We start from the raw sequence: 106,064 nt of genomic DNA on the forward strand, positions 1-106,064 counted from the left end.
GGGATCTAGAAAGCCGATACAAGTCATTTGACATTTTCAGGCAATGTTCCAGAAAACAAGAGACTGATGCACCTGCACATGAACTAGTGGAGCAAATAGGACATCAGAATAACCTGTCACAGTGTGTTAGTATGTATAACGGAGTCCTGTTTAGAACAATAGGACATCGTTTGGGACATGACCCGTGTCCTGCTTGTGCTGTATGCGGTTCGAAAACATCTCCTATGTGCCTTGGATAAAGTCTAGCTTTCTGAACAGTGTGTTAAAATAAAGAACATGTCACTAATGAACCGAAGAATGAATTTAGCACTACCAAAAATTCACAACGTCGGCTTTAATAAAGATGTGATCAGTTAATAAAATGTGTTCAGCGAGGTTTCGAAGGAAACCTGTATAACGACGGACCGTTCAAATGTGTGTCCGTGTGTGTTAGAGAAACTCTCGGCGGAGAGAGTAAAGCAGGTGATGGAGCACATCTGGCGAATGCAGGAGTTCTGCAACAGCATGAATCGTGTGAGCCCTGATGCTTATGAGTACGCCTACCTCAAAGCCACGGTCCTCTTCAGCCCAGGTAACAGAGCGCTTCACGCTAAATCTGTATCCTTCTTCTTCTTCTTCTTCTTCTTCTTCATGGCTCTCGCTAACAAGCTTCACGCTTAGCTTTATCCGTGAAAATGTCCGCGAATAACGTGTAGGAATATGAAGAGCTCTTGGCTATTTTGATGATTTTAAGATTATGAGAGCCAGCCTTAAACGTAACGCATCAGAGAAAGCGCATGATGAGAAAAAGGACAGAATGCGATGAAGAGCCGATCGATCGTGTGTTTGTGTGTGGTAGATTACGCTGGAATGGACAGCACTCTTCAGATCGAGCGCTTCCAGGAGAAGGCGTACATGGAGCTGCAGGACTACGTCAGCAGGGTGTACCCAGAAGACACTTATCGGTAACGTACACAGTGTTTCCCACAGGATTTATGGAGACTGTGGTGGGCGGACCTCTGACCCTCTGGGGAAGGGGGTGGGGGGACCAGGGGCTTGCTCATGGCGGCAAATCCAAAGCAAATATCCGAGCGGGTTATTGACGCTCTCTCAATGGACACTCTTCATGCGAGTCATTTAAAAATAATAATAATAATATATTTTTTTAATTTGTTTAAAGTTTTCGACTGATACCCTCGCAGCATACTACATGATGTAATATAATATATGTCAATACAGGGTATCTTTACCAGTTGTTAAAACACAGGAAGTGTTCTACCAGTTCACTAGCTAGCCTTTGCATTCTTAGGATGTTAATTCTTAGGACGTTGTTCATCCACCAAACGTCAGCGACCAGGTAAGTAAGCAGGGCATTAGTCAGAGAAGCAGAAACTCTGAAGGCGCTCAGATGGGAGAAGCTGTCTACATGACAAGCATAGCCTGGAGAATTGAAGTCCCATTTTGGAGTTTACCAAAAGGAACGTGGATAAAGGTTCTCTGGACTGATGAGACCAATACTATCTTTTTGGCCTTTGCACAAACACTATGATGAGCAGAAACCCAACATTGCCCTGTGAGAATCATCCCCTCAGTGAAGCATGGGGTTGGTAGCATCATGTTGTGGGGATGCTTTCTATCAGACTGGGAAACTGCTTAGGATTGAGGGCAAGATAGGTGAAGCCAAATCCAGGGCAATCTCTGCAAGAAACTTGAGACTGGGCCAGAGTTTCTCCTTCCAACAGGACAAGGACCGTAAGCATAGTGTTAACTACACTGGAGTGGTCCAAAAACAAGAATCTTAATGTGTTAGAATGGTCCAGTAATAACCCTGACCTCAATCTGATTGAGAATTTATGGCAAAAAAAAAAAAGCTTTAACTCTAGCCAATGGTGGTTTTTACCAAGTATTACCTGAAAAAATAAAAAAATAAATAAAATCTGCACCTTCAACACTGACATATTGTGTAGATCAAATGGTAAAGATCTTAATTAAAAATGATTTCAGTTCCAGGTTGTAACGCTACAAAATGTTTCAGAGGGGGGTGAATACTTATGCAAAGCAATATTTCTTTCCACTTAAAACGTGTCGGGTGTGACGTTTATCTCAAACATTTAAGTGTCTCCAACCACAATGTCATTTAAGATAAAGATAACTTTATCTTAAACCCCCTGCCATCTCCCCTCTCTCTCTCTCTCTCTCTCTCTCTCTCTCTCTCTCTCTCTCTCTCTCTCTCAGTCTGTCGAAGTTGCTGCTCCGTTTGCCCGCTCTGCGTCTGATGAGTGCCGCCGTGACCGAGGAGCTGTTCTTCGCCGGCCTCATTGGGAATGTCCAAATCGACAGCATCATTCCCTACATCCTCAAAATGGACTCCACCGACTACAACAGCCAATCAGCCGGCACCACGGAGTGACTCCAGCCCCATCCACAAACACTCCAATCAGCCTCAGGGCCTCAGTGCCTGCTGACTGACTGCACCCTCATCTCGCTGCCCTAAAAGTGACCTTTTAACTCTAACGTACAAAAGAAGCAGCCAATACGCCATGGCCTTTACACCGCACGGATGTAGAAGGTCAACGTTTTACAAGCTGTTGCACGATGAAGACTGAGGATGTTGTCATTTGGATCGCAGCTGCACTTTTCTTTGTTTCAGATGATGGATTTGTGGAAGCAGAGTGCTTGCTTGGACAGGTTCATTTAAAGGAAGTAGCTGAAGATGTGTGAACAGTGAAAGGACTTAATTGAAGCTTTATGTTGCTGTATGTACATGAATTGTGTATATAAATGTAATAAATGTCACTCTTATACAGAGATATTTACGCTCCTGCTGTCTTTGCAGTATAATCACACTAAAATCATGCCTAAACTAGTGGCACTGTGCTGCTATTGATGAAACACGCCTTGCTGAATCATTTGTGCATCTGGATGAAAAGTTCAACTAAGGAATAAAACACGATGTGGTGTCCTGTTGTAGGAAATAATCAACAACAACAACATTTCCAATAACGGCATTTTCTGAAGTGTTTTATTCCTCTCATAACATAGCAATTTACTAGTGTTTTTTTTTTATTATTATTTATGTAAGAACATGATTTTAATCACGTTCTATGTTGTAGACTGTCCACGAGACAACTTCCTATTATCATTAATATTATAGCAGCTCTAAACGGTTGTTCCCTCACCAGCCTCTCCTTTTCTTTCTCTCTTGAAATTAGTAAGTAAAAATAAAAGCATCTTATGTTAAAGAGAACCCAGAAAGCCCTCTGTCCTGAAGACTCAAAGCGCTGATGCACAAGATTCCTGCTATAAATGTTAAATAAACTTCTACTTACACAAAACTTCACATTATCAATGATTATGCTTTTCTTCATTAAATATAGAAACGATAACGTATTACAAGGAGCACATCAATATAAACTTGCTGTTACAGGAAATGAATCAACACCTTCTGACCAATCAGAATCTGGTGTAAAATCGATAGTGATGAAAATTTTATTAGTAGTAATCTTTAGTTTTGTTTTAGTAAGATTGTATGTGCTGAATGGATATTCTGGTCGAATTAAAGTATGTCGTTAGATTTCTACCCACTATCTTGATTTCACTTAACAGGCAAACTAAACATGGTTGAAAGTTAAGCAACCAAAAACACAAGCGGAACTAAAAACAACAGCCGTGTACCGTGCGGAACGGTATTTGTGTAGCACACTGTACACCGATTGGCTAGTCGGTCATACTGACAGCTGAGAAGTCGTTAATATCCAGTATCGTGTCTATACAGAACAAAAAAAAATGCGTTTTCCAATTATTGGGCGTTTTTCAACCGGGATTGGCGTTTTTCAACCCCTTTTACGTGCCTTTCCCGGTCTGAAAACGCGCATTTATATTCCCCAGAGACCTATACTTATTAATATCAGAGTAACGACCATAGAATACAGCGGAACTTTAGATGTATCACATACGTTATATTCTAATAACATTTTCTAACGACAAAAAAAAAAACCAATTTATTTACTATTTCACTGTCCAAACTGCAGACTGACGGTGAGTGTAACCAATCAAAGCACAGGAGATGCACTCGTTCTAGCCAATCACAGCACAGTGAGCGGCATATTATTAGCCAATCAGCGTACAGAAGGCGGGGTTTAGCCCAGTAGCTCGTCTACTATGGCGCAGTATGTTAACTTAGTCCGGAGGGCAGTGGGCCAAATTACGGGTCACGGTGGAGTTAAGGGGTTTTTCCTGCAACTCTTCAGGTGGGTATAAAAACAGTATCGTGCTGTGAATATGTGGAGAAGAAACTAGAGATGTGAAGAAGGAAAATAAGGAGAATAAAATCAGTAAACTAATGACCTCTGTGATCAGTGTAGCATAGCTGCTAGTCGGCTACGAGATAAATAGTGTGAGTCTTCACTACGTCTCTGTGTTTACATACGGATTACTGAAAGATGGAAAAACATCTAGACCAAAGAAGGCTAACAATAATTAACTTGACTAAGACATGGGTAAATTTGACAATAAGAAATTATCATAGGGATTCTGTATTTAGTTTTGTGCATGCAGTTAAAGGATCCACATATAAGTTAAAGAGGAAATGGTTGGATCTGTTAATAGCCTATATACTACTAATATAATATTCCTAATAGTAATATTACTAATATAATGTACACTATATATGTGCACACCTGATCATCATCGCCTCTTTCCAAAAGCATGGGCGTTGTGGAGTTGGTTTTCTCCTTGCCTTTGCCATTCTTCTGGGAAGGCTTCCCACTAGATTTTGGAGTGTGGCTGTGGGGATTTGTGATCATTCAGCTACAAGAGCATTAGTCAGATCAGACACTGATGTTGGGTGAGGAGGTCTGGCTCGTGATCGACGTTCCGGGTCATCCCAAAGGTGTTCAGTGGAGTTGAGATCATCCACATGAAACTCATCAAACCATGTCTACATGGACTGTGTGCACGGTCATGCTGGAACCATAAAGGGTCTTCCTCAATCTGTTGGAAGTGTACAGTCGTCTAAAATGGCTTTGTTTGCTGTAGCAATAAGATTTCCCTTCATTGGAACCCTGACAAACAGTCCCAGATCATTATCCCTTTTCCAACAGCCTTACTGTTGGCACTATGCATTCTGGTAGGTAATGTTCTCCAGACATCCATCAAACCCAGATTCGTCCATCTGTCAGAAAGGGAAGTCTGATTCATCACTCCAGAGAACATGTTTCCACTGCTCCAGAGTCCAGTCACAGTGTGCTTTACAACACTCTACACTTTACACCAGTGGTCACCAGCCCTGTTCCTGGAGATCTACCTTCCTGAAGACTTCAACCATAATGGTGCCCAACTGATAATCTAATCATTTCCTTGAGAAGCTCTTGATCAGCTGAAACAGCTGTGTTAGATTCTGGTTGGAGATGAAACCTGCATGGTTTTTACTATATATACATGTATCTCGCCTAATATATATATATATATATATATATATGTATATATATATATATATATATCTGTAAGTATGCGGTTTGGGACGCAGCCGTGCTCTCTTGTTTGGCGTTAAACGGTTGAGCACTGCCGTGTGTGTACGTGTCCTGTCGCAAAATGCGGTGAAAACTCTCACCCGACGTTAATAGTGTGATTAAGGTGTGTACATGTCTGTAATGCACATCGATAATGCGACTAAAACAGGAATGACTCCACACGTCTTAATTTGATTTGTGTTTACTTCGAGTTTGACTTTACTCAGATTAAGGTCATCAGTAATCTCTGTTTACATGCTAGTTTCTTAATCGGGTTCATATCGGATTATCGTTGTCCATGTAAATGTACTGAAAGTCTACTGCCAGTGTTTGTCTATGGAGATTGCATGGCTGTGTTTGATTCGATGCACCCGTGAGCAGTGGGTGTGGCTGAAACACCTGAACTCAATCATTAGGAGGGGCGTCCACTGGAGGTCTACTGATTGTGGATTTGACCAGTACCGATAACTAAGCTGTTAAACTCAACCGAGAGTTTTTCAATTTTTATACTGAATGAAAACATAACATTGAGTAAAATATCTTTGAACTTTATTACACAAATAAACAGTACTGACTTTACCATGAAAATGCACTGTAGCTTTTTTTTTTTTTTTAAATGAAATAAATATTAATATATTAACTACTAATATATACTAAAGTAAATAAAAGATGTACATCCAAACTGAACCAAAAAGGATCACTCCAAATAAAAATATAATAAAAACACTTTAAATAACACAACAAAATTTGTCAGGGATGGTTTTTATTTCTCCTCTAGAGGCCGCTCTCGTACCGTATACAGACGGCGCGCTCTTCTCAGCCACTCACGCAACCGGGAAACACCATCAGCGGGGATTTTTGCAGATAACCGATAATCCCAGCAATCAGTTATCGATTTAATCTGCAAAACCGATCAATCGGTCGACCCCTAGTGTCTACATACTTTTGGACAAAATTTTTTTATTTTGTGTTGCCAAAATAAGGGTCTGTTTTATGTAGTCAGCCAGCAAGAGCTCATACAGTCTGGCTGTAGATTCTATTTATTTATTTATTTATTTATTTTTATAATTTTTTTTGAACAGGGCGAATGATGTGAAGACGGGAGCACTGGTCGGGATCGACAAATACGGCAACAAGTACTACGAGGACAAGCTTTATTTCTTCGGTAAGAGGGCTGTGCGTAAGAACTATCCTGTATTAGTAGTGTTACAACCTGGAACTGAAATGTCAGGAGTCTACACAAAATACCTCCATAATAGCTACGTTACATAGTATACAAAATTATTTACAGCTGATGTTGACGCGCACACACGCACACACTGTGATGTAAATTAATTTAGTGTTTGCATTTTTCAGTGCCTTCACCGTGCTTTTAATGCATTACTCGATACATCATATGGATGTTCTGTAAACAGAGAACCTGCATGGTGTATAAATCCCTCCTAATTCACGCCCGAGGATTAACCGGCGCTCATTTTGGCGTCTCTGTTGCAGGCCGTCACCGATGGGTCATTTACACCACAGAGATGAACGGCAAGAAGACGCTGTGGGACGTTGACGGCAGCATGGTGCCTGCAGAATGGTAACGTGCAACATCCAGTACTTTCTGCACTTCTCCACGACTTACATTTCATCACTTCGTTACACAGTCCCTCGGGGAAACGCCAAAGGAAACGCCGCGATATTCGGAGGAGCTCGCAGTTTTTCACCATGACCACAGATTTTCCGCAGATTCGGGCCAAGACGTGTCATGTGACGTCATCGCAACGCACGTTCAGTCAAAGCCCTCTTTGATTCACGTGTGTTGAACATGAGTACAGCTAAAAGGTCTCGTTTATCAACAAACATCACTGTGAAAGAGCGTGTACAAAGATTCCGCGCGATCGCGACTTCGTCGATTCAGTTCGTTTTCTGCATCACAAAGTTTGAAAAAAAAAAAAAGCGACATCAGAATCAAGCATTTGTGGCTGCAACAATCACAATAAACTCTGCAATCCCGTGCGGCCGGATTACTCTACATGCTGCAGTGCTCCTTGTGTTTGTCTGTGTGTCTCCGTCTTTCTCTCTGTCTGTCTGTGTGTGTGTGTCTCTCTCTCTGTGTGTCTCCGTCTTTCTCTCTGTCTGTCTGTGTGTGTGTGTCTCTCTCTCTGTGTGTCTCCGTCTTTCTCTCTGTCTGTCTGTGTGTCTCTCTCTCTCTGTGTCTCCGTCTTTCTGTCTGTCTCTGTGTGTTTCTCTCTCTCTCTGTGTCTCCCCGTCTTTCTCTCTGTCTGTCTGTGTGTGTGTCTCTCTCTCTCTCTCTCTCTCTCTGTGTGTCTCTGTCTTTCTCTCTGTCTCTGTGTGTGTGTGTGTCTCTCTCTCTGTGTGTCTCCGTCTCTCTCTCTGTGTGTCTCCGTCTTTCTCTCTCTCTGTCTGTGTGTGTCTCTCTCTGTGTGTCTGTCTTTCTCTCTGTCTGTCTGTCTGTGTGTGTGTGTCTCTCTCTCTGTGTGTCTCCGTCTTTCTCTCTGTCTGTCTGTGTGTGTCTCTCTCTCTGTGTGTCTCTGTCTTTCTCTCTGTCTGTCTGTCTGTGTGTGTGTGTGTCTCTCTCTCTGTGTGTCTCCGTCTTTCTCTCTGTCTGTCTGTGTGTTTCTCTCTCTGTGTGTCTCCGTCTTTCTCTCTGTCTGTGTGTGTGTGTCTCTCTCTCTGTGTGTCTCCGTCTTTCTCTCTGTCTGTGTGTGTGTGTCTCTCTCTGTGTGTGTCTCCGTCTTTCTCTCTGTCTGTCTGTGTGTTTCTCTCTCTCTGTGTGTGTTTCTCTGTCTGTCTGTCTCTGTGTGTCTATCTCTCTCTGTGTGTCTCTGTCTTTCTCTCTCTGTCTGTGTGTGTGTCTCTCTCTCTCTCTGTCTGTCTCTGTGTGTCTATCTCTCTCTGTGTGTGTGTGTGTGTGTGTGTGTGTCTCTCTCTGTGTGTCTCTCTCTCTCTCTCTCTCTCGCTGTCTGTCTCCGTCTTTCTCTGTCTCTGTGTGTGTCTCTCTCTCTCTCTGTGTGTGTGTCCGTCTTTCTCTGTCTTTTTTTGTTTGTATGTATGTTTACTTTTTCTGTAGTAATTTGTTTTAGTCTTAGGTTATGTGGCGCGTCCGCCATGTAAGTCCCTGTGAATGAGCTGTTGCTATAGAAACGATAATGATTCTGAATGAGCACATTTAATACAAACCTCTCGTCCATGTTCCCGTTCTGGATCTCTACTGTCATAGCGGTGCGGGTTCGCGAAAATAACTAGAGAATTCAGCCGAGCTGCGGTTTAACAGCTGACTGTTCAGTGAGCAAGCGACGCTCCTCTTAATCAGCTTCAGCAAATGTTTTCTTTCATATCGTCCCACTCAGATATGCAAACCAAATCAGATCAAAGTGAAAAGAAGCCAAAAGCAATGATTTCACGTGGATGCATTTCTTTTTTTTTTTTTTTTAAAAAAAAAAAAAGAAAAGCTGTTAATAAGAGAAGTTCTGGGCTACGTTTGTATAAGAGAGAGAAACGGCTCAAATTTCAACATGTAGAGCTTCATTTTCTTGTATCCATTGTGGATATGCAATAACAGGATTTCTTCTGTTGTACTTTGTATGAACTGATTTATGTTTCTGTTGCTGTGCCATCGCTGTTTAATGGCTCAATAGCCAGCACAGTTCCAAAAAAAAAAGGATATTTGTGATCATTTCTTATTCAGCTGAACTAATGCGCTCGTTCGAATGTTTCTCAGGCACCGGTGGCTGCACTGCATGACCGACGACCCTCCCACAACACATCCTCCAGAGCCCAAGAAGTTTCTGGCGGAAATCCACCAGATCAACGTGAGCGGGACCTCCGCGTGTTACGTCCCGTATTCCACCACCCCGAAGAAAATCCACGAGTGGGTACCGCCTAAAGTCGGACAGCAGTGACGTCAAGCTCAATAAACGACGCATTGTCTGTCTGACGTTTTCTTGTGTAAATTATAGCTGGGATTTCTACCTGTAAATGATTAAATCTGCAAAACCTCATCTCCGTGTGTGTGTGTGTGTGTTGGGGGGGCGGCGGGGGGTGTTGATCTGTTCCTCAGCTACTTTTGTGGATGTTATTTATACGATTTTTTAATTAGTGCAGTCTTCCAGGAATATCTGTCAGGGTTGGAGACACTCGTAGAGGATCTTAGTCCTGTCCGTTATACAGAACATTTTGTAAGCTCCTTTATTTTGTTCGATTTGTCTACGTGGACTTCCTACTTCATGACGAAACACTGATTTTTGTGTCTCTTTAAATATTTCTGTTTAGATTTGGTAGTATATTTGGCACATCTTGTTGAAAGCTGTATCTACAGCAAAGATTGAATTTCCTGGGAGAGGCAACCAGGGTTTTGAGATATCCTGCTACTTGGAGTTTTGTCAAAAACAGTATTATTAATAGTAAATGGTCTGCAGTTATATAGCGCTTTTTTTAACCTTAGCGGGTCTACAAAACGCTTTACGCTGGTTCTCACACACACACACACACACACACTCACACACCAGTGGTAGCAGAGCTGCCATGCAAGGCGCTAACTTGCCATCGGGAGCAACTTGGGGTTCAGCGTCTTGCCCAAGGACACTTTGGCATGTGGAGTCACGTGGGCCGGGAATCGAACCGCCAACCCTACGATTACCACCTGAGCCACAGCCGCCCACCTTATACTTTTTATCTTTGGAAAAAATAAATTTTTAATTAAAACTACACAATGTCCTTCTGGATTTTCACTCGAATGCTATTCTTTTGATAAATTCGTTTTCGTGAGGGGTGCCAATAATTCTGGAGGGCACTCTGGGTGTCAAAACAGACAGACAGACCGGAAGATGTGAGAAATTAAAGAGGACAAACCAACATAATGTATCTTGGTGAGATGTTGAGCCACTAGAAGAGCTCCGATCGTCCTTTGCGTAACAAATCTCTGGAACTGTACAGGAGAGATGAACACCATTGGTGGTGATGGCGGTGGAGAACGCTGTCTAACATACTGGTCCAAAAATCTTCCACAGGTGTTCAGGTAGGCTGAGATCTGACGACCGTATGATGTTCTATCATTTTTATACTCATCAGGATAGAGCTATTGATTTGTAGCGACTCTTGGTTCATTCCTTCGGGTTCTCTTTCGCATCATCGTTTCTATAACAACAGCTAGTGACGTGAACGGAGACGTCACTGATGTCGTGTCTCACCAGTAGGAGAAATCCTTCATCTTCTCTTGGTTTCTCGGGACTGTGTAGCCGATGGCATCTCTTGCAGCAGTGTATGAAAATTCACGAGCGGATAACACCATTTGGTGTTTCTCGTTTCCGTGTTAATAAATTCGAATGACTCAGGTGAGTGATCCTACACTCACTGTCCACTTTAATAGGGACACCTGTACACATGCTCATTTATACAGTTATCAGATGAAGATTGGAAAAAGACCAGCCGACCCCCAATCTTCATCTGACTAGTTTGTCCCCACGATAGCCTCAAATTCTTGTTCTTGACTGACAGGTATGGAACCCAGCATGGTCTTCTGCTATTGTAGCCCATCCTCCTCAAAGTTCGATGTTTTGTGCATGCTGAGATGCTTTTCTGCTCACCACGGTTGTAAAGAGTGATTATAGAGTTACTATATCCTTCCTGGCAGCTCGAACCAATCTCCTCTGATCTCATCAACGAGGCGTTTCCACGCACAGTACTCGCGCTCTGTCAGTGTTTTTTTGTTTGTTTGTTTTTCACACCATTCTGTGTAAACTCCAGGAGATCAGCAGTTTCTGAAATACTCAAACCAGGCCATCTGGCACCAACAACCGTACCACGGTTAAAGACACACAGGTCACACTTTTCTTCATCCCATTGTTTGATGTGAACATTAACTGAAGCTCTTGACCTGTATCTGCATGACTTTATGCACTGTGCACAAAACTGCATATAATGCATAAGTGAGTTCCTATAAAAGTGGACGGTGAGTGTATTAAGAGGAGGACTAAAACAGAAGGACAAAACCAGTGCTCACCAACCCTGTTCCTGGAGATCTACCTTCCTGAAGACTTCAAGCATAATGGTGCCCAACTGACCATCTAATCATTTCTTTAAGAAGCTCTTGATCAGCTGAAACAGCTGTGTTAGATTCTGCTTCTAGATGAAACCTGCAGGAAGGTAGATCTTCTGGAAGAGGATTGGTGACCAGTGACCAAGGCAGTGCTGTCATCTTGTAGGGTTGAGTGATTTTGAAAGGAATTGTTCTTCCTGTAGAGGGCAGAGTTTCTCTCATTTTGTCATTTCTCTGACTCAGTTTGGCAAATTGCTGAATGGTGGTCATACATTTCTCATAAAGATTCAGCAAAATCAATTGCAGCTTCAGTGCAAAACTGAAGAAAGAAACTTTGGACACTAATCTTAGTTGAATAACTACTTTAAGGTTAAAGGGAATACCGGGTAGTTTCTTTCTTTCTCTCCCCCCCTGTGGATTTTTAGGGTTTATGGTAGTGGGTTAGCAGCTCTACTGTCAGTCAGTGAGGAAGAGTTTTTGTTGTTGTTGTTGTTGTTGTTGTTGTTTTTGTTTTAAAACCTTTAATTCCCTGAGTAGCATTTTGGCTTAGCATTTTGTTCTCTTATTCAGATTAGTAGGTGTGTGTGTCTTTCATATTGTCTCTCTTATGCCTTGCATCTTTTCCTCACACACTGTGTCTGAGGCCATCAATTATGCATACACACACACACACACACACACACACACATACACACACACATACACACCACACCATGGTAAAATCGCACACACTGAGCAGCAAGGTTGAACTTTTCAAGCCTTTTCACCAGCAGAGGAATAATATCATAACACTAGCCTATTCCTGGTGTTGTTTTTATGTAGTATTAAGCTAGCTAATAGCATACTGGCACAAATGAGGCCATCTGCCCTTATTTCCAGACACCTCAGAGTAAATATAGCATATGTTCCAATTAGGTCTCTCTCTCTCTCTCATACACACACTCATTCCTTAATACACTCTTCATACTATCCAGTTTCCAGGATACATAGCATGCATGCTATCTCTGTTGTGGTACTTCCTGTGTGTTTGTGGCTACTTTAAACGAATAGTTAGGGTTGGAAAAGCAAATGTACACAATTCCCCGTAATTCATGCTAATAGCTAGCTCTCACAATACGAACTGGTGAGATAAACGTAATAATATCACTATTACAGTGCCACCCTCATCAGATTATTTGCTGTGGAGAAAGGTCTTAAATTGGATTATTTTGGTTTATGGAACCAAGACCAACAGCACCACAAGTAAGAAAAATATAAAGAATGGTATAAAGTAAAGGCTAAGGCTGATTTCTTTCTAGCCCAGACTGTAGAATCATGCAGCTTATCAGTGGTTATGTTTCCATCCAGGAAAAATTGGAATATTGCATAAAACCTTCTGCGAATAACACACCGTTTCCATCCCATGTGCTCCAAAAAAAAACAAAAACTCGTCACTTCCGGGGGAAACCGCCGCATCTCGATTTCCGCCATTTTTAACTTTTTCGAGCCAATTGTCCAATCACGTGATTTCTTGCGTCAAAGTCACGAGTTTTTTGACGCGCACTGAGGAATTTATCAGTAAATGTGTTGTCATTGTAGTTTATGCGCATGTCGTCTTATCGAATAAAACAAAATTATCCGCCAGATTTTTATGCGCATTTTGGAGATTGTATTCGCATCTGGTGTTTCCATCCAGCGTTTTTTTTTTAATGCGATGTCCCAAAATTCACATAGAAATATGTGGATGGAAACATAGCTAGTGACAGTCGAGTGAGTGAAATGCCTCTTAGATTTCGTGTCTAAAATCCTGCCTAGAACGGCTTCGCTGATGCGTCCTTAACACATCAGCAGTGACTGTGGAGATGTAGTTGTGAGTGGAATAAATGCGATCGAAGTGGATTGTTTAGTCTAGCCATCTTCTTTTCTTTGTTATAAAAAAAAAATGCCTTTGGAGGAAAAATGTTTACTTTGACCGTTTTTGGTATTCTGATGAAACACGGTATGAACCCAGAATGGAATGCACAACTACTAAGTAATTCAAAAAGTCATAGACTGGTCATCTTTTCCATAGTTAATGATGGATGGAGGACTAGACGTCTGAAAACGAGTCTGGATCGGCCTCTCTGAGCTAGCATGCATTGCTAAATTGACTCTAAACTAGTTGTGTGTTATAGGATGGTGATATGCAACCCGCGGCTCTGCAAGCTCCTTTTCACACGGCGCAGGCCACAACATAATTCACTGTGCCGCAGTGTAAGTGACTTTATTTCAATTTTATTGATCTTTTAAATCTTTCATGCACAGTGTGTCCACACTTATGGACAGCCAATTTAAGGTTGTTGGGTTTTTTGGTTTGTTTTTTTTTTTTTTTTAAAGAAAAATATCAATTATAAAATCACCACCAAATCATTTGACACTGATCATAAATCATTATTTCTGATTTCTTTGTCTCTTGACTATTTGTCCGTCTTAATGTAGCATGTCTCTGGAATATTTCTACAACGTTTTGACACAAAATGAAAAATTAAGTGGAAAAAAAGAATATATACTTTTGTGCCAATTTTAAAAAAAAGTGGGGTTTTTTTTTTTTTTTTTTTTTTTTTTTTACACAAATCAGCTTCATCATGCAACAGTTCTAAACCTTTGTACATAACAAATATTGTTCAAAACCAATATTTTTCAATCATTTTGGTCATTGATTGCCGACAATTTTCGTTAGGTTTTGCTGTTTTTAATTTTAGGTATAATGTTTTATCGTTTATTTCCTCATGGTATTTCACATAGACAACTAATTTACTTTTTAATTCAAATAAAATGTTTTCATATAAAAATTTAAGTAATATAAAATAATGTGAATTAAAAAATATACATATATTTATGCATGAAAGGGTTAAAGACAGCAAAAATAACTGTGGGAGGAATTCCTTTGGAAGCACACACACCTCTCTACTTTATGCAAAGTGATATATAAAAGTGTTCATGCTCCATTAAAGCGAAAAAAAAAAAAATTCCCAGCACAGTGTTGTGCAGTTGACTGTAGAAGTAGCTTCATCTAGTCTGAAATATTTCCAGACTAATAAAGTAAATTTAGCCTGCTTTCTTTGCTGTCTACCTCACTGTTCCCCCCTCAAATATTTGACAGCTCAACTAGTCAATGTTTGCTATTATATTCAACCCCTAGAACCCAGTAGAGCATTAACAACTTCAAACACTTAATAGTTCTCTCCACATCATTCTTATTATTCTTTCAAGACCTTCTGACATAATGCATTGCTCAGCCCTTATAACTTCACTGTTAATACTGATAGATAGATAGATATTACATTTTAGCTTCCCATCTAATATCATGCCGTCCCTGCTAATGAAAGATGCTAATAATAGTGTTAAATATAAGGACATTTACATCTCCGTGCTCATACTCTGCTGTAAGTCACTGTGCATTCATGTATACGTACGAATACTTAAACGTCCGTTAAATGTAGAATTTGACAAATAAAAGCTTCATCATTCAGCCTCCTTGTTCTTGTTGTCACTTTCATTAGAGTAGCTTTGTACTGTTTGAGAATGTAAACCGCTTGAAGCTCTCTGAAGCAAAGAAAAGTCACTTTATGACATTTGGGGAAAGAGCTTCCAGTCTCACCAGTTCTGTAATGCAGTAAAAAGAGTAGATATTTCTCTCTTTTTTTTCTTCTAAAACAGGCATACGAATATTTGCATTGTATTGTATCATGTCCAAGTTCATGTATATCTGACCATCAGCCAAATATGCTTGGTGATTAAAATTAGTTTCTCTAATGGTTTAAATGAGATGGTTAAGCTACATGATATAGTTTATATATATATATATATATATATATATATATATATATATATATATATATATATATATATATATATATATATATTATAGATCAACTTCCAGTACATTAGCTTGGTAGCTCCAGATGTAAACATCAGGCAACAAGTCCATGTCAACTGATTGACTATTTTTGGGTTACACTGTGTGAAGTTCATTTCTTTGAAATGATTGAACTGTTCCTTTAACTTAACTTCAGCACTCCATTTTTATTACTGCAAATGTTGAATCGCACAGAGGAGAACATCTGTGTGTGATGGCATGCTGGAACAGGCTCTCTGTGAGTCTTTATATTGTAGCATGCACACAGTGTGATTCTGAGGATGAGGTTCTGTTTGTTCCAGCACTGTCGGGGAAATTCCTGTTTTGCCTTGGGCATTGTCAGTGTTGTCACTAAGTGGAGATAAGATCCACATCATTAATCGAAAAGCAATGGATGTTATGCTTGTTGAAAGTTTAAAATGTTTGACTTATCCGGCATGTCTGTTAAGTCGAAAACTTTGAAAAGCTACACACACACAAACTAACACATGCAGCGTTCTTCATCTATAATTCAAGTGTGTCGGAGACAGGAACCTGAATCATTCATAAAGTGACAGCATGAGCAGCGTGAGTCGAATCAAGCCATGCATGTGTGTGTGTGTGTGTGTGTGTGTGTGTATATTATATTATGAATATTATGCCATCAGTCAAGAAAAATGGTAGCAGTGGTTCTGCTGATGTATTGTGTGTGTGTGTGTGTGTGTGTGTGTGTGTGTGCGTGTACGTGCGTGTGCGTGTGCACACAAGTACGTATTTCTCTTTTTATCTCTGCCATCAGAGGAGCTGAAGTTCTGAATAGTGATGTCACACACTGCAGGAGGGCTCAGTGGGCTGACGGGCCAGAGGTCGCTCTCTGGGTCAAATTGCTTCAATGCTCCTTTTATCTTCTCTCTGTCTTTCTCTCTCTCACTCACTCACATTCTTTCTTTTTGCTGTCTTTTGCTCCATAAATTAATGGATTGCCCATACCAGGGTGATTCATAAACCAATTAATGAAATAGCTTTAAAAACACACACACACACACACAAAACAAAACAAAACTGAAACATACAAGATTCAAGGATTCAATTCAATAGTCTTTTATGGTTGGTGGTAATTCAGTACAGATAAACAATTAATAATAAATATTAAAGGAAACAGAAGAAGACAAGATGTGCAAGAAATGTGTATTAATACCGAGTGCAGGTTTAGCAGGAGGATGTGCAAATCCCGCAACAGAGCAGATGCACTAAAACTAGTAGCAGCAGTATGTAGTGTGGAACAGCAACGACTATACATTAATACCATCAGCATTAGGAGTACATATTTAACACAGTGGTAAAGTATAGTGTGTGCAAACATGTGAAAGAACCAGGGCCTTGCAGCAGCCTACAAGTTGAGTTTTGTCATGACAGAAGAAAAGAAACTTTCCTGAAGCGGCATGTTTTAATCTGCATCTTCTGCAAGAGGAAAGGAGCTGAAATGTGAAGTGTGCTGTGTGCTTACCCTAAATGTAATCAATCAGAGAAAACATGTTTGAGTCATTCTCAGAACGGTGACAAACTTGCCCATTAACTTATTGGAAGCCCCAAATAGCAAAGGTTTTTATGTAAAGGTTTTTTTTTTGTTTCCTATTTTTCATCCAAGCGCTGAAAAAAATAGCTTGTCCCTCAAGCCAGTTGTACTGTTTTAAAGGCTTTTGCTGACATTAAAAAAATATATTCCCTAGCATTTTAAAGGCACAGTGTGATTACAGTGTGCTTTGAGATGTTGTTGGTGCCATCTTGGAAAATACATCTTTAATGGAAATTTGTCACTGGTTTAACTGTCACTGGAGTAACTGTCACTGGTGTAACTGTCACTGGAGTTACGGTCACTGTAACTGTCACTGGTGTAACTGTCACTGGAGTTACGGTCACTGTAACTGTCACTGGTGTAACTGTCACTGTAACTGTCACGGGTGTAACTGTAACTAGAGTTACTCTCACTGGTGTAACTGTTACTGTAACTGTCACTGGTGTAATTGTAACTGGTGTAACTGTCACTGGTGTAACTGTCATGGGTGTAACTGTAACTGGAGTTACTGTCACTGGGGTAACTGTCACTGTAACTGTCACTGTAACTGTCACTGGAGTTACTGTCACTGGTGTAAAGGTCACTAGTGTAACTGTCACTCGTGTAAGTGTTACATTTGTAACTGTCACTGGTGTAACTAACTGGTGTAACTGTCACTGGTGTAACTGTCACTGGTGTAACTGTAACTGGAGTTACTGTCACTGGTGTAACTGTCACTGGTGTAACTAACTGGTGTAACTGTCACTGGTGTAACTGTCACTGGTGTAACTGTAACTGGAGTTACTGTCACTGGTGTAACTGTCACTGGTGTAGCTGTCACTGGAGTAACTGGTGTAGCTGTCACTGGAGTTACTGTCACTGGTGTAACTGTCACTGGTGTAGCTGTCACTGGAGTAACTGGTGTAGCTGTCACTGGAGTTACTGTCACTGGTGTAACTGTCACTGGTGTAGCTGTCACTGGAGTAACTGGTGTAGCTATCACTGGAGTTACTGTCACTGGTGTAACTGTCACTGGTGTAGCTGTCACTGGAGTAACTGGTGTAGCTGTCACTGGAATTACTGTCACTGGAGTAACTGTCACTGTAACTGTCACTGGTATTACTGTTACTTGTGTAACTGTTAAATTTGTAACTGTCACTGGAGTTGCTGTCACTAGAGTTGCTTTCACTGGTGTAATTGTCACTGGTTTAACTGTCACTGTAACCGTCACAGGTGTAACTGTCACTGGTGTTATTGTAACTATTGTGAATGTCACTGGTGTTACTGCCGCTGCTGTAACGGTCACTGGTATAACTGTCAATTTAACTGTCACTGGTGTTATTGTCACTGGTGTAACTGGTGTAGCATTGTAGCTCCAGTCCAGAATTAAATAAACATTTCACACATCAACCATGTCTAAGACTGGTCTGCTACATTTAGTGTATGGGAACATTATATTTCAGTTCTTTTTAGGTTGAACAGCACATTCAAGAAACAGTATCTACATGGCAGGGTTTATAGCTACTGAAGAATTTCACTTTTTCACACATCCCAGAGTCCTTTATCACACACATAAAGAGGTACAGGTTCAGAGTTAGCCTCTGGGTGCCAGTGTGCCCTGTTAACCTCCACAAGACCCGTTCTTAATGGATATGGATCGTTAACGTCTAAGCTTTCAGCACAGAGAGAGGGAAGAGAGTGTCAGGAATGTGAATGAAGTGGCTGATATAACCTGGTCAGACTGTAGACAAGCTTCCGTGTATGTAATTCCACATGGTCTTTATATAACACCACCATCTCTCTAGTTTCCCCCCACACACACCATCTGATGTATACCGTACACTTATCTGGGCACATCAATCAGAATGTTCCCTGTTGCTATCCTCCATTCAGTGTACAACTGCGCATGGGATTTTTTTTTTTTCTTTTCATTTTTATAAAAATCCTGTGGCCGTCTGTTAAACTGGAAAAGCTGCGTGCTTTACACTCCAGTAAGATGAGATGGAATGAACCTCTAGTTAGTTAAAGCAGATTCTCATTTCATACAATCTTTGCTTACTCCAGCATTTTACTGAGGTAGGGCCAGGGGCGCTCATCCTCAATGTCAACACGGAGTAAGAGTATAAGTATTCCATTAAAATAAAAGTAAAGTATAAATACCCCAAAATAATACTTAAGTATAGAATCGAAGCACAATTACTCAAGTATTTTATACGGTTGTAGGTGCATTTTTGCTTTGTCCTTTTGTGTCTAACATTTTCTCTACATCCACCACAACAAGCAAGTCATTGTTCATTATGAACAGAAAAAAGGTAATCGGAACAAAAACAATGCATCCAACAAAAGAGAATCCAAACACTCAGAAATTTAATGAACACTCTCCTTCGTGTCGCCTGCTCTCTAATGTTTTAGAGATTTTGTGTCAGGCGCATTCTGCATGAGCGAGTCCATTGAATCTTTTTGGATAATTGGTGTTTGATCGAGTCTAAATGGCAGCAAAATGTCATCTAATGGTGAGAAACAGGCTTTCTGTTAGACTCAATTTTGCACTAATTAGTAAAATTACTGGATTGTAGCCCGAGAGAGAACGCTGACCTGTATCTGCCTAAAGTGAAGGTGCGGTAGAAGTAATATTCAGTGTAGGTTATTCTTTAAAGAGCCAAACGACAGAGACAGGAAGTTCTTCAGGAAATCTGGGGGAACAAACAGGACTATTCAGAGTCTCCAGGAAGATTTGTGTGGGTGTGTGGGTGTGATACAATGAACCAAGAATACACAGACTAAGCCCTTACAGTTATTTATACTGACTTCAGAATTACTACTTTACGTGCACTTAAAAACACTACAACAAATTTGTTACCACAACACTCATTTCACTGAAGTGTTCCTGAACAATTCTTCAAGGAAATTGTGTTCCAAGGAGACTTATGTGCTCAGTTTGTAATGTCACAAAGATACTTTGAACTGATCATGTCTGATATTTCGAAGTAGCAACTGCTAGCTAGCTAACTTTGCTAATGTTAGTGATGACTGATATCTAAATGGTTTATTCTGATGAAGAAATCATATATTTGGTGTATTTAGACATATTTGGCTATGGATTCCTAAGAAAAGAACAATACAAATTGAGGCTGAAATATAACTGAATATAGTACTTGGACTACCATGATAAATGCAAGCTAGTTCACGAGCAGTTAACTTGTAGGTTGATTTTTTTAAACTTGGACATGGACCTGGACACTGGCATTTTAATGAAACTTGAAGTGTAGATATGCTCATTTGACATTTTAGTAATTACTTGGGCATAAAAAATTCATTCATTCATTCATCTTCTGCTTTAACCTTGTCAGGAACACAGTAGATCTGGAGCCTATTCATGAAAGGCTGTGTGTGAGGCAGAAATACATTCTGGATGGTGCATTATCATGCTGGAAGTAGCCAATATAAGATGGGTAAATCATGTCCATGAAGAGATGTATGTATGTATGTAGTCAGCAACAATTCTCATTGGCTGTGGCATTCAACAATGCTCGATTGGTATTAAGGGGCCCAATGTCTGACAAGAAAGCATTCCCCACACCATTACACCACTTCCACCATCCTGAACATCATGCTGTTGAGCCCAAACTCTGACCCTATCATCTGCATGTCACAACAGAAATTAAGATTCATCAGCTCAGATGACATTTTTCCCAACGTCAACTGTCTAGTTTGGGTGAGCATGTGCCCACAGTAGCCTGAGATTCCTGTTCTTGGCTGCAAGGAGTGAAACCTTATGTGGACTTCTGCTGTGTTGTGGCACCAACAACCATGCCACGGTCAAAGTCCCTGGGAACACCTTTTTCCCCATTGTAATGTTTTATATAAACATTACCTGAAGCACTCCACCTGGTATTATGCACTGTGCTACTATCATGTGATTGGCTGACTGGATAATTGCACAAATTACAGGTATACAGGTGTACCCAAGATTTGATCAACCCCGAAGTTTTTCAAAATGTGTCAATAAGTGCAAAAGGCTGGTGATCATGGGCGTAACCACGCATTCTTTGGGGGGGTCGTGTCCCCCCCCCCCAGTGTTGAGGAAATACAAATCTGTCCCCCCAATATACAGTACAAAATATTTTCTATATGTCCTCATTTAATGAACCCTGCCAACGGATCTGTCTTTTCTTCATCTATTCTATTTATTAATGTCTATTCCTTTTTAATATATTTCTGTTTGTTAAGGAAAACAGGTGTTCGACCCAACCCCCCCCCCAATTGTACGCTTGGTTGCGCCCATACTCAATGCAAGTGCGTTGATATATTTTAGCAGCTCAGTCTGTAAGAAATGGAGACAGCAGCCAAGCGTAGAAAAGTGCAGCAGAACATGTGAGCTTTTTTTTCAGACAGTAAGTAACTAGATACCTAAATAGTAGGTAACCTTAGCTTAGTATAGAAGGCATCATACCATGGCTTGGTTTGTTCTTAAGAACGTCAATTAACTTTTGATATTTGCACACCCACAAAGTAGGCTAGGCTAACGTCAGTTACAGTTTTTGACCATTAACGTTACTTTCACTTGCATATCCTCCCACCGAGTTCGTTGGACCCCTCCAGTGTCCATACCATGGTTACGCCCTTGCTGGTGTTAGACTACAACCCACAGATAAGAGCAATACATAATGACCGAGTGTAAAGGTAATCAGGCATTATACAGGTTGACGGAAAGTTTAGCTATGAAAGTTTTCCCCAAAGGTATTTACTTCACCCATTTAAATAATCACACATTAGCTTCAAAGGGTAATGTGAGCACCCTGTCCAGGGTGTACCCCGCCTTGTGCCCGATGCTGCCTGGGATAGGCTCCAGGTTCCCCAAACCCTGAAAATGAGTAAGCGGTGGAAGATGGATGGATGGATGGATGGGTAATGTGAGCCAAAGCTCAGTAACACCAAATGAGTGTGTGATGAGTCAGGCCTGTGGTTTGCACAATGCTTACCTCATAGCTATAGTATGTTTCCTTTACTTACTATCTACATTAGAGTTAAAAATTAAGCAGTAAACTTACTACTTAACATGTCTTGGCTGTTGGACTACATTTAGGGAAACTGTGTATATTTCATTTTGGGGTTGAACTGTTTTAAATATTCCTAATATTAGCATTAACACTCTAAACAACAGACTGTAAATCAGACACTCGCTGAGGAAGTGAAACTGTGTTAAAACTGTGCTTAGTGGCACTCTTCTATCCTTTATTTATTTATTTATTTTTAACCCCAGTACGTTTCCCATTTGTTCTTAATATTGGAAAAAATAAGCAGTTAAGTGAGAGAAAAAAAAAAATACTCAAACATGGTGTTCCTGAGCTGCTCTGACTCACTCAGACAAGCCTGTAATAGTATCTGACAGTCAGAGCTGCTTGAGTTCTGTTTGGGTGGAGATTTGGACGCATGCATGTCATACATCATCAAGCCCCAACCTTAGGCAGAAAGACGGTCTGGCTACCATCACAGTGATGAGAAATCAGAGGCCTAATTAGAAGAGGAGGATTTCTATTTAAATACATGTGCATTAATATACTTAACCACAACATGAACTGGTGCTGCACAGCTGAATGTGTGAATTTCTTTCTAACCGGTATGCTATGCTATGCATCATGTTTAATTTACTATCACACGCTGTTGGTTAAAAAGTACTATACAGGTGCACAAACAATATAAATGCACTCGCAATATCCATAATGCCCAATTATGTACATTTAATGAATTTTAAATGTACTGTACATCATCCAGTTTCATTGGTTAATGGTACAAAAGAAATACCTTTGATAGCGGCACCTTGAAGACAAGTGTTTGTACCCTGAAAGGTACAGTTTATTACCTGTTCCCTGAGAGAGTAAATTAAGATGTGTGCGTCCTCTCTGCATCCTCTTCACCAACCCCTTGAATGAACAATTATTTCATTTATTTTAACATATCCCTTGATTTGTGTGTGTTCATTTCATGCAATAATAACCTCCCCACAGTTTTATTTAGCTTGATCGTATTCCTCGAACTAGTGCTCTACAGGGTGTCCCAAAAGTCTCCATGCATAGGGGAAATTAATAGTTTTAAGCAAAATGTCTTCCAAACATCTTCATACTTAGTTTATATTATACAGTGCCCTCCACTAATATTGGCACTCTTGGTAAATATGAGCAAAGAAGGCTGTGAAAAATTGACTTTATTGTTTAACCTTTTGATCTATTGTTTAAAAAAAAATCACCACGAAAATAATCTGCTCTCATGGATATTAAACAATAGCAAACAAAACACAGGTTTATAAAAAAAACAAAACAAACAACTTTGTTAAATATAGGTGTGCAACATTTATTAGCACCCCTATGAATTCATATAAGAAAAATATATTTGAAGTATATTCCCATTGATATTTTACATTGTTTTAGCACACCTGGGTGACTAGGAACCGGAAATTGTTCAGTCATGACTTCCTGTTTCACAGGGGTATAAATATGAGGTAACACATAGGCCAAATTCACTTAGTCATTCATAACAATGGGTTAGACCAAGGAATATAGCTGTGATGTGCGGCAAAAGGTTGTTGAGCTTCACAAAATGGGAAGTGTCTATAAGAAAATTGCACAAGCATTGAAAATGCCCATTTCCCCCACCAGGGTAATAATTAAGAAGTTCCAGTCAACTGGAAATGTTATGAGTAAGTTGTTTGTAAGGGTTTCAAGAAAAAAGCCTCTACTCTCATCCAAAAACAAACTCAAGCATCTTGAGTTTTCCAGACACTACAGGAACCTCAAATAGGATCGGGTTCTATGGTCAGATGAAACCAAAATAGAGCTTTCTGGCAATAAACAGCAGAGGTGGTTTTGGTGCACACAGAGAGGTAGCCATATGGAAAAGTACCTCATGCCCATGGATAAATATGGTGGTGACTCTTTAATGTATTTGGGATGTTCTTCTGCCAGAGGACCGGGACATTTTGTTAGGATACATGGACTCTATCAAATTGGACCTCAAAATCTGAAGGATCTGGAGAGATTCTGTATGGAGGAACGGTCTCAGATCCCTTGCCATGTATTCTCCAACCTCATCAGGCATTATAGGAGAAGACTCAGAGCTGTTATCTTGGCAAAAGGAGGTAGCACAAAGTATTGACTAAAAGGGTGCCAATAATTGTTGCACACCTTTATTTAACAAAGATATTTTTTGATAAACCTCTTGTATTTGTAAACGTTTGATATCCATGAGAGCAGAGTATTTTTGTGAATTTTTTTTTAACAAAAAATCAAAAGGTTAAACAATAAAGACAATTTTTCACAGCCTTCTTTGCTCATATTAGTGGAGGGCTCTGCATGTATTTTTTCCGATAGTCTTTAAGAACGTCTTTGACAAAAGAAGAAGGTATTGACATCATTCTCATGGCTGGATCGGGAAGCTGCCGCAAGGTTGCGATGGACTTTAACAGGAAACTTGGCAAGCACATCACACACACGACACTGTTGCCAAATGTATTAACAAATTCAAAAAGATTGGAAGTGTTGCGAACCGACCGAGGAGTGGACGTCCACCAACATCCGCTGACGAACACACAACCGATGTGATGCTGGCAAACATAGTCCCCTGTGTATGCAGACATTTGGAACACATTGTAGTTTGAGGAAATGTTTTTGATAGATTACACAGCATTTTTGTGTAATATACATGAGGTTTATCAACCAAGAAATGTCTGGTCTGATTTAATTTTGGTCAATGTAGGATAATGTAGCTAAGAGTTAAAGGAAGCTTATAGCCTCCAGTTTAGCACTGTACAAACTGTGTGTCTAAATCTTCACACGCTCAAATCAACCACACTGAGGTTTCCGATACTTCAAACACACTGGTCCAAAGGCAAAACAGATAGAGATGTCGAAAATGTAAAACAATTGCAAAAACCTCAAAGGTGGCGGTTCCTCAATATGTGTTTTAGTATCAGTCCACACCTGCATCAGACAAATGGTATTACTGAGACCTTACCTTTTGATACGTGTGTGTGATGATTCCGACATTCGGGTTGCATGATATTAAACTGGAGGCTGTAAGCTTTCCTTGTTACTTGTTAGTCATATTATCCTCTTGGCTCCAATACCAAACTAAAAGAGGCTTTGGACATCAAACATCCTGGCTGATTAGTGTGAGGGGAGAACAATTTGTGTACATATATTTTTATTTTTTCCCCCCAAAGTCATACTTTAATTCAGAGTCAGTGATATCTTGTAGTCTTGTTCTTTCCAATCTTCTCCTCTCAGAGACTTGTATTCTCGTGGGATTATTAGTGCTGCAGTTCAGATCAAAGGATTTGTGCTCTGAGATTAGATTACATTGTTGCTGGACCAGACCACACACACACACACACACACGCAGGAGCCAAATGTTCACTAGATGCATAAAAAAAAGGTAAATTATCAACTGTACAGCAAGCTCCATCTGCTTAGGACATTTCAGATTTGGTCGAATCTCATCCATGCAAAGTCATCAGAGAGCTCATCTGATACATGAGATGATTGTGGCTGTAACTGTTATTGGGAACGTGCCTTACTGGAGAGTATGAGAAAGAAAAAAAAAAACAGCAACATGCAGCACGACAGATGAGCTTGGGCTGTGCGTAGTTTTTTAATCCGCCGGTGCTTTAAAAATTCACTAAAGCCGTGAAAGCGTTTCTCCGCTGAAACATTAATGTGCTTAGGAACCATTGTGTCTAATCTGCTACGAGAAGCTATCAGATTCCACGTTGGTTCTCTTATTTTCCTCGTGAGACACACTGATGCTTTATAGCTTTGTTGCAGTCAAATAGGTGCAAGGTGATTTAAAAAGTTTGTAGTGTGACAAAAACCCAGGAGACATCTGATGTTATCTGTGTGGAGCTTCTGTCAGCCGTGGCTTTACTGTGTTCTTGCATATTTTACCTGTGGATTTGCTGTGCTTCTGATCATCGAGCAAAGAATCAGACGTGATATGGAGTGATAGAGATTTCAAATAAAAGGGCTGACATTATGGCTGCCTGGATGGAGAAGGTTGCAAACTGAAAACTTGCATCATTTACAAGGAAACAGGCTCATTTTACAGAAACTGATAGGTAAGTGTCATAACACACCGATTCTCCATTCTGGGCCTTAACAAACACATTTTAGTGTATTTCCTGCTCTAACACATCCATTTTACCCTCAAGGTAAAGGTTGTTTGTGAGTTCATAACTGTCTAGTGCCAATGAACATTAGTTCTGTAGTAGAAATCTTTCATGCTGTCAAACAAGGACATGAGATTCTCACAGAAACTTCTCATATGTTGACACAAAGCTGAAGTTGAAGGTAGGGAAACTTTGATTTTGTGTTATTACCCATTACTTATGAAACCAGCCATAGACTACCAAATATACCATTATGTTTTCCAGTAGCAAGGTGGTAGCATTGCTTCCTTCATTTCATTTACATAGCTCCGGCGAATTCTTAAAAGGTTACTAGATGCTAACAAGTCCAAAAAGTTTCATGAGAATGAAATGTTTATCAGGCTAGGAGGTGACATTACATATGAATGTCGTTTCAGTGTAGTTAAGTTCGCCTGCTTTTGCCATGTAGAGAGTTCTGCACATTCGACATTGAGCTTAATGTTTGCACTAATTTTGTTACACTTTGCATGTTCATTGTGATTAGTCACAGCCTCAATGCTCCACCCAGAGGCCACACTTTTCTGGCCACGAGCTTCAGAATCCTGGAGTTTTTCATCTCATTTGCTCTCCACTACTTTTATTAACCATTTCTATGTTCCAGTTTCCAACAATGACACAATGCACATTTCAGAGAAAGATATAGTCAGTGTATCAAACAAAGTCTACAACATTCTATCTTTAACAGCTATTTAAGGGCTTTTCTTTAAAAAAAAGAGAAAGGGTAGAGAAAAGACAGACTACAGCTGCTATTCTGTGGTTCTTTGGTTGATTGTCTGACATTCAAATGGCTTTCCCCTGCTGTAAATGTAGGTTTTGTGACAAAATGTGCCAGACTCTGTAATGAAAGCTGGAAGTCTGGCTTGCGTTGATTCTTACCTCCATTAAAGTGACTTAAACTATCCATCCATCCATCCATATATCTTCCGTACCGCTTATCCTATACAGGGTTGCGAGGAAGCCTGGAGCCTATCCCATGGAACTCGGGACACAAGGCGGAGGACACCCGGGATGGGGTGCCAACCCGAGGGCACAATCACACACACATTCACACACTACTGACAGTTTGGAAATGCCAATCAGCCTACAGCACATGTCTTTGGACTGGGGGAGGAAACCGGAGTACGCAGAGGAAACTCCACGCACACAGGTTCTGAGGCGGGATTCGAACCCCGCAACCCCGGAGGGAGGAGCCACACAGCTACAGCATGCCTAGCATATCATATTATCTCTCATGTTATCTAAGTTATATAAGTTAATTAGAAGGCAGTGAATGAATTTGCTTAGCCTAGCTAATATTCATATTTACACAACTGAATGTACGTGTAACTGTTAGTGATGTGTCGTTCATGAATGATTCGTTCATTTGGAACGAATCTTTACTATGACTCAGGAACAACGAGTTGTCTTAGAGAGAGAGAGAGAGAGAGAGAGAGAGAGAGAGAGATTGAGATTTTAATGATCCGACAGTGCTCTGTAAGTCAACATGACATCATATAAAATAGAAAGATTTGACTCAAAGATGTTGAATCGACTCAGGAGTCATGAAAGAGAACCGATTCATTCACGATTCAAATCTATTCAGCTAGCACAAGGGGCGGGTGCGCGCGCAGGGCGCGTGAATAGTAGTAAGAATGCGAGTGTCGGCTACGTCGCGTCGTTTCAGCCTGAGCTCGAGCGAAGCCGGATTATCATCACGAGGGAGAGTGTATGATCCGAGATAAAGAAAGACAGAGAGAAAGAAAGAAAGAAAGAGAGAGGGAGCGCCTCCCGTTCACTCCACTCACATAATGTAGCCGAATCCAGTGAGAGAGGACGCCGAGCGGTTGTTTTTGTCGCGTGAGGTACAGTATGCTCACAGCGCCGCTACTGCAGCTGGGAAAAGTTCACCTGCAACTCCTGCTCGAGACTTCACCGGCAAAATGGTATTTATGTTAAAAACTCTGCTCGCGCGTGTTGTTGTTTGTGTGTTTGTTTGTTTGTTTGTGTGTGTGTGTGTGTGTGTGTGTGTGTGTGTGTGTGGGTGGGTGGGTGGGTGGGTGGGTGTGTGTGGGTGTGTTTCATTTGTTGCCATCATACCGCTCGGTGATTGAACTTGACCGCGGTGATAGCTCTGTTTGGTTTGTGTTAGTTTTTTTCGTTACCCGTTTGTTGTTTTTATTGACTAACTCCGTGTAGAGTCGGTGTTTCCCGCCTGACTGGACTGTTTACTTCTTCACACAGGACAGGGACAAACTCTAGGTGACATTTGAGGTGACTTTCTTGATTGTTCAATTTCACTTAAGCTTTAATTATTACGAATTAAACACGATGGAGCTGGTTTATAGTCAATTCGAGCAGGTTTTTAAACACAAACAAACAAACAAATTTGGTAACCGAGCAGCCACGGTGTCGTTTACAAACCGGCCAGAGTTCACATGACCACCACACACACACACACACACACACACACACTGTAGAGAAGCACCACTTTATTATGTAATTCTACCATTTATTGTTTTTTCAGTTATTCTGTGTATATGGTGCCTTCCTGTCGTCCTTAATTTATGTACATCGTTTGCACTATTTTTGTTTTTGTTTATTCTTATCTATTTAATCTTTTTATTTTTTATTTCTCCTGTTTTTGCACTACCCTTCCTTTGTGCTTGCTTTGGCACTACAAATTACAATTATTTGTCATGCCAATAAAGCACATAAAAACTGAAACTGTAGAGAAGTGCAGGCTGCAAACAGCTGAGTGCGCGTGTGTGTGTGTGTGTGTGTGAGAGAATTTGCAAATCAAGTGTGAAGTGAAACAGCATCACCACAAAACTTTGCATGGCTGATCTGGGGTTCTCTCTCAAACTCATCCTCTGATGGTGGTTATTATTCATATTAATAATATCAAGTCTCTTCATTTTAGAGTGAACTTTTGTCGTTTTTTATATAACATTCATGGCAAATGTAGCTTTAAATAAAACACTGATACGATCACGGACTACCGTTTAAGTAGGTGTGTTGTGTATTCACAGACACACTAATTATAAGAAGGTCAGGGATGGTCTGATATCTTATTTCTCACCAGTGAAGTCCGCTACTTGCCACACTCGCAGCTCTTGCTGCCACTCTCCAACGCTCATACTCTCAGCTCTTCAAATCTTTAGTTATTCCTTCTTGGAGTTATTCTTCACGGTCGTGGTGTTCCAGCGTCGTTAAAGTTAGTCAAACATGGTACGATGTTCCATCCAGCGTATGTGGACACTTGATCCTCACACCCGTACGTGCTCCTGTCTGAAACCTGTTCCAGCATGACCGTGCCCCTGTGCACAAAGCGAGCTCCATGAAGACATGACTTTGGGTTAGGGTTGAAGTGGACGAATGACATTCGAGTGTCCTGTAGAGAGACTGGGAAAGCAGAACGTTTTTACCACATCCTCCTTTCTTCTGTTTGGCTTGGAGATAAATGTGACCCATACAAAATTCCATAGCAAGGGTTTTAAGTCGTGTCAAACCCAGAGATCATATGACTCTCATTGTTGTTAATCATCACGGGCTCCCAGTCAAATATCCGATTACTCTGAAGATAGTCTCTCGCCTATAAGGCCGTAAATACTTCTTTCTTACCTCTCTCACAAATTTCATCTACAGTATATAGGCATGTTTGCTCTTTAGACTCTAGTTTCCTTACCATCTATTGTGTTCTGATGACCCACCATTGTAAAATATATATATATATATATTTTTTATCAAAATGTCAGATGTTTAGGTTTTTGGTTGATTAGTGCAGAGGTTTAGATTTAAAAAAAAAATTTATTAAACAAGTACAGTTTTGAATTGATGTAAGTGTTCCTGGGCATTATAGTATGTTTGCAGCATCATACACTATACTGTGGTAATTATGCTGTTAACCACATCTGTCTGTGACAATGACTGTACAGTGCGCAAGTTCTGACGTGATACGATCTCATACAGAGACAGTCATACGGTCATGACTTGTTAAAACGGTTAATGTTTCACTAAACTCATGATTACCCTGAAAGCCAGGAGACCTTAAGAAAAAAAGTGTATTCAAGCCGTCTGTTATAGTAACTGTAGTAAAGTGTTGTGAATTAATATTTTGACGCTGCTGTCTAAAAAGTCACGGAATTTAGCAATCACGTTCCCCTGAAACTTCGATATCTGTAATCACAAATGAGCCAGTCAACATTTTATTGGTGGCTCCAGAAGCATGTCCCAGCTGTAACCGTCTAGAGCTGGGAATCCCTGGCAGGATGACTTTCCAGCTGAACTGTTCATCAAATTGCTGATCGCTAATCATAACAGTAAAACGTGAACCTTCATCCAACAGGAGACCAGAACACTGTTCACTGACTGAGGATGGTGATGAAAGTCAGGACTTGGGGGAATCCGAAGGGTTAGATACAAGAACAGGAGCTCAGATAAGTCTCGGCCGTGCCGTGATCTTTGCACGTCCCCAATGTTGGCAGGAACAGAGCAGAAACTGATCCACCCGGAGGGACTCTTTTGAGAACACATTGGTCCTGCATGCTCAGCGTCCAGTACAGGTTGGTGATTCGGCTTCTCTAACACACCTGATCACGAAAACTGAGAGCAGTATGACCAAACTGCTCTGGACTCGGACAAACAAGTCCACAACCAACAAACCAGGCGTAAAGAGTCCTACAGTAGCCTGCTGAGAAATATAATGGATATTTCACGGACTAAGCTCTTTCCAGTGCCATGGGGTGAGCTTTTTGGTTAAATAACTGTGATTGTTTAAGCATGAAGAATCGAAACTTATCTGAGGCGTAAGTGTATGTGTAAGTGTGGTTCATTAATCTGGGCAGTAATGAAGTGAAAGCACAGAGCCCATCCTATTAGATGCTTCGTAATTGAATTGCTTTGAATTAGCTTGCCGTTCGCTAATGAAATTCTAGAGAGGAACTGACTTGGTAAGGCCGAGGGTTATGGATTTTCTGGTCCAAACAAGTTGCCCATAGCATATTACACTGGTGTGTGCTATTCTAATAAGAACACTGTGTCTGCAAGTTGTGTTATGCAGCGGTAAATTAAACTAATGCTTGATGACCCATCTGGTTCTCATAGCTGTTCCCATGCAAAGAACGTTTCACTCGTTCCATTTGGCAGACGCTTTTATCCAAAAACGATTTATAGTTGAGTCGAGCAGGCGAATGTTATGGGCTATGCACAATAAAAGCAGTTTGGCAGTATTAACATGCTGATCAGCAGGCCAAAACTTTAACCACTCAGCCAGTAGTGCCCAGGTCCTGTAGCACAGCTATAGTAGAAATAGATGTTTTATATTGAACTATGTCAATCAAGTATTTGCTGGAAAGTCAAAGCTTCTATTCATAGATTCGCTGTATGGCTAAAAGTTTGTGTATCCCTGACCATCACACCCATATGTGGTTCTTCCCCAGACTGTTGCCACGAAGTTAGAAGCACACAATTGTATAGAATATCTTTGTATGCTGTAGCTTTACAATTTCCCTTCACTGTAACTTAAGAGGCCAAAACCTGTTCCAGCATCACAATGCACATTTGCACAAAGCGAGCTCCGTGAAGACGTGATTTACCAAGGTTGGAATGGAAGAACTTAAGTGTCCTGGACACTGGACAGAGCCCTGACCTCTATACTCAACACCTTTGCAATGAATTGATATGGCGACTGCACCCCAGGCTTTCTCACCCAACATGTGGCTGAATGAGCAAAAATCCCCACAGCCACGCTCCAAAATCCAGTAGCAAGCCTTCCCAGAAGAATGGGAGACTGTTATAGGCTCAAACAGGGATCAAGTCCATATATATTTATGCCCAAGGTTTTGGAATGGGATGTTCAAGAACAGATGTCATCAGCAGGTGTCCTCAAACTTTTGGCCTTCTAGTGTACATGACCCATCCCCTGGATGAACAGGAGCAAAGTGAAAGTGTGGCAAGTGATGAAAAATTGTAAAGTCAGATAATAGAAATGATATGCTATAGGATACACGCCAATACTTTTTTTTTTCTTGTTTCACAAACTACTAATCTAGTAATAATCGTCAAGAGAATCACAACATGCAAGTGTATGTTTTCAGTAATATACGTTCGAAAGATATGTGAGACCTCCTGATTATTCTGGAGAAGCAGTGGAAGGTTTAAGACCATCATATTTATTCTTTCATGCCACTGGCTCATCTGTGCTGACAGTCATGGTAGCGCTGGCCTGGGAATTTGTTTCCTATTCTGAACAATTGGAAGAAAGGCCAATGGAATGAATGCAAACTTAAAATCCCTCGGTTGTATTATCTGACATTAGTCAAATACTCAGTTGATTCTATTTATTTAGTTATTTATTTTGTGGATATCTGGTAATGGACTCTCGAGAGGTACAGTGGATTAAAGACTGATTTATACTTGCTGTTAACTAGGCGTACACGTATTCAAGATGGCCGCCACGTCCATGTGGTGCAATACCAACGTAGACACTGGAGACGTGACACGTCCACAACTGAATCAACAAACTAACGTCAAATCACGTTTGAGTACCGACACTAACGGTTTTTATATTGCACTTAGTGTTGAAATTTTAGATTAGTGTTTGAGTCTGAAACCTACTGAAAGGTCTGTTTTGAGTACCAGTATTCTGCATTTTCTAGAGTAGTAAACACTTTGGAATGTAAGGTGAGGGTTTTTGATTGAGATGCACATCATGAGAACAGAGAAATGGAGCTTGTCAGCCTGTGTAACGTTGCTGGAGGGCATGTAGTAAGTGCTTCCCTCCAAGACTGTTCCGCGGTCCTGTGATGTCACATGAACAGCAGTTTGGAAAGATGTTTCCTGTGTCTCTAAGGGCAGGTGTACATGGAGCAAGTTCCAATGTGTTTACGGTTTCAGGAGAACGTGAGCCCTCACACACTTTATAGGCCAGTTTACCTGACGCTCATAGTGAGGCAGTCATGCACGTTTATGAGCCCCAAACTGCTGGGAGGTTGTTCACTCGAACCATGTGTACAAATCCAGTTCCATGGCATTCACATGTTGCTGACTCTTGAGTTAGCGGGACATGTTCTTATACTCATTGTTTTTTTTGTTTTTTGTTTTTTTTTCCCCCCCTTGTTGTCTAAACAACATAAGCAACCTTATAATCACTTCCTTACATAATCACTTCAGAATCATGATATACAGTAGCTCATATACTGAGTGAATCATAAGCAGCAGATGATTTCTGACGGTTATTTGACAATTATTTCCCATTTGGTGAAACCAATCAGGAGCTTGTAAGTCGGGCAATCGCAAAGAAAGAAAGCATGTGCTAGCCCTCGCCCTCAGAGATTTATGACTGGGTATTGTGTGACAGGGGAAATTAGCTAAAGGGTGGGAAGAATTGAGGGAATAAATAAATAAATAAATCATTAAGATCCCTTCTCGGTGGAAATCATACTGATAAGAACACACTTTGTGGTTTTATTTGAAAAGCTGCATCGTAAGTGCTCTCACTCTTTCTCTCTCTCTCTCTTTCTCTCTCTCTCTCATATTCTCACTTTCTTTCTGAGTTGTTCTTGTTTATGTCCTTGTTGGGATGCAGTGTTGTTCTGAAGCACACCTCACCCATATCTCATGTTTCCATGATGTGTATTCGTTGCCAAATGAAGCACCGGTACTGCTAGTGCCTCTGTGTCATTTCCACCGAGTCAGATTTGTGGGTGTCTGGAGAGGGGCTGCCTCATTTATTTATTATTTTTTTTGACAGGTCTTTTAATATTTCTCTACTTGCCCATTGCACTAGCTTTAATTTATTACTTCATCACTATGGCAAATAGATTTATTCCTAGGACTCCTTGCACTGTAATCGTTTAAGTTTTTGTGCGGCAGAGCCAGCAATGGGTGTGTGTGTGTGGGGTGCTTGAGTGCAGCACCTGATTTTCCACACTTTCTCTGAAGCTCATGTTTATTGTTTAACCTCAGCTGTGTGTGTAACGAGTTTTCCGGTGCCGTATTGCCGAAGGACATCTCCCTCTGAGAAAAATAAAAAAGTCGAATTATTTTAAGTCCAGTTGTCAGATGATTCACCTTGTTCGCCTTGGGGTTCTTCACCTTAACGCATAAACCTTAAAACGGTTTTTTTTTTAATTATTTATTTTATTTTATGTTAAATCCTTTCCGGGAAATTAGTTTGGGTGTACAGAATGATCGGAGTACAAATATAGTAACTGCCGAGGTTTTGCATCTGAAAAATCTAAGGGTTGAGAATCCCACTGGGAAATTGAACATATGACATAAATTATAAACACCTTTTACATTCCAGTAAGCAGATCCAGCCTATGAGTCTCTGCATCACTGAAGTCTACTACAACCACAGCTCTGTTTTTATTACTAGTGTTTAATTATTTATAAATGTTATCACCTCATTATTATTATTATTATTATTAGTATTATTATTAATTTTAGCACTGTGTATTTCTCTCATTTTTATTTCTCTCTGTTCATCCTATCAGTCCTAGGGATAAAGGGTGATTTTTATTGATGCCGCAGTTCTGTGATGTGTGTACGTACACACACACACACACACACACACACACACACACACACACACACAAAGACACCAAAGCACAGCAGGATTTCTGCAAAGGGTTTAAGAGAACAATAAACCTATAATGCTCAGATAGTGTAAGAACAAATTGTTCAGACTTTTTGCAGTTTCCCCCCAAATCGTTTTTTATACGTCTTAAATCCATGGTTTTGAATTATAGGTCTCTAAAGGATCAGGTTGAGATTGCTACAGTACCGCGGGATAAAACGGACCACTTTTGAGTCTATGATGATTCAGCTTGAGCATTATAGTGAAGTCCTGGTAAGTGACCTTGGCTTTACACCTATTTCAAGTGAATAAGGATCTGGATGACCCCGCAAAGGCTAGCTAGCTAACTCACTCCATTTTAGGATCAGCTAAATTCACTTACATTTGTGTTGTTGAGGCTGTAACATATTGTCATTAGCGGTGTAACGGATCACACGACTCTCAGTCCGCATCATATTACGGTTTTTGAGTCGCGGAACGGATCGTTTTTCGGATGAGCAAAAAACAAAAAAAAAAAAAAAAAGGAGGGGCGGGGTGCAAATATAACGTTATTACTTAAAGAACATTTACAGCAAGGAACTATTGCTTATGGTTTTAACTAAAACAACATTCTTCTGCTCCTCCACTAGCCATGATGACTTATTACTGCTTTGTCTTTATCTTTTCACTGCTACTCTGCATCGAGTTTTACGGAATGATTACCTTTAAAGAGTGACATCGGCAGTGAAACTTTGGGGTTTCGGACTGTGGGGTGGGTTGGGGTCCGTACGGATCAACTACGATCTGTTGCACCCCTAATTGTCACGTAGTGTCAGTGGCACGTGCTGTTCTAGGAAAATAATCAACGATGGGGTGGTGTGATGCCGTGACCAGTAACGGTAAATAATATTCCTTTTATCCCAAAGCAATTTGCCAATGATTGCTATTCTTATTCATTTTTAACCATTTAAAGTTACATTTAATGTTTGAGACTAGTTCCTGTTATCACTTATGTTATAACAGCTATAAGCAGTTGTTCCCTCACCAACCCCCCCCCCCCCCCCACCTTTTTCTTCACATTAATAAGGAGAAAAACAACACACACACACACACACACACACACAGCTTGTCGTGTTCATGAAAAAACGGAAAACGCGAAGCCCTCTGTCCTGTGTCTTTGCTTTTCCGGAGAATTTAAAGGTAGAGTTTTACCTCAGTTTTACAAAACATTAACACTGGAGACTCCTTCCATAAATGTTAAATAAATGTCTCTATAGAAAGCTTCACCATATCAGCAACTGCACAGTTTTCTTCTTAAAATAACAACAGGATTTAAAAAAATCCCTTTATGATTTAGAATTGGATTATGTGGAGCGTCTGCCATCGCTGTGACTTCGCTGTTCCTATAGAAACATTGACGTATAAGAATGAACGCGTTTAATATACCGCACGTCCTTTGTGTTGCAGCCGCACCGTCATTACCGCTCCTGTTATTGTAGAAGATTAATCAAAACCTCCTGACCCATCAGAATTGAGAATTCAGTACTGCTTTGGCCACACGCAGTTTAATACATGTTCAAGATCTTGATTACAGTGTCTTTGATTACAGTGTCTGTGTATAGCTGATGGTGAGGACGTTTCTTAAAGTATAAGTTTTGATTTGCAAGCAGGAGAACATTTCTGCTATACGTGCTGAAGTGATAAGAACTTGACAAACGTAACTGTCGATAGTCACTTATGTAAAATGATCTGTAAACTGTGGTTATACCATGGGTACTGTGGTACGTCTGTCATAATTTTACACTTACTAGAATATTAAAGTTAAATTAAATTAAAGTTAACATAATTACGTCATTAAAACAATGCAGATGTTTATTTTTTTGTCTGCGACAGCCATAGTTACTATGAGAAAACAAATTGGTTGTTGTCATGTAATAAACATAGTCGCCATAATACACCATAGTGGATGAACATGTAATATGGCAGGGCTTGCGATTGGTCAGTTCCTTTAGGGACTGTTGCTTCCTGGATTGATCTTTGTGGGAGTCTTGCGATGTGTAAATCACACAGTAGCCTGAGGCTGAAACATTAGTGAAAACTTTTAGTAAAAAAAAAAACACGTAAACATGTTTTGCAGTGTGCGCTATTGTAGTTCACCCATTTGATTTTTAATGCTTTTAATTTTTTTTGATGATGCCCATCACTGAAATTTGAGCCTCGTGAATCTCGGAGGATTATTTCATTATCAGCCACAGTTTCAGTGATTAAGGCTTCTATAAGGCACAACTTCAGATGCTGCCTGAAATCGAACTCTTTGCGTTTGAAGTCGCCGTGTAAAATCAATACTGGTAAGCCTATTGTTTATCACATTAAGCCTAAAGCAGTGCTTGTCTATTTAATACACACACACACACACACACACACACCCTAACATGGCAAGTTTTCTCTGAATGTCATCTCTTCTGCTCTCTGCAACCGTTAATCTGTGCCGGAAAGAAGGCATTAAAACTGAGAAAGGGAGAAAGATGGGTCTGTGTACATTAATTTTTGGTTTCGAAATTGAAAAATACAAATGATGAGGTGTTTATTAATTTTTTGTTTTAATATTGAAAATTATTTGTAATAATATTCAGTTAATATATATGGACAAAACTTTTACTCAGAAGTGCCAGTGTGTGTTAGAGCTGCGTATTTACGCCTGAGGATGTTCTGACGCGGTGTCGCAGCACAAGCTGCCTAAGGGACCGTCTGGCAATTCCACCCGCTGAGTTAAAACATTGGCAGGGCCGGTTGTTGCCAGCTACTTTTTTTTTCTTTCAATTTTGAAACCAAAAACGGGCGAAGAGGTGTCTTATTAGGCATTTGATAGGGTAGCACATGGAGAATAGGATTTCACTTCATTTTCATTATTCATTTCACTGCAAGTTACAGTGCCCTCCACTAATATTGGCACCCTTGAGAGTATTTTTGTGAATTTCTTTTAACAAAAGGTTAAACAATAAAGACAATTTTCACAGCCTTCTTTGCTCATATTTACCAAGGGTGCCAATATTAGTGGAGGGCACTGTATATACTGTATATAATTACACAGGCACACAGTTACACTGGCTGTCATTGTGCTTTACTGACATGGGCTTTTATCATGCAAATTGTGTGCGCTTTGCCTAGTGGTTCGTGTTTCCTTTTTGTAAGCAGTTGAACTGTATGCAAATTGCAGACCAAGGTAGCTGATTATATCATTCTATACATAGCTAGGTGAAGCCACTTGGAAGCCTGATGTTGGTTTTCATCAGCAAACCTGCTTTTGTTGTTTTTGTGGCAAAACATTTCACATGTAAGTGTTTGTTTAAAAGTTTTATTTCATTGTGTCACTCAGTTGAGCTTTTATATGTACCGTATAGCTTGGATTAATCTTACAAGGCGTCTGATGTGCTTTTCTGGTCGCATGCGTCGGAATCTTAAAGGTTATGGTCTGAATGGCCCTTTTTGTATTTTCTTGTATGCGCAAATACGTGAGACCGAATCTGATGGACGAATAACCTCTTAAACAGAGTGGTTCACTGAGCTTTTTGGAGCAAGATATTGTCCCTGTATTGACTCGTTCATGGCATTCCATCTATAAAAGTTTATTTTCAGTTTTGCATCCAGACCACTGAAACATGGGGCTGTACCAATGTTGTAATTCTGTGCCTACAACCAGTAAAAACTCTGGAAACGCCCCTTGAAATTTCTCTTTGTATTTGTCATCTCAAATACGTCCCTTTTTAAGGTGACATCAAATCCACATGGCCGCTCACACTGTGCACAGTTTAGTTAGATCAGTTAATATACAGACACAGCACTTTTTAAATCTAGAACACTGACTATACTATCACTATTTTGAGAAGGTAATCACCACCATTAGAGCCATCAGTCGTATCACTACCGTTAGCTGGATTGCATCTTGTTAACGCTACTCGCTATTGTCCTCTGTTATTGCCGTACTGCAGTTTCAGTCTGCGTGGATGTTTGAAGCTCAGTATAGTAGAACAGCACCAGAAGCCTCTCAGGCCTGTAACTGTAAAAGTGTGCGTAAAGTAGCACATGAGCTTCATGTGCTCCGACTGAGCAAACCAAAGACAGTCTTTAAATTATTATCTTTTCAATTCGAATGTGCCGAGTTGGGAAATGACGTCATTTACAGCCAGCAAATGATCACTTACAAGGTACCAGAAACGCCGCATTAACCCTGGTACAGATGTGCGTGTGTTCTCTGTGTAAAGAGAAGGTCTGAGATATTTAAAATGCTGCAGTCGTCTCCGGTACTATTGCAGCCTATTACATTTTTCATTAATGCGTTTGTAAATCACTCTGGTTTAAGAGCGTCTACATACGAGTAAATGTTTGCGCGTATATTTACTCTTACTCTCTGTGGTTAAGCTGTTCATTTCATTAAACATTGATTTGACCCTCAGTGTAATGGGAGAATGTTTTTGTGTACGCTTATGAAAATAGACTACTCTCATTCATATAAAGTACAAATACTTCATTGTTCTGCACAATAACGTATGGAATTTCCTGACACCCCAAAAGTTTCATTGTTTTTTTCCTTTTTGTACTTTGGGAGATCTCTTACGAAATGCAATACTTCCAGGTTAAGAATTCAGGTTTTATTGCTGTTGTCCAGTAAGTGTGATTTAATGCACTTCAGTTTTGTATACTGCAAACGGCATTCCTGAATCATCACGTACTTGTCTGACAACCTTTGACCCATTACTCAATTGTTTCAGTAATACCATCTGCACATAAACATTTATTATTATTTATTTATTTATTTTTTATAACCAAGAGGCCAAGAGTGACTATAAAGAGAGAGTTCTGGAGAGGTCCACGGCTCAGATGGGAGAAGCTTTTCACAGGGTAAGCATAACTTTAAACAGCTGGGGTTTATGAAATAGTATGGAATATGGTATTTGCCGTAAGACATGTTACAGACTTGGCAAACCTGTGGGAGAAGTTACTTTTTAAATATTTAACATTTTGGCCTTGTCACAATGCTCTACATTTGGCAGAACCCCAACATTGCCAGAGCCATGTCTCCCTGCAGTTCTCGCCTGGTTTACCACTGAAGCCAAGCCGGGTTGAGCCTGGTCAGTACCTGTATGGGAGACCTCCTGGGGAAAACTAAGGTTGCTGCTGGAAGTGGTATTAATGAGGCCAGCAGGGGGTGCTCACCCTGTTGTCTGTGTGGATCCTAATGCCCCATTATAGTGACGGGGACACTATACTGTAAAAACAGCACTGTCCTGTACTGTGGTCATACCAGGTCACGTATTGTAAAAGAGTAGGGGTATAAACCCTGGTGTCCTGGCAAAATTCCCCCATTGGCCCCTCTCTATCACGGCCCCCTAATAATCTCTATCTCTGATTTGGCTACATCACTCTCTCCTCTCAACCACACCACTCTGGTGTGTGGTGTGGTTGCACTATGGCTGCTGTCGTATCATCACCCCCCCCCCCCCCCATGATGTAAAGTGCTTTTGAGTGTCTAGAAAAGTGCTATATAAATGGTAAATGGCGCACTTGCATAGCGCTTTTATCCAAAGCACTTTACACTGTCCCATTCACACACACACACACACACACACACACACACACACACACACACGCACACCAATGGTAGCGGAGATGCCATGCAAGGCGCTACCTTGCCATCGGGAGCAACTTGGGGTTCGGTGTCTTTCCCAAGGACACTTCGGCATGTGGAGTCACGTGGGCCGGGAATCGAACTGACGACCCGCTCTACCACCTGAGCCACAGCCACTCAGGTGGTATAGTTACACAAATGTAACTTTAGCTAACATTGCTCATCACCCTGAGAACACCAGCCCCACAATGAAGCATGGTAGTGGTAGCAACAAGTTGAGAGTTCCCCTTGAGCCACTGTGTAGCTTTCTTCTGGGTTCTCCAGTTTCCTCTCAAAACAGGCCAGTAGGTGGATTGGCTGCTTAAATTTCCACAGCATGTGAAAGAACACCGTGCACACAGTGTTGATTTTTGTCTGAACTTTACCCAAAACGTATAGGGAGCAATACGGCATGCAGAACTCAAGTACAAGGTTGCTAAAGGGGGACAGCTGGGAAAAGGAAGGACAGCTGCAGAAATGGACCAGAGGCTGTATATGATGAGACAGATGTGCAGTCATGCCATCTGTACCAATATTAAACATATGGCAGCAAGGACATGCACAGTTCAGTTCACGGTTTTGCGTGTGAACTGTGTGACTTGGTGGACAGTCTCACTAGAGAAGACATCAACTGTTTGACACTGTGAGGAAAAAGGAATGTAAGTTTTATCTTCAGACAGACTTTTCTGGCTGCGTCTCTGCATTTTGAACATTCCTACGAGTGTTTCTCCAATGATTACCATGATGCCGTAATTGTCGAAACGACTCTGCTGTTTGGGTTTGTAACGGCCGATTAAAATATCAAAAGACGCATATTTTCCACCCACTGAAAACATTAACATGAAGAATTTCCTCCATAATTATACACAAAGCAGCTCGGAGGCAGGAGACGATTCTCTCCATTCAGCTGATTCATACCTTCAGTATGCCGAGATGAGGACAGGGTCATTGTCTCTGTTTGACCCGAGAGAAATTTCAGCCCAGCTTGATGAAAAGATGGTTTCTGAGCAAAAATGTGACCTGGGATGTTGAATTAGTTCAGCTGTATTGTAAAGTAAAGGTCTTGAAGCAAACGATATGCAAATGATACTCTTTAAACGAGGGCAGTTTGACTTTTTTTTTTCTTTTCTTTTTTTTCTTGACAATTTCTTTTTGTCAGTCTACCAGAAATATTAATCCAGTCATGTGCATTAATGCATGTAGACCCGTTTGTGAATTTTCTGCTTTGTGTCGTAGAGAATTATATTGTATTATGTATTATGCAAACCGCACATAGATCAGATATCCGATCTGTCATTCACACACAGCTGTTGTTCCTGCAGTATGTGAATGCGTGAGTTGATAATGTTCACACGTTGTGTAAGGGACCATTGTGACAGTGTGCGGTCAGGTGCATTAATTGATTATCAGTCTGTCTCTGCCAGGCATTTAGTAATAATCTTGATATTTCAGCTGTGTTATGGTCTTTTTCCGCCCCACGCACATACATACATACATACATACACACACCATGTTTGTTTATAATGGAGTAGGAGCCATTTTCTGGGGAATTGCACACATTGAGCTGTAATGTGGAAACTCTTTGCCTTTCTCTGACCTTGTTTAGTCCTCATGTTCCTGTGTGAGGCCACATAAACAGTGAGTTAAACTGTTAGTTGAACAGCTGTCTATATTCTACTGTTTTTATATGTGTATATATATATATATATATATATATATATATATATAATCTCTCTCTCACAAAAGTGAGTACACCCCTCACATTTTTGTAAATATTTGATTATATCTTTTCATGTGACAACACTGAAGAAATGACACTTTGCTACAATGTAAAGTAGTGAGTGTACAGCTTGTATAACAGTGTAAATTTGCTGTCCCCTCAAAATAACTCAACACACAGCCATTAATGTCCAAACCGCTGGCAACAAAAGTGAGTACACCCCTAAGTGAAAATGTCCAAATTAGGCCCAAAGTGTCAGTATTTTGTGTGGCCACCATTATTTTCCAGCGCTGCCTTAACCCTCTTGGGCATGGAGTTCACCAGAGCTTCACAGGTTGCCACTGGAGTCCTCTTCCACTCCTCCATGACGACATCACGGAGCTGGTGGATGTTAGAGACCTTGTGCTCCTCCACCTTCCGTTTGAGGATGCCCCACAGACGCTCAATAGGGTTTAGGTCTGGAGACATGCTTGGCCAGTCCATCACCTTCACCCTCAGCTTCTTTAGCAAGGCAGTGGTCGTCTTGGAGGTGTGTTTGGGGTCGTTATCATGCTGGAATACTGCCCTGCGATCATGCTCTGCTTCAGTATGTCACAGTACATGTTGGCATTCATGGTTCCCTCAATGAACTGTAGCTCCCCAGTGCCAGCAGCACTCATGCAGCCCCAGACCATGACACTCCCACCACCATGCTTGACTGTAGGCAAGACCCACTTGTCTTTGTACTCCTCACCTGGTTGCCGCCACACACGCTTGACACCATCTGAACCAAATAAGTTTATCTTGGTCTCCTCAGACCACAGGACTTGGTTCCAGTAATCCATGTCCTTAGTCTGCTTGTCTTCAGCAAACTGTTTGCAGGCTTTCTTGTGCATCATCTTTAGAAGAGGCTTCCTTCTGGGACGACAGCCATGCAGACCAATTTGATGCAGTGTGCGGTGTGTGGTCTGAGCACTGACAGGCTGACCCCCCACCCCTTCAACCTCTGCAGCAATGCTGGCAGCACTCATACGTCTATTTCCCAAAGACAACCCCTGGATATGACGCTGAGCACGTGCACTCAACTTCTTTGGTCGACCATGGCGAGGCCTGTTCTGAGTGGAACCTGTCCTGTTAAACCGCTGTATGGTCTTGGCCCCCGTGCTGCAGCTCAGTGTCAGGGTCTTGGCAATCTTCTTATAGCCTAGGCCATCTTTATGTAGAGCAACAATTCTTTTCCTCAGATCCTCAGAGAGTTCTTTGCCATGATGTGCCATGTTGAACTTCCAGTGACCAGTATGAGGGAGTGTGAGAGCGATGACACCAAATTTAACACACCTGCTCCCCATTCACACCTGAGACCTTGTAACACTAACAAGTCACATGACACCGGGGAGGGGAAATGGCTAATTGGGCCCAATTTGGACATTTTCACTTAGGGGTGTACTCACTTTTGTTGCCAGCGGTTTAGACATTAATGGCTGTGTGTTGAGTTATTTTGAGGGGACAGCTAATTTACACTGTTACACAAGCTGTACACTCACTACTTTACATTGTAGCAAAGTGTCATTTCTTCAGTGTTGTCACATGAAAAGATATAATCAAATATTTACAAAAATGTGAGTGGTGTACTCACTTTTGTGAGATACTGTGTGTGTGTGTATGTATATATGTATGTGTGTGTGTGTGTGTGTGTGTGTGTGTGTGTGTATATATATATATATATATATATATATAAAATATGAGGGAGCGAGAGCCCACACTGTATTAGTTCTGTGGTTATTTCAAAACATCTTCCCTTCTCTTGTGTTTCCTTTAGCAGCTATCATCATGTGGGAATGGTTTCTGCTCCGATTGTCTCATTAGGAAGTCACCATAGGGACTGTTGTTTTTTAAATTTTTTTATTTTTAAGTGTCAATTCCACTTCAAAAAATTATGGTTGATGAAATACTTATTGTATACAAGTTCGTGTTGATGTTAATGGAAAATATTTAGTTTCTTAATTGGTTGAATTAGTTTTAATTCTCAGTATAGCCATTATCATGCAGCCCTATCCACCTCTATTCTTTTTTTTTTTTTTTTCTCCCTTCCCTCTACTGTTCCTTCTCTCTTTTTCACGACTCACCAACATGTACCTTCTGCCAGAGTCCATTATCCTTGAATCTGTTTTATTAGACTGTACTGGTCTTAACCCCATGAGAAACCTTTTTTTTTATTCAGTCAACACTCTGGAAGGAATTTTTAACAAAGTCGAACTTAACGCAATTTTTGAGTTTTAAGGAAAAATAGATTTTAAAAACCTTTTATATAGAGTTCCTTAGACAAGCTGGCATGGCATTAAACAAACAAACATTCTCTCTGTTCTCTAACACTTGCTCTATTTTTCTTTTCCTTTTTTTTTTTTTTTTTCAGCCTCTTGCTCTCTCTTTTTCTCCACCAAAAGAGACATGAATATGTCGCATGCATGAGACGAAGGGTCCCTTGCAAGGCTGTGTAAATATCTGTACAGTAGATAGTGACCTACTTCTCGAAGCAGTGAGCTTTTACCATGCCACCATAGCAATCGTATCTGAGATATGGTTTCCGGATACACTCTTTAGTTATTAAGGCTTGCGTCCTAGCTCTGTAGGGTGGGATCAGGGTGTTTTTTGTGCTGGCTGCCATGGTAACTGTTACATTTGAGTTAATAGTGAAGATACAAAGGTCTCTTGCAGATTCGCCTTTTATAATGCGATCGCAAGGGAGAGAAGTGAGCTGTGCACACAGGGCTTTGCTAAAGCCATGAGAATGGATGAGCACTTCCTGGTTCAGAAAATGAAAATGGTGTGTGTGTGTGTGTGTTTGTGTGGTAGGTGATGGAAGGGTTTGTGAATGTTTTATGATTTTAATGAAACACAGACCCTGACACACTATCAAAACAGCTTCAGGAAAATGTCTCCTTAGTTATATCACTGGTCGTTTTATTTAAGAGCTTAAGTTGATGTCACTCACTTTCACACACACCACATCTTTGAAACCAGACTTTCCAGAAGCAGCCCTCTATTTTATCTATTTGATTATAATGTATATAAATGAAGTCCGTAGAATTCCTCAGAGAACTGTGTATCCTCAAGCTCAGAGTCAATGTTTTGACAGCGGGTTGGTTTTACGAAGATTCAGGATGTGCTCTGTAACGCGCCTCTAATTTATATACCAGTGTCGTACACACTCCGGTTCAGCACAGACCCTTGGGCCAGTTCTTTAACCTGTCTGAGTTGAATACGGTTGTCCCCAGAACACAAACATACAGGCAAGATTTCTGGCTTGTGTAAGACTTCCAAAGTACCACATCTTCAAATACAGTGCTGGGGGAAAAAAATATTGGCCCCCATCCTGATTTCTTCTGTATTTGTGTATCTCGCACACGAAATAGTTTTAGATCTTCAAACAAAATGCAACATAAAACAAACAAATTGAAACAAAAAAAGTTATCGAACACCTATCACCCCTGGGAAAAACTAATTGCCACCTTTTAGCAGCAATAACTGCAACCAAAAGTGTCCGATAACTGGAGATCAGTTTTTCACAGCGCTGTGGTGGAATTTTGGCTCACTCTTCTTTGCAGAACTGCTTTAGTTCACTCACACTGGAGGGTTTTCAAGTATGAACTGCGCATTTAAGGTCCTGTCACAGCATCTCAACTGGTTTGTCATGACTTTGTTTAGGCCACTTCAAAGCCTTATTTTTATTTATTTATTTATTTTTTTACCCATTCAGAGGTGGGCTTACGGACTGAAGACCGGACATTCTCCTTTAGGATTTTCTGGTAGAGAGCAGAATTCATGTTTCCCTCAATTATTGCAAGTTGTCCAGGCTCTGAATCAGCAACGCATCCCCACATCATCACACCTCCACCACCATGCTTCACCGTAGGTATGATGTTCTTTTTGTAGAATTCTGTGTTTGGGGATGTAACGGGACCCCTGTCTTCCAAATAGTTCCGCTTTTGACTCATCAGTCCATAGAACATTGTTCCAAAAGTTTTGAGGATCATCAAGGTGTGTTTTGGCAAAATTCAGACAAGCCTTAATGTTCTTCTGGGTTAGCAGTTGTGTTCATCTCGCCACTCTTCCATGGATACCACTTTTACCCAGTGTCTTTCTGATAGTGGAGTCATGAACAGTGACCTTTATTGATGCAAGAGAGGCCTGTAGTTCCTTTTCATGTTGTCCTTGCCTCTTTTGTGTCTTGCTGGATGAGTAGTTGCTGAATTTTGGAAGGTCTGCCACTTCTGGGAAGGTTCACTACTGTGCCGAGTTTTTTCCATTTGGAGATCATGGCTCTCACTGTGGTTCTTTGGAGTCCCAGAACCTTCTGAAATATCGTTGTAACCCTTCCCAGACTGATGTATTGGAATCAGCTGAACCCCATTATCAATGCAGTTTCATAGATTTGGGGAAGTAGAAACTACGGGGGCAAATACATTTTCTCACAGGCCCAGTTGGTATTGAAATATGTTAAATTTGCCAAATGTATCATGTACTGCTGATATGATGGAACGAGTCAATGGGGCATGCCACTTGATGATAACCTGCCGCAAAAATACTGCGCCTCTTGCGCTTCTTAATAAGTACTCTCTTTACTTATTTATTGCTTGAACCGGACTCTTTCCGTTAGCAAATATTTTTACCGTTATTATCTCTCTCCATATCTACCCATCGGTATGTATCTTAGTTTTGAAGCTGTGATCTAAGAAACACCAATATCTCTGCCGTCGCAGAGGCAAAGTTCCTGGAACTTATTATAAGAAATCACTCCATGTAATACTTCTCTCAATGTAATACACGCATTTCTTATATCATTGACTCCCTTCCACACAGAGCAATACACAATGACTTCATAAAACTCTAATTCTAAATTCTTGATTCCTACCAGTCAGTGGTAAGGCTGCATCGGTCTTTCGCTCTGCACAACAAAGGGCAAACCGCCTGCGTGTCAACACAGACTTTTGAAACTTTTCTACGTGCATCCTCCGGTTTGCTTGTTGCCCAGCCAGGAGACGCCAAGTTGTCGTGGAAATTAGACAACACTCGCAGTATCGTCCTCTGAAGGTAAAAATGTTTGTTGCAGAAAGATGGTTAATACAGGATAGAATAATGAGAAGTGCTTGTGCTGAACCACTACTATATATATATATAAAATGCAGCACATGACACACACGGGTCTCCTAGAAGACGTTTAGACGAACCTTGAACAGAAGAACATGTTTGTGTCTCTGTAAGCAGATACACATTCTGTACTGATCTCAGTGACATGACATGGACTTCTTAGGCGTTATCCTCAGATGAACAGAACAAGTACAGTTAGATATCGTTTTTGATAGTTACAAAAGTAGTTAATGAATAAAACGAGGTATTATGTAAGGTGCCATTGCACCAAGAGGTTGTTATTGGGGTGGTACTGGTGATATCTAGCTTGCGCTTTTGGATAGGTCGTGGAGGGTCCTTCTGTGGGTGTCATCTAGGCAGACCACCTCGGAGAGCACATCTGCAGTAGTAGTTTATCGAGTAAGGGTCCACGATAGTAAACCGAAGGCTTTCTATCGTGAAAGCCTTTCACGTAAATGTCATTTACGTGAATCGTGTAGATCCAAAGAGGTTTTTTGGTGGGTTTGAAACTGGAAGCACAATAAGGGCCGTTCTTTTATTCGTTATATTAAATGTAGACACGCTCATGCTGTGCGATGCGCTCGTTTTTCGAAATGGAAAATCTCAACTTTTCAGAATTCCGCAAGCGCACCGCAGGTCATGTGACAAGAACCAACCCATCAGCTTCACCCTTTCTCTTTGTCCACACTGAAATAGGCTTTGAATCTCACGGAGCGGTTGGATGAGTTGGTGAAATTCTCAGTGTCTTCTACGTGATTGAAGGTTGGGGTGCGCCCAAGCACGACGTTTTTCGTCTCTCTTCTCCATACATAAACCTAGTAGCAGAGCTTCCGCAAGGGATTTGCGGTGCTGTAAATCCACCCTGTGCTAAAACTTCCTCGTCGCTTAGCAACGGCAGACACCACAGGAGCGCAAGCGTTTTCCACGAGTTTTTAGGCGCTAAATGTGAATGGCCCTTTAAACCTCACCAGAATCGGAAATCCGCTAATTTCCCCTACACTGGAGTGAGACCACAGACGTCTCTGGAGCTGTCGCGACCTTTTTCCCCCAGTACAACATCTGTGGTGCGGCGCCTCGTGATACATTTTTTCCCTAACGTTACCCCATCAAACTTTTCCTAACCTGTTAGTACGCTTGTTAGCATGCAAGCTAACATCAGTCAGTTCAGAATGAATCGGAATACTTTTGCTGAGTTTAAGACTCCCACTGCATCCGTATTTCTGTCTGATTTTAACGTCTGGCGTTATCGAAAGTTGCTCGGAGAATAAAAACGAACACGCAATGAAAAAGACCCACTGTGTTTTAATGAGTGTTCGTGTTGACCATGGTTACGTGTTAAAATAAATGGCGCACTTATATAGCGCTTTTATCCGAAGCGCTTTACACTGTGTCTCACTCACACACACACTCACACACCAATGGTAGCAGAGCTGCTATTGAAGGCGCTAACTTGCCATCGGGAGCAACTTGGGGGTTCAGTGTCTTGCCCAAGGACACTTCAGCATGTGGAGTCATGCGGTAACCCTACGGTTAGTGGACAACCCGCTTTACCAGCTGAGCCACAGCCGCTGTGTTAACATGATCAGTGTTTGCTAATGTATTCAATTTAGAGATGTAAAATTCATGAAACCTTTTTTTTCTTCGGTTTTATGGTTCAAAGTCACAAAACAACATTTTGGTTTTTAATATTTGTGTATGAGCTTCACCTTGGTCATAGATACTGATCTCTCTCTCTCTCTCTCTCTCTCTCTATATATATATATATATATATATATATATATATATATATATATATATATATATATATATATATATATATATACATACATACATACATACATACATGTATATCCATCCATTTCTATACCGCTTATCCTTCAGGCTCGCGGGGAACCTGGAGCCTATCCCAGGGAGTATTGGGCACAAGGCGGGGTACACCCTGTATGTGGTGCCAGTCCATCGCAGGGCACAATCACATACACATTCACACACCCATTTATACACTACGGACACTTTGGACATGCCAATCAGCTTACCATGCATGTCTTTGGACTGGGGGAGGAAACCGGAGTACCCGGAGGAAACCCCCACAGCACGGGGAGAACATGCAGATATAATATAATATAACAATATATATATACCAGTATTCACCAATAAGCATGGCCAAGAACCGCATATGTCGACAGAAGCAGACAATATGACGGACATGGCAGACTGCTAACCAGAGTCCTTTTCCCGTATCCCATCATTAAACATGCAGGACTGTCATATACTCACTACTTACTGCTTCACACAACTCTATAATAACTTTTTTAAAGGTAGGATTTTGTTAACTTTTTACAGTCCAGTGTCCATATTGTGTTCCAAATTGCACTAGAGGTCATAGTGTCAAAACCAGTGCACAGAGAAGTGCTGGAAGCCAATCAGATTGGCCAGAGTAGTGTACAATAGGTATCAAAAGTTCTCTGTGTCCTGTGGGCGGAGCATCTGAGGTTGAGACTAATTATTTTCTATCTATCTATGTGTGTCTGCAGTCGGAGCGAGCGGCTGAGGGGACCAGTCTCCCAGGCGTAATGCAGCGTGGCAGTTCAGAGTTGTTTCTGGAGCTCGAGAGTGACTCAACTGTTCGGGATGGAACGCGTCCTCGACTGGGTCTGGACAGCCTACAGCAGAAGATGCTGAAGGTGACTGAGCAGCTGCGTATTGAGCAGGCTTTGAGGGACGAGAATGTGGCAGAGTACCTAAAGCTCATTGATACTGCCGACAAGCAGCAAAGCAGTCGCATCAAGCATGTGTTTGAGAAGAAGAACCAGAAGTCTGCGCAGACCATCGCGCAGCTGCAGCGCAAGCTCGAGCAGTACCACCGAAAGATCAAGGAGTGTGACACAGCAGCCTTGGCCAACGGCACCAAACTGGCACAGATGCCTGGCAAAGACGCTAAAGAAGCATCCAGGGACAGCCTGAAGGACTGCGCCAAGGAGGCAGGGCCCAGAGCAAGTGGCCGAAACCAACATTTGGACAAAGCGAAGACAGTGGGTCCAGGCGTCTCACTCTCACCACCATTCTTCTTCAACAAGTCGCGAGGCTTTGCCAGCCTCATCCGCAACAAATTTGGCAGCGCTGACAACATTGCACACCTTAAGAGCACGATGGAGACGGGAGGCGGGCTGAGAGCCGAGGGGGCGGGGCGAGCTCTGAGTGGCAGTGCCACGCTAACGAGCAAGCCGAAGTACCCGAGCGACGACGAGTGCTCAACAGGCACATCAGCATCAGCAGAGAGCAGTGGGAATGGCGGGCAGGCTGAGGGGGCCCAGGTGGAGAGTGACAGCAGGCTGACTGATGCTCTGGAGGAGGTGAGGGAGCTCCGAGAGGCACAGGGTCACCTCAGTGAGGACATCGAAAGCCTGAGGAGCCAGACCAAGCGTAATTACGGCTTCATCTCACAGATGCTGCAGGAAGAGCGCTACAGGTACACAAACTATTAGATGTCCGACTTAAGCTCACTGGTGAATATATTCAACACTTAAATGCTTAAAATCCCGTGTTATACTTTTAGTTGCTTAATGTAGGTCTGTTAAAACACACGTATATTTTCCTGAACTAAGGGAAATTTTTTTTTTCTCCAGGATAAGTCTCAAATGATGCTTTAGTGAGTATATAGTACACTACAGAGTTTCTACAAAGCGATTATGTTCGACCCTATGTAGTGAGCCAGAGTTCTTGGCATTAATTTATAGATCTGGAAAAGTATTGCAATTCAGAACACATTTGGAATCTGTAGCATTTCGCTACTCTCTTATTTGTAGCCTTCCTGATGGATACCATATTCACGTTTTCATTTTTCATGTCTCACTCATACTCGCACATGGCATGTGTGTCCTGGTCTCCTCTGTTAGGTGTGAGCGGCTGGAGGATCAGCTGAATGACCTGACCGAGCTGCATCAGAACGAGACCACCAACCTAAAGCAGGAGCTGGCCAGCATCGAAGAGAAAGTAGCCTACCAGGCCTACGAGCGAGCCCGTGACATGCAGGTACACACACCACGCACATACACACAGCAGTCTGTCTAAATATTAAGCCTGGCCAAATCTCTGAGCTCTCCTGAATGGAAAACTGCAAAGATCCTGAAAGAGATCCAGGTTTAGTTCCAACTACAATGGAGAAACCGTGACTGTTTTTGTGACTATTTGTTCATGCAAATAGTTTCCTTTGTTGTGTAACTCTGATGTTAACATATTAATGTAGATTTTTAAACCAGATGCAACCAGCAGCATGTCACACTGCAGTGGTTACACCTGCAGTAAGCTATGCTCTGTTGTATATGTGCTGTGAGTGGCTGTTAAAGGGAACACTGACTATGAAGGCTTGTATGGCTTGTTTAGATTAACACTGACATCCGCTATATAAATCCGCTATAGAAAAACACTCCAGCTGAAGAAAACTCCTTGCACTCGTAGGCTGCCGTTGCTGTTTACGCCGCAATGCATTCTGTAGTGACGTCAAATATTTGCACCGGTCTTGATTCTTCAGCGACCCTACGGCGATATAAACATGCCTTTTCAGTTTGAACCCGTGTGTAACATAAACGAGGAGGCTAATATAGAAGACATTACTAAAAATGGCCATCAAAATGAAGATGATCAGAGAGGTGAGGAGGAGAGAGTGGGCCAAAATCTATGGTGTCCGTGTAGCAACTGCATGTCTATGCCAACCGAGAGCGTTTGTTGTTCAAGGTAAGCACATGGATTAAACCATCGTTTTATGATGAAACGTATTCTATTATCAATAATTTTTAGAGATTTTCAGCCACCTCGCCATCGTATACTTTATCCTGTTAAAATTCCGACGGCCCGCCAGCGCGCTGTCGCCATGCTATGAGCAAATCTCTGCGATCTACACAGCCTCTGTGTGTACGAAGGTACCTTTGGAAAGCTAAGGTTCAGATGTGTTTGAGATACAATCACAACTGCAGCTACAGTCAATGTCTCTGTCAGACCACCAACATACAAACAAACATTTACGAAACAGAGGCAACTCACCTCATATGGAGCCTCATAGTAATCCACTGATCAGTAACATCCTGACAAAAACATTCTTGTTACACTGGCAAAGGTCCAAACAGTCCAATTATTTAAAACATTTAGTCCACCTTCCAGAAGAGACCAAAACCATGCATGTACTCCAAATGGTTCAAGAACAGCTTTAATTTTACTTTGGGTATGACTTGGCTAGGCGTTTTAGGCTCATTTTACATGAGGTTTACGTTATGAGAATATACAGAAAAAAACGCACTAACAAGATGCTTACGGGTTTGAATATTTACAGATATCCCCTGTATCACAGCACACAAGAACTAGAAAATTACAGCCGTAGCAGCACTGTGGCATTATTTTCCTGCTGCTGGGGCTAGTAGCTAATTCTTCCGAGTGCTCAAGTGCAACCATTTTACGTCATCGACTCGGAGTGCATTGTGTCATGTAATGGCGGCCGCCGTAGGTTAAAATATGTATTCAATATTATGGTTTTTTTAAAGTAATGAACATTAATTAATGTGTTTCTAACAATGTATTTTAGTAAGAGAGGGTAATTATTGCGTGTTAAGGCCTGCAAGTCTTCATAGTCAGGGTTCCTTTTAAGAAAATACACTCCCTAGACTAGACTTCAGTATCATAAGGATCTGTCTGGCATTTTGGTCGAAATTGAGTTAATTACATAAACTTCACAGTGGGGAAGATTTTTGAACATTTAGCTAATGTTCAAAAATGTACTTTTCTAATTGTTTGAGACTTTCAGATCATGTAATTTCGAAGTAACCCAGAGTTTCAGAGTTTTGCTAGCTGGAATGTCAAATCTTTGATGCCCCATGTCTCAGAACTACTCTTCACAGATAGAGAGAGAGCGCGCGCGAGCCTTCATACTACGGTTAGAACTTGGGTGAAGTCAAGAGTTCACGGTGTGAAGCTCTTTCTCAATTGTTCCAGGTCCACAGAAATGTGCATACTTTAGAACAGGAGCTCAAAGTTTCCTGAAACTATGGCCCAAGAATTAAAATCAGCCCAAGGTATGCTAATAAAATGTGACTGCGGCTCCACAGTTTCTGAAAAGTTCCTTTGGAAACGTGCCTGTATTCAGACTGAGCTGCAGCTCAGCAGGCCTGTGGCATTAGGAGAAGCGCTTTGGTGTTTGTTTACCAACTGATTTGCTCATTCTTTATTTTCCCTCTCTGTGTTTCCTGTCTAATATTTTGTCTTGCTGTCTCAACGTGCCATTTGGTGCAAACATCTTAACTTTCATCACGCGTACGTGCTAACACACACACACACACGCTGCTACACAGTCGCCATTATTCGCATAACTCACCTATGTATCTTGTGTACATCTAGAGGATTAAGTGGCATCCACTAGATAGCATGTCACCCAACATCCCTGTCTGTCGGGTTTCTAAATGAAGCGCTAATGTAAGTGATGTCATCTACAGCAACGTTAAACAGACAGAAGAGTGGTATTCAAAACATTTTGCTAAGTTTAAAGAGGTCTTGCTGTAATAGGAAAACACTTTGTGTTGGTACTCAATAACAGTGGAGAGTAGTGCAGAAGTACATCAGTACCTCCATGATTTCAGGATTTTGCGATCGCTGAAATGAACACAAAATCGAGCAAAAAAATGGTTTTGTTGGGTTTTCCCCCCAAAATGATAACAGATTTTCCACAGATTTGGGCCAAGATGTGTCATGTGGCGTCATCACAACGCGCGTTCAGTCAAATCCCTCTTCGATCCACGCGTGTCGAACATGAATACGGTGAAAAGGTCTCGTTTACCAACAAACATCACTGCAAAAGGCAATTCCATGCTATTGCAGTTTCGTCAATTCAAGTACTTTTCCACAAAAAAGCACAAAAAGCTCCAACTGCATCTCAAAATCAAGTATTTTTGGCTGTAACGATCATAAGAAAAATTGTACAGACCGATATGATTTGAGACATCATGTTTAGAGTGTAGATGTGAGTATCTCACACACACACATACACACACATACTTCCTCTCTGTGTGTCTTCCCTCATTCTTTGGAATCTCTTAACTTTCTGTCTTTCTCTTATTCGTCTGTGTCTGACTTGTCTGTGTGTCTGTGTGTCTGTGTCTGTGTGTGTGTCTGTGTGTGTCTGTGTGTGTGTGTGTGTGTGTGTGTGTGTGTGTGTGTGTGTGTGTGTGTGTCTCCACATCTCCCTGTCTCGTCTCTGTAGGAGGCACTGGAGGCATGTCAGACGCGTCTCAGTAAGCTGGAGTTGCAGCAGCAGCAACAGTCGGTGCAGCCGGAGAGCACCGAGGCCAAAGTGCTACTGGGAAGGTGCATCAACATCATGCTAGCCATCGCCACGGTGATCCTGGTGTGCGTCTCCACGGTGGTCAAGTTCACAGTGCCGCTACTGCGCAGCCGCCTACACGTGCTTGTGACTTCGGTGTGCGTGTGTTTGCTTGTGCTCAGCTGGGGCCACTGGGAGCTCATTCAGTGTGCGGTGGAGCAATTTCTTCTAACCAGATGAAGAGAGCGTGTGTGTGTGTGTTTTCTCAGACTGTCACTTGTGTCACTGGAACATGGGTCAGGAGGAACTGTTTGGATTTTAAATTTAAATCTTGTGTCTTTTGTGTGCGTGTTTGTGTGTTGGGATTTTGGGGGTGGGGTGGTTACTCTGGTTTATGCAACCCGGTCTCTCTCATGCAAATTTGCAGGAATTCAAAGTCCACGGATATCTGAGTCCATAATTACTGCCTAATGAGGTTAATATTCTCCTTGCGGCCACAGTACACAGTACAAAGTAGAAATAATTGGTTACTTTCTAATGCTTACTTTTTACTTTGCCAGAAGTTCTTCACTGTTCAGTGTGAAGTGAGTAGAGCTAACCTTAGTTAAGTGTTGGATAAGCTTTACTCTCAGCGATCAGGAGAAGTCCAGTGAGTGAAAGCAAATGTAGCAAGCGTAATCTACTGTGTTAAATCTGTAATTGGCTAGGATGTTGACATCCTATGTTTGTCTTAAACAAAGAGATATTTATTGAGCATTATTACAAGAATTCAGAATAAGGCCATACTCATTCTCCAGTCAGCAAATTAAGCTGGTGTTTGGCGTTATGCAAAAAAATATATATATAACACTGTATTCATGTATTAAATCACTCCTGCATGGTCGAATCCTTCAAACTCTGACAGTGATCAAACTGCATTCGCTGTACTGTGTTCTCACAGTCTAACTGCTTCATTGAGCTGGTGTAAATGCCTTCACCTGCACCAGCGGTGTTTCGTCTCTTTTATGTTCCACGTTTCCTCTGGAGCAGGAAATAAACCAAAGCTCAGCACACACCAGCTGTCTGAAATGCATTGTAAGTGATGCTCAACTTCAACTGTGCACAGAAAGCAAATACGTGTTGTTGTCTTTTTTTAATGTGTGTTTTAGCGTTTTAGTCTCGAATTAGACATTGGGATGCTGAGCTGTATTCTAGAATGAAATGTAGGACTTTTTAAATGAAGGATTTAAGGACTATTTTTATACCTCAAACTGTTCTGACGAGTCTGTGAATAGAGATTGCTATGTCACGTGGTGTTTTTGTGTTCATCACCTTCTATCTATAAATAGCTGTTATCGTCACTACCTAAAATAATGTTAACGATGCCTTCTTTCAGGTTTGTAAGACAAAAAAAAAAAACCCCCCGTTGGTAATGTTCCATTATACATTTCCTTTCCTTAATGAATGAATGATTGTAATCAATCAGCTAATCTGTAAATTAGTCAGTGTGGAGCAGACTTCATTTGGGTTGCAACCAAAATAAGCAATAATTCATTTAAAACAAAACAAAACAATGATGCATTTTTTTTCAATTCCCTTATGATGTTTCTTTAGTTTGACACGAGAACTACAAGGCTGGCTAACAAGTAATTGAATAAGTAATTATTTCATCACATCTAGTTCTTCAGTAGTCACTCAGACTTGCTGATGTGATTTATTGTACTCTATAGTAACATGATGCATTATTTCTGATAAATACCGCAGTCATACAGCCATCTTTCCCTGGAAACGTCTCGTCTGGTTGGTGCTCATTCCAATAATCAGGACACCTAGAAGTTATCAGTTACATTAGTAAGCAGCAATCTGTTTTACCTTGACTTTCTGCCGGAGGTGGTGAGAGAGGTGACCGTGTCACTAGACAGACCGTAGAACTGACTGGAAAAGTGTTCAGAGAATGCTGTTGAACTCATGACAATGGAGAACGTGCACGGTGATCCCCAGGTAGTAGTGAAGGATTTCCTGAAGCAGCAGACCACTAAACAGTGTGGTTTATCACTGTGGACATCCAGGAAGTCTATGGGCCATGGTGATATTCACCAGCCATTCAGCACAAGCGATGTCCGAACCAGACGCTGCGTCCTTGAGATGGTTAATGCTGAGGCACTAAGCTGCCCATCTTGATCTTACACAAGACCCCAACACTGACTGCGATGAACACAGGTCTCGCCACATGGCTCAGTTTACCACTTATATTGGGGGAAAAGGAGGCTTGGCAGTCAACAGAGTGTTGTTTAATGAGGGGAAAACCACTCAACCATGCTAGCAGCACATAACCAGAGACTCGCTGGGCAGCCAAACGGTGATGGATGTGAAATATTTGAGGAGACCATGCAGATTTAGGTCCTGTCCTGGAGGAGAATGAATGAAGGGAAACACCAGTCCAGCACCAGTGTTGCAAATGAGAGGAATTGATCTATTTAAGCAAGCTCAGTTGTGAAAGTCACATGGTATGGTGAGGGGAAACCTGGTGGTGGTCTACACACACTGTGGGATGTAGAATACTCAAAGAACCTGATCTGGAGGGGATAATGTAAGGTCACCTTACACCTACTGTAAGGTCACAGAGATGAGTAGTAAACGGCACATTAAGAGAAAACTAACAGTGCTAGTGGTTGGCGTGTAGTTCTGTGAAGTCAGAAGAGTTGAGAGGATGGTATTGCCAGCTTTGGAGAACACCTATTACCATATTGATATGGTGTACATGTGGTCTAAGAAAAGAAGAACGGTGGAAAGATGGCTGTATGACTGCAGTATTTATTGCGTGATTCTCACAACGTAGGTGAAAGCCATAACATTATTGGGGTAGCCATATTGCTAAACCAGAATGACTTTTTTTTTTTTTTTCTTAACATCTAACTTCCTAAAGTCCAAAAGTTTGTAATTATTGACTGTCACTGCTTATTGTACAGGTTGTTTATTTAAGGATGAGATCTTGAAGGTTAAACTGATTAGACTCCATTTGGGAATTTCTCTCTGAATTGGAGGAAGGTGCTACTCCCAGAATCATAGTTGTGGTGGATCTTATTAGACCAACAGACCTGAACTTAAGGCTGCTTGCATCTATAAGTGCAAACACTCACCCTGTAGCTTAGATGCAACAAGACCAAATTACCTCTCTGTTTTTTTTTTCTAGTTTCCCTGTGAATGCATGTATTAAGACTTTGCACTTATTCATTTGTTTTGTGCTTCTGTCATGAGTCTTACACAGAATGTCAAAGTAAAGTGTTTGTGTTTTCAGTGGTCTCCTAGTCATGATTGTCTTAAACATGTTCTTTTTGTCTTAAGAATTCTCTCAGATGTGTTTTTGATGCTGAGGAAGTGATGTTTGAACAGTTTGAGAAGCACTCTGCTGCCCTCTTGTGCTCATTGAGATAAATGCACCCAGCCATGAAGAGTGCATCGCATTGCCTGGCTAAATCACAGAGAGGAAAATCATTTTTTGAGTCCTGAAATTGGTTGCTGGTGGAATTGGACTTTGTGTCTCTGTGACATTGTCACCAGGACACACTGATGGTATGTAGCTGCTATACAGTGAACATAGCACTGGGACCCCATTGCCAGCGCCTTGTCCCCCGACCTAAGTGTAGAGGTAAAACCAACTCCAAAGAACTGCACATGATTAAGAATCCAATTAAATAAACAGGCTCAGCAATAAATAGTGGTTATGTGTTGGAGGAAACCGCTGAACCACACGAGTAGTGCTAGCCAGAAGTTTGCTAACTGACTGGAATTTGGAATATTTAAAAGAGAAAATGAAGGAGGATGTATCCAGTGGCATGTAAATAACATATTTATTATATTTTTTGCAAAGAAAAGATGGATAAATCTTTATAATTCCAAGGTCAGGACAGTAAAATGTTCATCCATCCATCTTTAAAACCTGTTCCAGGGGGTAAGTTTCTTTTTTTTTTTTTTTTTCCCCATAAGATTTTGTAATTATACACACATTCATAAAGCAGGAGACAGTTTGTGTGGGTGTGGCAATTGATTATAAGGTAGGAAACTGTAGCGTAAACCTACTACAATGTTGTTTTTTATAGTCTACCATTTTAAAACATTTTACCTTGAGACATTTTCTGAATACAAAAAAACCCCTTTGGTCTTATATGCCTGTCAAATATATCATATATAGATACAGTTCATGAAATCGTAAACACTCTTGTTCAGTGTACTTTGGACTATAGACGTTGTTAATGTATAAATGGTGGGTGGTTAGTAGCTTGCGTGTGTCTTGTATGTAAGTGCATTTGAAATGTGAAAGTTTTTTTTTGGGGGGGGGGGGGGGGCGATGGAAATCCTGGTCTTGGAAATAGTTTACACTGCACGTTTGATGTTTTCCTGTTTGTTTGTTTTTCCTCATCACCGCATTAAATATTTCTCGGCTTGCCATTTGCAGCAATCGACTAATCGGCAGAGCACAGGACCTCTATAATAAAATATTTCTAGCAGAGGGTAGAAATTCCCAAAGGTTATGTACTACAGCTTTAGTTATTTTCTCTTTGTATTGAATTTCTTTCTTTGCATGCACACTGTCGAAGAGATCAGTTGACGCCGGTCAAAATGCTTGTATATCAGAGATGAAAATAAGAAATTTTATTGCAAATGAATGTCATAGGGAACTCCAATCATGTAATTGCTTGATTTCATAAATGTAAATTTATTTATTTATTTTTTAAACGAACACACAGGATGTTTCTTTGTATTTCGCACCATACTGTATAAACTCTAGAGACTGTTCTGGGGGTGGGGGGTGGGGTACTCAAACCATCAACCATGCCACAGTTAAAGTCACAGAGATCGCACTTTTCCCCCCATTCTGATGTTTGTTGTGAACATTAACTGAAGCTCTTGACCTGTATCTGCATGTTTTTACGCCTTGTGCTGCTGCTACATGATCGAATGATTTGGATAACTGCAGGTGTACATGTGTTCCTATTAAAGTGGACGGCGAGTGTGTTCTTATCTATGCATAACGCTGGTTGATTTTAGCCTCGGGAGGTCGGAAGTAACGGAAATGCCTGCGTAAACGTTCATCGACGCACCTTTTTAATGAACAAATGACTTATTAATATTTCAAATGTCTTACTTCCACGTGGACATCTTGTGTGTCTGGCTGTTTAACGGTGTGAATATTGCATGAAAAATGACAGAAATCGAAGCAGGGCTCATGTTTTCTGTTGCCGAACGCCAATGTTGGAAACAAATCGTCTTAGAACGGAAAGAAAATAACTGCATTTGGGTTAAGCTCAATCTTTTAAGTGTAACCATTTTGACCAAAAATCCATTTTTATTATTAATTATCAATCATTAATGTTAGTTAGTTCTCCACCTCATATGAATACATTTTGCTCATTTCAGTTCATGTGCAATGCAGTGGGACTCCAGGACCAGGATTTGAGAGATACTGAAGGGGAAGTGTGTGTGTGTGTGTGTGTGTGTGTGTGTGTGTGTGTCAGAGACGTTACTGACTTACCAGAATGTTACTGTCAAAAAAAAAATACTGCTGATTTTTTTTTTTTTTAATGGAGGCGGGGGCGTGGTTAAAGTAATTCAGTGTTAGAAAGTATCTATAATGTGTTTTCTAAATGCATCTCTTCGGGGATGTTTTTATTTATTTATTTATTATTTATTGACAGGTGCTGTATACTGTGACTCTCTGGCTGAGCTCCTGGAGCACAGCCTGCGCTTCTTTCTCCAGCGCCTGCACCTCCTGCGCTCTCTCTGCCAGAGTCCTCTGATTCACTGAGAAAGTCTTCTCCAGCTCTGTGAGGGGGGGAAAAAACATGACGGTAAATACACTACAGCTGTGAATCTGATCGTGAATCGCAATCCATTTGATTCGAAAGCAATTTAGTAAGTTATATGAACAGTGTTGATTCCATACACTAAGCAGCGAGTTAGATTTAGCTTCTTAAGAAATATTCCAACATGTTAAAGGTATTTGTTTCCTCCTGGAGATCATTAACAAATAAATCTTCTGTGAAATATAACCTTCAGCTCTGCTTTGTAAATTCCTTGCCGTTAGCGTTGCTACTTTCGCAGATCGTTGTTCCAAAGCGAGTCCTTGAGAAAGTCGGCGGTGTGTAGTGGTGGGTGGAGACTGATGTTCGAGATATTACATGTGTTTATTTTGTACTATCTGTTCACAACTGAGACTCGCTGTGAGATGCACTTATGATCCAGTGCTAAAAGTCTAGAAGTTCTTGTTGTTGTTGTTGTTTTTTTAGAAGAAAGTCTGATATCATGAGAATAAAGATATTATGAGAATAATATACCTTGAAAAAGCCGTATTATCGGATATGAGGGGGAAAAAAGTGGTGATATTTTTTTGAAAATAAAGTCATAATATTTCCAGGAAAGGAAATAATAAAGCCATGATATTATGAGGAAAAAGGGTCACGGTGTTTGGAGAGTAATGTTTGCGGGGCGTTGAAGATTTTAAGTTCTACTTAGTATTGCTTTTACAAATAAAAAATCTGCCACGTCAGCACCAGGTATTATTAGTGCTCACACGCTATTGTTAACGGTGCAATAATCCATTCATCACTTTTCTGTATGTAAACAAGGTGTTACTCATCTGGATATATTCATATTTGTATTCATCTGTACCTACATTGAGGTGTTCATAGTGTACATATTACCATAATTATTATTTGTGTGTGTGTGTGTGTGTGTGTATATATATATATATATATATATATATATATATATATATATATATATATATATATATATATATATATATATATATATATATATATATATTTCATTCAATTCTATTCCTATTTCATGTGTATTCCTTCCTATCTGTTTTGTGTAATTGAGCTGCTGTAACGAGGGAATTTCCCCAGTGTGGGATCAATAAAGTTAATTTATAACTTAACAATAATGATTTCTTCAAGCATGAGTGTGTTAGTATATCATAACTCCTTTCAATTTTAAGATTGTTTAAATTAAAAAAAAAAAAAAAGTGTGAACAGTTAATTTTCATGTTACTACTTATCCAATCAGTGCAGTTATTTCGAGTGGAATTCTAAACATACTAAGAAATGGGATCAATTTACACATGTCCTGTACACATAATACTGTGTGTGTGTGATTACCGTTTAGATTCTGTAATTTGCTGATGGCCTCAGTCACTAAGTTCTTTGCCTCCTGCTGGAGTTGTTCTGCTCTTTGGCGTGCATCAGATACACCAACTGCTTTCTCCTCCATCAGGCCCAGAGCCGACTGGTATTTAGGCTGCACCTCTAAAATCAGTGTCTGACACACACACAAGCACAAACACAGACAGTCAATTATCCAGGCGTATGCAGTTATTTGGGTGTTTTCAAAATCCCTAACTGTTATGCAATTCCAAGCTCTGTTTTTCTTCTTCTTTCCCCTCTACTTGAGACCGTGCCTCCATCCACTTTTCTGTAACAGGGGATCAGGTTACCCGTTCGGTTTGTTCCGTGTCCTCAGAGGTGTAGTCGGCCTTGTTCTGAGCAAGTTCTGCACTGTTGGAGGTCTCCCGAGTTTTCTGTCGCACCGCACCCTCGTTCCTCTTAAGATCCAGCAACCGCCGAGTGGCGTTACTCAGCATTAACTCGGACATCCCCATCTCGGAGTCCACCTACAAAACATGCACACACACACGTAATTCATAATGACGTAAATAGTGCTATGCTTATTGCTATGCAGCCTTGCCACGATATGAAATTAAAGAGGGTTAGGGCCTGAAAATGATATGCTTTCGGTTGGTCCAGTATTCTTAGCTGTCTCCCTGCTGACACGTAAACATAACCTTAACTTCTTCCTCCTGAGAGACACAACACAAAAGTGTTCCACCCTATCACCTGGAGATCATAAGTTTGAATCTGACCATTTCATAGCCTTCTGCAGCCGGGAGCCATGGGAGCTAAATCGGCCGAGGGATGGCATACTCGTTCTCACAGTCACAATGACACTGTCTGTGAGCTTGTGTATGTGGAAGAGGGCAGCTAGCACTTTCCTCCAAGTGTGTTACACTGCTCTTTGATGCTGCATGAGCAGCCGTGTGAAAAGATGCAGTTGGTTGGTTTCTCAGAGCCACGTTCCTAGCTGTCGTATGATGGGGAGAGCTAGCTGTCGTACGATGGGGGGAGAGCTAGCTGTCGTACGATGGGGGGAGAGCTAGCTGTCGTACGATGGGGGGAGAGCTAGTTGTCGTACGATTGGGGGAGAGCTAGCTGTCGTACAATGGGGGGAGAGCTAGCTGTCGTACGATTGGGGGAGAGCTGGCTGTCACGTGACACGTCTTGGCCCGAAACTGCTGTAATTTTGAAAAATTGCAAACTGCTCAGAATATTGCGATGTTTCCTTGCTTTTGCATTAATTTCTGCGATTGCAGAATCCTGGAGGGACCGTTTCTTTGGCCACAGCACGGACTGAGAAACGCTTTCACCTTCAATAGGGTTTGTTTAAGTTTGTTTAGTAGCTAGTGTTATAGTAACTCGTATTTGGCAGAACTACCATGTTCTGCAACATCTGTGATCCTCACACACGTGCACGTGTTCTGGGATAAAACACAAAGAACTGATAGTAGCCAGCGAACTTCCATTCGATTCCATTCAAATTTATTTGCATCGCACTTTTTAACAACCGCGTGTCACAAAGCAGCTGTACAGAAATCCAGAGGTTTAGATCCACGATGACATGAGGAAGAAACCTCGAAGACTGCTTAGAGACGCACACTTACCATAGCTATTTGTTGTTGTGTGTAGTCAATGTCACTGTTGACTGCTTTCAAGCTCTCATCTGCTGCAGATTGAGCGTGCTTGGATTCATTTAGCATCGTCTTCACCTTGTCTACTTCCTCCTTCAGTTGTGTAGCTTCCTCACTACAGCACAAACACCATGAATGTGTGTATCTCACATGTCTATGATGTCTGTGTTTATACGTACAGTATATTTACTGTGTGTATATAATGTGTGTCTGTGTACCTGATAACGCGTGCCTGTTGCAGCAGTCTCTCGGCTGTTTGTGCTTGTCCAGCACTTTGAACCAGGACTTCGTCCACACCGGTCAGACTGTCCACGTGCTGCCGGATCTCTGTGGTCACGTTCTTCAGCTCGCCGGCAACCACGGGCATCTTCAGCTTCAGAACTTCATCAGATAGTGCTTCAATACGCTCCAGATCTGCTCCACCTACACACACACACACACACACACACACACACACACACAGTCACATTCATTCCTATAACAGTGCTTTAATCTTTCGTGACTAAACTCTAAACTACTATTCAGAGGGTTTTCTTTTTGTTTGTTTTACGGATTTATAACCTCACCAGATGATGTCTGTAGTAAATAGGACTGATTTTTTCACATTTTGAGCATTTTACAATGAAAGAACTTCAGTGAAACCAGACACGCTTAAGGTCTTGATTGTGTAAATTTCTCTAATGTTATCTGCCTGTTTGGATTGTTGCAAATCTCTCTAAGAATTTCTTTCCACTGTTTGGCAGTGTCTTTAGGTCTTTATTTGTTCCACTCCTATGGTTTTCAGGAACAGAGAATCGTAAGTAAATAATAGTAAATAACACTTAATATTTGGTTGCGTATCCCTTGCTTGCAATAACTGCATCAAGCCTGTGACTCACTGACATCACCAAACTGTTGGTTTCTTCTTTTGTGATGCTTTTCCGGGCTTTTCCTGCAGCCTCTTTCAGTTGTTGTTGTTTGTTTTGGGTGGGGGCTTCTCCCTTCAGTCTGCTCTTCAGGAGGTGAAATGCTGCTCAGTTGGGTTAAGGTTTGGTGATTGGCTTGGCCAGTCTAAAACCTTCCATGTTTCACCCCTGATAAAGTCCTTTTGAGTTGTCAGTGTGTTTGGGTCATTGTCTGGCATTTCTGTAAACTTATGAATTCATTCTGCTGCTACCATCATGAGCTACATCATCAATAAAGATTAGTAATCCTGTTCCAAAAGCAGCCATGCAAGCCCAAGCCATGACACTACCTCCACCATGTTTCAAAGATGAGCTTGTATGTTTTGAATCGTGAACAGATCCTTTCCTTTTCCTCAATTTGATTAAGGTTAATCTTGGTTCCAGAACTTTTGTGGATCATCTCTGTATTTCTTTGTGAATTCCAATCGGGCTTTCCGATTCTTACTGCCGATGAGTGGTTTGCATCTTGTGGTATGGGCTCTTTGTCAAACGGTGGATTGTGATACCTTCACCCCTGCCCTTTGGAGGTTGTTGGTGATGTCACTGACTGTTGTTTTTCACAGCTCCCACAATATTTCTTCACATTATATCAGCTATTGTTGTTATTGTTGTTGTTTCTTCTAGCTCAAGTTTCCAGCTGAAACTATTGGTTTCTTTTTATCTTTTTCAGGACGTTCCAAATTGTTGTATTGGCTATGTGCCATGTTTGTCCAATGCCTCTGCTTGATTTCCCCCCTTATTACAACTTCAAAATGGCTTGCTTTTCTCCCATAGACAGCTCTCTGATCTTCATGTTGGCTTATCTTTTTAATAAAAAAACGCAGTCTTCACAGGTGAAACTGAAGTCTAAAACCAAGAGTAGATGTTCAGAGCTATTTACTGTTTAAACAGTCAGTCTAACGGGACACACCTGGGTAACAAGAAACACCGGTCAGTCACGTTTCAATATTTTTCCTGACCTACAAATTGTGTGACATGATACAAAATGTTCTGTGTTCTATGTTTTCTTCATACATCTACATGCAAATACCAGCAAATAAAAGCTGAAAATGTATTTCATTATATTTATTTATTACATTTCATATTCATCTTTTGATCTCAAACCCAAAAGTTTTCAGTCTATAGCAAAAACGATTGAATTGGCCTTGCCGTTCTGATAGTTTCAGAGGGGGCTGTATTTACGGATATAATTCTGATTCCATCAGGAAAACATCACTAAATGAACACTTTGGATATGTGAATCATGTTTGGACAGAATTAACGTGTGTGTGCATGTATGTGTGCGTGTACATGTGTAAGTGTGTGCTTACTTGTAAGAAAGTCTCGTATTTGCTGAATGAGCTCTCGTAGCTCCTGATTGGTCTGCTCAACTCTTGCTTTGCTCTGATTGGCCTTCGACAGGATGTCCTGTGCGCTGATTTTACTCTCATCTGCACGTCCTTGAGCAGCGGACACCTGCATCACGGAAATATGTGAATAGATTATGAGATACATCAAGCTTCCCAACATTTGTAGATAAACCATTATTTACTGTCGCCCGCTACTTAGTTAACACGCACTATTCTTTGGAGCTTTTCCACTTCTTTTAGTGAGTCCATGATGTCCTTGTCCAGGTCTTTAGCTTTTTTCCATGCGTTGTTAGTTTGAGTAATCACACCTTTACAGTCCTGTCCTCCGCACTGAGGCTCTCCGTCCTCACCCACACACCCCAAACCTCCACATTCTCCACAGCCGTCTTGGTTCCACTCTCCACCACACACCTTCACAAAAACGGAGAGAGCTCTTAGTTCACAAATCTGTTTAGCATGCTCACTAGTGTGACCACAGTTTAACCCTATTGTTTTGTTCACAACAAAGCAGTGGATGATCCACAAGCCATTTATTTTTATTTTATACCAACACAATACTATTACAGGTAACATTTCCTCTACAATGCCCGGTGTATCTCATCTTTATCTCTATTTTCATGTCAAAATAGCAATTTTTTTAAAAACTGAAACAACCTGTAGCTACATAATCCTTTTCATAATCTTATTTTTCAAAAATTCTCAGGTTGGTTTACCTGCTGGCTGAGTTGTGGAAGGTCATCTTGCTCCAGCTCCTGGTTCAGTGTGTTCAGTATCTCAGAGTCCAGCCGTTGTTTGAGGTCAAACTCTCCCTTCACGGTGTCCAGTTTGGCCTCTGTGGCTTGCCGTAAACCAGCTGACTGCTTCACTGGGCTGTGTGTGTCTGTGGTGGCCTGATTGACTCGGCTCTCTGCCTCCACTGACTGCTGGTAATATTCCTTAATGCTGTCTACTGCACCTGTAAAACAGCAAGTCACATCTTACTATCACGCTCAGGGTATATCACAATGTTGTTATTATTTATACCACTGTGCTGTTGAATTCTCGATTCTGATTGGTTGAAAGACGTTCTGAGGTATGCAGTTATTTTTCAGTAAATTCCAGGCAGGTCCTGACCGCATTACAGCTCAACATCACTTTGCCCAGTTAAGTGAAACAATGGAAAAGTTAGCCTGCTGTCCACCACAGCACACACATTTAACAACAAACAAAATGACAAACAAGTTTGATTTTCCAGAAATAAGTAAGTAATAATTGAGGACGGGCCGCTGAATTATTAGAAAATTAATGCGCACCCGAGGCGGTAATGCGGCCATGAGGCGACGCGGAGGCTTGAGCCGTTGATATGCAATTATGAGAGAGAGAGAGAGAGCGCGAGCATGTGTGACTGCAGTAATGAGACAGAAAAGCTGGTTAACTAGTATCATTGTTTATTTACTTATTCGTTGTATTTTCTGCAGTAATAAAAAGACAAAAAACCCTGTGAACAAGTAGACCTATCAGTATTTACAAAAAAAAACTGAACTTGTGCTTGCGCTCTCTCTCTCTCTCTCTCTCTCTCTCTCTCTCCAATAACAGCATATCAGTGGCAGAAGCCTCCATTACTAGCTTTAAAATGACATTTTGGAATTAGCAATGGAGGCTTGAGATGGGATGTGTGATAAATTAGTTCCACACACACGAGCGTTTTAAGGATGGAAAACTGACCAAATGTTTTGAAATAAAACCTCTGAACAATGTCTTGAGGCGTGGTAACTGGGGTATAAGCAGAATAACTGTCTCTGGTCCATTTGATTTGAATTATTAGAAAATGATGCGCACCCGAGGTGTAACGTAGCACTGCCACCTATTTTCTAATAATTCAATAATTCGGACCGGAGTTAATTATTCCTTACATATCATATTATCTATGTTTGAGTTGGTTTAGTGCTCAAAATATTCTCATCTGTTGTCATAGAGTTAAACCGGAAGTGGGCGTGGTCTGACCCTACCACTATGCCTTGGAATCACTAGAAAACACTTAAAGACTGGGCTAATTTTATTAGTTTATTAGGTATACACAGTCTGTCCATCCGTCAATCAATCAATCAATGAAATTACTTTCTACAGCACAGTGTAGAGGTTGGGGTAGGCTTATACTAAATGAAATTAAAAAATCACTTCATAATCTTTACAATTATATTGATAAGTCTGACGTGATCATGTGTTTTGGGTGGATGCCACACAAGTAGTCGAAGTGGTGAGGGCGTGCGTTTGTTATTATATATGAATTTGTATATATTTGAAATCATTTAATCAAGGCACAATCTACTGTAAACCAATCTCACCAAATTAGTTTCGTTGCCATTAAACATCTTTATGACCAGTCCACTGAAAATGATTAAATAAGAATGCTAGCAATAGGAGGAAAACTATCTTGTCATGGTACATAGAATTTAAATAAGGCATAATCCATGCCTAGGTGTGCATTACACGATTAAAATCATGTAACGCACATTTATCAGTGGAATTTCCTGCTTATACCGTGGTCACTTTTTTGCAGCGCAAAATTTGACTGAAAGGATAATTTTAAATACGGGTCGTTAGAGCTAGAATTCTGCCCACTCTAAATCCTACACTGAGATAAAGTAGTGCGATAGGATTACATTTATTTGAATGTATTATTATAAATAGTTATTAGAGAGTGAGAGAGCGAGAATTACCTGCGTCTGTGCCGCGTCTCTACTAACAATGAACCAGAGTTTAACTACTGTATGCGACTGTTTATAGGCAGCGCGTTCATTTAGAACGGTAATTACACTGACTGGAACGACCTGTGCATTATACGGTTTGAACACATGCCTTCCAGCCAATCAGAATCGAGTATTCAGACAGACCATGGTATAATATAATATAATATAACGATTAGTTTATATTAATTTACATCGTTCCATTTTCAAACTCAAGATTCCTTCTCAAGATCTAGAATACTAACAGTAGTAGAAGCAAAGAGAAACAGAACGCTTCCTCATACCCACTGGGTCGGCGTGTTTGATGTGCAGCACCTGTTGCTGTGTGCTATTAAAGCGTTCTTGCTGTTTCTGAGTCTCCAGACTAAGTGATTTGAGCTCCTCCGCAACCCTGCCGTGTTCCTCAGAGACCTGCTGTACGTCCACCTCCGAGCGGTTCAGAGAGCGGTCCAGATCAGATGTGAGACTCCTGAGAGGAACACAGTGAGAGAAACATTTCAAAAAGCAGAACGTGAGAAACGTGATGGAGAGGGCAAAGGCAGAAGAAAAACCATGGTGGAGATAGAGACTGAGAACCTTAGTGGAAGTGGATGACCACCTTAATGAAGTGCATCGGGGAAATAGCTGAATTCATGAACATTTCGCCTTTACTGAGATTTTTCCTGTCTGGGTTTTGACTGTTCCAAAGTAATAACCATAGTAGTAAGCTGAAGGTGTCACTGAAGTGGGGTTTCCAATAATTTCACAATACATAACGCACATCATGATGTCTAGTTTTACAGATACAAGAGTTTAGAAAGAGGCAGAGCTTATAAGCACAACATGAAAAAGCCTAACCAACCATGATATAGTCCAGTGCATACGCTAATAATAAAAGCTCAGCTCTTGCGCAACAGTAAAACTACTACTGATGAAACAACAGTCATATGAGTCAAGATCATTTTAAATGTATAATCCTGTACATTACATTGAGGGCATTTTGCAGACGCCCTTAATCAGACTTACATTTATCTTATCTTGTATTTATTTAGCAGTTGAGGGTTAAGGGCCTTGCTCAAGGGCTCAACCAGCACTACAGCTTGGTAGGGCTGGGAATTGAACTCACGACCTTCCGATCAGGAGTCCACTGTCCACCCCTGAGCTACCACTGTCCACCGTAGTGTATCTCTGGTCGAGGATAAAATCATGATCTCTGCCTCCAGTAAAAATCATTGACCAAATTGTACCAATAAGCAACAACAGGTTGAATATACATATACAAAATATCTGATACATTTCATGTTTTATTAATTATGTACAGTGTTTAATAACGATAATTCCGTGCGTTAACTTGGTCAAGGATGTCCACAACTTGGGTAAATATAACCAGTTAACCTTATAAAATTAGCTTTTTCAAATAATATGGAGTTCATGCCTTTATGGAGGTAAAGGAGATACCTCATTTTATACAAGTCTTTGCTTAATCCAGCATTTTGAAACATTTTACTGAGGTAGGGCCAGGGGTGCGCGTCCGCAAGTTCAACACTGCAGTCCGGTGGATTAACCATCTTCATACTCGTATAGATCGATAGCTGTAGTGTCAAATCCACCATGGACAATTCCCACAATAGTCTTTTTTTCTTCTTTCTTTTTTTTAATTTTATTTATTTTTTTGTTTTTTTTAGTTTTCCTTCCCTGCTGGTTTGTTAGTTGTTTATTTAATAAAGCTTATCTGCATTTGTATCCTTGCATCCTGGATTTGTTCCATATAGCACAAACTTCATAGTGTAGCATGAGAAGGTTACAGCAGATGACAAAATTGCGTGATTCTTAATAGGTTTTTTTTTTCTACATTGGTGAACTTGATTGGATGCTTTAAACTGAAATGACTGCATGTTAAAGTCCATTTGATTGATTTACAGTATAGTGTATGGCTTGATGAGAGAAGAAGAGGGCTTAGAGATCTGTAACGAGTAATTTGAAGGTCTAAATGGAAAATATAAGGAGTAAAAAAGTATGTATTTTTTCTTGGGAATGTATATAAGTAATAGTAGGATTTAACTTCTTATTAAAACCAGTATTTATTAAATTGAATTTTCTATCCCTGCCTTATCAACATGCAATAACCATTTTATGTCACTGATGGCTTTTTTTTTTTTTTTGGTGAGGGTGTGTGTGTGTACATACTTGGCTTTCTGCAGAAACTCTTGAGAGTATCTAAGAGTTTGCTGAGCCTTGTCATCCTCTAGTATCTGAGTGAGCTGCTTGGCTCCGTCTTCCAGACTGTCTATCGTGTCCCGATAGGCTGCGGTCACACCTGTCACTTTCAGGTTTTCCACTGTGTCCACCAACTGCTGCGTCTGATTGGTCAGCTCGCCCACAGTGACTTCCCATTCACGGAAGCACTGATGACACGGCTGGCAATCTGGGAAGGTTCCCACATAACCCCGCCCACATGAGTCACACCGCTGACCGGCTGCGCCCTCCACACACACGCATGCTCCTGTTGACTTGTTACACTGTGGTGTAGAGGTGCCTCGTGGATCACAGTCACATGCTGGAACACACACACACACACACACACACACACACACACACATACACATACACAAATGTGTTAATGGACTGACCACAGCTTGACGTTCAAAAACATTAAGTGAATGAAAAATAGTGTGTGTGTGTGTTCTCATTCTCACAGCTGTTTTGAATTTATGGTGGGAAAATGTGAGCTGGAATCTGAGTTGAATTCTTCTAGTTTTCAGAAGGAGAATGACCAGACCGTGTGTGTGAGTAACTCCCGAGTAGGAACATTACTGCCTAAAAATACACACTCGAATGGAACCTAAATATAACCTAGATTTATTTGTCTTAAATCTCTGCCATTTTCGATGTGGAACATTTACTTGCATGAGTGGATACACCATAAACAATAAGCTGCTCTATAGTACAGTGTAATCCTGCATTTTCAGTGAATGTTTATTAATGTTTGTTTATTAATGCTTTTGTGCTAGCTGCTAGTAGACATTTCTGACTTAAAGGTGCATTAGGTACGATTGGTCTCTAAAGCTTAAACAGGTAGTGCTGAATAAGGTTTAACAGATTATTTTTCGTCCTAGAGTCCACCCCTATTCCTGCCCATGTGCACAAAGCTCCGCCCCCAGAAACTATAGTGGTTCACCTGGAGTTAGCAGTAGAAGAATAATCATGACATCACTTTCAAGCACGCTTGGATATTCAGCTTGAAAGGGAAGTTACAAGTCTGTAAACATGCACAATTCCGCTGATAATGATCTATGAAGATATCCCAAAGTGCTGTTCTTTTTACTTTGTAATGAAAAGCGAAACACAAATGAACAGAAAAACCCCCACACTTGTCTACTTGATTTGTTTTAGCCATAACACCTTCAACGATAGTAAATGAATCCATCTTGGAAAAGCACTGGCAGTGTGTATTCTGGTTTTACTGTGACTCTTACAGTTTTACAAATTTTTTTTTTTTTTTGGCTCACATGAGAAATGATCTGGCTGCACTGGGCACATGCCGACACTGAGATGGTGCCGAGTAAAGGGGTGTTGAGGAGTGCCTATAAAAAACGACTCACGAGGCTCATCCAAATACAAGTTTTCAGGACATGAAGGTGGGTTTTCAAATGAGTTTTTTTCTCAGTAACATATACTTATGCTGAGGTCATGTCTTAAACCATTATATTTTTTGTAGCATTTCTACACATTCTACATGTACATATTCAATGTTCTGTACTAGTAAGAAGTAAAAAAAAATATATAACGATTGCACCTTTCAGCTTATTTTTCACTGCTGTGAATAACTGGATCAATCCGCTGCATATTTAATTCAGGCACAAGTTTTATGTTGCAACCCTTCATTTTCCAGGTTTGAGACTGGCACTGAGCATGCACTGGCTTGTACACCCTTCCAGTGACTGGGGTTGATTCCCTAATCGGGACGCGAACCCAGGATTCAGAGGTGAGAGCGCCACATGCTGGCCACTAGCCCACCAGGGAACCAACATTCCCAGTGTATAAAATACTATCATTTATTGCCTTATGAGCCTGCCTTTGATCAAGGAGCATGGTTACGAATGTGAATTTACTGTTTTTGTGTTTGTAGTTAATAATCCTTATTTAAGAAAAATGTAAGTGCAAAAACAATAACACCAGGCCTAACTGCCCTGTTTCTGTGAGCCTGTGCCCGTTGTAGCATCTGATACAGAGAAAAAAAACCCAGCTAGACAGCCAGTTATACAGAAAGAAAACAAACCAGCAAACAAGTAGTCTATACAGCTAGACAGACACATTTTTAAACTCACCATGACACCTGACTTCTGGATCACCCCAGAACAGAGCTCTACACTCCTCACAGGTCCTGCCACCAAAACCTGGCATACAGGAGCACTGACCGGACATCTGAGGAACACATGTGAGGAGTTTAATATGCACATCGCAGGCCAAGAGTAAGCAGTGAACAAAGTGAACCAGGCTGAACATGAAGGCTAGAGAATGACCTTGTACTCAAATGGCTAACATCGCTATGAGTTAACAGGAAGAGAGGAATTAAGGCATGTTTCCCACTCAGTGAGAACACAGCCACTTGTGTACTGATTTTTGTGAATGACTGTTTTGCCGAGGTTGAGAGACCAAAGACCGACACTGAGCCACTTATGGATGCTAAAGTAAGATCACTAAGCCTGAATGGCACTAAGCCTGAATGGCACTAAGCCTGAATGGCATGCTTGTAAGTTGCGTTGGATAAAATAATTTGCCAAATAAATGAACTTTACATTTCCTGGCTATGGGATGATATGTATGTGCTGTTTTTTTTTTTTTTCTCCTTTTCTTTCAATATAAACTTTAAATGATCTGTGAATTCTGGCTCTGACAGTTCCTCACCCTCCGCTACATCACTCGAGTTCATAATTGGTTCCAACTTGAGGTGTGTGCGGAACTGTTCTCTATTTGTTTGTTTCTTTCTTTCTGTCTTTATTTATTTAATCCCACTCATCCCACGCAGATATTATTTATGTTTGCACCTGTCTCTGATATTTTCTAATAAATTTAGTTCTACTTCCCAAAATCTAAACAAAGTAGTAGCCTAATTCATACCACTGCAATCCTGATCAGGCAGTTACTAAGGATGAATGAACAAAAACTGAATCTGTTTTTTGCATTTCTTTGTGCTTCATATCTGCCCATTCGCTCACACCAGCATGAAAGTGAAAGCCTCCGTTTCGTTACTGTGTGTGTGTGTGTGTGTGTGTGTGCACTCACCCTGTCGCAGGACAGGCTGTAAGAGTGTGTGGGATGACACTGGCACAGCTGGCAGCCTTTTCCACTATAGAAATTCCAGGTGTTTGGGGCACAGCGGTCACAGTGCAGACCCTCTACACTGGGTAGACATGGGCACTGCCCACTCACTTGATCACACTCACACTCACCGTTTACACACTTGTGGCTGTCAGTGCCCAAAAGCTGGCACATACACTCTAATCACACACACACACACACAACAGAGATAAAACAAATGAGCTTTTACAGATGGGTATATAACAAAGGCATGGGCTATAGAGCCAGTTGTATAATTACGATATTTACACAATGTGGGAAAATGATATAAATAGTTTATAGTATAGTGGCTGAGTGATGTACAAAACTACAAATGTAGCACAAGACAAAACAAAATCAGCAGATGCAAAAACTAAAGTTGACATTACAACAAAATTTAGGGAAGTGTAAATGGAATCATAGCAAACACACGGACACATACACACAAGAAGTACGTCTCTACACATATGGAGATGGACACACACACATATACACACTTACTCTGGCAGTTCTGAGTGCTAGCATCCCCGTAGTAGCCATGGCGACAGTGCTGACACGCCTGGCCGTCAGTGTTGTGCAGGCATCTGAGACAGGTGCCAGTGCTGGCATCGCAGGACATCGGGTCGTGCATGTCAATGTTGCCGTTACACCGGCATGGGTGGCACCGTCCACCTGACACCTTCGGGTTGCCATAGTAACCAGGTGCACATTCCTCACATCTTGGTCCTGAGGAGAAAAAGAGCATTATCACAATATTGAAATATTTGTAAAGTATGGGCATTTGTACCAGCTCCGTTTTCTGTAAGGGTGATAAATGAAGGCATTGGAGAGATGGAATTTTAAAAAACAATAATATTTTGGCCAAATCGATGCATTTTGAAATGTGATGCATTAAGGTTTGACCAGTTGGTATCAATACACTCACCAGCCACTTTAATAGGGACACTTGTACACCTGCTACATTATATCATGCAGTTATCCAGTCAGCCAATCATGTAGCAACAGCACAATGCATAGAATCATGCAGATACAGGTCAAGAGCTTCAGTTAACGTTCACATCAAGCTTCAGACTGTGGTCTTCTCCATAGCCTGTACGGTAGGTTCAGTGGGCATTCTGAGATGCTTTTCTGCTCACCATGGTTGTAAAGCGTGGTTGTTTGAGTTACTGTAGCTATACTGTCAGCTCAAACCAGTCTGGAGATTCTCCTCTAACCTCTTATCAACAAGCTGTTTCTGCCTGTAGAACTCAGGCAGAAAATTGTGTTTTGGCACCTTTCTTTGTAAACTCTAGAAAGAGGTGTGTGTGTGTGTGTGTGTGTGTGTGTGTGTGTGTGTGTGTGTGTGTGAAAATCCCAGGAGATCAGCAGTTTCTGAAATACTCAAACCAGCTCATCTGGCACCAACACCATGCCACAGTTAAAGTCCCTGAAATAAGCACTATGCTGCTGACACATGATTATCTAACTGCATAACTGCATGAATGCACAGGTTTACATGTTTTCCTAATAAAGTGATGGAGGTTGTTGATGCCAGGCAGGCTGGTTTGAGTATTTCAAAAAGTGCTGATCTTCTGAAATTTTCAAATAAAACGGTCTCTAGAGTTTACACAGAATAGTGAGGGGGAAAAAACATGAATGCAAAATGTAGCAATAGTTATTTTTGGTAAATATTTATGCAGCCCTTGCTAGAACTGCCAACCTCATTTTCACTGATGTGATGTGAAGTTTGGCCTAGACACAACACATATCCATGGGTGTTTGCAAATGGAGGCAGTGTTGCACTGAGTTTGAACCTAAAACCTGCTTGTATCCGTTTCACTTACAGCACAGAGCTCTGGAAACCATTAGCACATGGCAGGCTTCCCACCCAAAGGCATTTGACTTACTTTTGGGCTGAACATTCTGCCAAATTTCTAACAGATTTGTTTAGATTAGGATCATTTAGTTAGATCTAATGAGAGCAAGCATTCCATTCTTTGCTCAGCAACAAACAGCTAGGGAAATCATAAATATTCTCCCATAATATACTCCACCAACCAAGAGGCATAAAACAACAGCAACAACAAAACCTCAAGCTAGAGTAAAGTCCTGAGCAGAGGAGAACTAGACAGCTGGATAGGACACGATCTAGATGAGTCGACATTTTACCCAGACTTTAACTGTATATTGAAGTAGAGCTACTTTTAACATGCAGCCAATGTACCACTTTCACCTCTGGCTGTAGTGACATCTGCAACACATCTACCGCAGAGATCTCTCCCAATAAAATCAACTGTAGTTCTTTATTAAAGCTTGTTAATAAGCTTAAGACATTTATGCAATTATGACAGCATGTCATATATACACACACACACACACACACACACACACACTCAGATTTGTGAAAACCAGTTTGAAAATTATGAAACAGATTCTCTTGTTGGACTGCATATATAATTAAAAAATAAATATAAAAACTTAACTATGCAGCTGTAGAGCTTGCCACCAGCACAGTAATGCAGCAAGTTGAAGGCTAATGTAGGCTAACACTGTTGTCATGGAGACTATACGTTTAGGCTGAGATTGTAATAAATTGTACTGGCAAATGGGAGAAAGTTTAGATTCTCACTTGCATTGTTTTAACCAAATCAAATTACAGATGAGCCAGATTTCAGTCAGAGCTGTTAATGATGCAGGATGTTAGATTTTAGGAATAAAATGCTATTATGAGCTACCTCAGGCTACACTCTCAAGCTCTTGCTCTCAGATAAAAGATAGTCAGCTGTTATCTTGGCAAAGGGAGGTAGCACAAAGTACTGACTAAAAGGGGTGCCAATACCTATATTTAGCAGAGAATTTTCTTTTGATAAATCTGTGTGTTGTTTGCAATTGTTTGATATCCATGAGTATTTTTTTAATTTGATGAACAAAACATCAAAAGGTTAAACAATAGACAATTTTTCACAGCCTTTTTTGCTCATATTTAACAAGGGTGCCAATATTAGTGGAGGGCACTGTATATAATAGGAATATTGTTACCTTTGTATCCTTGGCTGCACACACACACGAGCTGGAGTGAGTTGGGGTTTTGGTAGCAGGTGTCTGCAAACTGTCTTCCGCTCCCTGGGCCATCTGGACACATACAGGGCCGACAGCGGTCGCTGCTGCCTAGTAATGCATTGCCATGGTAACCTCTATCGCACCTATGGAAATCATATCAGTATGGATATTAAAAGGATGCGATGATGCATCCCATAGTATTGTTATGAGACCTAGGATTCAACATTCATGTTGTATTTCTTGTAGTACAGTGAGGGGAAATAAGTATTGGCCATTTATAGACCATCAATTTACTAACCCAGCTGATATTAATTTGAACAGATAAGGGGTATAATTACTTACAGATTTCAGCTGGTTTCTTGCCTTACCTTGCCTTGGAGAACTGCTTTTTCTTAGCGTGTTCAATACTTTTTTCCTGTGTCCTTCCAATTTATTACACACAACTTCATTTATGGACTTTAATGTCGTGAATTCTTTATATTTCCAGATTTCTTGAGTTAATACTGGTGTCTGGTGAAAATTTCATGTGAATAGCCTCACTGGAAATATATTTACTGAAAAAAATGTTGACGCATCCAATACTTATTTCCCCCCACTGTATCTTTTAGATTTAAAAAAAAAAAAAAAACTAAACTAAAAGAAATTGAGAAACAATTCTGCAGTGACGATCCTAGACCTGAGAAGTTGGCTAGGTACTGTATATAGCATGTGAGAATTGTGTTAACTGGAAGCAGGTTTTAAACAAATAAAGAGACACATGAGGATATGAGATAATAATAACTAATAAATAATGAGATTAGGCTGTATGTAGGCAAAGTCAATTTCACAGGATAATTTTAGGGGTTTATTTAGAGGATGTATTGAGAAGGACTCAACTGTGGAGTGGTCTCAGATTTGGTGCTTCGCATTCAAACATTATAGAAGACTCAGTGCTGTCATGGTTTCAAAGAAAATCATCTTACACTTAATATATATATATATATGGAGGCTGTAACATTTTAGTTTTCCCAGTTTTCTAATTTGTCAGCCGTTACAGGTGACAGTTGTTAGCTACACCTGCACTGAGAAACAAAGAATTAGACTTAACCCCTTTTCCTTCCCCCTTAATCTGGTAGTATGTAAGCCCTTTCACTATACTAGATTGCCCTCTTTGAATGAACACTGGTCCTGAACCTCCTGACAGCGCTAATCTTTCACTCCATCAAGCTGAGGCAAATCACATACTCGTGCTGATACCTGAGAGCTAATTTAGATATATAAAACCTCACATCCAAACCAAGCTTAAGTTTCAAACAAGCAGATGGCATGCTCTGATGTACAAGCTACTTGAACACACTGCATATTATCTAACAGAATAATCAATCTAGATCACTACGCAAAGGGCTTTAAGCCCTTTAAGAGACACTTTAATTTAAACCCTGGTTATTGCAATAAATGTATGCAATGCATAGATGGTGTATAACAACGTTTTAAGACTGGTCTAGCTACCTAGTAAAACGTGTTCTGTTGCAGGTTCACAGGAATGTCTATTTAATATTAAGATGTAATATCATGCCAACCTTTCATATCATACAGAGTTTTAAGGATGGACTCTAGGTGTACCTCTCACACTGGTCTCCTGTGGTGTGGTCTCTGCACTCCAAGCACCGGCCTGTGTGAAGGTCACAGTGCTCCCCGTGCCCATTACAGAAGCAGGGTTGACACTGTGGGAAGCCCCAGTGTCCGGGCAGACAGTGGGCGCACTGACGACCGTAAACGCCAGGTAAACATGAGCACTGGCCTGTGGTCGAATTGCAGAAAGTGTTCTTTGAGCCCAATGGGTCACACTCACATGCTGGGAAAGATGAAAGAGCATAAATACACATTAATACAATACAAGTAACACAAAACAAAATACAAAAGATTAGCACAAAACTATGTTGTCTTTGAATATTAATCGACCTATAATGTTATGCTGCCACAAACAAAGGTGACAAGGTGAAAAATAAGTTGTTTTGCGTTTTCAAACAATGGAGATTTCAAGGAAGCCAAATAATAACCTTATCATAATTTTTTTCCCCTCAGTTGTTGTTGACATTTGCAGTTTTATACATTTCTTAGGCTTACCATCTTCAGCTCATCTTCACACAGGATTAACCTTTTTTAAATTAAAAGCTTCCAACCCAGTCCATATGTTAAACGGGTTTCTTTTTCGCTATGGAACATATTCATATTCAAAAGCTGCAGGCTATTTGTTGGTACCTCGAATATTGAAGACTACAGCAGGGGGAAGAGCTTTCTCTTACAAAGCCCCACAGTTATGGAACAGCCTTCCAATTAGTGTTTGGGACTCAGACACAGACTCAGTGTTTAAGTCCAGGCTGAAAACATTTATTTAGTCAAGGCTTTTGTGAATAGTTCTTTTCTTAGGTAAAGGAACAGATTTGGAAGATTCACGGGCATGTGGTGAACTGGGATGTTTGGATGCTCTCACCCATGCCTGCCCCCAAAAAGGAGGCCACTATTGGGGAATGCAATAAGTGCCTGTTGGAAATTGTTACCACTTACATGTGGATAACTGTAGGCTCAGACACAAGGTGTCATGAAGAGCCTGTTTCAAGCTCTTACTCATTTTCTGTCATGGCTTAAACTCATTCTGACAGCCTTAGTATAAACGATAGTTAGTAACGGTTGTAGTAAGTTCAGCACACAGTACACAAACTGTCCAGAGTAACAGGATGTTTCAGACAAGTCTTTCATCAGCTGTGCAATCAGTTTATTAGGTGTGGATTATTTTATTAATTATTACAGATGAAATCATTAATGGCCTGGCTCATTAGTGTTCGTGTGAGGTATGTGTATTAACTTACGCCTGCAGCCGGAGGGTCTGAGCTGGAGGGTGCCTGGGGCACAGCTGTCACACGTCCTGCCCACCACATTTGGCCGGCACGGGCACTGTCCACCATTAACATCACAAATCATACTGAGAGAGCCCAGTGGGTCACACTTACATTCTGCATGTGTGTGTGCGCATGTAAGAGAGACAAACACATACAGAAGCTTTGTCATTATAGTTCCTTTGTTGGATTGCTTTTTGGATTGTTTTATATAATGTATATGTATTACACATCCTGTGACTGTTACCCAAGTATAATCCATATTATAACCATTACAAAAAGTTATTGGGACCATTTCTATTAGATACACAATTTTCCAGTTCCCTGGTGCCCTTCACATAAATTAGCAATTTGTGCTCACTTGTTATTAAGGGTGCCAATAATTCTGCAGTCAAGTGTGTGTGTGTGTGTGTGTTCAGACCCATAGCTCCCTGGTGCAGCAGGGCTGATGCGCTGAAGATGTATTCTCTGCAGATGTCGGTCATGGGAATTTTCTGCACACTCTTACTGTTCTCGAGACAGCGGTATTTCTGAAACATTTCCCACGCTGCCTCCCTGTCAGCTGCTCCTGAGAACAGGTCCAGGTCCAGATCTCGCACCACAGGCAACAGCACAATCTAGAAAGAAGTCAGAAGGCAAAGCTCAGACTGCTAGAGTAACAGTAACGAGAAAATTTATATCTAAGGGTTCCAATAATTGCGACCCATGTGCTTTAGTTAAAAAACATTGTTTAAACGGGTCTTATCGACACTGATTCACAGATCTGTCATCCCCATTTCAATCCTGAACTCTGGTTACTGTCTGTATGGATTTGTATGGTCTCCCTGTGGCCATGTGAGTCATTCGGGTTCTATGGTTTCCTCCCACCTCTCAAAAACATGCCAGTAGGTGGACTGGTGATTCTAATTTCTTAGCATAAATTTACTAAACTAATTAGATAGATAGATAGAGAGAGAGAGAGAGAGAGAGAGAAGTAGATCTAATGAGAATAATTAAATAGTTTCAGAAAGGGTGCCAATAATTTTGCAGGGCACTATCCCAATGTCTTAATTACCAGGTTAAGAAACAAACCACTATTTTAAGTTCTAGTTTTTCAGTGCCTGCGTCTGAAATCGTGTACTGTGACAGCATGTACTCCATTCGATGCAGTTCGTACTAATCAGTATATGTGTGTAAATACAATCCTGGATATACTACATCAGCCATGTTGGCATTGTCATGTGACCTTCGACGTCATCATAAACACAAAAGTCTTAGAGACCACCAGATTAAAAGCAACCGCACTAACGGCAAAACGCACACTAGGAAAGTGAACTGAATTAGTAATGTAAAGTGGGCGGGGTTAACAGGCTGAGGTAAATTCGTTGCCATTAGCTTGGCCGGTTAAGGCATGATGGAGATCACAAAAAAGCTTTCAAACACTATGACAACCGTTTTCTTGTTTAAACCTTCAACAAGTTAACAATTTATTCGGGTATTGTTAAACAAGTCCTGTTTAACCAAGGTTTAATACTTAAAAAGAGCCGACGCGGTCTTCCGCACCAGTCCCATTGCATTATGGGAATGTTTGCCCCGTGTAGTGTCCGTCGGTTGCACGCTCCAAAATCTCACAGGAAGCAGTACACCATCTGGGTATTTCTCGCCTACTGTTTCTCGCCTACTGAGATTTCGGACATACTACCCCTCTGGCATACCGCTTCTTCTGTGTAGTACGCTAGTGTGCGATTTCGGACGCAGCCAATGTCTCACTGTCGAACTTTTGTTGTAACTGTTGTTTGTAGTCATGTGTGCCACAGTATCGCTTTTAGTCTGTATGTTTTAAAAATATATATATATATATTTTGCCTCGTATCCACAGTTCATGTTTATGGTTCTTGTTTTCACGTTTTTGGTTGTTCGTTTTCACTTTACTCTGACCATAACAATACCAGTCTTGCGATATCATATAATAATTGATTATTTGCACAGTAGTCTGGTGTTGTGAAAGGCACACTAAGATTAATAGGCTCATACACCTTAGACTGAGAATACTGGGTCATTAATGCGCACACTGTGGTGGTTTAGTCAAGAAAATGTATGAAGACTAGGATGATTTATGTGATTTTCAGATTTACTTTGAGTTCTGATGTATGACAGAGAGGGTTACTCACAGAGTCGATCAGTATGTGCGGCTGGTGATGGAGATCGTTTGAGGAAAAAAGCGCTAGGATCATTTTCACTGTGTATTTCTGGCCCTTTTCCAAACACAGTGGCCTGGGCAGTACCACATACCTGACAAAACACACACACACACAAGTTTAAAGCCCACTGGTGCACCTAGCCATACACACAGTCAATGAATTCTTTATTAATTCATTTATTTTAGTTTTTATATTAGATTTAATATGGCTTCAAATTGATTAACGTGTAAGTTGTGGAGAAACGATTGTTTGAACTCTTTCAGATCATCATTAACGTTCTATATGCAGACTATAGAACCAACCCGTGGCTTTGTTCAGAAACAGACAGACACATTTCCTAAACTAATATAAGATGAATGGGTGTTAAACAGATCCAGGATGTGACCACAGCAAAATTGGCTCAGCAGTTAATCGTCACAGTTCTGCAAATAATACTCAACAAGAGAAAACTGCACAGGCGAAGGTTAGGTAAAACGCAGGAATTAATTCTACTTCGTAAAAAACAATCTCACGTCAGTTTCCTTAAATGATCCGACTCAAGTGTTAATGCAACTGTTAATGGACAGTAGCTCTATAATACAAAGCTTCTTCTCTCAGTACAACCATACAATAGTATCTATACGTTATATAACATCAAACATAACCGTATTACACATCATGCTTCTTAACACACATACACACACTACCTGGAGCTTGGAGGAAGTGATGTGGTCTGTTGGTCAGCGTAAGGAGCTGAACAGTGTGCAGATGGGGAAGGTTGATCAGTACGTATTACATTTATCCTCACCTCCTCCCACACATCTGGCAACTACACACACACACACACACATCAACACCCTTAGGAACAGATGCGCACAAATCAATAGATTAATTCAATTCATGCACATTTTTTTCTGTATTTTTTAAGTGTGTGTGTGCTGGGCTGCAGCTAAGACGAAGACACTGGGGGTGACGTCTCCTTTGTCACATATTTCTTCACCTCAGTTATTTGTGATGTTTATAATGGAACCCAAAAATGTAATACATAATGTAATCACACTGATCTAAATTATTTAATTATTTAGCACGGATGTTATCCATACTGGTAAAAAAAAAAAAATGGTAGTGGCTTAATTTTACAGAACTCTTCTCCGATATCAAAAGCAGATACAGCTGGTTTACTGTGTGTGTGTGTGTGTGTGTGTGTGTGTGTGTGTGTGTGTGTGTGTGTGTGTGTGTGTGTGTGTGTGTTACCTGAGGTTCATAGCGGATCAACAAGTCATATTCCATAGACTGTGGGATGTTGTCAATGGTAAACGCCAATGTTTCTCTTTCAGGTACGCTGGCGAACCCAATACCAGTCCAGGTCGGGGGCCGATCTGCAGGCAGAGGCCTCGCCACCACAGTTACTGCCTGGATACAGTTATTACACAATAAGCACATATAGCTCACATCTGCATGCCTAATAAGCTGTTCTCTCAATCAGCCACAGGATAACTGTGTGAAATACTTTTTTTTTTTTTTTTTAAATAGTAGTAGATAAGATTTTTACGTGTCATTTGTTTTTATTAGAGCGCTCCTGAATTCCTGATTCAGATCGGTTTGACAAATTTTCTATAACAGCAGTCCCGACGGTAGCGCTAGCTGCAAAGAAAATCACAACTTTATATGAATCCGGTCGTTCTGATACGTTATTGCTTCTCTCTTTCACAGGGACTTGTATGGCGGTGTAGATTTTGAGAAGACTTAAGATCGTGTGCTGCATTAATCTGGATCGTTCTAAACACAATCATCGCTGACATCTGGGGAATCAGCTGTTGTTAAAAGCAAGAAACCTCGAAGGGGAAAGTGACAGAGCCTGTGATAAAATGAGAATAAATATCGGCGTGGCTTTTGAGAGGAGGTGAAAACTCTGAGATCTGAAGGGATTGAAGACTGATGCAGAGATGGCTTATTTTTTGCTGAACAGGTAAGACATTTCAGTGGCTCAGTAGGTAGCTAGCTAACACTAGTGCACTTGTTCACTTGATTCAGCTAGGTATCGCGTTTCCTATGTTGTTTTTTAAAATTTATTATTTTATACTCTAAGAAAACTTGGGATAAATTTGCACCTTTAATATCTGTATACCATGTTGATATTTCTGTAAAGCTGCTTTGAGACAATGTCTATTGTAAAAAGCGCTATACAAATAAAATAAATAAATAATAAAATAATAAATAAAACCGTGTTCGCCGCTAACTCCGTTGTCAAGTATTGGAGCTAATACACAACCCATATGTACAGAGTGCTGCAGGAATGAATCCTAACACCCGGAAATGACTTTTAGCACTTCATGGTCCTGAAGTCGATGGGTTTTTGTTTATTCTGAAACAAGGCCTGTAGTTAACACAAGCTCGAGACATTTTTACGTGTTATTCTATGACATAAAATACATCAGTAATACCCCACTCGTGATTTTTAAAGCTTTTACATGTCTTGAAAAAGACGGTTGCTAACAAGTGACTACAGAGTTTGTCGGCGACATTAAACGTCATCACGCCGAACAGGAAATCTCATCTTCTACATCCTCGTTGTGTTTATATTCGTGCTCTTACAACTCAACCTTTCCATCTTGTAGATTTATCAGTTTATAGTATTTTCCACTTGTAGAGTTTTTCTAAATAAAGATTGAAAGAGTTGTCGGAAGCGTAGTGGTGGTGACGCTGAAGTCATGCGATCATGGTGTAGTTCGTTTATAGCCTTTACTTCTGCCGATTGTATTTAGGCTTCAAAATTTATAAACGCTGTGTTCGCTTGTGAAGATTATCTTGATGAACAAAACATACACGAAATCAAAAACTTTCATTGGTCGCAGAACTTATTTTCTTTTAAATCCTGGTGGATTTTTGTCAAGGGAATCAGGGTGGTGCTAAGGTCTGGGCTGGCCTAAAAAAACCCCTCATATTCATCCATGCCGAGGAGCAGTGCCAAAGCACAACCCGCGTTTTAAATAAATAAATAAATAAATAAATAAATAACTCCTCAAGTAACTTGCAATTTTATGTTTCCAACAGAGATGGCGATAGAGAGGCAAAAGATCCGTACTGCAGCTTTAAGGGTGTTTCTTGTTCAGTCTACCCTGCTTGAATAAAACCACAGAAACCCTCATAGAATTTGTAATGGTTTTTGTTGCCTTATATTGGTGGCATTTTATTTCTAGTGGATACCATTAAGGACCAGTAATGGTTTAAATGGTTAGCTGATGGTTTGTAATGGTACAGTATTTGTACTGGAAACCATTAGAATTTCTGACACAGCCACCCAGCCAAGGTTTAATGGCTAGAGCTGCTAATCTCTGTTATTAGCAGATGATATTGTTCCTTCAAGTCTGAGACTATGACTTCTCTTGTACCAATAGCATACACATTCCTGTTCCACAGTCACTTCCTGTTTATGGACTATAAAAAGACTCACTCATGCACTGACTTACTGTAAGGTCTTGCCAGTACATTCATTGAGTAAGCTCTGAGTCGTTGTTTATGACCCTTGCACCATTTGTTACTTCCATGCTGGATTTGCCGTTTTGTTCATTGTTTGGATCCAAACTGTTGGGACTTACTGCCAGTTTTACGATACTGTTTTGTTAGTAAACCTCCAGCACATTGAGGCTAAACCTTCTCCCGAGTCTGTCTCCAGCTCCAGTACCAGATGTACGTAATTTGAGCTTTGGAACATTAAACACTGTTAAGCTCCTGAACTACGATATCTTCTGCTGATTTTTTTCTCATTGCTTTGTATCTTCTCGGGAAGATTGTCAATATATGGTTAGTCTCTGAGGTTTTATGTCAGCACCGGTGCATTTTATGGATTTTAGGAGATTCTTTATAGAAAATGTGATACTCAAACTCCCATGGGAGGTGGGACTAACCGGATCGAATGCAGCTTCCTCTGCCTCGTAAGTGTAGTGGTCAAGGGCAGCGAAATAATAACCAGGCTTCATGCTGTCACAACGTCTGCCAGATATGTGCTCTCTACACACACACTGCCCTGTCTGTGGAGAACAACTACAGAGAGAGAGAGATGGCAATTGGCAATGCTATTAGTGTTGACAGATTAAGACAATATTGTATGAGACTGAGGGGGAAATGCAGTAAATTCATCTGTTGTTCTCATCGTGTATGGAAGGCTGTTTGCTCGTACTCGTTGTTCAGAGCTCCTCCAACATCGCAGTCACATGGCTGACAACCATCCTTATCTGTGCTCAGGCCCCAGTGCTGAGGCTGAGACACAAAGACACTCATTTAGACATAAGCACACGTACACTGATTTAGATATTCACACAAACACACACACACACACACACACACAAACATTCTCTCACCTGACACTGGTCACAGTTTCGCCCGGTGACAAGGCGTTTGCAATAACACATTCCTGTAGCCGTGTCACAGGGACTTCCTCCAGGAAGTGTGCCCAGAGGATTACAGCTGCATGCTGGATTTACACACACACACACACACACACACACACACACACACACACACACACACACACACACAGAAATAAACAGGAAGTATTCCACAGTTTGTTATAACACAAAGATGAAAACCAGCTGTGTGTGTGTGTACATATGTGAAAGAGTGTATGGGTGTGTGTTTCCTCACGGAGGCAGCCTAGCAGGTCTTGGCCAAGTCCGTAGTGTCCTTGTTTGCAGTGATCACAGCGTTCTCCCTCCACATTCTGCTTACAGCGACACTGACCAGCGATAAGTCCCCTCATTACGTCTGTCACGCTGTCACACACACCACCGTTCAGTGAGCCCCGTAAGTCACAGTCGCACGCTGCAAACACACAATTATACAAACGATCTTCAGGGATCAGTGGATTACGTGAGCAGTATCATAACAATCATAACAATGGCTGCGTTTACATTGTGGTCCTTGATACACACTTCTGATTGTTTGACTCTAGAAGTGTTTATCTGTGTTTATATGTGTATATCTGCTTCCTGTTTTTGCATCATTTCTCTTCCAAAATACACTACATTTGAAAACTTTACTGTCTACCACTAGTTGAACAACGCCCCCACTGTAGAAGAGATCATTTTCGTAGAGTTTCTTCCAAATATGTTCAAAATTCGTCAAAACATTGTGCAACCAAGCAACGCATTACATTGGTCAACATCCATCTCCTGAGCAATGTGCTCGAAGCTGAAAGGCCAGTTGTGGAATGGATTCAACATCTTCGATGACGTGTTATAATTTTTTGTGCGACAATGTGCATACGCAACGGTCCCGAGCATGCTGAGCTAACGTTGTAGTGGCTTGTGATGGCTATCACATTCTGAAGCATTTATTAAGAATCAGCCTGTCATCATACTGTATAGCAATGATGGTAACTTCTGAATTAACCGAAAAATCGGCCGGGAGTGTTTTGATTTCGACCAGATATCAGATACCTCATTTGAATGTGGCTTCGGGAGGCTCCACCAAAGGGGTGTGGTCTCACTATCTCCCGTAGGAACACTATTCACAAAACCTTTCATGACATTCTTGTACATACTTCACTCAGTGTATTTCAGTACATATTGGTATTTCTGCTCCTGTTTCTTTTTCTGTGAAACCATGCACATGATTCAGTAATGCCAGAAGAGTATAGAAAAGAAGTTCACGCAGGCATCCAGACACGGGTAGGCAGTAGACAGACAAACAGTAAAGTGAGTTGTCACTTTACTGTGAGTTTCAACCCATAGTTTGGTGCATATGCATATTTCTATGCATAGAATGTGATTTTATATTACAAGTATTCCTACTCCTCACCATGTATATGCAGAAATTCATAATTCCAGCTAAACTGATTATGAGGAGCTCTCATGCCACTTATCAATCATGTCTGTGAAATTACTGATTTCTTATGCACAAACTTTCTTAAAACTTGTTCTAGGCATAGCCTTTCTCTCTCTAAGCTTAGTGCAAAATCTCTGGGTCTCTTCAATACACTATTAAATAAGTATTCATTAATCCTGTGATTTATCATTTAGCTCTCTCTTTAATTCTGCTGCAACAATCTGGACATGCTTTAATTAGGGGGAAAAAAAAAGCAGCTTTACCCAAAATTAGTACTAAAGGGGGAGAAATTTGGAAAATGATTACCCAATTATTTATACTATTTACTGTATATGGAGATCAAGCAGAGATTAATGGTTCCAGCTTCATTAAATACATAATTTGAGCATATAAATTCAGAAACATCATCCAGACAGTAAAACCACAGTATGTTAGTACACTATCATACTAACGTTCACAGATGCGAGGATCTCTTATGTCCCTGTTAGGATGCTGGTAGTAGAAGGGCTTGCAACCCTCACAGTGCTGCCCCTGTGTGTTGTGTTGACAATCATCACACACTCCTCCGCTCATGTTCCCCGACAACACGTACATCGCCATGTCGAAGTGGCACGCATACGAGTGCTGGTTACACTCACATCCTGACACACACACACACACATATGCAGATGCATGTCAGTAACAAAAATTCAGACAGACAAAAAGTGTGTATGTGTATATATATATGTGTGTGTGTATATGTGTGTATATGTGTGTATATGTGTGTGTATGTGTGTGTATGTATGTGTGTGTATGTGTGTGTATGTGTGTGTGTGTGTGTGTGTGTGTGTGTATATATGTGTGTGTATGTGACTCACTCTTGCACGCGTTGGTGTTTCGGCCCTCTGCAGGTCTCCACGGTGCGTCTTGATAAAAGTCTCGACACTTCTCACAGTTTAAGCCAGCCGTGTGATGATTACACACACAATGACCATAGACCTATGTAATCATGAGCACATGCACACGCACACACACATACATATATATATATATATATATATATATATATATATATATATATATATATATATATAAAAAATATTATACACACACACACACACACTGTGAATGTGACTTTCACTGCTGTCTGTGCTGAAGGTTGGATGACTCCACCTTACCATGCCTTCAGGCCCCGTCTCACTGTCGTCCGCCGGCGCACACTCGGAGGCGTGGCCGTAACAGAAGCAGTTGCCACGGACAACCATATCATAGAGAGCATAGTAGTACTTCTGCTTCACTTCATCTTGGCCATCCAGCAGGTCATCGCCGAGGGTGTGTAACTTCATCATCCGCACTCGCAGGTTAGTTATTTTCAAGAGGTCTACGCAGATGCAAAAACACACGCTGTACATAAATCCATTAACAGTGGTTGTGTTCACACTGAGTCCTTCCAATAGGAATCACATTCACGTGAATATGAGGAGCAGCATTTGGTGTCAAGGTTGCCAAAACAATGAGTAACTAATAGCGATGTAGCTAATGGTAGCTCAGTGTATTAGCTGACATTTTTGATTGTGTGTACATGGTCCTAAATGATGTCAGTCTAGAGGATGGAAGGCTTTTTTTTTCTGTTTCTCTTTTTCATCAAAAGCTGTACTGTTTGTCATATTAACTTAAAATCACAAAAATAAAAACCAGGCTGGAGAGGGGACAACTGTTATAACGTAAGTGATTACAGGAACCAATTTGTTTTGTGGTTGTTCTTTAATAAATCTTTAATAAAATGTAATCAGAGGACTAAGATTACAACACTTCAGGACATGCGGTTCTTGTGGAAACTTCTGAGTATTAACAGCCACATCACACCACCTCACCATTGATTATTTTCCTATAACAGCATACACCATCTTGTTTTATTCCTTACATTCAATTTAATCTTGATTTAGGTGTATACATAAACATTTTCATTCAGATTATTAACAGATAGATATATAAACATATAGCCAGTGACAAAATATCCAGCCTTTTATACAGATTTGAGGAAAATATTCTTCCTATTCACATGCCTTAAGGTTCAAGTTGTGATCTCTCTGTACAAAGGGCCTGGTCTTTTCATTACTTACTCTGGATTCGCTGGCTGTAGGGATCAGGGATCTTAAACACAGGATCAAGCGCTCGGAAAATCACCTAAACACACACACACACACAAACACAAAGATTGAAACAGACTTCCAGAGAGACAATGAGATGCTACAGAATGAAATATAATCCTTTTCTTAGTTCACCAAAATGTCCATCCAAACCATACATTTTCCATACTGCTTACAGGGTCGCAGGGAGCCTGGAGCCTATCCCAGGGGACTCGGGGCACAAGACGGGGGACACCATGGACGAGGTGCAAACCCATTGACGGGCATGATTGCACACACAGTCACATACTACGCACAATTTGGACATGCCAATCAGCCTACAACGCAAGTCTTTGGACTGGGGGAGGAAACCGGAGTACCCTTAGGAAACCCCTGAAGTGCGGGGAGAACAGGCAAACTCCAGGCATACAGGACAGAGGTGGGATTCAATCCCCCAACCCTGGAGATGTGAGGCAAACATGCTAACAACAAGTCACTGTGCGCAACTCAGCAAAATGTATTAACTAAATAAATTCACTGTCCTGCAAACCTAACATAGCTTTTGTTGTTGCCCCAATGACTCGACATCTCGTAAGTTAAAGTTCCCGTTCATTTAATCCAAAATAATTTAACTTAATCTTGTTTTCACATGCCTTACTTTCATGTCTATGCAGCATTATTTTGCCAGATGCTGCAGCAGTACTATGGATATACAGTGCCCTCCACTAATATTGGCGCCCTTGGTAAATATGAGGCTGTGAAAATTTGTCTTTATTGTTTAACCTTTTGATTTTTTGTTAAAAAAAAGTGTCTGTGTGCGTTATGCAGACCTCTCCCTCTGTTGAAGGCTCAATGGTAGAGTACCGGGAGTCACAGATGACATCATCAACACTCTTGACTGGACCCTGGGAGATGTCTGGAAAAGAAGCGGAGCAGTTGAAAGCAAAGTAACGGTACACCTGCCAGCTCTGCCCAAAATCTGATGAACGCTCAATCACCATCGCCGCAGGACGAAACGTCTGTATGCCGAGCACATCACACGCACACACACACACACACACACACACACACACACACACACACACACACACACAAAATGCACAAAGTTTACACAAAACTGACACTGACTCGAAAAATGAAACTCACTTACATGTATATTCTACATTCCTCAGAAGCAGGAGATTCCTGCTTCCTGTGTCATGTATATAGACATAGTATGTGTGTGTTACCTTAAAGGTCATGATGATATGTGTGAAGTGGAACTCAGCTTCTAAGTCCAGTTGAATGGTCACAGTTTCTACTCCTGTGACAGAAACAAAGAGTTGAGTGTATGTCAGATAGATGTTCCAATTTCTCATCTAACTGAACTCTTTTCACTACTTAGCAAAGAACATCCAATGACCCAGGACATTTGTTTATGTTTTATAGAAATGTAATAGTAATGTTTTTTTAAAAAAAAAAACAACAACATTGTATCTCATCCTCATTATTAGCAATGTAATCAATATTAATGGAAGAACCAAAAGCCTTTTTGTAACTGGGGATCCTCCTAATAGCAGGTGTGTGTACAGGGAGTGTTAGTAAGACATGGAGGAAATGGGACAGCTGATAACACTGATAATCACCTTTTTTCAGACACTAGTCAACTTAAACCAACCTTGGAGTTGCGACACTACATAGTTTCACCCGAGATGCAGATGAGGTCAGAGGAGATTTTTCCCAGTCATGTGTAATGTAATTTTATGCATATAAACTTGACTTATGTAATATTCAATAATAATTTAAACTGTCACATTATTATTATTATTATTATTATTATTATTATTATTATTATTGCATTAGCTTTCATTCAGGACAGTGTATGTCCATAATCTAAAGAGTACATGGGTGATATAGCCACAAAGTGTGGGAGTAAAAATCTCATTGGATTAAAAAAATGTATGCGATAATATACAGTGGCAATGCACTTGGTGTAAAATAATCCATCCATCCATTTTCTATGCTGCTTATCCTTCAGAGTCACAGGGAACCTGAAGCCTATCCCAGGGAGCATCAGGCACAAGGCGGGGTACACCCTGGACGGGGTGCCATTCCATCGCAGGGCACACTCACATACACATACACATTCACACACCCAATTAGACATGCAAATCAGCCTACCACGTATGTCTTTGGACTGGGGGAGTAATCAGAGGAAACCACCGCAGCACAGGGAGAGCATGCAAACTCCGCACACACGTTGCCGTGGGAATTGAACCCCCAACCCTGGAGGTGTGAGGCTAACGTGCTAACCACTAAGCCACCGTGCGCCCATAATAAGCTTTATGCTCATGAAAATATTATGTGGCATGCAATACATGAACCTGACTAAACTGACAAACTCAAGCATTGGCTAGTAGTTATATATGTGACACAGGTTTCAGTGCTCTTGTGTGCGTCAAATTAACGAGCTAATCTAGTCTGGAGATGAAATGTGTGCTTCCATCTACATCTCTGGATAAGCTGCAATGTAACTCACAAGCACAGTACTCTCATTAGGCACCCCATACCCTCTGCCCAAACTCCTTATGCCTTGTGAGTAGCCTTTTAAGGAAAGTTGAGTGTCTATGTTTCAGCAGTGGGTGAAGCTCATTTCCAGTCCAGAAAGATGTAACCAGAAGCTTAAAACAAACATCAAGATCCCCCCACATAAAATTGCAGATTTTCCAAGGTAAAGGCAAAAATCTCCTTCAATTTTTGTAAGTGTGACTTGAGGTGTGTGTGTGTGTGTGTGTGTGTGTACACACACACACACACACATACATACATACATACATACATATACATATATATATATATATATATATATATATATATATATATATATATAATATAATCTATCTATCTATCTCCATCCTGGTTTATCTAATAGCATATATACTCACTGGCCACTTAGGAACGCCCCTGTTCATTCATACAATTATCCAATCAATCATGTGGCAGCATAAAGCCATGCAGATGAAGAGTTTCAGTTAATGTTCACATCAGAGATCAAAATGGAAAAAATGTGATTCCAGTGGTATGGTGGTTGGTGCCATGTGGGCTGGTTTGAGTATTTCAGAAACTGCGGATTTCCTGGGATTTTCACACACAAGAGTTTGAGTTTTTGAAGAGAAAATCAAAAAACACCAAGTGAGCAGTGGTTTTGCAGGCAAAAATGCCTTGTTGAGGAGAGATGGTCAGAGGAGAATGGCCAGATGGTTCAAGTTGACAGTAAGGCTAGAGTAACTCAAATAACCACGCTTTACAACTGTGGTGAGCAGTAAAGCATCTCAGAACGCACAACAAGAGAACGTCAAACCTCGAGCTGGATGAGCTACAACAGAAGAAGACTACATTGGGTTCCTCTCCTGTCAGCCAAGAGCACGAACATGAGGTTACAGTGGGCTGAGGCTCCCCCAAAATGGACAGTTGAAGGAAGGCAAAAGACGAGGTATCTATCCAGTTTTGGTTAGTTATAGTAATTTTAGTAATGATCTGCATTTAGTGAGAATTTACAGTGGGTCATTTACAGTGGTGCTTGAAAGTTTGTGAACACTTTAGAACTTTCTATATATCTGCATAAATATTACCTTAAACACCATAAAATTTTCACACAAATCCTAAAAGCAGACAAAGAGAACATCTGTCCACAGAGGACATCTGTCCATAAACTGAATCTCAAGAGAAAGTGGGTCATGCAGCAAGACAATGACCCTAAACACACAAGTCGTTCTACCAAAGAACGGTTAAAGAAGAATAAAGTTAATGTTCTGGAAAGGACAAGTCAAAGTCCTGACCTTAATCCAATAGAAATGTTGTGGAAGGACCTGAAGCAAGCAGTTCATGTGAGGAAACCCACCAACATCCTAGAGTTGAAGCTGTTCTGTACTGAGGAATGGACTAAAATTCCTCCAAGCTGGTGTGCAGGACTGATCAACAGTTACCAGAAGCGTTTAGCTACAGTTATTGCTGCACAAGGGGGTCACACCAGATACTGAAAGCAAAGGTTCACATACTTTTGCCACTCACAGATATGTAATATTGAATCATTTTCCTCAATAAATAAATGACCAACTGTAATATTTGTATCTCATTTGTTTAATTGGGTTCTCTTTATCTAACTTTTAGGACTTGTGTGAAAATTTGATGATGTTTTAGGTCATATTTATGCAGATATATAGAAAATTCTAAAGGGTTCACAAACTTTCAAGCACCACTGTAAGCATGAGGGTTATAATGAACTTTTCCTATGAGTCATGAGAAGTGAATTCTCTCTAGAAGCCAAAACTACAATTCCAACAATTCCACACCCAGGACACACTAATAAATCATGAATTAGTGATGGAACAAAACTGCCCATGAATCCCATCATTCAGTGCTGTGGAAAGTAATCACTAGAGACTCAGTGGGAAATAGTGGGAAATGTTCCCACACCCAGCTGCACCACTCATTCTTTTTCTTTTTCATTCCCACCCTTTCCTCTGTTCTTCATCTTGGCTGAACTCTTTTGCTCTGGTTTCCCTGGTCAGGGGTCCCACCCCAAGAGATACTGGGTGATTCTACAGGAAGTAGGACAGGATCGAAAAGCCTCGGCACTGAGCTAGGAATTCTAACTGGTGTGTGGTTTTATGATATTCACTTCACATTGAACGCTTAGTCATGTGTTTATTTATCTTCACCTGAACCTCATACAGTACGCAGACAGGACACTCACCATTTTCAGACTGCCACCATGTTACAAGACGGTTGGGAGTAAAGGTTGTGACCACGTTGTCGATGGTGTGGCTATTGGGGTGTGTGACCTTGTTGTAGAGTCCCCGAGAGTCACACTCAAAACACTTCTCAGCCTGAAGATGGATCGAGAAAAGCATTTAGGAATCAGGGTAGAAAAATCTTTACACCAGATGTTTTGGTCTTGCACCTGTTACTCATACACATATATTGCATACCACACTTGCGAATGTGGATCAGACGAGTCCACATCCAGTGTGTAGTGAGTAGAATAATAATAATATAACCAGATAAAAATATAAAAATGTATAACCTGTTTAAGAATAGTTAAAATAATATAAAAGTAATGTAAACGTAACATGCCAGTGACATTAAAGCAAAAAATAAATGCTAGTTAAATGCCAAGTTGAAAAAAATATACTGTATGTTTTTAGCTGCTTCATTCATCTGTGATAAATGGATCATGATGAGTGTTTATTGGTAATGTGTTCAAGATATTTGGTGCATAAAAATAGTTAGAAGTGAAATTCATAAGAATTTTTGTCCACAAAAAAACCCCAACTGGTGGCACAACATTTTATGTGTAAAATATAAACTTAAATGGTTTAAAGGTTATGAAAGTCAATAATATTTGCTTGGGCATGCGTTGTATAACATTGCTTTAAGAATTATTACCTAGGCTGGCCAATTATCTTTTGGCTATGTTCACTTTCTAGATTCGAAGAAAATGATTACAGCAAATAAAGGAAAAATCAGATGTTGATTCTTTCACTTATCTTAAAGATACAGTTTTTAATGTTTAAAGGTATTTCTACACATTTACTGCACATTCTAATCTTGTTTCTGTGGCAGCCTGGGAAAACTCTTAGGATGTCGCTGTGTGTGAATTCTGACAAAGAAATATTCAGGTTTTGGCCAAAATGTTTCTTCTGCCTATAACATGATCTGACACTTCAAATTTAAGAAACCATAAATATAACTTCACCGAAACAGTGTGGACGTGGTTTTTACTTAGGCTACTTCTTAAACTTCCCTAGGCTAACATCCTACCAGTTAAACAAACCCGGTTGTAAACACAGTCAGTCTGCCTAAAGATGTCTAAAACCTTGCTAGCTAAGTGTGATTTCCTCACATAGTGAATGAATGGCATGCTTTGGTCAGGTGCTGTAGCAATACAGACAAAAGCCTAATCAATTTAGTCTGTAATCAGATAGCAGCTCTCTGATGTGAAAAAAAATTGCATCATGCTCCTGTGCCACAGTCTGAACGGAGTCTTCAAATGCAGGTTTTTTGTTGTTTTTTTTGGGCGGGGGGTGATTGACTGTGATGACGTCACATGACATGTCTTGGACCAAATCTGTGGAAAATCTGAGGTAATTAGGAAAATTGCAAGCTCCTGAGATTATTGTGGAGTTTGCTTGATTTTGCGTTAATGTCTGTGATCGCAAAATCGCAAAATCCTGGCGGGACTGATTTATTTCCTTTCCAGTGTGATTTCAAGAAAGTATTATTTAAACCTAATACATTTTCCCAATAGGCCTAAATTGCTGTCCAGAATTTGTTACTTCCTGCACACTTAGGCCTAGCTAAAGCAAAATATGACATTAGATGCTGTATTCTATAGGGTTTTCAAAAAATCTGTGCAGAATGTATTTTTTTCTATGATTCTTCTAGCAACAAATCACATTGCAAAGTAAAGGGATGCCCTAAAAATATAAAATAAATAAAACTTTCTGGTTAAATGCAGTGTTTGGTTGTAGTTATATCCTAGGCTGTCATACGTAAAGAACATATGTTTATTTAATTCTAACTGGTTTCCAATAAAAGAGGAACAGACAAACAGGAACACAAAAATATGGCTTTTGCTCAACGAACCAAAAAAGCATGAAAAATTATTTTTCATCATTTCTAATCCCTGACCACTATATCCAGTGGAAAAGGTCAAAATTTCAGCATGTGAAGAATTTTCCCAACCTAGAACACCCGTTTTCAAAGATATCTATGACTTGCAATATCACTATGCAATGACCTCACTAATCTCTGCATTTCAGGCTTACCCTTTTATAATTTTCAAGCATCAAAATTAGCTTCGCCCACAGCTCAAACCTCTTTTACTTAAAAGGCAACTTAAAAGGAATACATATATATAAATGGGGTGGAATTAGTTGTACGAGAGAAAAAGGTTTATATAGCACGTATGTTTAATATGTTTATTCACACAAACTATGTATGAACGCCTATGTGTGCATATGTCTACATACCTACATTGCGAAATACAAGACTCGACGCCCACTTCTAATTCGCTCTGAATACACAGAATGTTCTCAGTGTGGACTACAGTGGCGCGTCAAAAAGCTCGGAAAGACGCCTGAGGGCGGTTGGGACATTCTAACAGAAATGAATCATCCTCTGCACATCACAAACTCGACAAACGAAGCAACTGTTGTCCAGACAGTAGATTTTTCTTTTTTCTTTTTATACAGTGGACAGACATAGTGATGTCTAATTACTCACGCAGACAGAATAGAGACAGAAACAACGACAACAAAAAAGCTGTATGTATAACATAGAGGGGAAATCAGAGACATATTGCTGACATTAGATAAGTTCAATTAATTACATAAATAGCAGATTTCTAGTCTTTATTTTATTATGGCATGTATTTATCCCTCTGCTTTGGGGCATGCGTGTGATTGCTGCTCTCAGGATTTCAGAACAGTGATCTAATTCACACATTTAGCAAAGGGACTTACAAGCAGAATCCAAGCTAAGCAGAATGGTTCAGCAAAAACTTTCCTCCTTAGCCTAAATGTAATCAACCAGCTGTGTTGTTCAGGGTCCAAAGTTTGCTTATTTGGCTTTATTATTTGGTAGCTAACAAGTACTTTATTTCACCCCAAATCATTTTTTCCCCCCCTTTTGGATTAGGTCTATCAAGTCAGGTTTATCTTGTTTTGACCTGGAAAGTCTTGGTAACAGGTATTTCAAAACTGATATCTTCGTAATGGACATCTTACTACATCAAGCTTTACATAGTGGTTTAATTAGATTAATCTATTATGGATTGTTTTTTAAATTTTATTATTTGTGTAATAAATATGAAGGCATAATGCTGATCTTAGAAGAGTGTTCAGTTTTGTTACCCCTAGGTTGCTGACGATGCAGAAGGGTTCGGGAGAGTGGAGTCCACAGGTGGACGAGGCTGTAAGACGATGAGCTCTGCCGATCAACAGGTCACCTGTGGCAGGGTAACAGCTTCCCTCTGAACACATATTGTTAGCTTCAGGAAGAAGCTGTGCCGGGACAGCTAAACCCAAAGCTACAGGAGAACAATAAGAAAGTGTTCATTCATATGCGCTTTATGAACATCCCATTCCAGATTTATTTGCCATTTTGCTGCTATAAGACTGTGGGCATTTGTGATCATTCAGTTACAAGAGCATTAGTGAGGTCAGGTACTGATATTGGGTGAGGAGGTCTGGGGTTCAGTCTGCATTACAGTTCATCCCAAGGGTGTTTAGTGGGATTGAGGTCAGGGCTCTGGTTCCTCTACACCAACCTTAACACACCATGTCTTAATGGAGTTCGCTTTTGGGCACTTAGTTCTAGTGCAGGGAATACAATTATGTGCTTCCTACTTTGTGGCAACAGTTTTGGGAAGTAGCATATATGGGTGTGATGATCAGGTGTCCAAAAACTTTTGGCAATATTGTGCAGTAAATGGAGCTGAAGCTGTTAGCCCCCAATGCTACCTAATAGGTCATCATGATCACACTGATGATCGCAATTGATTTAATTGTTCGGCTTCATCAAGTCAAGTATGTATTACTGCATGTAAAGGGACCAGAAGTAGTACAGTTTGTCATCAGAGTGTTTATACAGCAAACCTCAGACTGTCCAGCTTGACCATAGTCTATCTATGAGCATTGTCCCCTCGGAAACATAAACACTACCGGTCAAAAGTTTTTGAATACCTTGGAAGATTGTAGTTTTGTAGTAGATTGAACCCACAGGTGTTCATATTTACGAGTGTATTGGAACAAAACAGGCTCTGCAAAGGATGGAATCAATTAGAGTAATTCTAGCCAGTTGTGGGCATCTGTGTGCTCACGTATATGCAGAAGACGGAAGTTAGATTTAAGCACTAGTAGCTTTTTAAGATTCATCCTCGGATTATAAGACTCTAGATTAATACTTTATTTAAAGACATTGCACATGAAGTGTTAAACCTATAGATAAAACACTTGATTGTTGCTTGTCGTCACTGATGAAAAAACCCCAACAGAAACCCTAATAGAATTTGTAATGGTTTTAATGGTTATACTGGGAATTGTATTGGTTTTAATTGAAACTGTAATGGTCCCTGTGGGTCTCTACTGGTAATCTGTTGCCTTCTATGGGTGGCATGTTATGTCTAGTGGATACCATTAAAAACCGGGTCCAGTTAAGGGTTACTCGACTCCCCCGGTTCAGAGGTGTGCTCACCACAGGAGTCAGCACAGAGCAGAGCCTGACGTTAGCACAAGAAGTAAGATCCCTCTTGGACAAAGGGGTCATAGAGCATGTACCCCGTTCCCTGAGGGAGGGAGAATTTTTCATCACATCTATATGCTTTTCCCCCGATTGCTCTGCTCCCACAAGTTCTAGCGAGAGTTCACCTAGACCGTCTACGTCTGCTGCTAGTGGCACCTTATTGGCAAACTCAAATATGGTTCTCAGAGGTAATATCCCTGCCAGACGGCAGTCCTTGGGAGATTCCCATCTGCAGGGATCTACTGTCTCAAGCCGGAGGGCTGATTTATCACCCCCGGCTGGAACTATGGTAACTGTGGGTCTGGTCTCTGAGGGGCACCAGCTCATAGATTCTTGTCCCACAACTGAGGTTGTAGAGACCATGTTGAACCCTAGAGCACCATCCATGAGGAAATTGTATGCGCTCAAGTGGCGGCTTTTTGTCTCGTGGTGTGAGGAATGTCAGCTAGACGCAGTGAACTGTGCAATAGCTACAGTCCTGGAGTTCTTACAAGGACCTTTCTCAGTGGGGTTGGCTCCTTCTAAAATCTGGGTCTACATGGCCGCCATTTCGGCCAGCCATGCCCCTATTGACAGAGCGTCTGTGGGGCAACATCCTCTAACTTCAAGGTTTATGCATGGTGTCAGGTGGCTGAGGCCCATCTCCAGACCACACATACCTTCCTGGGACCTTTCTGTGGTCCTGAAAGATCTGATGGGTGCCCCATTTGAGCATTTAGAGTCAGCCTCTGAGAAGCTTCTGACTCTAAAGGTAGCTCTAAAGGCCAGTGGTGTAAGTCGGAGCAACTGCTGGTCTGCTTTGGCGGTGACAGGAAAAGTGATGCTGTGTTGAAGCAGTGCATCTCTAATTGGATAGTGGAAACAATCTCTATCACTTAGGAGGTGCTCGAGTGTCTTGCAGTGACCCTCAGACTTGGATCTTTTTGTACAGGCCATACCCTCGGTATGACGGAGTGGGTATTCTCGTTCCCACACCGTTAAGCTAATGCAACGTGGCATTCCTTTAGAAAGGTAACATCTGGGTGTAACCCTGTTCCCTGAGAATAGAATAAGGCTGACGGCACAGTTCACAGGTGCTGTGTATGTATGTGTATGTATGTGTGTGTGTGTGTGTGTGTATGTAATATATAGGCATGATGTTACTCAAGCGTCAGATGCCGGTTGCGTGCAAGGGTGCTTCCCACAGCGTTGAGCTAATGCAATGTCTCATTCCCTTCTCAGGCAACAGGGTTACCCCAGACAGTTTTACAGTATAGTGTCCCAGTCACTATCCTGGGGCATTAGGACCTACCCACAGGGTAAACACCCCCTGCTGGCTCACTAATACCACTTCCAGCAGCAACCTTAATTTTCCCCAGGAGGTCTCCCATACAGGTTCTGGCCAGGCTCAACCCTGCTTAGCTTCAGTGGGAAACCAGGGCGATATGGCTCTAACATCACTAGAGAGTGAACAGGATCTAGGGTTCTTATTTTCTTTCAAATTTAGGTGCAGCTTGATTTAGACTGCAGATTGTAAATCCAACCTTTGCAAATATACGCTTCTATATAGCCTATAAACGATAATAGCAATTAAATATCAGCATATTCATAGGCCTACATACAGGTACCTAAAGAAAGGTGTCCTGTTTGACCACAAAGTTTGGAATGCAACGTAAACGTTTTGGTTCTTAATAGTTAAAAAAATATATATGTACATTAAAATAATTATTCTTCACTGAAAAACATAAATGTATACTTCATGAAATGCATAAAACGAAGCTAATGAACTAATTATTGGCTGTTTATGTTTTGTTCTCAAATTCGTATGGAGGATATTTAATCACACACACACACACACAGATGCCATCAGTTAAAGATGGGAAAAGTTACCATCTCTGCGCAGTCCGTTATCAGATTATTTAATTACTTTCATCGCATAACTAAACCTTCGTTTAGAGACAGAAAGTTATTAAAACTTACCCCAAATCAATGCACACTGTAAAGTCCACATTGTTGCATTCAGCTTGATTAGTGTTTATTGTGAAAGCTCGTGCTGCATAACTCAGTGCGGATGCGCTCACAGTCAAACCGCTGTGCGTGAGAATCAGCGCGAGGAAAACGCTCCCGGGAGGAGAAGGGTTGCCAGATCTATTCAAATATAGTGCGTGGAGTTTTTCCATCTCAATCAGCTGTTTAAACTTCCTTTACATTAATAATAATAATTTTTAAAAAACCTCGCAAATGGTCATATGTGCATAAATTAGATAGGGATGATCCAGGGATGCAAACATACTCTATGTACTATGGACGTAAACAAATATTTCTGATGAATAGCAAATGAAGATTGCATGAGGATTAGAATTACACGCAGGGACTCCAGTGTCCTCAGTTTATTCATGATTTCAGGTTAGACTCCTGTATGTGTTCAACTTCTGTGCAAATTCTCCCATCTATAAATTATTTAGTGTGGATATCAATCGTGTTCAAAAGAAAATAAACTGCCTGCAAAAATGTTTAGGATAAATAATTGGGTTATTTTTGTGGATTTATTATTATTATTATTATTATTATTATTATTATTATTATTATTATTATTATTATTATGCAATTATTCAGTAAATATTTGCAGTAAAAACTCTGTAAATATTGCTGTGAATGGATAGTTTAAATAATAATGGATTACCTATTACAACAGCTCTGTGAAATGACAGTGTGTTTCATCATTGGCCAATAAAAGGATCATCAGGCAGGCAATAGAAAGTTTAGCTGGATAACTCAGAATCTAGTCCCTGGCCCCACTTACCACAATTAACAAACTGGTGAGAAAACATTGGTCAAACTTCTATAGTTTAATCATTTTCATTATTTGAGGGGGGGACCTTTTGGGTTTCTTCAGTTCATTATTAGCTACCATTATCTAATGATATCAAATCCATAACACTAGCATACTTCATAAAAAGTAGTTTTTGTAGTATTGTTAAGTAGTATTGTTATGTTAGCTATGCCTTTTTTTTTTGTAACACACTAGTTTACAAACTGTAGTTGCTTAGTTATATACTTTTTGTGACAGATGGGGACTCTACTCAGGCCATAGACAGATGTGGTTGCTACATGTCATTTTCTATGGATGCAAATGAGTATTTCCCCACCCCTGCTTACCACCCCTATAATGAATTACCTGGCCACCCCATTGTAAAACGTCTGGTTAAGCCTGCAAAACTGGTTAAGAAGCAGTTTCCTGCGACACAAAGAAGATGAGTCTACTTCAATCTGGCAACACAAGAGGCAAAACCCACGCCCAACATACATTACTACAACATGTCGGAGGAATAGAAGCACACTGCCAAACCCAGGGAGTTGCCTGACACTATCAGCTACAATTGAACTGTTTCACTGCTGAACCTGAAGGAATTACTTTAAGAAATTATTTCAGAATCTGGAGATTGTTTTTAGTGTTTGCTTTATACAGTACAACATAAAAAAAAAAAAACTGTCCATCAGGTTTTTCTGCTTAATGTTTATTTATCTTATTGACAAACAAAATCAGGGTCAGTTGTTAGTCATCCTCATGTCAACTACAGTTGTAGCACTTTGTGTTGCTGTAACTTATGTTATCGTAACTAAATTGAAATTTGTTTGTGCCATCTTTTTTTTTTCTGATCTCTTACTAGTCTGATATTCCCATATCCTTCAGAAATATAGGGGACCTTTTCTGTGTGATACTATGTGTGCAGCTGATAATTATGGATTCCATTTGTATCTTTATATCTTTATATATACAGTACTGTGCAAAAGTTTTAGGCACATGCAAAGGGAAAATGCTAAAACTATTGTCAGGATTTTGCCGAAAGAGTACTGCCTGATCTGACATGCCGTTCTTACTGAAATTCGAATGACCCCATCTAAAACCACAGGCCTTTCACCCTTTGAGGTGTTAGTTATTCGGTCGACCTTTCCCCACGGCTTGGAAAATGTCTACTAACCTTTCTCAGTCCGTAGGTGGTGTCGATATTCATCTAGACGACTATGTATGTAAATGGCTTGATGTGTTGTATATGTGCTAAATTAAAATGACCTTTGCCCCACAGTAAATCATATTTTTTAATTCCAGGTGAACAGGTGTTCTGACCTCAGAAGGACCGATATGAGACATGCAAGTTGGTTAAAAGCTGTTAACAAACGAGCTCTGTCCATTCTATTTTTCCTCCACCTATTTTCTATGACAGGTTGCCCATTCAAGAACGTACCTGTACCTTGACAAGGTCTGAGCATCGGTGAATGTGTCTACAAAGGAAGGAAGTCCTGTCCTGCTGGCTGACCCAACTCCACGCCTCCAGAGAGACTGACCAGAGCTGGGGACCGAGAGAGACAGAAGTTCCTTGTCCCATGACCCCTGACTTGGGTACCTAGGGGTGTTCCAGCCCAGGAATGAAGGGTGAGGCGTTACCGCCTCAATGGGGGGTTGTGGTCACCTTGAGCAGTGAGAGAATGGCTGAAGCAACTGACTACGAGGACATGAGACCCCCGACCTGTGAGGCAGGGGACACTTGAAGGTCCTGTACGAAGCTGTTAAAGGGGGGTCTGCCTCCAAGAGACATTACCGCAGAACTCTCAATTCAATGGCAGGCCAGGATGAGAAGACGATGTGATGAGCCATGCCCTGAGTGTAAGTGCTAGCCTAACCTCTCCCCAAGGGTGGCCCAAGGGTACGTAAAGTGCCTGGGCCGAAGACAGCCAGCATACAGAGAGATACTGCCAACAGAGACTGTCAATTTGGGTTGTTATAAAATGTTTGTGATATGACATTTGATGTGCGACAAAGTGTGACGCAATCAGGCACGAGAAAAGTATAATGGTGCTATCGAGCACATGGTGCTGGCAGGGTGGGAATTTTTCCTCCTTAGAGGTTTTTTCGCCCACCCCTGAGTGCGAGGTTTGGTTTTTGGGGAGAAGCAACACACTGCACAGTCCCGACAAAGACAAAACTGAGGGCTGATAGGCCCAGTTGAGAAAGATAGGGACGTGTAGATCCAATCAAGTAGTTACTCGTAGCAGCCACTTATACTAACGACAGTAGTAGTAATAATCACTATTTAGGGCGTATACAGTTAATCAATGTGCAATCAAAGGAATCCGGGTTCAAAACAATATATACGTGTAGTTTGTGAGGCTTTATAGCCTCAGAGGGGAAATGTTGTATATAAAATATACATGAAATAAACACGAGGGAGACCTAGTATGAGTAATATGTAATCTTATTGAGAATTCACTGGGCTGGTGGACTGTATGAACAGATGTTCACCTAAGACACAAAAACACACACACACACACACACACACAGAGGCCTGGTGTGTATGCAGAAAACAGAAATTAATCTGTTTCATATTCTGAAACATATTCTGTTTCATGAAAAACTCTTATAGGGTAATGTACATGCAAGCAGTACAAACAAAAAAAGAAATGTAGAACAAACATAAAATTTACTCATAATGTTGAGATGGTGTGTTTGAAAGTGTCCGTTCTTGACAAAAATCCAGTCACAGTGACATAGACAAGGTCAGGTTATTGTTAGAGTGAAACAAAACAAAATATATTTTTATAAGCTGCACCTGCAAGATAAGGGTTAACATACATAATGGTGTTCTGGGACAGCTAACTCTAAACATATTGGTGTCTGGGTCATCCTGACCCTAAGAAAACCGTATAAATAGAAGAGCTTCAGCTCTGGTTTTTGAGAACGCATTTTGGGACGTCTCAAACTGTGTGGATCTCGTGTGGTGGAACGGAACGAATAAACCTGGACCCTTGCTTCTTCTCACTCACGGCTGGTGTCTTATTTTTCTTTCTCCAATTGAATATGTGAGTATCTGTTTCTATGTTAAGTGTCTTCAGGTAATAGGCAAAATTTGAGCCAGCAAAATGCTGTAGAGCAAAGATGCCTTCAAAATAATGAAATTAAATGTTTCTACATTTAAAAAAAAAACAAAAAACGTAAACAGCAGTAAATGAAACAAAGTTAATATTTAGTGTGACAAAAAAATAAAAATAGTAGTCTCTGGTACAATTAGTGCGGTTTCATAAGGAAATGAGCTGTAAGTTTGATTGAGCATCTTTCAAAACCAGCCACAGTTCTTCTGGAGACTCTGACTTGCTTCTTATTTTTGCAGCAAAGCCCAGCAGCCTTCATTGTGTTTTTGGTCTGAAACGTGGTCTCTTACCATAATATGCTGCTTTCATTAATGACATACAAACATTTTTCTGTAAATTTGTGCTGGAAAACTAATGTTTGGGAATTTAAAATGATTTGAAAACTGACTCGAAAATGTACAGGTGCATCTAAAAAAATTAGAATATCGTGGAAAAGTTCATTTTTTCCCCTCATTTAATTCAAAAGGTGGAACTTTCATATTTTCTAGATTCATTACACATAAAGTGAAACATTTCAAGCCTTTTTTTGTTGTTTTAATCTTGATGATTATGGCTTACAGCTCATGGAAATCAAAAATACAGTATCTCAAAATATTAGAATAAAGAATTTATAATACAGAAATGTTGACATGAGAAGAGCTCTAATCAGTTAATTAACACAATGCAGAGTGCAGAGATTTCCTGAGGCTTTAATCTCTCAGTCTGGTTCAGTACACACAACCACAGTCATGGGGAAGATGAAAGTAAATGTTGTATTTCATTTGGAAATCAAGGTCCCAGAGTCTGGAGGAAGAGTGGAGAGGAACAGAATCCACGTTGCTTGAAGTCCAGTGTGAAGTTTCCACAGTCAGTGATGATTTGGGGTGCCATGTCATCTGCTGGTGTTGGTCCACTGTGTTTTCTCAAGTCGAGAGTCAATGCAGCATCTACCAGGAGATTTTAGAGAACTTCATGATTCCATCTGTTGACGAGCTTTATGGAGATGCTGATTTCCTTTTCCAGCAGGACTCTGCACCTGCCCACAGTGACAAAACTACTAGTAACTGGTTTGCTGAGCATGGTATTACTGTACTTGATTGGCCAGCCAACTCGCCTGACCTGAACCCCATAGAGAATCTATGAGAGACACCAGACCCAACAATACAGCTTCCAGAACACCTCAGCAGTGCCGCTGACTGATGGCCTCCATGCCACGCCGCATTGATGCAGTAATTCATGCAAAAGGATTAAAGCCCCGACCAAGTATTG

General features: G+C 40.7%; 4 protein-coding genes across 13 annotated transcripts in view; 3 read left to right on the plus strand and 1 right to left on the minus strand.

Moving 5' to 3' along the window:
* nr2c1 (nuclear receptor subfamily 2, group C, member 1) overlaps positions 1-3,174 on the plus strand; it is a 16,060-nt gene extending 12,886 nt beyond the window's left edge. Inside the window, exons 12-14 of the mRNA XM_053650359.1 lie at positions 434-571; positions 839-944; positions 2,215-3,174. Of these exons, the coding sequence (XP_053506334.1) occupies positions 434-571; positions 839-944; positions 2,215-2,389 (419 nt within the window). The 3' untranslated portion in view covers positions 2,390-3,174. The remainder of the gene's footprint in view (positions 1-433; positions 572-838; positions 945-2,214) is intronic.
* Positions 3,175-4,111: 937 nt separating this feature from the next.
* On the plus strand, positions 4,112-9,496 carry ndufa12 (NADH:ubiquinone oxidoreductase subunit A12). Its single transcript, XM_053650870.1, has 4 exons — positions 4,112-4,229; positions 6,572-6,654; positions 6,984-7,071; positions 9,217-9,496. The coding sequence occupies exons 1-4, from the start codon at positions 4,141-4,143 to the stop codon at positions 9,395-9,397; spliced, it is 441 nt and encodes a 146-aa protein (XP_053506845.1). The 5' UTR covers positions 4,112-4,140; the 3' UTR covers positions 9,398-9,496.
* Positions 9,497-27,733: 18,237 nt separating this feature from the next.
* tmcc3 (transmembrane and coiled-coil domain family 3) lies at positions 27,734-57,769 on the plus strand. Of its 10 annotated transcripts, none has more exons than XR_008388634.1 (7): positions 27,734-28,064; positions 39,507-39,577; positions 49,725-50,659; positions 51,087-51,222; positions 51,755-51,924; positions 53,064-53,252; positions 53,529-53,790. XR_008388634.1 is itself a non-coding variant. In XM_053650873.1 (6 exons), exons 2-6 carry the CDS (start codon positions 39,557-39,559, stop codon positions 54,555-54,557), a joined length of 1,386 nt encoding a protein of 461 aa, XP_053506848.1. In that variant the 5' UTR covers positions 27,734-28,064; positions 39,507-39,556; the 3' UTR covers positions 54,558-54,691. The 10 variants fall into 10 exon arrangements, 6 of the variants coding, with proteins under 6 accessions (XP_053506848.1, XP_053506852.1, XP_053506847.1 ...); XR_008388635.1 differs by having other exon boundaries at positions 53,577-53,790; XR_008388633.1 differs by lacking the exons at positions 51,755-51,924; positions 53,064-53,252; positions 53,529-53,790 and adding exons at positions 54,434-55,567; positions 56,087-56,118; positions 56,237-57,769 and having other exon boundaries at positions 27,738-28,064.
* A 535-nt stretch (positions 57,770-58,304) lies between these two features.
* Positions 58,305-100,990, minus strand: lamb1b (laminin, beta 1b). Its single transcript, XM_053650871.1, has 33 exons — positions 100,869-100,990; positions 97,520-97,695; positions 94,360-94,492; positions 90,854-90,927; positions 90,455-90,643; positions 89,619-89,682; positions 88,674-88,876; positions 88,374-88,494; positions 87,969-88,157; positions 86,335-86,511; positions 86,052-86,164; positions 85,871-85,950; positions 85,599-85,734; positions 82,945-83,103; positions 82,398-82,519; positions 81,682-81,802; positions 79,953-80,148; positions 79,505-79,648; positions 78,258-78,489; positions 76,635-76,798; positions 74,118-74,342; positions 73,563-73,777; positions 72,605-72,701; positions 70,464-70,833; positions 68,582-68,766; positions 66,285-66,526; positions 65,782-65,982; positions 65,533-65,677; positions 63,497-63,701; positions 63,252-63,393; positions 61,971-62,147; positions 61,636-61,795; positions 58,305-60,295 (listed from the first exon to the last, which is right to left on the minus strand). The coding sequence occupies exons 1-33, from the start codon at positions 100,897-100,899 to the stop codon at positions 60,159-60,161; spliced, it is 5,325 nt and encodes a 1,774-aa protein (XP_053506846.1). The 5' UTR covers positions 100,900-100,990; the 3' UTR covers positions 58,305-60,158.
* Positions 100,991-106,064: the final 5,074 nt, after the last annotated feature.

The sequence above is a fragment of the Ictalurus furcatus genome, chromosome 19, assembly GCF_023375685.1.
Source record: "Ictalurus furcatus strain D&B chromosome 19, Billie_1.0, whole genome shotgun sequence".
Lineage (NCBI taxonomy): Eukaryota > Metazoa > Chordata > Actinopteri > Siluriformes > Ictaluridae > Ictalurus > Ictalurus furcatus.

Coding starts and splice junctions, on each gene's coding strand:
- lamb1b (XM_053650871.1), bottom strand. CDS start 100,899: ATGTGGACTTTACAGTGTGCATTGATTTGGG. Junction 80,149..81,681: donor CGCACATACTGATCGACTCT/GTGAGTAACCCT, acceptor ACTTCTTTCTAG/ATTGTGCTGTTGCCTGTGGT. Junction 63,702..65,532: donor AATACGAGACTTTCTTACAA/GTAAGCACACAC, acceptor GTGTGTGTGTAG/GTGGAGCAGATCTGGAGCGT.
- tmcc3 (XM_053650872.1), top strand. CDS start 39,557: ATGGGAGAAGCTTTTCACAGG. Junction 50,660..51,086: donor CTGCAGGAAGAGCGCTACAG/GTACACAAACTA, acceptor CTCCTCTGTTAG/GTGTGAGCGGCTGGAGGATC. Junction 51,223..54,433: donor AGCGAGCCCGTGACATGCAG/GTACACACACCA, acceptor TCGTCTCTGTAG/GAGGCACTGGAGGCATGTCA.
- ndufa12 (XM_053650870.1), top strand. CDS start 4,141: ATGGCGCAGTATGTTAACTTAGTCCGGAGGGCAGTGGGCCAAATTACG. Junction 4,230..6,571: donor TTTTTCCTGCAACTCTTCAG/GTGGGTATAAAA, acceptor TTTTTTGAACAG/GGCGAATGATGTGAAGACGG. Junction 6,655..6,983: donor GGACAAGCTTTATTTCTTCG/GTAAGAGGGCTG, acceptor TCTCTGTTGCAG/GCCGTCACCGATGGGTCATT.